This window comes from Ranitomeya variabilis, chromosome 7 (assembly GCF_051348905.1).
Source record: "Ranitomeya variabilis isolate aRanVar5 chromosome 7, aRanVar5.hap1, whole genome shotgun sequence".
In the NCBI taxonomy this organism is placed as follows: domain Eukaryota; kingdom Metazoa; phylum Chordata; class Amphibia; order Anura; family Dendrobatidae; genus Ranitomeya; species Ranitomeya variabilis.
In genome coordinates, this window is record NC_135238.1 from 190006238 (window position 1) to 190150416 (window position 144179).

Genomic DNA, 144179 nt, shown 5'->3' on the forward strand with positions numbered 1-144179 from the left:
ATGTCTGACATTTAAGGATCAATATACAGATAATGATATGTTCCCTGCAGCTTGTAATCTGAAAATCAGTCCTGCATAGTAACTTCCAGGAATCTTGCATTTATTGTAGCCGTGCAATTTACTATGAAAAGTCCAGCGATTTAAAGGGAATGTCACACCTAACTTTTTTATTTAAATAATTAGAACCAGAAAGTGATACATATTCTTTTTTGTTTCAGATTTGTTTTCGTTTTCTTATTGTAGAATTCTGTATTCTTCTTCTGTATGATTACGTACGCAGCCATATCGCGTGAGAGTCTGTTAACCACTGTTTGCAATTAGAGGTATGCTTCACAACACAACCATAGACGGCAGCAGACAGGATCTCACTCATTGACTTTTATGGAAGAGTTTTCTAAGCATGCTCTGTCACCTATGCAGGGAGGGAGAGGCGCTGTAACCATCGCCTATTGTAAATTTCAGGATCTTGTGTTATCTATCTATATATAGATATATATCTTTATATTCTTTATATATATATATATATATATGTATATCTAGCATATACAGTTTTGTGAAAGTCTTTGCTCCCTTACTGATTTCCTATTCTTTTGCATGTTTGTCACACCTAAATGTGTCAGATCACCAAACAAATGTAAATATTAGACAAAGATAACACTAGTAAACACAAAATGCAATTTTTAAATAAAGGTCTTTATTATTAAAGAAAAAAAGAAATCCAAACCTACAGGGCCCTGTGGAAAAAGTGATTGCCCCCTAAACCTAATAAGTGGTTGGGTCACCCTTAGCAGCAACAACTGCAACCAATCGTTTGCGATAACTGTCAATGAGTCTCTTACTACACTCTGGAGGAATTTTGGCCCACTCATCTTTGCAGAATTGTTGTAATTTAGCCACAGTGGAGGGTTTTCGAGCATGAAACGCCTTTTTAAGGTCATGTCACAGCACCTCAATTGGATTGAGGTCAGGACTTTGACTAGGCCACTCCAAAGTCTTAATTTTGTTTTTCTTAAGCCATTCATAGGTGGACTTGCTTGTGTGTTTTGGATCATTGTCCTGCTTCTTAACCCAAGTGCGCTTCAGCTTGAGGTCACAAATAGATGGCCGGACACTCTTCTTCAGGATTTTTGGATAGAAAGCAGAATTCATGGTTCCATTTACCACAGCAATTCTTCCAGTTCCTGAAGCAGCAAAATAGCCCCAGACCATCACACTATTGCCACCCTATTTTACTGTTGGTATGATGTTCCTTTTCTGAAATGCAGTTTTACTTCTGCACCAGATGTAATGGAACATACACCTTCCAAAAAGTTCAATTTTGTCTTGTCAGTCCACAGAGTATTCTACCAAAAGTCTTGGGGATCATCAAGATATTTTCCAGCAAAACTGAGACAAGCCTTTTATTTCTTACTGCTCAGCAGTGATTTTTGTATTGAACTCTGCCATGCAGCCATTTTTACACAGTATCTTTCTAGTGGTGGAGTCATGAATACTGACCTTACCCGAGGCAAGTGAGGCCTGCAGTTCTTTGGATGTAGTTGAGGGGTCTTTTGTAACCTCTTGGATGAGTCATCGCTGGGCTTTTTGGGGTAATTTTGGTTGGCCAGCCACTCCTGGGAAGGTTCACCACTTTGTCAGGCAGGTCCTATTTAAGTGATTTCTTGATTAAGAACAGGTGTGGCAATAAGCAGGCCTGCGTGTGGCTTGGGAATTTCAGCTTTCCAAAGATGTGATAAACCAAAGTTAATTTGTTTTAAGGGGGGGCAATCACTTTTTCACACAGGGCCCTATAGGTTTGGATTTTTTGCTCCCTTTAAAAATAAAGACCTTCATTTTAAAACTGCATTTTGTTTGTATTTGTGTTATCTTTCTCTAGTATTGAAATTTGTTTGGTGATCTGAAAGATTTAAGTGTGAAAAACATGCAAAAGAATAGGAAATCAGGAAGGGGCAAACACTTTTTCACACAACTGTATCTATAGATACATAGATTTATTTTTTTTATTTGGATTTTATGTGATAAACTAGCACAAGTATAAGTATAAAGCAAATGATACATGGTTTTCTGATTATTTTAAACCTATAAATCTGAAAATTGTGACGTGTATTTGTGTTCAGCACCCTGTAGTCTGATGCCCCTAAATAAAATCCTCAAACGGGGAAAAGAAAACCTTGTTGGCAGTTTTTAATTTATTCACTTCATTTATGATTTTTGTAAATGGTTAGTTCACTGCAGGTATATATTTATGTACACTGTTTATTTGCTGTATGTGCAGTGCTCAGCATAAATTAGTACATCCCTTTTACAAAGTAAGATTTTAATCAGAGTTTCATAGAACATTTTTTAACCCATAACATGAAAGAACGTTTAATAATATAACTCTTCATTACAAAATGTTTAGTTTTACTCAAATTTGTTGATGCAAAATTGAATACACCCAACATCAGAAACTACTATGTTTAGTATTTTGTGTGACTTCTGTGATTTTTAAGGACAGCACCAAGCCTTCTAGGCATGGAATGAACAAGTTGGTGACATTGTAACATCTATCTTTTTCCATTCTTCAAGAACAACCTCTCTGAGAACTTGGATGCTGGATGGAGAGTGATACTGAACTTTTCTCTTCAGAATTCCCCATAGGTGTTCACTTGGGTTCATATCAGGAGACACTTGGCCACTAAATCACTTTTACCCTGTTTTTTTTCAGAAATGCAACAGTGACCTTAAATGTGTGTTTTGGATCATTGTCATGTTGGAAAAGTGTACGTCTACCAAGGGCACGGAGTGATGGGGGCATCTTCTTTTTCAGTACAAAGCAGCACATCTGCAAATTCATGATACCATAAATGAAATGTAGCTCCGCCACACCAGCAGCACTCATGCAGACCCATGCAAGGGTGCTGGCACCACCATGTTTCATTGTAGGCACCGTGCATTTTTCTTTGTACTCCTCAGCTTTGTGGCACCATACTGTTTTGAAGCCATTGGTTCCCAAAACATTTATCTTAGTCTCAACACTCCAGAGTATAAAGTCCCAGTAATCTTCATTTTTTATCAACTTGAGCCCTGGAAAATTGTAAACAGGGTTTTTTGTGCATGCACTTTAAAATTTGGCTTTCTTCTTCCTTAGCTAACTTCAATTAACTTGCATGTTAATTTTCTTCAACCCTTCTTATCAGGAGATGTTTCTATTTAGGGGTTAACTTCTGTGGCCAGCCTGGACATTTTTTGAATCACTTTTGCTACAGTAGAAGGACTGATAAATAAAGCCTTGCTGATCTTCATGTACCCTTCACCTTTCTTGTGTAAACAAATGCTTTTCTATCTCAGGTCTTGTGACATTTCTCTTCCATGTGGTGCCATTGTTGACAAGCATTAAATGAGAAGATGTAATGCTCTTTAAAATTCAACAGTCTGCTGGATACCTGTTTAATGAATAAAATCTAATTATAATTAGATTTACCTGTGGTTGAATTTTTTTAATTAGAATTTTGTAGTCTAAGCTTTAGCTTTACTCCTAAGGCCGGGATCACGCAAGCGATGATTCTCTCACGCAAGAGAATTGGCTCAATTATGCAAATGACACCCAGCTCAAACTCTGATCAGAGTTTGATCTGAGCATCATCTTAGTGTGATCTGATTCTCTCGCATGAGAGAATTGCAGCCCAGGTGAGGAGAAGATGGAGAACGTAATATCTCCAGCTTCTCCATTGCCTGTGTCTGTGTAAATCAGACTGCACCCATAGAATTGCGCGTGCTGAGATTTGCAGAGCCACTTGCAGCATACTGAAATTTTTTTTCTCATGTCAAATTGCTCTGTAGAAAAAAATGCTGATCTGCACTACCCTATAGTATAACATTGGTCCTAGTCCTATGCGATAAAACATTGGATAGCACTTGTCCGATGTACACTCACTGGCCACTTTATTAGGTACACCTGTCCAACTTCTTGTTAACACGTAATTTCTAATCAGCCAATCACATGGCGGCAACTCAGTGCATTTAGGCATGTAGACATGGTCAAGACAATCTCCTGCAGTTCAAACCGAGCATCAGTATGGGGAAGAAAGGTGATTTGAGTGCCTTTGAACGTGGCATGGTTGTTGGTGCCAGAAGGGCTGGTCTGAGTATTTCAGAAACTGCTGATCTACTGGGATTTTCACGCACAACCATCTCTAGGGTTTACAGAGAATGGTCCGAAAAAGAAAAAAAATCCAGTGAGCGGCAGTTCTGTGGGCGGAAATGCCTTGTTGATGCCAGAGGTCAGAGGAGAATGGGCAGACTGGTTCGAGCTGATAGAAAGGCAACAGTGACTCAAATCGCCACCCGTTACAACCAAGGTAGGCCTAAGAGCATCTCTGAACGCACAGTGCGTTGAACTTTGAGGCAGATGGGCTACAGCAGCAGAAGACCACACCGGGTACCACTCCTTTCAGCTAAGAACAGGAAACTGAGGCTACAATTTGTACAAGCTCATCGAAATTGGACAGTAGAAGATTGGAAAAACGTTGCTTGGTCTGATGAGTCTCGATTTCTGCTGCGACATTCGGATGGTAGGGTCAGAATTTGGCGTAAACAACATGAAAGCATGGATCCATCCTGCCTTGTATGGAGCATCTTTGGGATGTGCAGCCGACAAATCTGCGGCAACTGTGTGATGCCATCATGTCAATATGGACCAAAATCTCTGAGGAATGCTTCCAGCACCTTGTTGAATCTATGCCACGAAGAATTGAGGCAGTTCTGAAGGCAAAAGGGGGTCCAACCCGTTACTAGCATGGTGTACCTAATAAAGTGGCCGGTGAGTGTATATGCGTTGTGTAAACAAGCCCTAAGACTTTCATTGGAGTGTACTCATTTTTGCAACATAAATTTGTTAGGAAAATGATTTTTGGGGTTTACAAAATAAGATACCTGATTTGCAATAAGTGGCCCGAATTTATAGGAGTATTTTGTAGTAAGGTATCCTGTAGAAAAAGTTGATTCTGAAAGGTTTTGTGACAAATCTCATCTATGCTCAGCACTATATATATTTATGTACATAGTTTATTCATGATTGGTATCTTATATTTACACTACCGTTCAAAAGTTTAGGGTCACTTAGAAATTTCCTTATTTTTTAAAGAAAATCACAGTTTTTTCCAATGAAGCTAACATTAAATGATTCAGAAATACACTCTATACATTGTTAATGTGGTAAATGACTATTCTAGATGCAAACGTCTGGTTTGTAATGCAATATCTTCATAGGTGTATAGAGGCCCATTTCCAACAACCATCACTCCAATATTCTTATGGTACTTTGTGTTTGCTAACTATGTAAGAAGGCTAATGGATGGTTACCCTTGAAAACCCTTGTGCAAGTATGTTAGCACAGCTGAAAACAGTTTGGCTGATTAGAGAACCTGTACACCTGACCTCCCTTTGAGCTAGTTGAGAATCTGGAGCATTACATTTGTTAGTTCCATTAAACTCTCAAAATGGCCAGAAAAAAAGAACTTTCATGTGAAACTCGACAACGAAATGAAGGCTATTCCATGTGAGAAATTGCCAAGAAACAGAAGATTTCCTACAACGGTGTGTACTACTCCCTTCAGAGGAGAGCACAAACAGGCTCTAACCAGAGTAGAAAGAGAACTGGGAAGCCCTGCTGCACAACTGAGCAACAAGACAAGTACATCAGAGTCTGTAGTTTGAGAAATCGATGCCTCACAGGTCCTCAACTGGCAGCTTCATTAAATAGTACACGCAAAACGCCAGTGTCAACGTCTAGAGTGAAGCAGCGACTCTGGGATGCTGGCCTTCAGGGCAGAGTGGCAAAGGTAAAGCCATATCTGAGACTGGCTAATAAAAGGAAAAGATTAATATGGGCAAAAGAAAACAGACATTGGACAGAGGAAGATTGGAAAAAAGTGTTATGGACAGACGAATCCAAGTTTGAGGTGTTTGGATCACAGAAGAACATTTATGAGACGCAGAACAACTTAAAAGATGCTGGAATAGTGCCTGACGCCATCTGTCAAGCATGGTGGAGGTAATGTGATGGTCTGCGGTTGCTTTTGTGCTGGTAAAGTGGGAGATTTGTTCAAGGTAAATGGGATTTTGAATGAGGAAGGCTATCACTCTATTTTGCAACGCCATGCCATACCCTGTGGACAGCGCTTGATTGGAGCCAATTTCATCCTACAACAGGACAATGACCAAAGCACAGCTCCAAATTATGCAAGAACTATTTAGGGTAGAAGCCGGCAGCTGGTATTCTATCTGTAATGGAGCGGCCAGCGCAGTCACCAGATCTCAACCCCATTGAGCTGTTGTGGGAGCAGCCTGACCGTATGATGCAAAAAGTGCCCAAAAAGCCAAACCAACTTGTGGGAGGGGCTTCTGGAAGCATGGGGTGAAATTTCTCCAGATTACCTCAGCAAATTAACTGCTAGAATGCCAAAGGTCTGCAATGCTGTAATTGCTGCAAAGGGAGCATTCTTTGACGAAAGCAAAGTTTGAAGGAGAAAATTATTATTTCAAATAAAAATCTTTTTTTTTAACCTTGTCAATGTCTGGACTAGATTTTCAATTCATTTGGCAATTCATTTGATTAATAAAACTATGAGTTTTCATGGAAAACACAAAATTGTCTGGGTGACCCTAAACTTTTGAATGGTAGTGTATGTACACTGTTTATTCGCTGTAGGTGTATATTTCTATAGATAGTTTATTCACGGCTGGTATCTTATATTCATGCTTACTGTTTATTTGCAGTAGGTGTATATTTCTATATATAGTTTATTTACGGCTCGTATCTTATATTTATGTATACTGTTTGTTCGCTGTAGGTGTATATTTCTATAGATAGTTTATTCACGGCTGTTTATTCGCAGTAGGTGTATATTTCTATATATAGTCAATTCACGGCTGGTATCTTACATTTATGTATACTGTTTATTCGCAGTAGGTGTATATTTCTATATATAGTTTATTCACGGCTGGTATTTTATATTTATATACATTGTTTATTTGCTGCTGGTATGTATTTATGTGTGCTGTTGATTCACTGGGGGTATACATTTGCACATACTGATGTCCAAACTGAGATTTTTTGGAGTTTAGATTTCTTACTAACTTTTTTTTATTTTTGGGTGGGCACCATTTCAGTTTTTGCCTCAGGTAACAGGAAAGTTAAAATCATTTCTGGTCAGAGCTATCATTAAATGGAAAATCATTCTACTCTTCAATGTAGCTGTATACTATAGTATATGTAATGAAAAAAAATATCTGATTGATTAAACCTGAACTTATATAAACCTTTTGTAGTAATTGGCATATTTAGAATTCAGAAATAATGAAAATGAGCCACAGATGAGCACAGAATAATATATATTCTCAGACTTTTCAATAAATAATTGCATACACATCAATAATCTCAAAGTATTAAGATGACAACATTATCATACTTAAATTAACTAAGTGTCATTCCACAATGAAGACATCAGAAGCTAAGGGATCCCCAATAATGAAATAATGATGCAAGAAATAGTAACTTCAGATGTGTCTGGAGCAGAAGAAAAATGTTGCCTAATGTCTCTGAATATAAGGTAAATAATCTGTGTATAGAGCAAATAGATGATACATTACATGACCTGAACATGAAAGTCTATATACATACGTACATGGTCCACTATTAGGTCTTGAGAAGACACTGTTCTTAGAGAGATGAAGACGGTGGTTGGAGCAATACATTTTCATAAAATTAGGATGTCAATGGGGACAAGGGTATATTACATCTCATTAAAGAGAATCTTTCACTAGGTTTTATATACCCCATCTGAGAGCAGCATGATGTAGGGGCAGAGACCCTGATTCCAGTGATATGTTACTTACTTCACAGGGTGGTGTAGTTTTTTTAATTAAAAACGGTTTTCTCTGCTGCAGTTCTCTGAATGCTGAGCTCTGTATAGCTCCACCCACATCACTAATTGGCAGCTTTCTATGTACACTGTGTATAGGAGGAAAGAAGCCAATCAGAGGTGGGGGCGGGGTGTAACTACCTGGCAGTAGGCCAAGTAGTACTCTACTCTAGTACTCCAGTCTCCTGCTGGTAAAACAGTGATTACACAAAAAATGCACTCAGCAGCCCAGTTAGTGCTACATCAATGGAATCAGGGTCTCTGACCCTACATTATGCCTCTTTCAAATTAAGTTAAAAAAAACACCTGGTGACAAATTTCCTTTAATTTTTTTTTTTTTTTACATAAAAACATTACTTAGGGTCTTGTCATGCTGAGGTCTTATCAATTTTGCCTACTCCTTTGTTCCATGGCACGATACAGTAATGTCTTGATCCACTTGGTCATCTTTAAAATTTGGTCACATGCTCTTTCGTGAGACTGATTGTGACCAAAACCCCCCAAAAAAGTGTCTGTCCAAGATTCAATCAGCCCTTCCTGGATCACGATCACTCTCACAGATTGAAACAAATGTGTGATCCTTTTTACTTTCTATCATCTTGTCTTCTTTGGATCTGACGTTTGATATTCGCACTGTTAGAGATTAATATATTTAAAGGGAACCTGTCAGCAGGATTGTGCACAGTAACCTACACACAGGGTCAGGTCTGCGCCGTTATACTGATTACAATGATACCTTGGTTGATGAAATAAGTCTTGTGGTTGTTGTTTAATCTTTATCTGTAGCTTTCAGTTAATGAGATTCTCGTGCTCCAGGGCGGCCTGTGGGGGTCTTCATGTGGTGCTCTGCTTAGATAATCATCAGTATGGGCTTATGATAGGTCACTGATCCTTTAGTGACCTGCCCCCTATTTTATTTATTTTATTTTATATTGCATATACTATGGTGTGTTTAGAAAAAATAAATTGGCATTGAACAAAATGACACCGGCTGTGGTGCCTGCGCACTAGCGTGTAAAGCATTATGCCTATAATACTGACAGGTAAAAAAAAAATAGTAGCCAATTTTTTTTTCTCTCTAGCAAAATGGCGCCGGCGCAGTAGCATCTATCAGAACAGCACTATTTTGATGAAGGTAATTTTTTTTTACCTGGCAATATTATAGACATAATGCTTTACATACTAATGCGCCAGCGCTATTTTTTTCAAAGTAAATTTATTTTTTCTGAACACACCATAGTGTATGCAGTATGTAAAATAGGGGGCAGGTCACTGAGGGATCAGTGACCTGTCATAAGCCATACAGATGCATATGTGAGCAGAGCACCACATAAAGCCCCACCCACAGCCCCACAGCTCCGCCCACAGGCCGCCCCTGAGCACGAGAATCTCATTAACTCAAAACTGAAAATAAAGATTAAAAAACAACCACAAGGCGGATTTCATCAACCAAGGTATCATTGTAATCAGAATAACGGCCCCGACCTGACACTGTCTGTAGGTTACTGAGCACAATCCTGCTGACAGGTTCCCTTTAAGTGAATATTGATATAGAGGAGCATTGCAGAATAGGAAATAAAGGGCCCCTATTTATATGAACTGTTCTGGGCTGTATATTCAAACCAGTTATACTCGTAACTATAGCGGATACTAAATATATGGACACTGCAATGTGGTTAATTCAATGTTATGGTTAATTTTGAACAGAGGACTGACATTATACTGATTGTAGAACAGAGTTGAGCAAAAAGATTTGCGCTGTCTTGATTCAGCATCGAGTTCGCTGATCTGTGGCAGCCGGATCATGGCAGTCTTCACTTCCGCACTTGGCATCTTCGGCCTGGCACCATGGGTTGCTCTTGCCCTTACTAGGCATTTCATGGCATGGTGGGGCCTGGTAAGTGAAAGAGGAACCTATAATGCTGGGCTGAGAATACAGACGTGAAGACCGCCACAGAGAACCGGGCTGGATGCCGGACCCGGGCAGCGTGAACCTCTTTGTGTTAGTGCTGGCTGTGTGGGTACCAATATTTGCTCTACTCTACATCAAAGGGTAAATGGTGGAAAATAGCAGCAAGGCAGCACCCGTGTGTAGGTACTCAGTGGCCCTGGGGTGGGTAGATATTAATATTTCAGGATACAATATAGGGAGGATTATAAAGAGGACAGGATGGTACAAGACACTACTGTGTGCACATGGAAAGTGTGCATAGCACTGGCGGAAGTAGTCAAGAGGGACCCCCAAAGTTGTGTGACCCCAGAAAAATAAGGATTAGGAAGGAAGACCAATCCATTAGCGTTAGTGAATTTCAAAGGGATTGTCCAGAAAAATAGTTTTCAAGAACATTACATGAAACATAAGGAGCACATTCTGTGTGCAGCATTTTAGAGAAGTCTTATTTGTCTTTGGATGCGTTCTTTGATCACAATCACCAAAATTTAGGGGAATTCTGTAAGAATTTAGTGCAAATGATCTGCAATACCCCGCAGCAACCACTGACATACATAGCTCATTGTAGCCTATTAATCGATTGTATGCCGCAGACTGTAACGAGAGTTTTACCTTCACGATAGCATCAATTAAATCATAACTCTATTAAATATGATGAGAACATGCTAATTACCTAATCACTAAATCACAAACCCATTTCGGATTCATTTTCACATTATCATTTCATTCAAGACGACACAATAAATACATGAAACAGCAGCAGCGTAATCCTTCACAGACGTATTGACTTGCCATTTTCCTAAAATTACTCTGTGTCCCCTAGGAAAATTGAATGCATAGTCTTTTATCAAAAAATATTGGGCATGCACGTGCTGCTGTATGAACACCAAAAGTTACGTCTAAATACTCTGTATACTGAGCCCAGCTAGTATGTATGTAATGGCCAGTTATTGTAACATCATCTCTCAGCATGCATGCATTGCAATACATTAGTTACACATCAGAGCGTATGTGTCTGCTGGAAGCAATGGCTCATGATGGCGCTACATGGAATTACACACACGAATCCTTAAGCACTCGTAAAGCAGCTTTGGCAAGTCCTGCATGGATCGCACAGGTCCTGTAGACGGGACGATGACAGAAAATAACAGAATGGATGGCTATGGGCCGAAGGGTCAGAGTAGGAAGTCATAGGAGGAAATTACAGCGTGCCCATCCCGGTAACCTCAGACGTCAGCCTGGAAAAAAAAAGCATAAAAGAAACAGATGTAGTGTAAAGAATGGAGTAGTAAGGAGTTAAAAAGGTCAGACACACCAATAATAACTCTTTAAAGAGAACCTATTGCTCTTACTTTATTCTCGCTGCTCCCCTGAGTATTATTTTTGTGTATTTTTTTAATCTACCTTATGTTTCCAGAGATATAGACCTTTTTATTCAGTGGCAATTTTTAGTACTAACCAAGAAGGCGGTGTTCACATGATTCCTCGGGGGCGTGTCTTCAGTCTGCTCTGCATTACTACTCTGTAAGATACGCCCCCTTGGTAATGACCATTAATAGCAGCACTGAATAAAAAGACATATATCTCCGTAACCATATGGAGGATTAAAAACAATGCAGAGTACTCAGGGGAGCAGAGGAAACAAAATAAGACTCTCCTCCAGTAGATGATAGAGGAGAAAATAGATCCAGCATGTACAATTTTGGACTGGAGATACTTTTGTTCTCTAAGAGATAGGCCACTGCCGAAGATGTCTGGCAGTGGCTCTTTCATAGAGAACACAGGTGTGCTCTGCAGACAGCTATTTATTGGGGGCTTCAGACAGATATAGTAAATCATTCCCAGTATATCAGTAAAAGCAAAATAATCAATGTGTATCCCACTTTATACAAATGTCAGTATTCTGCCATTCTCTGTAGTATAGCTCTATCTCTTCAATGAGAGCCGATATACTTTGCATCTAAGGTATCTCATCCAGTCAACCAGTACCCAGCTTTGTAACAATGAGGGGCGATCACCCCCAAATTGTTGTCTTATGGAGGAATATTTGACTGGTATGAGGTAGCTTACTTACTTCTGCATGAGAGCTCATTTTCATCATCATTTTCATCTTTTTTCCATGGAGAGGCTTTCAATTCCTCCGAATGCATGTGGTGCGCCCGAAGGCGAGGAGAGTGAAGCCACTGCTGATTGGCCGTAGGGATCACATGACATTGTTATGAGAAAGGCGGCGGCAACATCGCTGGAATGACGCTGGCACCGGAGGTGAGTATAGGTGTTATTATTTTACAAGAGGGAAACATAGGGATTGAGAAGGGAATGTCCAAGTAGTGCACAACCCCTTTAAATTATTCCTCTCTTCAATAATAGGCCATGCCTTTCCTCAATAGTGTGTTTGTGTGTAGACGTGCCAAATGCTGAGCTGATTTAGAGAAAGTGTTCTGTGTGTTCATATTTCAATCTATTGCAAAAATCATAAGTACAGGCTGTCCCTGAGTTACGGACATCCACCTTACGAACAACTTATGTCTGGTCCTCTTCTTTCTGCCATCGTGAGCTGCATCTCCGACCCCTTAACTACAGCCCAGAACTTCCACTCGCGTCTAGGCCTTGGAGGTCATTTTGTGTGGTAAGGTCTCAATGTTGTGACGTTGAGATGTGCATAAGGACCTTATGATGCACAGTGACCATCTGAGGTATGGATGTGTCTACAAGTCCTGGCTTATAGTGAAGATAACGTAGAAAGAAAAGGACCAGATGGCGGACAGCAAGCAGTGAGGTGACCGGAAAGTTCAGCAATGACATTTTTTGGGGGTTTTTGTGCCAGCTCTGCTCCATTATACATACAAATTCAGGTTAAGAACAGTCCTACAGAACTAAGCCTATATACCAGAGGTGTCAAACTGCATTCCTCGAGGGCCACCAACAGGTCATGTTTTCAGGATTTCCTTGTATTGCACAGGTGATAATTTAATCACCTGCACAGAATGATTCCAGCACCTTGTGGAATGCTAAGGAAATCCTGAAAACATGACCTGTTGGCGGCCCTCGAGGAATGCAGTTTGACACCTCTGCTATATACTGTAGTTCATAACCCGGTATAGCCTGTAAAAGTGAAACGTAATAACCCAGTATATTTTAGGTCTGTTTTTTGTATATGCTCATTCTCTCTCTCTACATGTTTGACAAGTGTGAAGATAATTTCTGGTTTGGTGTAAGCTACATTATTTGCTCTGATTTACACAAGTCTGATGTTTTTTGTAACTGTGCGGGGTTCTCTGAAAATTTACAGAGAGCCCTGCCATCAAATAAAGGGTAGTGCATGAATGAGAGGAAGATTCCACCTTATCCTGATATATACAGTATCATAAACTTCATGTATTCACATGGACAACTGATTTATCCAGAAAATAAAATGATAATGTTACATATAAAATTTTTATTTTTGCACTATTGTCTCTCTCATTGATCTCTACAACCGTTGGGTCCTGGCCTGCCATGTCAAGCGACAGCATGTGGTCTGCAGTGGTGAACTCTGAAGGTAACAGTACATACACCCAGCCAGGAGACCCCTTCTTCTGTAGCGTCCGGGATCACAGAAGCGACCCTCAGCCAGGGTGTCTGCCTGCATTACAACTACCTTACACAATGCCAGAAATATTACCTGGCATTGATGAGGTACTGAGCAAGGCTGATGTTAGCTGGGCTTCCAGTGATAGTGATCTGACGCTCCGCTGACCCCTCCATGGCGCTGGCTATTTTGATTTGTGCTCCAGACATCTGTCGAATTTCATTGATTTTGGTCCCTTGGCGTCCGATGATGCAGCCTATTAGCTGAAAAATGAGAAAAGCTGCAACATATCCAGGCATGAAAGGGTATGGGAACAAAAGTTGTCCCAACTCATTTTATTACAAGGATTGTACTACTGCATTCAGCACAATACAACACTATATGGAATGGGGGGGTAAATATGATAAAATATAAAAGCAGCAGGAAAATATAAAGAACGTATACAATGAGTAATAAGGACAAATCTAGGTTGATGTAATATTGAAACCATCAATTATTCTCAATTGTGTCTTTTTTATCATAATCTGAATTTGGTAACATGGAGAAAGATTAAGGAAGTTTATATTCATGTCACAGAATAATATTTTGCAAATGGTCGGATATGACAGCATCAATTGGCTTATAATAACCTCTTTCCTGCTAATGATTCCCCGCAAAGCCGAGGAAAGTTTCCGGACGCTACCTCTGACGACTCTCACTCGAAGCTATTTGGATATGTATCATGTCGTCTAATTGTAAAAACAAATGGCACTGAGCCCCGAGTCATCTGTCCAATTGGCACATAGGGGTGAATTCCCATTTGCTTTGTTACGTAGGAATTATTTTGAGTCAATTACTCTTAAAATCATGTGAAAGAAGGACGTCAGCAATAAGGTGTCATACTCACATCATTTGGTATGGTGAGTTCATGAGTACTTGCCTGGGAACTGGCATCCATACCTAATATGTGAAGACATAGTGTTAGAGTAAAGTCATCATTTCCAAATATCCCGACTACATCTGTAGCTCACCTTCACCTTCTCCTTGCTATCTCCTACTTGAGAGCACAATTTCAACTTTAGGCTCTTGTCATTTCTCAAATTTGATCCTATTTTCCAACATTATGCTCACTTAATTTGCAAGAAAAGTAGCCAAATTTCAAGCCAATGCCAAGAATGTTCTTATTTTCCCAAGTACTTACCTGAACTGTACATGAGTGTTTGTAAATATTTAAGTCTTATTTATGTAATTTTTAACCTGTCACTTGTTGTGTGTGGTTTTTTTAACCTGGTTTTTCACTTTTCTCTTAAATCTGGCATGATCTTTTTTTGCTCTTGTGCCTCTCACAGGAATTCCTGAGATCCTGCCCCCTCTTCTCTTTATTTATTTATTTTTCTAATTTATATAGTTCCATTAATTCCACAGCGCTTTTCAGACATTATCGGCACTGTCCTCAATGGGGCTCACAATCTAAATTCCCTATCGGTATGTCTTTGGAGTGTGGGAGGAAACCGGAGAACCCTGAGGAAACCCAAGCAAACCAGTGGAGAACATACAAACTCCTTCCAGATGTTGTCCTTGGTGGGATTTAAACCCAGGACCCCAGCGCTGCAAGGCTGCAATGCTAACCACCGAGTCACCATAAATGTAGTCTTTCTAGCCTACTGAGCATGGTCCTCAGAAAGACTCCCATAGTGAAGAGTTGAGGACCATGACGACTTGGCTAACAATACTAGATTTGCATACAGAAGAGAGAGGCCATATATCAGGAATGGAGAAGTGCAGGAATAAAAGAAAAACATTGATTCAGAGGAGAAGCATATTTTACACCAAGTAAAAAAATAACATATTGAACCACTAAAATACTGGTATTTCTACAGTGCAGGAGCTGTAGCAGCATTGCACTGAAAATGTAGCATTCATGTCTTTTCCTGAGAGGAATGAAATTGAAAATATATAACTAACTATACTGGAAGATATTCTATGTCAAAAAAGTGTTCCATGTCAGAAAGTTTGCAGACCAATGGTTCTTTAAAATGCACCCCTTTAGGTCTTTGTGACTATTAACTCCACTTGACAAGTAAAGGGTCTTCAAGGGCACACAGTTCTCCAGCCTTCTGACTGCATTGTTGCTGAGGGTGGGCAGATGATGAGTGCGGACCAGAGTCTTTGGGTTTTACAGGACTGATATCCGCAGCTCTGGGTCAGGAAATGCCAGGCAGGAGAAAGTGAGACACACTGTCAGACTTCTCTTGCACAGTTCAACGTATCATGGGGAAAGTGAGCAGTGATTTACCACTCAAGCAGATGATTGATGGGGACCAGGGTCTTGGAATTTTGCAGGTCTGATAACAGCAGCTCTGGCTCAGGAGCTGACAGGCAGGAGGAGAGGAGCAACACTGTCGGACTTTTCTATGGAAATTAATGGGCTGGAAAAAGGTGACTGGGATCTTAGGAGCTAACTGTCAAATCCCAGCATTTACTGTATTTAATGCATATGTTCAGCTATCTTCTGGTGGTCAATCACCTAGGCAATGGGCTGTCAACAATGTAAGATAAAAGATCTATGCAGGAGAATGATAGACTTAAGGCAAGGCAATGACTTGAGGCAAGTTAATTACAAACCAGCTTATTTTCATGCTTTCTAACCATATATACCATTTAGCATATATACAGTGGATACGGAAAGTATTCAGACCCCTTTAAATTTTTCACTCTTTGTTTCATTGCAGCCATTTGGTAAATTCAAAAAAGTTCACTTGAAAGGTTTCCGTATAGAAATCAGCTGATTGCTGGGGATCACAGGAGTCAGATAACTCCAAATTTGACAAGTACTTTATTTAATTTTTAAAAGGATTGTCTGTTATAAAAAATATTTGGGGGGGGCATGGATAGGCTTAAAATAAAAAACAGTGTCATACTCACTTACCAGCGCTCCCTTGGATGAAGCTTAGGCCACTCCGGAGGTCTGTGCCAGCTCTGGAAGCTATATCTGCTTCGTTCGGGAACTCAGGGGACTGCTGCAAACTGCAAATAGCTACAGGTGACTAGAAGATCATGTCATCTGATGATCTCCCGAGCTCGGAAATTTGGAGGCCTACTGTACTTAACACATTGAATTCTTTCTCATGTTACTCAAACCAGTCCTGTACATTTTTGCAGTATGGCACCTTCAAATAAAAAAGACCACTGCCATTATGGAATACCCTTGCTATGAAGTCGTGTATTTGGTCTGTACAATGTTCATGTAGATTTCACATCCACATGAATGCCAGGAGCCAAGAGTTCCCAGCAGAACATTGCCCAGAGCATCATACAGATTTCTCATAGTGCACCGTGGTGCCATCACATCACCTGTCCATCCACAGACCAGTATCAGTAGAGGACGCCATTTCCATCGCTCCATGGTCCAGTTCAGAAGCTCATTTGCTAATTTTAGGTACATTTCACTGTGAATATTGTTCACTACGGGAACTCTGACTAATCTGCCGCTACTCAGCTTCTTACACAACAAGGTGTGATGCAAGTTGCCTTCTAACACGTCACTATTGTAGCCATCATCATTACCTTTGTAACCAATTTGTGCTACATTAGCTCTTCTGCGGGATTGGACCAGGTAGAGTAGCCTTTATTCCCCCATAGCATCAATGAGCTCTCGGTGACCATGACCTTGATGTTGTTTTTTTTTAATCTACTACCTATTGCATAATTCAACTAATCAACTTTAAAGGGGACCTGTCATGTCCCCACAAACTATTAAACTGCAGATATAGGGTTAATCTGCAAGTTATACAATTCAATGCTGTCCACCTGCCTAAATGAAGGTGTGGCTACAGGGAGGAAATTAGCTTCATTCCTCCCAGGAGCTAATGGCTTCCAGTCATTGAGGCATGCTGGCGTGGCTACAGTCACTGCTCAATACACGGTGATCGTCATCTGCACACAAACCCCAGCACTTTGATTGACAGCTGGCTCTCCCTTCCTTTAAGGGAAGAAATGCATATAAAGATGGATATATAGTGCACATTTAAGTGGTACGGTGCCTGTTTAATTCAGATACTAATAAGGAGGCAGTGGCCGCAGTGTGTGTGTGTCAGCACTAACGCTATGTCAATGCTCAGACGCACAGGTTCAGCTTAGGCAGTACTGGCATTTCGCAGGTGAGCGCTGTTAATCAAAAGTGCTTGAAATCACCAAAATGCACATTGAGGAGTCATATCGGTGCATTGTGCCACGCCAATGGTCACGCAGAAAACCCTTATTTGCATTTAAACTAAAATTAATTTTCACAGGCACTGTACCACTAAAATGTATAGCGCTAGTATTACTAGTAGTACTGGCAGTTTACGATGCATTTTGGTGTGACTCCCCTTAACCTTTTTTTTAGTCTATTGTATGTGATTCAGCATCTAGTATGAAACTGGAATATTTTACTTTCTGCATTATTATTTTCTGATGATTCAGTCCATTCCGTATAAATAAATTTGTCATGTGTAAATAAATTTGTGCAAATGCTAAATACTGACTTTTTGCAGATTGAGTCAAATTGCTAACATCTTAGGGTACGTGCACACGTTCAGGAAAATTCTACTGCAAATCCTGATGTGTTGGCAGGAAAAGCGCTGCATAAAATGCGCTTGTTTTTGTTGCATTTTTCTGGATACATTCGGGTATGTGCACACGCTGTGGATTTCCTGCAGATTTACCGCGTTTTTTTGTATTTTTTGTGCGTATTTCACCTGCAGATTACTATTATGGAGCAGGAGTAAACAGTACAAAAAATTGACATGCTGCGGAATAAACAACGCAGCGTTTTCCCGCGTTTTTTCCGCAGCATGTGTACTGCAGATTTTGTTTTCCATAGGTTTACATGGTACTGTAAACGCATGGAAAGCTGCTGTGAATCTGCAGCGGCCAATCCGCTGTGGATCCACAGCAAAATCCGCAGCGTGTGCACATAGCCTTCTTGTTGGAGATTTTTCCTAACTCATTAGTAAAGGTGAAATCTGCAGTAAAAATGCTGAAAGAATTTCAACATGCTGCATATTTAGACCTCTCAGGAAAAAATAGGCAACATGTGCATGAGATTTTAGAAATCCCACTCACTTTGCTGGTACTAAGAAATCTTTCTGGTTTTGTGACAAAATTGTGCAGAAAAACATGAAACATTCTGTGCAAGCCGGGGTGTGACCTCCCTGTTTCTGAGCTAGAGATTGTATATAAGGCTTCCCCAGTCTGGTGATCCCTGGTTGGGCCCAGTCCTTTTGTCTGCCCTTATTCCCACTGATGTCAACATTGACAAATGGTAAGGTTTTAATATTAGACAGTGTAGGACTGTCCCGATCAGAGTTACCTTGACGCAGTGGGATGGCTTTTGTGCTATGTTTTGATCAAAAAACAGTATTACTAAAAACTCTGTGTTATTTAAATGCACTTTTGATTTTTTACTTTGTTACATCAGGGTTTTTGCTTACTTTTTCTCTTCTAGGTTTTAATGTTTTGTGGCCATTGTGAACATGCGTTTAACTTCTGCATGTGTACCAACTCAAGTGAAGCTCAATTTTTGTGTTTTTTTTTTCTTTGTATTGTTCCATTCTGTGCAAGCCGGGGTGTGGCCTCCCTGTTTCTGAGCTAGAGATTGTATATAAGGCTTCCCCAGTCTGGTGTTCCCTGGTTGGGCCCAGTCCTTTTGTCTGACCTTATTCACACTGAGGTCAACATTGACACATGGTAAGGTTTTAATATTAGACAGTGAAGACTGACCTGTTCAGAGTTACCTTGACGCGGTGGGATCGTTTTTGTGCTTTTTTTAATCAAAAAACAGTATTACTAAAAACTCTGTGTTATTTAAATGCACTTTTGCTTTTTTACTTAGTCACATCAGGGTTTTTGCTTACTTTTTCTCTTGTAGGTTTTAATGGTACTGTAAATGCATGGAAAACTGCTGTGAATCTGCAGCGGCCAATCCGCTGCGGATCCGCAGCAAAATCCACAGCGTGTGTACACACCCTTCTTGTTGCAGATTTTTCCTAACTCATTAGTAAAGGTAAAATCTGCAGTGAAATATACTGAAAGAATTTCAACATGCTGCATTTGCTATCAGGAAAAAAAGGCAACATGTGCATGAGATTTTAGAAATCCCACTCACTTTGCTGGTACTAAGAAATCTTTCTGGTTTTGTGACAAAATTGCGCAGAAAAACATGAAACAAAAATGCAACGTGTGCACATACCCTTGTTCATTTTTTGTTGACATTCAATTTCTGACTTCCCCCAAGGGTTTTGCATCATTTTGTATTCAAGTAAAATAACAGAGCGATTCTCATGTGATTTATAACCGGTTGCAAAAAAGTACAATAAGTCACTTTCAATAACCAGAGACCTAACTATACACTGCCATTCCTATTCTCTAGTAATCACATTTTGTCCAGTCGCTTCCAAGCTGTGTTTCTGTTGGAAAATACCACTAACAAGTAATCAGATTTCACAACTGCATTATCCACAATAGGACAGATCTGATTCAGATTCTGCGGGAACATGATCATGACTGTTTTGAATTGGAGAGAAAAAAATTATTTATGGAAAAAAAAACAATGAAGTGAAGTTGAATTGTTGGAATATTTTACTGTGAAATGGTCAGACTATTTAATAAAAACTTAAAGAGGGCTCGTCACTTGTCATCGATATGTATTTTTTTTACCTGGTTTTAATGTCATAGTTCTGAATTTGGGGTTGTCTTTTGCTCCTGAGCCTCTCTGCTCCTGAGATATGGACCTCTCTTCCCTATAAATCACTTTTTAGACAAGTGGGTGTAGTCCTTAACTCTATATGGAAGTCTTAACACCCAGTTGGCAGAAAAAAAAAGACTAGATTTATATCCAGGCAAGATAAGCCATATCTCAGGAATAGAAAATGCATCGGACCAAAAACTAAATAATGCCACAATTCTGGAGAACAGCGGCATTTACACCAGATAAAATATTATATATTTATGGCAAGTGATAGGGCCTCATTAGAGAGTAACCATCATTGAAATTTTTAGTTTATAAATAAATAGTACAAATGAAAATAAGAAACTTTGTAATATATCTTATCAGAGAGATGTGCTTCTGTCCTCTCCAGAACTGATCTTCCATTCCCTGTTCAAGGATGAAAAATGTAAAATCTGTATTCAGTGAAGATAGACACATTACTGAGATAGGAGTTGACAGTTGGTGCTTTTAAAATTTTATGGAGATGGTAGTAGGGAGGAGCTAGAAGCAGATACAGACATTCTGCTGCAAGTTTTCCTGTTCGGGCTCACCAGGTGAGGTAGAGCTGCTAAGCCACTGGCCCGGGTGGGTGCACAAGACACTGGTGTTCGTGCAGCTTCCAGAGGACACCATGGGAACTAAGACTAACTTTACACTCAGAAGAAGATGGACAGATGGAGTGGAACCCAACAGGGATGGATACGAGTTGAAACATAGTAGTAGGAACCCTAGAGTTTCAATCCAACGGGTGTTGGTGACAATGGGTCAATCACTAAAGACGCATTCTACCTGTGAATTTAGAAATTTAGGAATGGCTGATCAGTCCAGGAGGACAAAGAAACAGAATTTTCTAATAAGATATATTATAAAGTTTCTTATTCTCATGTTTACTATTGATATATATGAAAAATGAAAATGATGGCTACTCTTTAAGTATATATAGGATTCTTAGGATGGATCATTATTAAATCTGTGATTGATACGAGAATGATATGTAAAATGTGTCTCCACCACCTTCCAACCCTTTATATTTGGTCCACAATCTTCTAATGTTCTAACTTTATTAAGATCCAGCTTTTACGTAAAAGGTCATCCACCCAATGAACTTTAGGTCAAATAGTGGAGACTCCTACAATATTAAATAGATCTACTTCTGATTTGAATGTTTTACCTGCTGACTGGCCCATCAAGTTTTGAGCTTCTTCAGAGGAATGTAAGGGCAGCTTTTCTCCTAAGGAGAAAGAAGAAATATATTGAACGTTCTTGCCCTTGAGGATATTAATCTTTTGCATCATCTAAAAAAGCTCATAAATTGATGAGAAAATGGAATAACTCCGGCAATACTACTAAATACAGATGACTATGTCTACCAAAGAACCACCAGAAGTTATCTAAGACCCAACCACTTATTATAGAGTGCAAGCTGATGGAGTTATCAGAACATTACTACGTACAGTGTATTAAAAAAAAAGAATTTAGTTCAATAAAAAACAATAAATGAACAAAAAAAATGAAATGCCTGAGACGTGAGAAGAGAAAAGAAGGAAGACTCTAGAACGGGAAAGTTGGGTACGTACCAGGGAAAGCAGGGGTGGTCTGTCCGAGGGGAGTAAAGGGGGTTTGCTGCATGGCCAACTGGTGGAGCTTGGTCAACTGCTGAGGGGTAGGAGGGACATTAGAACTAAGAAGGTTATTGTTAGAGAGTACAAGAAGTCACAGGCACAAGAAAACAGAGTCAAATAATAAAAGAAAACAAATCAGCAGGTTGCCATGGGACATGCACACACAATGTAGAGAAGAAAAGAGCTTGGCCCAAAATGACAAGAAGCATGTGACCTAACAATTCCCCCCTTAAAGGGGTTGTCCAGTGAAAACAAGTTATCACCTGTCCATAAAATAGGTGATAACTTACATCGTTGGGGACCGAAGGGACGATTTTTACCCCATTGCAGTACCTTTATCCTAGTTACAAAATGATGCAGCAGGTGGGATACCTGACTGCCGCTCTATTTGTCCTCTTTTGAGTTGCCGGAAAAAGTCAAGCATAAAGCTAAGCAGCCCCATAGAGAACGAGTAGAGCACAAATCACATATGGGTGCTACTGCTCCATTCTAATGGGGACAAAACGACCCTCTTCTATCGATTGGTGTGGGTTCCATAGCTCGGACACCCACCGATCGACAAGTTATCACCTACCCAATGGATAGCAGATAGCTTGCTTTCATTGGACAACTCCTTTAAAACTTTGATGAAATTAACAAATATTTCTGTGATGGAGCATATATTCTTCATGTTTACATAATGGGGCATTCTTTTTTATGTTCATTTGTGTTGCATTTATTTATTTATTTTTGTCAGTTTTTGGAAAGTCATTTTTAATTTTGACCATTTATGCGCTTTTGGCAAAGTCTATGATATCTTGCTGGATAATGTCCATTGGTACCTGGCCTTATAGGCCACCATAGATCTGCATTATAGCTGTACATAAAACAGCAAAAAGCTGAAGAATTCCACAAGTCCTTATGGAAGGCTCTAGTATTCCGTATTGTCATCATGAATTAGAAGATGTAAATCCTCTATGGGCTGTGTACACATTATACGCATCGGCTTGACCATACAGGCTACTTATGACATTTTTATTTAGAATTTGGATTATGTTTCTCTTTTATCCTGTGTAAATCTGTCAGCCATATGAGAAAAAATAAGAACAAGTTATGAAACGTAAACCTGATGGAGCCAAGTCCTCTTTCCATTGTGACGCACGTTCCATGGCCGCCCATCGAGTAACAAATACAGAGCTCCCATCTCAGACATATTAATATTATGAGCTAATATTAATTATCAGTAACATCAGCATGCTGGGGAAGAAAGTGTAAGGAAGAGGAGGGTGATATAAAATGAGAGATGAGAACTCACATCAGGGTGGGGGATTGCGTACTGTCCTTGGATAGAATAGGCCTGAAACAGAAGGGGAAATAAAATCAGAGAGGTATATAGATATGGAAATATAGTCAAAGCCAAAGAGCAGAAGACCGTGGATGAGTCCTACATGACCCAGGGACTTACAATTAAACATTTCACATCTATTTCCTAATGTAGAATCGTGCATGCTTCCATTCACGCGGCTCATACCGGCTCAGAAAATACAAGAATAAGACAATAAGAGGATGACAAATGTTATCAGCAGGGCTGCCAATCCCATATATAATATGTGCACAATGTGGCTAAAAGTTGCCACTTATTGTAGTCATTAAAGGATTCAATGCTGTTGTGCAAGAAATAGTCAAACTCCAATGGAAAGCAATGTACACTCAAAATGACCGCAACCTTTCCAGTGATGAGAAAAGAAGGTTCACGACTCCACCGCCATGCAAAAGTTGTCATGTTTGTGGAGTCACATAAGTCCTAAAGGAAAAGATCTTCCATCAAGCTGAATAGGACAGTATTAGACCTTTCAATTGATTTCTATAAGTTAATTCTAGATTTACAGTACAGACCAAAAGTTTGGACACACCTTCTCATTTAAAGATTTTTCGGTATTTTCATGACTATGAAAATTGTAAATTCACACTGAAGGCATCAAAACTATGAATTAACACATGTGGAATTATATACTTAACAAAAAAGTGTGAAACAATTGAAATTATGTCTTATATTCTAGGTTCTTCAAAGTAGCCACCTTTTGCTTTGATGACTGCTTTGCACACTCTTGGCATTCTCTTGATGAGCTTCAAAAGGTAGTCACCGGGAATGGTTTTCACTTCACAGGTGTGCCCTGTCAGGTTTAATAAGTGGGATTTCTTGCCTTATAAATAGGGTTGGGACCATCAGTTGTGTTGTGCAGAAGTCTGGTGGATACACAGCTGATAGTCCTACTGAATAGACTGTTAGAATTTGTGTTATGGCAAGAAAAAAGCAGCTAAGTAAAGAAAAACGAGTGGCCATCATTACTTTAAGAAATGAAGGTCAGTCAGTCCGAAAAATTGGGAAAACTTTGAAAGTGTCCCCAAGTGCAGTGGCAAAAACCATCAAGCGTTACAAAGAAACTGGCTCACATGAGGATCGCCCCAGGAAAGGAAGACCAAGAGTCACCTCTGCTTCTGAGGATAAGTTTATCCGAGTCACCAGCCTCAGAAATCGCAGGTTAGCAGCAGCTCAGATTAGAGACCAGGTCAATGCCACACAGAGTTCTAGCAGCAGACACATCTCTACAACAACTGTTAAGAGGAGACTTTGTGCAGCAGGCCTTCATGGTAAAATAGCTGCTAGGAAACCACTGCTAAGGACAGGCAACAAGCAGAAGAGACTTGTTTGGGCTAAAGAACACAAGGAATGGACATTAGACCAGTGGAAATCTGTGCTTTGGTCTGATGAGACCAAATTTGAGATCTTTGGTTCCAACCACCGTGTCTTTGTGCGAAGCAGAAAAGGTGAACGGATGGACTCTACATGCCTGGTCCCCACCAGGAAGCATGGAGGAGGAGGTGTGATGGTGTGGGGGTGCTTTGCTGCTGAAACTGTTGGGGATTTATTCTAAATTGAAGGCATACTGAACCAGCATGGCTACCACAGCATCTTGCAGCGGCATGCTATTCCATCCGGTTTGTGTTTAGTTGGACCATCATTTATTTTTCAACAGGACAATGACCCCAAACACACCTCCAGGCTGTGTAAGGGCTATTTGACCAAGAAGGAGAGTGATGGGGTGCTACGCCAGATGACCTGGCCTCCACAGTCACCAGACCTGAGCCAATCGAGATGGTTTGGTGTGAGCTGGACCGCAGAGTGAAGGCAAAAGGGCCAACAAGTGCTCAGCATCTCTGGGAACTCCTTCAAGATTGGTGGAAGACCATTTCCGGTGACTACCTCTTGAAGCTCATCAAGAGAATGCCAAGAGTGTGCAAAGCAGTCATCAAAGCAAAAGGTGGCTACTTTGAAGAACCTAGAATATAAGACATAAATTCAGTTGTTTCACACTTTTTTGTTAAGTATATAATTCCACATGTGTTAATTCATAGTTTTGATGCCTTCAGTGTGAATGTACAATTTTCATAGTCATGAAAATACACAAAAATCTTTAAATGAGAAGGTGTGTCCAAACTTTTGGTCTGTACTGTATATACATATAAAAGATGAAAGAAAATGTGATCTTGATGAAAGGAGGTAAAGCCGAGTGCTCTCTAATTACCGTACTCTCATGCCAGGGAGTATAGTGGCATCTTGTGTTTACTATAGTGTATTACAGTTTTCCGGTTTCTCAGAAAAATGACAAAATATAGAGTTGGTGGTATCTATAAACGGATTGTGCCATCAAACACTGATATACTGCTTAAATCAATTTTTTATGTTTTGTATTTAAGAAAAAAATAATATTTTAAAATATATATGTATATATATATATATTCACACATATATATATATATGTATATTTAATATTTTTAATGTTTTTTAATTATATATATATACAGTACATGTTTGTTATTTTTCTATTATATTAAAAAAATCTTACAGTTTTTGGGCTGGCAGCTAGATCTATTCTAGACTCACATATCTTGTTCTTTTAGGTAATTCACGTGTACATTAGCAGCAACAAGGTGACTCAGATCCTATCTTTTGTATCGAAGCATCTAATGAGTGAGTGCAATGGTCATTGTGAAAGGGGCAGCAGGCTCAGCTGTGACATCGTTTAGCGTGATTGGAGGATGGTGTCTTATCAGCTTTGTATGTGAAGTGTCACCTGTCATTGTAATCCTACCTGTGATGATAATGAGACTTCTGAAAAGTCTCCAGTAAACTAGAGAAAGTATGAGTCTAACATAGCCCTATTGATCAGTATGAAAATTAAAAGGTTTCAATTTTGTTTAATACAGATTGAAATATGAAAAACAATTATTGTCAAAAAAACATATAAAAAAATATATTTAACACAAAAATTGATTTAAACAATAGGTTATTTTTTTATTATATATTTCATTTCGGCTCTATAGGGATAATATTTGTTCATTTTCATTCAAACTATTGTATATTACTTTTTTAAAAGACAAATCCTTGATACCCACTGATAAATTTGTCATTCCTCTTTTTTTTTCCCTACGGGAAAATGTTGCTTCTATGTAAGTAACTAGTTATAAATAATTCATGCATAAATCTTTGATCCATCATAATAAAGTCTGTGCTAGATTCGATTCTTTCTACTTGACACTTTGCTCACGAGTTGAACTGTTCTAAACATCTGCGGATAGTTACAATCTAGATGTCATTAAGATAACAAAACTATTAGGATTAGTCCCATTAGTTCCCTAATTATGTTGCATGCAACCATGACACTAAATTTACCCAACCATTCATGCAGAGGATGAGGGATCATTAACTTTAAGTAACACTGTCAGACCATTTTGGTAAAATACGGCATACTGTATAAGGCCCCATGCACGTGGGAAATTCGAAGTTGATCGGGATCATTCTAATATCTTACTGGAATCATTCTCATTTAGAAGCAAAGTTTTACTTTATAGACATCACATTAAACTAATTTTTCTGTTGTCTGCATTAATTTATGTACACTGCCGAGTCTTAGAGCTAATGATCCAGTCTTGATGAGTGATAACTTGAAGGATGAGAAAACATGCAAGAAAATTTTGGCAAACTAACGGGCAGAGGCTGGTGCTGCAGCAATAGGCTGAGGTTGGCAGTGGAGGCGCCCAGCGGATCCGCTCTTACCTGACCACCTGCAAAAATGACAGGGGCGGAGGCGGGTTTTGGACGGTAAGGGATGGTGGCACCTTTTGGTGGGGACTAGGAAAAGGGATAGGAGAGGGAGAGATAATATTAGAGTACCCCCCTCACCAGGAAAAAACAACAATAGCCACTTGGTAAAAAAATAAATAGATAAAACTACAGATCCTACAATAATTAGTGATGAGTGAACGTGCTCGAATAAGAAGTTATCCGCCCATGCTCGGGTGCTAACCGAGTGACTTTGGCATGCTTGAAAAATATGTTCGAGTCCGGGCGGCTACATGTCTCAAGGATGTTCTACAGCCACAACACATGCGGGGATTGCCTGTTTGTTAGGGAATCCCTGCTGTTGAACAGCCACTAGACATGCAGCCGCGGGGACCAGAATATATTATATGAGCATGCCGAAGACACTTGGCTAGCACCCGAGCATGCTCGAATAATGCCTTATCTGAGCACGTTCACTCATTACTATAAATAATACAAAGTGTATCAATAGGTAACACTGTTTATATCCATCTGAAATTAAAGGGCTGGTCGGAGGGGATGTTGAGTGTCGGACAATCACCAATTTTATATGATCCTACGATTACTTTTTCTAAGGCTAGACCAACAATATAAAAGTCATGGTCTTCTCCTTTACCTATCAATTTAGGATTGATTGGTCAAGCATTGATATATTTTTTGAAAAAGAAACCTCAACTTGTGTCATGAATTGTGTTATCACTCATGATATACGTGTCCTATGTTGCTTCCGTGAATGTAGCCACCATATGAACTGCTTGATTTACTTTGGAGTCAAGAGGTTCATAATCACATGCAAGTGTCCCTTCTAGTTCTGCCTCTGGCTGCATCACAATGGCTTTCTTCCATGTGGATACCAGTTTGGTCCTTGGAATCTTTCATAACCAAAACAACAACAAATCTTAAGAATAAAAAAAAATATTCCTACATGAGTTTTAGGATTGTAAGTAAGTTCTACATCAACTAGAGAACTGTGAAAGCCTTTACACTTGGAGTAGAACATTTCTGGTTTTATGGTCATGTCAGTTCCATGTTTTCCAACAGAACTGTTCAGAAAGGAGATTATGGCATACAACCCCTAAAGATGTGTAAATTATGAAAATTATTTATGGGGAAGACAAATAATTGCAGATTAACTGAGTACGTAATGCAGTTCCGTGTAGATGCTTTTGCTTTAGGAATACCGTCTGTGATTGACTTACTAAACCTTACAATGTAAATTCTTTTTACATGAAATATTGATATTTCAACTGAAGATAAAACTGAATGTTGTCACAACGAATTCCCAATGGCCGTGATGGAAAACTAAGCAGTAATCTAGAACTTGTAGTCCAGATCAATAGACTGCTGTTATTCACCTGCAGGTTCCGTTATACTGTGACTACACTATCAGCTCCATAGGGGGCAATGTCCCTCAGGATGATAAATCTACATAGACTTAGTTTAGTATCTTTCTAATAAGGCTGGTGCTGAGGATGTGTGGATTGGTGTGTATACATTACCGCTACTCCGGCACACTGTACCTCCAACATCACTACACAAATCTGCTTCACACATTGGATAATAGCATCAGGGGTCCCCGAAATTGTTACTGCACGCTCTGTGGAGTTAGGCAGCATGTCCCCAGCCACCTGCACCTGAGCTCCTGTAGACTGCGCAGAAAAAGAGAATAAATTACAGCATAAGACTGGCTGGATCACTTTCCTTCATTGATCCTTCTGCCTTCATGATCATGATATCCCATTCTCCTCCCAATTGTCACAGTTTCATAACTGACAGTTGCCCAGGGATGCTGTGAGTGACAGCTCAGCAGCCCTATGGAATCTGGAGTGTGCTGGACTTTAGGTTTGGTGAGTGACAGTCCAGTTATCCAATCTAATCCTATGACATGCTGGGCTGTCAGCATTTTGATTGACAGCCATGCTGCTCTATCTGGTTTACTCTATGGACATATCCTTAGGTGCCTCTCGTCTGTAATCATTTGCAAGGTATTTAGCTGGCTAGCTGTTCGCAGTCAGTGTCAGTTGTAGCTTTACCTGAGCTGGATGTGTTTGCTTAGCTCTGCGTCTCTTTCCTCTGACCCTGATGCCGGACTTTGGATTTGTTGTGACTTCTCTTGTGGATTCCCCCTTCTGCTTTTGATGCTCTCTGACTTTAGGTATCTGAACCCGGATGTATTGCCTCTGACTATCCATTTGTTGTACTCCCTTGTTTTGACGTACCCTCCTGGCATTTGATACTGGACCGTTTCCTGACCACACCTTAACTTACCCCTTTGTACTATGAGCCCTCCTGGTATCTGACCTTGGACTTCCTGGCTACCCTGTCTCACAGCTTTCTAGTGAGTAGTGACTGAGTGTCACATCAATGTAATTTTAAATACTTTAAAGGGGATCTGTCACCGAGTCAAAAGTGGCTACTATTTGCTTTTTGTTATATTCCTGGTTTTTAAATCCTCATACAGTTCCAGAGACAAGGATCTTTTTAGTTAGTGCTGCTTTTTATGGTCTTTACCAAAAAGGAATTGATCAAAGTATTCTGTGGGGCATTTCTTTCGACCACTCTGCATTACTGCCTTGCGAGCACCTCCCCCTTGGAAAAGACCATAAAAATTAGCATTGAATAAAAAGGCTCATATCTATGAAATTGCATGGTGAATTAAAAAAACAACTCTGGCAAGCAGAGGGAGTAAGATAACAGTAAAACTAGCCATTTTTCACTTTATGACAGCTCCTCTTTACACAATTAATTCATAGTTTAGAAGAGCAAATAATTCAATAAATATCCTAAAACGAGACTTGATGAAGTAGCTCGGCATTCCCACTGCACATACCTCTCTAATTTCTTTGATCTTGGAACCACCTTTTCCAATCAGAGATCCGCACTGACTTGCCGGAACTACAAGTCTTAAAGTGACAGGAGGTTTGCTGGTTGCAGTACTGTTACTCATGGAATTTATGATGTCCTAAAAAGAAATAAAACATCTAAAACTGTAGAGTACTAAATAATCAGAATACATAACTTCTTGTTCATGAATATATTGTTGATAATTCATTAAAAATTAAGAGTTAATTTTATATTTAGCTCTATGTGCTCCCCTCAATGTTACCCTCTAGAACCTATTCCTCAGACTGATGTTTGGAGCTCCTCTATTGTAGTTTACAACCAATCCGCATTGAGTCTACATCCAGGAAAACTATAAACCAATTTTCAATGAGGCGAGAAGAAAAAGGTAATAAAACGAATGTAAAACTCTTACCTCTTCAAATTTATAAGCAATCATGGCGAAGGCTTTGAAAATAGCATCAGTTGGTCCAGTGATGGTGACAATCCTTTCAGGGCAATTCCCTTCTGAAATGTTAATCCGTGCTCCACTCTAAGTTATAAGAATGTATTTTTTAATAACGGCATAAAAAATGATGGAATCTAAAAAGTGTGTGTTAGGATCGCTCAACAATGAACCTCAAACACTGGACTGGATGTCGGGGTCTACAAGCGATCAATACGGAGAATTATCTAAGACTGGTAACGAGAAGGTAGAGTCAGATCACCACCGCAAATAGAATTAAGATTGCCCTTCTTTCCACTAAGCTCGATAATATCTAGGCTGGTATCATTGAGTCAACTTATCAAATAGGGAAAGAACGCAATCCGGCATTATGGGAAAGGGTGAAAACTTTGTTTTTATTGTATAACCATCTCAATAAAAATTCATAAAAAAACAAATAGGGAATTTAAAAAAAAAACACACCTATGGCATTTCTACACATTTCGGACTTCTAAGGGTACTGTCACACAGTGCAATTTTGATCGCTACGACGGTACGATTCGTGACGTTCTAGCGATATCGTTACGATATCGCAGTGTCTGACACGCAGCAGCGATCAGGGATCCTGCTGAGAATCGTACGTCGTAGCAGATCGTTTGGAACTTTCTTTCGTCGCTTGATCACCCGCTGACATCGCTGGATCGTTGTGTGTGACAGCGATCCAGCGATGTGTTCGCTTGTAACCAGGGTAAACATCGGGTAACTAAGCGCAGGGCCGCACTTAGTAACCCGATGTTTACCCTGGTTACCAGCGTAAACGTAAAAAAAACAAACAGTACATACTCACATTCCGGTGTCTGTCCTCCGGCGTCTCAGCTTCTCTGCACTGTGAGCGCCTGCCGGCCGGAAAGCGAGCACAGCGGTGACGCGGTGATGTCACCGCTCTGCTTTCCGGCTATGGTGCTTACACAGTGGAGAGAAGCAGAACGCCAGGGGACAGACACCGGAATGTAAGTATGTACTGTTTGTTTTTTTACGTTTACGCTGGTAACCAGGGTAAACATCGGGTTACTAAGCGCGGCCCTGCGCTTAGTAACCCGATGTTTACCCTGGTTACCCGGGGACTTCGGCATCGCTCCAGCGCCGTGATTGCAAAGTGTGACCGCAGTCTACGACGCTGGAGCGATAATTATACGACGCTGCGACATCACGGATCGTGCCGTCGTAGCGATCAAAATTGCACTGTGTGACAGTACCCTAAGAGTTATTAATCCACTGATTCTGAGGATTACCATAATCCTCTGAATAAGGACTCTTAGGAGTCTGAAATGCGTAGGCATGCTATATGTAAGTTTTTAAATTCCCTATTTGTTTTTTATGAATTTTTATTGTGATGGTTATTACTAAAGACAAAGCTTTTATCAGAGGATTAAAAACCCTAAGGAGTCCAAGACATGTAAGGCTGCCATATATGTGCTTTTTCATTCTTTAATTTGGTTTTCATGAAGGACTAAAAGGAGTCCAAAATGCGCAAGGCTGCAATGTGTGTTTTTTCATCCCCTATTTAGTTTTATGAATTTTTATTGAGATGGTTATGCAATAAAGATAAACTTTTTACCTTTTCCCATGGTGCCAGATTGCAACTTTTTTTCTCTGTCTAAGGCTGCATTCACATACATTCATTGCATCAGACTCAATTTTTGGACCCTGATATAATTCATCTGGATAATATGTGATGCAAAAATGCATTGTGCATTACACAAGACACTCATGCACCTGATGCCCAACCCCCTACTCCCTTTCTCTGGAGCACTCTGGAATGCCCACTCAATCTACTATAAGCTTCATGTCATTCATGACCTTTTGCTCTCTCACAAGCTTGCCTTCCTCAGCCTCACAGAAACATGGCTAACACCCTCTGACACTGTCTCCCCTGCTGCGCTGTGTTACAGCGGCCTCCACTTCACCCATACCCCTCGCCCCGGCAACAGACATGGTGGAGGGGTGGGTCTTCTCCTTCCTTCAAAATGCACCTTTAACCCAATATCATGTCTACCCTTCCTTATCCTCCCCTCTTTTGAAGTCCACTCTGTCCGCATCTATTCTCCCTCCAACCTCCAAGTGGCCGTCATATACCAACCTCCCGGCCTGGCCACTGCCTTTATTGAAAAATTCTTCACCTGGCTTCTTCACTTTCTCTCTGCTGACATTCCCACCATCATCATGGGTAACTTAACATCCCCACTGATACCCTTCAGTCAACAGCCTCCAAACTTCTGTCCCTTACTTCATCTTTTGTACTTACTCAGTGGTCCTCCACAGCCACCCACACAGACGGACATACACTAGACCTGGTCTTCACCCGTCTCTGCTCTCTATCTAACTTAACCACCTCCCCTCTCCCTCTATCCGACCACCATCTGCTCACTTTCTCGTCCCTGTACTCCTCACCTGTCACGCATGACCAGCAACATGAGCACCCCCGCAGAAACCTTGCACACCTAGACACCCACACACTTACTGACTCTATCCTACCACTGGCATCCATATCCTCACTCCATGACACAGACACTGCCACTGCTTTCTACAATGCCACTCTCGCATCAGTTATTGACATGGTTGCCCCTCTAGTTCATGGCAGAGTGCGATATATCAATAGACAACCCTGGCACAATAACACCGCTAAAAAGCTCTGGCAAGTGTCCAGGGTTGCAGTGTGGCATTGGAAGAAAACACATTCGCAAGATGACTTCACTCCATTAAAACAGGCAACACTAGCTTTTAAATCTGCTCTCACCTCTGCTAAACAGGCCTACTTCACAACCCTCATATCTTCCCTATCCTACAACCCCAAACAGTTATTCAAAACCTTTAACTCCCTCCTCTGCCCCCACTGCCCACTCCAACCTCCCTCATCTCTGCTGAGGACATTGCCACACACTTTAAAAATAAGATCGACCAAACAAGGCAAATCTTCATTGTTCAACCACCACAACCCCTTCGTACACCAGACCAATGCCCAAACCCATATCCTCCCTATCAAACATCACTGAAGGGGGGTTTAACTGTCTCCTCTCCAAATTGCACCTCACCACCTGTGCGCTTGACCCCATCCCATCCCACCTCCTCCCCAACCTCACCACCACTAACCCATCCCTAACCCACCTCTTCAACCTATCACTAACTTCTGGTACCTTCCCTTCTGCTTTCAAACATGCCACAATCACGCCTATCCTTAAAAAGCCAACACTTGATCCAACTGCTATGTCCAGCTATCGCCCAATATCGCTGCTCCCATTCGCTTCCAAAATCCTGGAGCAGCACGTCCATGCTGAACTTTTCTCCCACCTCTCATCCAACTTGCTCTTTGACAATCTACAATCTGGTTTCCGCCCCATCACTCAACTGAGACAGCCCTGACCAAAATTACTAATGACCTACTTACAGCAAAAGCTAACGGACAATACTCTGTACTCCTCCTTCTAGACCTGTCCTCTGCTTTCGACACAGTTGACCACTGCCTCCTACTACAGATCCTCTCCTCCATTGGCATCAAAGACCTCGCCCTACTATGGATCTCCTTATACCTTTCCAACCGCACATTCAGCGTCTCCCACTCCCACACTACCTGCTCATCGCACTCTCTCTCTGTTGGAGTCCCCCAAGGCTCTGTTCTAGGACCCCTACTCTTCTCAATCTATACACTTGGCCTGGGACAACTCATAAAGTCCCATGGATTCCAGTACCACCTTTTATGCTGATGACACTCAGATCTACCTTTCTGGCCCAGACATCACCTCTCTGCTGTCCAGAATCCCGGAGTGTCTATCAGCCATATCCTCCTTCTTATCCTCTCGCTTCCTCAAACTCAATGTGGACAAATCTGAACTCATCATCTTTCCTCCATCTCATAGATCTTCCTTACCTGTCCTATCTATTGCAATTAACAACATCATGCTTTCCCTCATACCGGAAGTCTCGGAGTAACCCTTGACTCTGCCCTGTCCTTCAAACCGCACATCCAAGCTTTTCCATCTCCTGTCGCCTCAGCTCAAAAATATCTCCAGAATCCGTCCTTTCCTCAACCGTGAATCTACTAAAATGCTTGTGCATGCCCTCATCATCTCCTGCCTTGACTACTGCAACATCCTTTTCTGTGGCCTCCCTGCTAGCACCCTTGCACCTCTCCAGTCCATCTTTAACTCTGCTGCCCGACTAATTCATCCCTCTCCTCGCTACTCCTCCGCTTCCCCCTCTGCAAATCTCTTCACTGGCTCCCATTCCTTCAGCGAATCCAGTTCAAATTACTAATACTAACCTACAAAGCCATCCATAACATGTCTCTGAACTAATATATCTCTGAACTAATCTCCCGATATCTTCCCTCACGTAATCGCCGGTCCTCCCAAGACCTCCTTCTCTCCTCCACACTTATTCACTCCTCACCCAACCGCCTTCAAGACTTCTCCCAAATATCCCCCATCCTCTGGAATTCTTTGCCCCAACACGTCCGACTATCAACCACATTTGGATCCTTCGGATGGAACCTGAAAACCCACCTCTTCAGGAAAGCCTACAGCCTGCATTGACCTCGCTGCGTCCTCACCACTACCGAAGGTACCGCCTCACCAACACCGGACCTCCTGCAACCCTCAACCCCTATTGTCTCCTTCCCCACCATCCAGTAGAATGTAAGCCCGCAAGGGCAGGGTCCTCGCCCCTCTGTATCAGTCTGTAATTGTTATTTTGCTTACTTTAAGTGATATCTGTAATTTGTATGTAACCCCTTCTCATGTACAGCACCATGGAATCAATGGTCCTATATAAATAAATAATAATAATCTGGCCTTCAGGCTCGCACCCCTACCGGGCAACAGGTAGGAATGATCCCATTGCAAACAAAGGGCTCATTTCCCCCATCAGTTCCCCTCTAGTGTTTTTCTTAAATGCCGACACAGAAGCTGGTATACTTGACATTTGATTGAAAGAGCACATTTCTAATGCAAACATTGCTCTATGATGTAGGTAAAGCCTAATAGGTTTCTTATTTTCATCTCAAAAGCTACTCATTTGCTAAATTTCTTTTATCTCATTTATATCGAAATACTGTACATCCTCCTTCCTAATCGCTAAAACAATCAACACTTACATATTATACAACATCAAATTCCAACACTATGAACAAGACTCCTTTGGTGCTGCACATAACTCCTGGAATGCTCTTCCTTTGCAGTTCTGCTTGCTTGGCTTTTCCATAATCCTACAGACTTTAATTGACAGGACACTTCATTATTCTTCTAGGCAGAGTACGGAAGGCTTGTAATGGTAACGGAAGTCACAGGTGTAATGCTACACTAATTATGTAATAAGAAGGGGATCTTTCTACCATAAGGCCTTGGACTCCTAGCTCACAGTACATACCGAAACACTATGTTCTATAACTAATCAATGGTGGGTTTATGGTAATTAATAACATTTATACTAATTAGTTTCATAATAAAGATGTAACATTCTGTTACTGATTCATGCTGCTCTAAGAAACGGCAACACAAACTGGGTGAGGGTTACAGAATTAAAGCTGAATTGAAAAATGTTTCTTTTTCAACATTTTTGTCTACAGATTTTGACCAATTCCAATTTGGCAAAATACAGGCATGTCAATTTTATAAAAGGGAAAACAGAAAATGAGACCCTGAAGTAGATCAGAATACTGTTCTGTGCAGAGGGATCGTTGTTCACTTTGCTCCTCATCCTTTGGAGCATTTCTATGTAAGGCAGAACAGATGTCCTCACATTTTTTGACTGGCTCCAGGCAAATTTCAATATGTAAATTACTGAAGATATTTGCATTTGCTTTTTGCATTCATTTGCATTAAAGACTTATTTTATCTACTTGAATTAAAATAAAGAAAAAAAATCTGAATAGAGAAGTCCATGCTCAATGACGATAAAACCCAAAGAATGTGTCCGAAATATTTATATGATCTATACCCAGCCAGGCAAACAAAAATTAATACCATTACTTTACTGATGCCCAACCATCTGGGTGGGAAGTTCCCAAGGTTTCCGGCAGGTCTCTTCTTCCTGTACTGCCTTCTTAACCCAAAAATGTAACTGCTTCAGCCAACTACTGCCTATCACAGGTCAACGCTGCAGCCAGTCACTAGTTGCAGACGTGCTGTCACCTCTCTGATTCAGAGATTTCAAGAAGTGGAGACCAGTGGGAAACCCTGAAAAAATCAGAACCAGTACAGCTAAGAATTGGCGGAACCAAGATTTTCTGATACTACTTACCTCTTCCCTCATTTTTTTTACAGTTTCTCCTTTCTAAAGAAAACAAAAATAAAATCTTATTATTTTATTAAATTTTCACTCTTACACATGGTTGATCAATCTTGGAATGAAAGTATTTGCTTTTCATCAGGGACTATCGAATCATATACATTTTACATTACGTCGGGTAAAGCCAAGTACAAAAAAATTGAATCCTCATGAAATGCAGCTTTTACTTTGCAGAATCTTTTTTATTCAATGGAGATCTGTAGCTTTTTACTATTATTTTTTACATTACTATAATATGGAACATATCAACGTACTACAATAGGATTGGACTTTTTTTTTAAATTAAATTGTCAATTTCACCACCTGAACTAAAATCCTAATAAGTTGTTCATCGAAGAAGACCTATAAAGGGAACCTGTCACCAGGAAAAATGCTATTAACCTGCAGATATGGGGTTAAAAAAATAGCATTACTAACCTGCCTGGTGCCCGCACTTAGGCAAACGCTGCAGGGAGAAAATAAACTTTGTTCCCCCTGCAGCGTTCCAGTTTCAGTCACGAGGGCGACACCGGCACGGGATCAGTCATCACTGAGTATACAGAGAGGTGGCTGTAACTGCGCCCTCGGCCCTCATTAACACTGGCTCTGCATTGGGGCTGGCCAGTCATCTAATGTGTATGAGGGCCAGATGGGAGATGTCAAGGGAGTGAAGGATTGGGTAGTCGGATTTCACCATGTTCTATCCTTTTATTCTCAGTGGAGTTAAACCAGGGGCTTACTCTCCTTTCAGAGGAAAGAGCTGTTTATTTCTGGATATTTTGCAGAGTCCTTCTTGTTCTTAACAAATAAGTGTTTATTTTCATTTATTTGCCGCTGTCATTTTAGGGGCTGACATTCCTTTGATACAATCTGCACTGCTGCACAGGGTCCCCAGAAGGGAAGGGCCCACTCCATCTCCAAAGCTGCAAACATCTTCTGTTACAGCCACATAAAAGGCTCATATACTGTTCCTGCACAGGGGCTTCTTTTGTCTGTGTCCGCCCCGGTATCTTTTAGCAAACTTCACTTATCTATTGATCCGATTGACCTTCTTTTTAGACTTTTTCACTAGTATTTCAATCTTATAATAACCTACATTTTTGCACAATTTTTTTCAATACAAACATAGATACATAATTAAATATTTCTAAATGTATTTTTTTCCATACACAGATACATAAATAAATGTTATTTGAAATGTTACATGAAATGGTTCTTACCTTGCCAATTATGCTTCCAACTTCCTGTATCAAATAAAAATTAATATTAGCTCATTTTAAAAAACTAAGCCATGTCATATATAATAGGACTGCTATTAATCACGGGTACATGGAGGCATAACCTTCCTTGAGTCTATGCATGATGGCAATAAGCCAGCAAATTAGTTAATTAGTGTCTTATTTACATAAATACCATAGAATATCCGATTCCAATGAGCAAACCGCATTAAAATGGTTAAAATCGGGGAATGGCTATGTGATGGCGGCTGCAATATTTAGCCTCTTACTGTTGGACAATTTTAGGAGATGATCCGATGCAGGAGTACAAGAGACAAGCAAAAAATAGTTGTCACTGAATGACGACCAAATTTTGTAGTGCAATTTCTGCAACTGTGTATAATTTGCAATAGTGTTTAGACATGCTTTAGCTATTTTAATTTTTGTAAGTTTCCTATGAATAAAACATCAGAAAATTGTCATAAAATATTCTGCATCTTTATATTTGCAAAAATAATAATGTTTCAAAGTACTGAGACTTTTATGCATTAATTATATGTAGCAGTAAAAGGAAACTCTTTCATATCATAGAAACAAGAGCAAACTAAAAATTTTCATTGTCAGATTTGAATTCAAGAGATCAAAATCAATAAGAAATGGCTCACTTCATAATTAAACTTGACAACTTTTGAAAATATGTAAAAGAGTATAATCAGTATGTGTTATATTTTTGCCTCTTACTATCCCAGAACTATGTAAACTTGACATTTTGACTCCCTGGGTTATAGTAGGCTGATAATTGTGATAACCAAGATAAAAGATTAAGGTCCCAATTAATCAAACCAATTTCAAAGGAATTCTCGAGTAACATTACAGTGAAAAGTTGCAACTCAGACTTGTGCAAAAATATTGCAACATTTTCCATTTTCATGCCATTTTCTCCCAGCTCCACCAAAAGTTGAATTGGGTTGAGCTGGGGCAGGACAGGGGCGAGTTGGGGGCATGACTGCCACAACTCTTCCATTTCCCACTACAAAACTCTTACTCCAGTCAGGGACTGGAATAAGATTTGTGGTGAGGTGCACGGAGGAGTACGCTACTTGTCAGACACTCCAGCTTCATGAAGATTCATGTGCCACTTCATTAATCAGGACCATCGGACTCCACCAGACCCCCAATTAAGACCAGCAGTAAAAATCACAGGTCTTGATGAATCGGGGCCTTAGTACTCATATTGTGGTTGTTAGAAATTCAACAGAGAGCAGCATGAGGTATAAATGTGATGCAGTAAAATAAACTAGAAGGATTGTCCTGAGCAGATGTTTTAACCACTTACTTTTCCGTGCATTAAAAGACGAATTGTCAAGGTGACATTTAAACCTCCTTCTGAGACTTTAGACTCCATTATTTATGTGAAGAATTGCAGTTCTTTGGGTCACCTGCATCGGAAATACATAAGCAAAAATGAATAATATACAGCACTACAGAGCTAAAATTAAAGCTAAGATATCTGTATAGTAAGGTAAGTGACTTTTGTCATTATACAAAACTATTGGTTCACCAATAGTTCACAAAATGTGCACATTACTTTCCATTAAAAAACCCTCCTCCCATCACAGATTTTATCCTCTTAATATATTGAACTCACCATATTATATAGCTCTGTGTTCTTACAATTGCACATTTTGCCTTTCTACCCAGCTAATTCTTCTCTTTTCTCTGCTCGATGTAAAAACACAAAGTCTCTTTTCCTGTATGAATGATTCTCTTCTTCAACTCCTGACCCAGCTGCTCCCTCCCCCTGCCATAGACTTTTGCAGTGATGTCTCACATGACTTGTGCAGAGAAAATTGACCTCCTGATTCTACATAGAGATTAGAAGGATTTAGCTAGTAAGTTTTTAGTCATTTGATGTCATAGATGTAATGAAAAAGAGAAGAATTATCTGGGTAGAAAGGCAAAATGAGCAATTGTAAGTGCACAGTGCTATATAATATGACGAATGCAATATATTAAGAGGAGAAAAAATTTGATGGGAGTGCTTCTTTAAATTAAAATACTTTAGAATATTAAATATTGTGGTGTCTTGTAAGGCGTGGGTAAAATGAAGACTTTGGGACTATAACATTTCTTGCCAGTTGAAGAAGTACAATTTGGCATATCATTACAATGAACATTTAATTCTAAGGCTAGGGTCACACAACTGTATTTTCTCTCATCCGAGACAATTGGTCCGATTATGCTAATCACAATCTTATCAGACTCTGATTAGCGTTTGATCAGAATGTAATCTAATTTTCTCTATCTTCTCCATTCTGACAGTCCATGAAAATCATACCGCATTTGGATATCATCCGATTTACGGACGCAAATCTTGCATGCTTTGATTTTTTTCCTCGGACAGGCTCGTTCCAAGGAAAAAAAACAGACATGTGCGCAGCCCAAATTTGAGGCCAGTATGAAAATTATTATTTTGTTTTTATTTAACAAACTGAGATTTAAAAAAAACATTGTCAACAATTTTTTAAACATATATTAAACACAAAAACGTGATATAAACAACAGGTCATCTTCTGATGATACATTCCATTTAAGGAACATGAGATCACTAAGATTATTTAAGATGAAGATCAACGAGTTAAAAGCAGGGAAGATACAGATCAAAAGTTCAAATGCTAACTGTAATCCAAAAGAGGTCAAACAAGATAACCCCAAAAATTCCAGAAACATGGAACACAGTTTAATGATTAAAAGGGGCTGTCCAGTACTTTTGTATTGATGAACGATCCTTTTATTATTTTATTATTATTTATTATGCTTTACTTATATAGTGTCAACATATTCCGCAGCTCTTTACAGACATAACTGTCCCCATTGGGGCTCACAATCTAGATTCCCTATCAGTATGACTGTGGAGTGTGAGAGGAAATTGGAGAACCCGGGGGAAACCCATGCAAATGCAAAAGCTCTTGGCAAATGTTGTCCTTGGTGGGATTTGAACCGAGGATCCCCGCACTGCAACGTAATAATGCTAACCACTGAGCCACCATGCTGTCCATCTTTGGGAACCGTCATCAATACCAGATCGGTTGGGGTGTAACACTCAACACCCTGTCGATCAGGCCTTCCTGGAACCTGTGGCAGCCATATGTACTCATTGTTGGAGCGGAAAAGAACAGCTCTGTCACGTGCATGTTGGCCACAAAGGGGTACAACAGATCCACCCCTATTCATTTGAATAGGGGTGGATTACAGTACCAGCATCGAAAATAGCTGATTGTTGGGTGTACTGGGTATCACATATCCACTGATCTGGAATTGATGACCTAAAGACAATTCATAAACGCAAAAGTAGCAGACAACCACTTTAAGGGATTTAGTAACTCTAATGTTCCACGGAGTCTGCTCTTTAGCCTGAATAATACTGGAGAAGCCTTTGTGGTTTGGCTCTCACACCCTGTTTGTGTATTATTCTAGGGGATTTTGTAAATCCTTTTTTGGCTTCTACTACTAGATCAATTTGTGAACTACAGTAATTATGAAAGAAGTAATGATTAACAAAAATGGCACAATTAAAGTAAGACAAAAACACAGCAATACAATACAAAATAATACAATTTAGGATTAGGACTTCTGACATGAATTTGGCACATATAACTATGTAGATGTTACAAGCCAAAACTTAACTTACCTAGTATTTAGCTCAGCTGCTAAGTGCTGCAGATCTATAAACATTGAACTCTTGGTAATTCTCTGTCTTTTCTCTGGTTGTCTTCTGTCATTTCTCATTATTACAGCATGAAAATGACCAAGGGTAAGCGAAGACATTTTTAGGGTTGCCACTTTGCTCCCATGTACAGCACGGCACAGCATCAGGACTTTTTAGACAGAATGAATGTTGGAAATCTAATGTTTCAATTAACAGACTGCAGCTAGATAAGCTCTTGGGATATCTTCACAAATAACAAATTTGTTACAGAAATTTTGGTGATTTCTTTTTTACAAATCTTAATCAGGTTACTACAAATTCATGCATTTTGCAGAAATTAAGGTTTATACAATGGATTTTCAGAACTTCTTGATAGTTTTCCACCAAAGAAGGTGATTGAGACAATTTTTTATAAATCTGTTTCAAAGCCGATGCTTCTTTTTCCAGAACAGGTTTACAAACCCCTATTTGCTGACCTAATTCACACTGAGTCGAAACGACCAAGCAATGTTGGCACCTCCGACCTTGGACGTTGCTGTCATACTTTTGGGATCATCTCAATTTGCCATGTCTTTTGTCTGTTTCTCCTCTTGTACTTGTTTTGTGATTGCGTGCATTCTTCTTTTGTGTCCTTTCCTAAGCCCCTGGCTATCAATTGTACTATTGGGATTAACTAAAGAAACGTGGTCCATAAAATAGGGTGTCGGAAGCCACCAACCCAGTAGGAAGCCAGATAGTCTTAGGTGTAAAAATAAATGTGAGTGTCAAATCCTTTTACCTTCCACCCTGTGCCCTTATTGTATGTGAAGATATGTCAGATCTGTAACGTGATTGGACTTGACACTGACTCTGTAATTCTAACCTGTGATCTAGTTAAATACCCATCACAGGTTTGGTGGTCTGTGTTGTGGTCATGACCATGGCTTACGTGATTAGCTTTTTATCCTGCGAAATAAACCTTGCCCACCCTTAGAATTCGGAGTTCTTGATACGCATTGTTCTCTAATCTGCTGCTGTAAATCTCTGCTAAAAGTGGACTACCAGAATTTCTATATATAAGCCCCTTTACAATGGCATATTATGACATATATCCTATTTTGCTAAAATAATGACTATTGAGATAAAGCATTATATTGTGTTATTGAAGATTGCTGCTCCCGTCCTTTGTCCTGAATCTATCAGGACGGCCTACATGGTTATAGAAAATAATCTGAAAATAATTAACAAATCAATAGGTTTTCTGGCATATGTCTATGGTTGGCCTTCAAACTCCACGATTCCACCATAGGGAGTAGAGGTGTTTTGATTCACCCATTTATCTATAGGAGCAGATCTGCAAGATCCACAAAGATCAGAGAATAAGCAATGTACTCTTTTTAACACGGCCCAATATCATATTGACCATTTAATCTTTGCGTCTCAATAGGTTTAAACTTTGTTGACGTAGAAAGGAAACCAAATGATGCGGAACTATGAACAGTTTATATTGTATGGAAAAAATCAGACTAAGGTAGACCTCAAAGCAATAAATCAATAAAGAAATAGATATCTCATAGGCGTTAATCAATAAGAGAAGAGATATCAGAAAGGACGCAAATTACATCCAGCACACCACATGCTGACAAAGACATCATTAATTCCCATGTCTGCATCTCCTGAGTAAATGTTTCCAATTGACTGAAAAAGTGGGTCATGTGCTGGAGCGGTGAGATCTATCAGGGTTATTGGATTACTCACGCTTCACGTTCCCCGGTACTGCCGGGAACACAAGTCTCTTCCTACACATCTAAGAAGAATGTGAGATGTAGAAACTAGTCTGCACTTATTTTATCCATGAAAGAGAATTTAATATTAATTCAATAATTGTAGGGCCTAAACAGACAAGGTGGACGGTGCAGTAAGAAAATAAAGATAGCTTCTCTCAATTAAGAACTAAAATTAAAAAGCTTGTTTGAGAGCACAAAACTTTATAATCATATATTTAGTGAAACTATATCAACAATGCTCCACAATTTACCTTAAAGTTGACTTAGCTTTTGAAAATGAATCAATTTTTTGTAAATTCAATAAAAAAGGCAGCTAGTATATATACAAAAAAGGCAGCTAGTGTATATATAGATAGATAGATAGATAGATAGATAGATAAGCTTTGGTATTTACTGTATATATATACAGTACTAGCTGCTTACTTTTTCCTATATATAGTTTTTGGAGTCACAGTAGATGCAATACAAGAGAAAATACTTTGTCCACATCTGTGTCCTGGCTTCTGCTTGTAACAGAAGCAATGATGCAGTCCCAGATCAGACGGACCCTGTTTGTTTGTAAATATGAACTTAAATAAAAATAACAGAACCTAAATAAAAATCTTTCCTTGATAGTACTTATTCTTCCTTTAGGACACATTACTGGCTTTATTTGTCATACATCTGGGTTTGAATCCTTGAGCCTGTGCTTTGTGGTTGATTTCTCTGTCCACCGAGCCACAACAGATACACATTTTCTCTGGGTCTTTAGTTTCTGTTATCCTAGCTTCAGTCTTTTTAAGGTAACAGGTGTTTTAATTTACTAATTTCTCTGCCCTATCACCATTTGGGTGCGGCTAAATATACTTTGCCCCTGCTGGTATTTCCTGCTGGTGATAATCTCATTTGGATGCCCAGCCATTCTGCTGTAGTTTAAGCCAGTCAGTGAAAGACCAGCTAGCGTTTATCTCTCTGCTGCTTATACTCTTTACCCTGCACCTGTGTTTTGTTTCTTTAGGAAGTAGGTGGCATATACTTTAAAGGGAACCTGTCACCAAGTTTGGCCGATATAAGATACGGCCACCGCCTTTCAGGAAAGTACTTCAGTGCGCAGGCGCTGAGAAAGGTCAGAGAGGCCCAGCGCCTGCCCACTGCAGTACTTTGATCTGCCCTCAACAGGGCAGATAAGTACACCTGCGCAGGAGCGGGATGCCATGAAGCAAGCAGGAGGGTAGTGATCATAAGAAGATGGGAGGCGCCGGACCTTTATAGAATGCTGTAGATAAGCCCTGAAAGGCGGTGGCTGTACCTTATAACGCCCAAACCTGGTGACAGGTTCCCTTTAACAATATGTACTTAATTCTTTATTTTGTGGTTTGTTTTACTCACTCTGGTATCTCTTTCTATTTCAGCATACTTCCCCTTCTGAAGGTAATTTGCACTCTGCTGTGCTCTCTGGTTCTTAAGGAGAAATATGAAGCGCTTGATGGCCTTTCAGGCAGCATAGGCATGAGCTGACACAGTCTAGTGTGTGGTTAGCACAATCCCTGTACACTAAAGAATAACTAGGGTCTGCGGGGTCAGGATCTCTAGTCTGTACAGGAACTGGCAGGGTCAGTAGCAGTTTTTAGTGTGTTACCTATTTTTCCAGAGTGAGTCGCTACACTATTACACAGTAATATTTCACATGTGGCAGATGTTTTGTTAAAGTTTCTGAGACTGTCCCATTCATCTGAATAGGGTTATTTGATATTTATGCAAATGCTGCAAAACAAGCCCATTTAATCATATGAACTGATATATAGTCATAAAATTTGTACATCAAACCTGCATTCAGAAATGTCTGAACATGTTCTAAGTGAATTAATTTGCATTCTCTTGACATCCATACACTAATTATTGAAGCTACTAAAGTAATTCCAAGATTAATGATACAGAGGAATACATACTGCATAGTGTGCAAAGCAACATTAAAGTGAACTACGGGTAGCTTCACATGAGTGGGATTTCAGGTGTATTTTGTACCTAGACCAATTAATGGCAAAAACAAAAGCTAAACAAAAAAACTAAAATTACACAGAATCCATTATTTTATTATTTTTTATTATTTTTACAAAATTGACTTATAAGCAACTACAAAGCCATGATAAAAATAGTTGGGGGAGCACAAGAAGAAACTAATATATGATAATAAAATATAGAATAATAGAAGACATTGATATATAATAGAATAATAGCAAATAACTAACGGCATAATCTATATATATAATTGTCTAAGGGGCACTTCCGTCTGTTTGTCTGTTTGTCTGTCTGTCTTTCTGTCTGTCACGGAAATCCCGCGTCGCTGATTGGTCGTGGGCAGCAGGCCGCGACCAATCAGCGACGGGCACAGTTGCAAATTCGCCCCTTCCTACTCTCCGTCAGTGCCCCCTCCATACTCCCCTCCAGTTAGCGCTCACACAGGTTTCATGGCTGCGTTACACCGCGTTATGCCGCGGTGTAACGCAGTCCGTTAATGCTGCTATTAACCCTGTGTGACCAACTTTTTACTATTGATGCTGCCTATGCTGTGGCTGCCGTGGCTGTGCAATATATTACGTAGCTGGGCAATATACTACGTGGGCTGTGTTATATAATGCATGGGCTGTGTTATATACTGGGTGGGCTGTGTTATATGCTACGTCTCTGTGCTATATACTACGTGGCTGTGGTATATATTACGTGGCTGGACAATATACTACATCACTGTGCTCTATACTATGTGGCCTGTGTAATATACTATGTCTCTGTGCTATACACTACGTGGCTGTGCTATATGCTACGTGGCTGTGTAATATATTATGTGGCTGTGCAATATATTACGTGGCTTTGCAATATATTACGTGGCTGGGCAATATGCTATGTGTCTGTGCTATATACTACGGGGGCTGTGCTATATACTACGTGGCTGGGCAATATACTACGTGGGCTGCGCTATATACTATGTGGGTTGTGTTATATACTACATCTCTGTGCTATATACTACGTGGCTGTGGTATATATTATGTGGCTGGGCAATATACTACATCGCTGTGCTCTATACTACGTGGCCTGTCATGATCTCCATGGCCAGAGAACTAGCATAAGCCTCAATAGGAACAAGCTCTTGGAAGATGTAACTGTACTGACCATGAACTAAACCTACCGCATCATCTAGAAGTAGCCAGGTAGCATGTCCTACTTTTTATCCCTATATGCCCAGCGCCGGCCGGAGAACTAAATAATGCTAGCAGAGGGAAATATAAGACCTGACTCACCTCTAGAGAAATGCCCAAAAGGAGACAGAAGCCCCCCACATATATTGGCGGTGATATGAGATGAAACAACAAACGCAGCAGGAAAATAGTTTTAGCAAATTTGAGGTCCGCTTTCTAGATAGCAGAAGACAGAAAGCACACTTTCATGGTCAGTAGAAAACCCTAACAAAACACATCCAGAAATTACTTTAGGACTCTGGCATTAACTCATAATACCAGAGTGGCAATTCCTGATCAACAAGAGCTTTCCAGACACAGTAACGAAACTGCAGCTGTGAACTGGAACCAAAATACAAAAACAAAACATGGACGAATGTCCAACTTATCTAGTAGATGTCTGGGAGCAGGAACAAGCACAGAGAGGCTTCTGATAACATTGTTGACCGGCAAGCATCTAACAGAGAAGCCAGGTTATATAGCGACACCCAGATCTAATCAGAACAGGTGAACAGGGAAGATGATGTCACAAGTTCAATTCCACCAGTAGCCACCGGGGGAGCCCAGAATCCAAATTCACAACAGTACCCCCCCCTCAAGGAGGGGGCACCGAACCCTCACCAGAACCACCAGGGCGATCAGGATGGGCCCTATGAAAGGCACGAACCAGATCAGAGGCATGAACATCAGATGCAGTGACCCAAGAATTATCCTCCTGGCCGTATCCCTTCCACTTGACCAGATACTGGAGTCTCCGTCTGGAAACACGGGAGTCTAGGATTTTTTCCACAACGTACTCCAACTCACCCTCAACCAACACCGGAGCAGGAGGCTCAACGGAAGGCACAACCGGTGCCTCATACCTGCGCAATAACGACCGATGAAAAACGTTATGAATAGAAAAGGATGCAGGGAGGTCCAAACGGAAGGAAACAGGGTTAAGAATCTCCAATATTTTATACGGACCGATGAACCGAGGCTTAAACTTAGGAGATGAGACCCTCATAGGGACAAAACGAGAAGACAACCACACCAAATCTCCAACACAAAGCCGAGGACCAACACGACGGTGACGGTTGGCAAAAAGCTGAGTCTTCTCCTGGGACAACTTTAAATTGTCCATCACCTGCCCCCAGATATGATGCAATCTCTCCACCACCGCATCCACTCCAGGACAATCCGAGGATTCCATCTGACCGGAGGAAAATCGAGGATGGAACCCCGAATTACAGAAAAACGGGGAAACCAAGGTGGCAGAGCTGGCCCGATTATTGAGGGCGAACTCCGCCAATGGCAAAAAAGCAACCCAATCATCCTGGTCAGCAGACACAAAACACCTCAGATATGTCTCCAGGGTCTGATTAGTCCGCTCGGTCTGGCCATTAGTCTGAGGGTGAAAAGCAGACGAAAAAGACAAATCTATGCCCATCCTAGCACAAAATGCCCGCCAAAATCTAGACACAAATTGGGTTCCTCTGTCAGAAACGATATTCTCAGGAATACCATGCAAACGAACAACATTTTGAAAAAACAGGGGCACCAACTCGGAAGAAGAAGGCAATTTGGGCAGGGGAACCAAATGAACCATCTTAGAAAAACGGTCACACACCACCCAGATGACAGACATCTTCTGAGAAACAGGCAGATCTGAAATAAAATCCATCGAGATGTGTGTCCAAGGCCTCTTAGGAATAGGCAAGGGCAACAATAATCCACTAGCCCGAGAACAACAAGGCTTGGCCCGAGCACAAACGTCACAAGACTGCACAAAGCCTCGCACATCTCGTGACAGGGAAGGCCACCAGAAGGATCTTGCCACCAAATCCCTGGTACCAAAAATTCCAGGATGACCTGCCAACGCAGAAGAATGCACCTCAGAGATGACTTTACTGGTCCAATCATCAGGAACAAACAGCCTATCAGGCGGACAACGATCCGGTCTATCCGCCTGAAACTCCTGCAAGGCCCGCCGCAGGTCTGGAGAAACAGCTGACAAGATAACTCCCTCCTTAAGAATACCTGTGGGGTCAGAGTTGCCAGGTGAATCAGGCTCAAAACTCCTAGAAAGGGCATCCGCCTTAACATTCTTAGAACCTGGTAGGTACGATACCACAAAATTAAACCGAGAAAAAAATAATGACCAGCGCGCCTGTCTAGGATTCAGGCGCCTGGCGGTCTCAAGATAAATCAAATTTTTGTGGTCAGTCAATACCACCACCTGATGTCTGGCCCCCTCGAGCCAATGGCGCCACTCCTCAAACGCCCACTTCATGGCCAAAAGCTCCCGATTCCCAACATCATAATTCCGCTCAGCAGGCGAAAATTTACGGGAAAAGAAGGCACAAGGCCTCATCACGGCACAGTCAGAACTTTTCTGCGACAACACTGCCCCAGCTCCGATCTCAGAAGCGTCGACCTCAACCTGAAAAGGAAGAGTCACATCAGGCTGACGCAACACAGGGGCAGAAGAAAAACAGCGCTTAAGCTCCTGAAAGGCCTCCACAGCATCAGGGGACCAATTAGCAACATCAGCACCCTGTCTAGTCAAATCGGTCAATGGCTTAACGACATCCGAAAAACCAGAAATAAATCGACGATAAAAGTTGGCAAAGCCCAAAAATTTCTGAAGACTTTTAAGAGAAGAGGGCTGTGTCCAATCACAAATAGCTTGAACCTTGACAGGATCCATCTCAATGGAAGAGGGAGAAAAAATATATCCCAAAAAGGAAATTCTCTGAACCCCAAAAACGCACTTAGAACCCTTGACACACAGAGAATTAGACCGCAAAACCTGAAAAACCCTCTTAACTTGCCGGACATGAGAGTCCCAGTCATCCGAAAAAATCAGAATATCATCCAGATACACTATCATAAATTTATCCAAAAAATCGCGGAAAATATCATGCATAAAGGACTGGAAGACTGAAGGGGCATTAGAAAGACCAAAAGGCATCACCAAATACTCAAAGTGGCCCTCGGGCGTATTAAATGCGGTTTTCCACTCATCCCCCTGCCTGATCCGCACCAAATTATACGCCCCACGGAGATCAATCTTAGAGAACCACTTGGCCCCCTTTATGCGAGCAAACAAATCAGTCAGCAACGGCAATGGGTATTGATATTTAACCGTGATTTTATTCAAAAGCCGATAATCAATACATGGTCTCAAAGAGCCGTCTTTTTTTGACACAAAGAAAAAACTGGCTCCTAAGGGAGATGACGATGGACGAATATGTCCCTTTTCCAAGGACTCCTTTATATATTCTCGCATAGCAGTATGTTCAGGCACAGACAGATTAAATAAACGACCCTTTGGGTATTTACTACCCGGAATTAAATCTATAGCACAATCGCACTCACGGTGCGGAGGTAGTGAACCCAGCTTGGGTTCTTCAAAGACGTCACGATAATCAGACAGGAACTCAGGGATTTCAGAGGGAATAGATGATGAAATGGACACCAAAGGTACGTCCCCATGAGTCCCCTTACATCCCCAGCTCAACACAGACATAGCTCTCCAGTCAAGGACTGGGTTGTGAGACTGCAGCCATGGCAATCCCAGCACCAAATCCTCATGTAGATTATACAGCACTAGAAAACGAATAGTCTCCTGGTGATCCGGATTAATACACATAGTCACTTGTGTCCAGTATTGTGGTTTATTATTAGCCAATGGGGTGGAGTCAATCCCCTTCAGAGGAATAAGAGTTTCCAAAGGCTCTAAATCATACCCACAACGATTGGCAAAGGACCAATCCATAAGACTCAAAGCGGCGCCAGAGTCGATATAGGCGTCAGTAGTAATAGATGACAAAGAGCAAATCAGGGTCACAGACAAAATAAATTTAGACTGTAAAGTGCCAATGGAAACGGATTTATCAAGCTTTTTAGTACGCTTAGAGCACGCTGATATAACATGAGTAGAATCCCCACAATAGAAACACAACCCATTTTTCCGTCTAAAATTCTGCCGCTCGCTTCTGGACAGAATTCTATCACACTGCATGCTTTCTGGCGTCTTCTCAGTGAACACCGCCAGATGGTGCACAGGTTTGCGCTCCCGCAGACGCCTATCGATCTGAATGGCCATTGTCATGGACTCATTCAGACCCGCAGGCACAGGGAACCCCACCATAACATCCTTAATGGCATCAGAGAGACCCTCTCTGAAAGTAGCCGCCAAGGCACACTCATTCCACTGAGTAAGCACAGACCATTTACGGAATCTTTGGCAGTAAATTTCAGCTTCATCTTGCCCCTGCGATAGGGACATCAAAGTTTTTTCTGCCTGAAGTTCCAAATGAGGTTCCTCATACAGCAAGCCCAAGGCCAAAAAAAACGCATCCACATTGCGCAACGCAGGATCCCCTGGTGCCAATGCAAAAGCCCAGTCTTGAGGGTCGCCGCGGAGCAAGGAAATCACAATCCCAACCTGCTGTGCAGAGTCTCCAGCAGAACGAGATTTCAGGGACAAAAATAGCTTACAATTATTTCTAAAATTCTGAAAGCTAGATCTATTCCCTGAGAAGAATTCCGGCAAAGGAATTCTCGGCTCAGATACCGGAGCATGAATAATAAAATCTTGCAAATTTTGTACTTTCGTGGTGAGATTATTCAAACCTGCAGTTACACTCTGAAGATCCATTATTAACAGGTGAACACAAAGCCATTCAAAGATTATAAGGAGAGAGAAAAAAAAGAAAGACTGCAGCATAGACAGACTGGCAAGTGATCCAATTAAGAGCACAGAGGGAAAAAAAAAAAAACTCTCAGCAGACTTCTTATTTCTCTCCTTTCTCAGCCAAGGATTTTAACCCTTTAGTGGGCCGGTCAAACTGTCATGATCTCCATGGCCAGAGAACTAGCATAAGCCTCAATAGGAACAAGCTCTTGGAAGATGTAACTGTACTGACCATGAACTAAACCTACCGCATCATCTAGAAGTAGCCAGGTAGCATGTCCTACTTTTTATCCCTATATGCCCAGCGCCGGCCGGAGAACTAAATAATGCTAGCAGAGGGAAATATAAGACCTGACTCACCTCTAGAGAAATGCCCAAAAGGAGACAGAAGCCCCCCACATATATTGGCGGTGATATGAGATGAAACAACAAACGCAGCAGGAAAATAGTTTTAGCAAATTTGAGGTCCGCTTTCTAGATAGCAGAAGACAGAAAGCACACTTTCATGGTCAGTAGAAAACCCTAACAAAACACATCCAGAAATTACTTTAGGACTCTGGCATTAACTCATAATACCAGAGTGGCAATTCCTGATCAACAAGAGCTTTCCAGACACAGTAACGAAACTGCAGCTGTGAACTGGAACCAAAATACAAAAACAAAACATGGACGAATGTCCAACTTATCTAGTAGATGTCTGGGAGCAGGAACAAGCACAGAGAGGCTTCTGATAACATTGTTGACCGGCAAGCATCTAACAGAGAAGCCAGGTTATATAGCGACACCCAGATCTAATCAGAACAGGTGAACAGGGAAGATGATGTCACAAGTTCAATTCCACCAGTAGCCACCGGGGGAGCCCAGAATCCAAATTCACAACAGTGGCCTGTGTTATATACTGCATGGGCTGTGTTATATACTACATGGCTGTGCTATATACTACGTGCTGTGCAATATATTACGTGGCTGTGCAATTTATTACATAGCTAGGCAATATACTAAGTGGGCTGTGTTATATAATGCATGGGCTGTGTTATATACTGTGTGGGCTGTGTTATATGCTACGTCTCTGTGCTATATACTACGTGGCTGTGGTATATATTACGTGGCTGGGCAATATACTACATCACTGTGCTCTAAACTACGTGGCCTGTGTTATATACTACGTCTCTGTGCTATACACTACATGGCTGTGCTATATGCTACGTGGCTGTGCAATATATTATGTGGCTGTGCAATATATTACGTGGCTGTGCAATATATTACGTGGCTGGGCAATATGCTACGTGTCTGTGCTATATACTACGGGGGCTGTGCTATATACTACGTGGCTGGGCAATATATTACGTGGGCTGCGCTATATACTACGTGGACTGTGTTATATACTACGTGGGCTGTGTTATATGCTACGTCTCTGTGCTATAGACTACGTGGCTGTGCTATATACTATGTGGCTGTGCAATATATTACGTGGCTGTGCAATATATTACGTGTATTAAGTGGGATGCTTATGTTAGCTTTTTTTAGCATTTTTTCGGCAGAAAAAGGCCAAAAAAAAACCGCTAAAAATGCTACAAATCCTGAACGTGTGTACATAGCCTCAAAGGTATGTTTTAAAGAGAATATATTCACTCGTTTCAGCCCAAAATTTTCCTGTAAGTGTAACCTGCCCAATAATGTCTGAATACACTCAATGAAATAGATTTTACTGAATAGACAAGTAGAGACCTATGGACCGATCATATTGATAGGTGTATTCTTGATCCCCCACCATACACTCTGACGTGCGTTTCGCATGATGCTTTCGTTTTTGGGTGCCTCAGTATTTAGTGGTTTTGGTCCTCATTGAATATGCCTTGGTATATTTAGAGATTGGTTTTGCTTATACTTTTAGTATTTTCTTGTCCTATAGGTTATCTGCATTTTGCATCTAAATACACATAAATTTGTATCCATTGCATGTAAATGTGGTTTCTGCAACCTGGATCAAATGCATTAAAAAAAATCCTGCAGATTCTGCACAAATAAGAAAAATCTAACCATATTGATCGACATGGGGGCAAGTTCTTGAATGCATCTGCAGCAGTGAAAATACAAATATACAGTCAGACTTGGATGTTTGGTTCCAGAATACAAAAATTCAACACTTGAACATAACCTAATATTCTATACCAACATGAGGATCTCCAATCTTTTAAACACTTTGAACTTCATTTTTTTGAAGTTCGTTTCTGCTGTATTATCTTTAAAATTCCTTGTATTTGTAAATAGTAACGTACATTGTTCTGGCTAAATCCCCAGTGATGAGAGCAGGAAACATTCCTGCTTTATAAATAAATAATTATAACAAATTGTTCTGTGCACAACCATATGACATTGCAAGTGGAGATTATATCTTTTATGATACATAATTGAAAAAGTCAAAAGTAAAGGTTCCTTGCGCATCTGAGATAAAAAAAAGGACAAACTGGATATATGGCCGAATGTTCATGTAAAGCACAAGCCCAAGAGCATGATCATGATTGCCAATGGCAAGTGACCACAAACAATTATAGATGACCTATTCTTTGGAGTCAGAGATGTGCATAGCTGTTTGGATAATTGTTTTGCATCCAACCATTGGCAAGCACCGTCAAACACTTCTGTTTTTAGTTGACCATCTATATAATTAGAGTAATTAAATATCTAACCATAAAACATAATTTATAATAATAAATATTGACTGTTTCAAAACTAAAGATTCCATTTCATGCCATTTCTAATTTAACGGGAGCCCAAACATCGGGCAGCATGAACAAGAGCCTGGATGCACAGCATCGGGAGAGATGTCAATCACCTGGAAGGATAAGTCACTGCCAGACTAGTCTTCTCTTTTCATATAATCCAAGGATGACTTCTCAAATTATGCGTTCTCTGAAGTCCAGGAGTGTTTCAAAGAAAAATATGTCTGGTTGCAGTTGTTCAGCCAAGTTCAGATTCCTGCTACTCATGGTTTGGGCACCATGAATCGACTGATAGGTTCCTTTTAAATTCATTTTTAATGACTTGTGGTGCAGTGGAGCTTAAATGATACAGTATGTTCCAAGATTAGAAGTTACCCCCTTTTCATAGCATAGATGATAATTCACAATCACTGACTGCTTGACCACAAATGCTCCCTACTAATCAGAGGAAAAGCCAGAGATGTAGATAAGCTAAGGGTCACAGGGCTCTGGTCCTTCAGCCATGGACTACCAACATAATCACTGGACCAAGTTTCTGGGTATAATGTTGCTCAACTCTACTAGACAGAAAAGTAGACAGATTCATCAAACAGCACAAACCATTATGATAAATTTTGCGTATTTTATCTAATCATCTAAGACTGTCCTGTCTACAAATTAGACAATATTGATAAATATGGCACATTGTAATTAGTTTTTCTTCAGCCTGTTTTATCGGTACTTATTTACAATAAGCAGCTCCTATAATTGCTGCAGATTCACTGATTTTACAACAGTTTTTCTGCATGCGGCCGGCATACCTATCTTTAACATTAGGTACGCAGGTCGTGCGGCTGCATTCGGATGCATCCGCATGTGTCGTGGTTCTCAATGGCAAGAGAACGTAATAAGCATACAAAAGGACTAGCTCTTGGAAGATGGGAACTCGAGCTGACCATGAGCTAAACCTACCGCACAACTAACAGTGGCCGGGTAGCGTGCCTACGTTTTATCCCTAGACGCCCAGCGCCAGCCGGAGAACTGACTGACCCTAGCAGAGGAAAATACAGACCTGGCTTACCTCTAGAGAAATTTTCCCCAAAAGGCAGACAGTAGCCCCCACATATATTGGCGGTGATTTTAGAGGAAATAGACATACGAAGTATGAAGATAGGTTTAGCAAATTGAGGTCCGCTTACTGGATAGTAGGAAGACAGAAAAGGGAACTTCACGGTCAGCTGAAAACCCTTTCAAAATACCATCCTGAAATTACTTTAAGACTCTAATATCAACTCATGACACCAGAGTGGCAATTTCAGCTCACAAGAGCTTCCAGCCTCAGAAATATTCAATCACAGAGAACTGGAACAAAAATGCAAAACAAACTTAGGACAACAAGTCCAACTTAGCTGATAGTTGTCTAGGAGCAGGAACATGCAACAGAAAGGCTTCTGGTAACATTGTTGGCCGGCATAGAAATGACTGAGGAGCAAGGCTAAATAGAAAACTCCCACATCCAGATGGAAAACAGGTGAACATAGGAGATGAAGCACACAAGTGCAGTACCACCAGAAACCACCGGGGGAGCCCAGAAACCAAAATCACAACAGTACCCCCCCCTCAAGGAGGGAGCACCGAACCCTCACCAGAACCACCAGGGCGATCAGGATGAGCCCTATGAAAGGCACGGACCAAATCGGAGGCATGAACATCAGAGGCTGTCACCCAAGAGTTATCCTCCTGACCGTAGCCCTTCCACTTGACCAGATACTGAAGTCTCCGTCTGGAAACACGGGAGTCCAAGATCTTCTCGACAACGTACTCCAACTCACCCTCAACCAACACCGGAGCAGGAGGCTCAACGGAAGGCACAACCGGTACCTCATACCTGCGCAACAATGACCGATGGAAGACATTATGAATAGAAAAAGATGCAGGGAGGTCCAAACGAAAGGACACAGGGTTAAGAATCTCCAATATCTTGTACGGGCCGATGAACCGAGGCTTAAACTTAGGAGAAGAAACCTTCATAGGGACAAAACGAGAAGATAACCACACCAAGTCCCCAACACAAAGACGAGGACCAACACGACGACGGCGGTTGGCAAAATGTTGAGTCTTCTCCTGGGACAACTTCAAATTGTCCACCACATGCCCCCAAATCTGATGCAACCTCTCCACCACAGCATCCACTCCAGGACAATCCGAAGACTCCACCTGACCGGAAGAGAAACGAGGATGAAACCCCGAATTACAGAAGAAAGGAGAAACCAAGGTGGCAGAACTAGCCCGATTATTGAGGGCAAACTCCGCCAAGGGCAAAAAGGCAACCCAATCATCCTGATCCGCAGACACAAAACACCTCAAATAAGTCTCCAAGGTCTGATTAGTTCGCTCGGTCTGGCCATTAGTCTGAGGATGGAAAGCAGACGAAAAAGACAAATCAATGCCCATCCTAGCACAGAACGCTCGCCAAAATCTAGACACGAATTGGGTTCCCCTGTCAGAAACGATATTCTCCGGAATACCATGCAAGCGCACCACATTTTGAAAAAACAGAGGAACCAGCTCGGATGAGGAAGGCAATTTGGGCAAGGGAACCAAATGGACCATCTTAGAGAAACGGTCACACACCACCCAGATGACAGACATCTTCTGAGAAACAGGGAGATCAGAAATAAAATCCATGGGGATGTGAGTCCAAGGCCTCTTCGGAATAGGCAAGGATAACAACAATCCACTAGCCCGAGAACAACAAGGCTTGGCCCGAGCACAAACATCACAAGACTGCACAAAACCTCGCACATCTCGCGACAGGGAAGGCCACCAGAAGGACCTAGCCACCAAATCCCTGGTACCAAAGATTCCAGGATGACCTGCTAACGCAGAAGAATGGACCTCCGAGATGACTCTACTGGTCCAATCATCAGGAACAAACATTCTACCAGGCGGGCAACGATCAGGTCTATTCGCCTGAAACTCCTGCAAGACCCGTCGCAAGTCTGGGGAAACAGCAGAATTCAGAATTCCAGGGGAATCAGGCTCAAAACTCCTAGAAAGGGCATCCGCCTTCACATTTTTAGAACCTGGTAGGTAAGAAACCACAAAATTAAACCGAGAGAAAAATAACGACCAGCGCGCCTGTCTAGGATTCAGGCGCCTGGCAGACTCAAGATAAATCAAATTCTTGTGGTCAGTCAATACCACCACCTGATGTCCAGCCCCCTCAAGCCAATGACGCCACTCCTCAAAAGCCCACTTCATAGCCAAGAGCTCCCGATTACCAATATCATAATTTCGCTCAGCGGGCGAAAATTTACGAGAAAAGAACGCACAAGGTCTCATCACGGAGCAGTCGGAACTTTTCCGCGACAAAACCGCCCCAGCTCCGATTTCTGAAGCGTCAACCTCAACCTGAAAAGGAAGAGTAACATCAGGCTGACGCAATACAGGGGCGGAAGAAAAGCGGCGCTTAAGCTCCCGAAAGGCCTCCACAGCAGCAGGGGACCAATCAGCAACATCAGCACCCTTCTTAGTCAAATCAGTCAACGGTTTAGCAACATCAGAAAAACCAGTTATAAATCGACGATAAAAATTAGCAAAGCCCAAAAACTTCTGAAGGCTCTTAAGAGAAGAGGGTTGCGTCCAATCACAAATAGCCTGAACCTTGACAGGGTCCATCTCAATGGAAGAGGGGGAAAAAATGTACCCCAAAAACGAAATCTTTTGAACCCCAAAAACACACTTAGAACCCTTTACACACAAGGAATTAGAACGCAAAACCTGAAAAACCCTCCTGACCTGTTGGACATGAGAGTCCCAGTCATCCGAAAAAATCAAAATATCATCAAGATACACAATCAAAAATGTATACAAATAATCACGGAAAATGTCATGCATAAAGGACTGAAAGACTGAAGGGGCATTTGAAAGACCAAAAGGCATTACTAAATACTCAAAATGGCCCTCAGGCGTATTAAATGCGGTTTTCCACTCATCCCCCTGCTTAATTCGCACCAAATTATACGCCCCACGAAGATCAATCTTAGAGAACCACTTGGCCCCCTTTATTCGAGCAAACAAATCAGTAAGCAGTGGCAAAGGATACTTGTTGTGAATTTGGATTCTGGGCTCCCCCGGTGGCCGCTTGTGGAATTGGACTTGTCATCCTCTTTCCTGTTTCACCTGGTTCCATCAGTAGTGGGTGTCGCTATTTAAGCTCATTTCTCTGGTGGTTTCTTGCCGGTCAACAATGTTATCTGATGCCTCTCAGTGCTTGTTCCTGCTTCTGACAACTACTAGATAAGTTGGACTTTTGTCCATGTTTCTTTTTGCCTATTTGTTCCAGTTCACAGCTGAAGTTTTGTTACTGTGTCTGGAAAGCTCTCGTTGATCTGGGATTGCTACTCTGGCGTTATGAGTTAATGCCAGAGTTTAAGGTAATCTCTGGATGGTGTTTTGTTAGTGTTTTTCTGCTGACCATGAAAGTATACTATCTGTCTTCTGCTATCTAGTAAGCGGACCTCAAATTTGCTAAGACTATTTTCCTGCTGCGTTTGTTGTTTCATCTGAACTCACCGTCATTATATGTGGGGGGCTACTGTCTTCTTTGGAATATTTCTCTAGAGGTGAGCCAGGTCTTATATTTCCCTCTGCTAGCTATTTAGGTCTTAGGCCAGAGCTGGGCATCTAGCAATAAATAGGAAATGCTACCTGGCTATTTCTAGTTGCGCGGCAGGCTTAGTTCATGGTCAGTATAGTTCCATCTTCCGAGAGCTTGTCCCTCTATAGGCTTGCTATGATCTCTGCCTGCAGAGATCATGACAGTTTGACCGGCCCTTAAAGTGTTAAAGACCCAGGTTGAGAAAGGAGAGTTATAAGAAGTCTGCTGGAATTTTTTTTTTTTTTTCCTCCAGTTTGCCTTGCTGCAGTCTTTTTTCTCTCTCTCCTCCTAATCTCTGTATTGCTCTGTGTGCACCTGACAATAATGGATCTTCAGAGTGTAACTGCGGGTTTGAATAATCTCATCACGAAAGTACAAAATTTGCAAGATTTTGTGGTACATGCTCCAGTATCTGAGCCGAGAATTCCTTTGCCGGAGTTCTTTACAGGGAATAGAGCTAGCTTCCAGAATTTCCGAAATAATTGTAAGCTTTATTTGTCCCTGAAGTCTCGTTCAGCTGGAGACCCTGCTCAGCAGGTTAGGATTGTGATTTCCTTGCTCAGGGGTGACCCTCAAGATTGGGCCTTCTCATTGCCAGCAGGGGATCCTGCGTTGCGCGATGTGGATGCGTTTTTTCTGGCCTTGGGCTTGCTTTATGAGGAACCTCATTTGGAACTTCAGGCAGAAAAAACTTTGATGGCACTATCTCAGGGGCAAGACGAAGCTGAGGTTTACTGCCAAAAATTCCGTAAATGGTCTGTGCTTACTCAGTGGAATGAGTGCGCCTTGGCGGCAACTTTCAGAGAAGGTCTCTCTGATGCCGTTAAGGATGTTATGGTGGGGTTCCCTGTGCCTGCAGGTCTGAATGAGTCCATGACAATGGCTATTCAGATTGATAGGCGTCTGCGGGAGCGCAAACCGGTGCACCATCTGGCGGTGTCTATGGAAAAGACGCCAGAAAGTATGCAGTGTGATAGAATTCTGTCCAGGAGTGAGCGACAGAATTTTAGACGGAAGAATGGATTGTGCTTCTATTGTGGGGATTCTACTCATGTTATATCAGCATGCTCTAGGCGTACAAAGAAGCTTGATAAGTCTGTTTCCATTGGCACCATTCAGTCTAAGTTTATTTTGTCTGTAACCCTGATTTGCTCTTTGTCATCCATTGCCACGGACGCCTATGTTGACTCTGGCGCCGCTCTGAGTCTTATGGATTGGTCCTTTGCCAATCGTTGTGGTTTTGATTTAGAGCCTTTGGAGACTCTTATTCCTCTGAAGGGGATTGACTCCACCCCATTGGCTAATAATAAACCACAGTACTGGACACAAGTAACCATGCGTATCAATCCGGATCACCAGGAGATTATTCGTTTCCTGGTGCTGTATAATTTACATGACGATTTGGTACTGGGATTGCCATGGTTGCAGTCTCACAATCCAGTCTTGGACTGGAGAGCAATGTCTGTGTTGAGCTGGGGATGTAAGGGTATTCATGGGGACTTACCTTTGGTTTCTATTTCGTCGTCCATTCCCTCTGAAGTCCCTGAGTTCCTCTCTGATTATCAAGACGTCTTTGACGAACCCAAGCTTGGGTCGTTACCTCCGCACCGTGAGTGCGATTGCGCCATAGATTTGATACCGGGTTGCAAATATCCAAAGGGTCGTTTGTTTAATCTGTCTGTGCCGGAACATGCTGCTATGCGGGAATATATAAAGGAGTCTTTGGAAAAGGGACATATTCGTCCATCTTCTTCTCCCTTGGGAGCTGGGTTTTTCTTTGTCTCAAAAAAGGACGGCTCTTTGAGACCATGTATTGATTATCGGCTTCTGAATAAGATCACTGTTAAGTACCAATACCCATTGCCATTGCTTACTGATTTGTTTGCTCGTATAGAGGGTGCTAAGTGGTTCTCTAAAATTGATCTTCGTGGGGCGTATAATTTGGTGCGGATCAGGCAGGGGGATGAGTGGAAGACCGCATTTAATACGCCCGAGGGCCACTTTGAGTATTTGGTCATGCCTTTTGGTCTTTCTAATGCCCCTTCAGTTTTCCAGTCTTTTATGCATGATATTTTCCGCGATTTTCTGGATAAATTTATGATAATATATCTGGATGATATTCTGATTTTTTCTGATGACTGGGACTCTCATGTCCAGCAGGTCAGGAGAGTTTTTCAGGTTCTGCGGTCTAATTCTTTATGTGTGAAGGGGTCTAAGTGCGTTTTTGGGGTCCAGAAAATTTCCTTTTTGGGGTATATTTTTTCTCCCTCTTCCATTGAGATGGATCCCGTCAAGGTGCAAGCTATTTGTGACTGGACTCAGCCCTCCTCTCTTAAGGGTCTTCAGAGATTTTTGGGCTTTGCCAACTTTTACCGCCGATTTATTGCTGGTTTTTCGGATGTCGTTAAACCACTGACTGATTTGACCAGACATGGCGCTGATGTTGCTAATTGGTCCCCTCATGCTGTAGAGGCCTTTCAGGAGCTTAAGCACCGTTTTGCCTCTGCCCCTGTGTTACGTCAGCCTGATGTGAATCTGCCTTTTCAGGTTGAGGTTGACGCTTCGGAGATCGGAGCTGGGGCAGTGTTGTCGCAGAAAGGTTCCGACTGCTCCGTCATTAGGCCTTGTGCCTTCTTTTCTCGCAAATTTTCGCCTGCAGAGCGGAATTATGATGTTGGGAATAGGGAGCTTTTGGCCATGAAGTGGGCGTTTGAGGAGTGGCGCCATTGGCTAGAGGGGGCTAAGCATCAGGTGGTGGTATTGACTGACCACAAAAATTTGATTTATCTTGAGACTGCCAGGCGCCTGAATCCTAGACAGGCGCGCTGGTCTTTATTTTTTTCTCGCTTTAATTTTGTGGTGTCATACCTACCGGGTTCTAAGAATGTTAAGGCAGATGCCCTTTCTAGGAGTTTTGACCCGGACTCTCCTGGTAACGCTGAACCCACAGGTATCCTTAGGGAGGGAGTGATTTTGTCGGCCGTTTCTCCTGATCTGCGGCGGTCCTTGCAAGAGTTTCAGGCGGATAGACCGGATCGTTGTCCGCCTGATAGACTGTTTGTTCCGGAGGATTGGACCAGTAGAGTCATCTCTGAGGTACATTCTTCTGCATTGGCAGGTCATCCCGGAATTTTTGGTACCAGGGATTTGGTGGCAAGATCCTTCTGGTGGCCTTCCCTGTCACGAGATGTGCGAGTCTTTGTGCAGTCATGTGACATTTGTGCTCGGGCCAAGTCTTGTAGTTCTCGGGCTAGCGGACTGCTGTTGCCCTTGCCTATTCCTAAGAGGCCTTGGACACACATCTCGATGGATTTTATTTCAGATCTGCCTGTTTCCCAGAAGATGTCTGTCATTTGGGTGGTCTGTGACCGTTTCTCTAAAATGGTCCATTTGGTTCCTCTGCCCAAGTTGCCTTCTTCTTCTGAGTTGGTTCCTCTGTTTTTTCAGAATGTTGTCCGATTGCACGGTATTCCTGAGAATATTGTTTCTGACAGAGGTACCCAATTTGTGTCTAGATTTTGGCGGGCATTCTGTGCTAGGATGGGCATAGATTTGTCTTTTTCATCTGCTTTTCACCCTCAGACTAATGGCCAGACCGAGCGGACTAATCAGACCCTGGAGACATATCTGAGGTGTTTTGTCTCTGCTGACCAGGATGATTGGGTTGCTTTTTTGCCATTGGCAGAGTTCGCCCTCAATAATCGGGCCAGCTCTTCCACCTTGGTGTCCCCGTTTTTCTGTAATTCGGGGTTTCACCCTCGATTTTCCTCCGGTCAGGTGGAATCCTCGGATTGTCCTGGAGTGGATGCGGTGGTGGAGAGATTGCATCACATCTGGGGGCAGGTTATGGACAATTTGAAGTTGTCCCAGGAGAAGACTCAGCGTTTTGCCAACCGTCATCGTCGTGTTGGTTCTCGGCTTTGTGTTGGAGATTTGGTGTGGTTGTCTTCTCGTTTTGTCCCTATGAGGGTCTCTTCTCCTAAGTTTAAACCTCGGTTCATCGGCCCTTATAGAATATTGGAGATTCTTAATCCTGTTTCTTTCCGTTTGGACCTCCCTGCGTCCTTTTCCATTCATAACGTTTTTCATCGGTCGTTATTGCGCAGGTATGAGGTACCTGTTGTACCTTCAGTTGAGCCTCCTGCTCCGGTGTTGGTTGAGGGTGAGTTGGAGTACGTTGTGGAGAAAATTTTGGACTCTCGTGTTTCCAGACGGAGACTCCAGTATCTGGTCAACTGGAAGGGTTACGGCCAGGAGGATAATTCTTGGGTCAATGCATCTGATGTTCATGCTTCTGATCTTGTTCGTGCCTTCCATAGGGCTCATCCTGGTCGCCCTGGTGGATCTGGTGAGGGTTCGGTGCCCCCTCCTTGAGGGGGGGGTACTGTTGTGAATTTGGATTCTGGGCTCCCCCGGTGGCCGCTTGTGGAATTGGACTTGTCATCCTCTTTCCTGTTTCACCTGGTTCCATCAGTAGTGGGTGTCGCTATTTAAGCTCATTTCTCTGGTGGTTTCTTGCCGGTCAACAATGTTATCTGATGCCTCTCAGTGCTTGTTCCTGCTTCTGACAACTACTAGATAAGTTGGACTTTTGTCCATGTTTCTTTTTGCCTATTTGTTCCAGTTCACAGCTGAAGTTTTGTTACTGTGTCTGGAAAGCTCTCGTTGATCTGGGATTGCTACTCTGGCGTTATGAGTTAATGCCAGAGTTTAAGGTAATCTCTGGATGGTGTTTTGTTAGTGTTTTTCTGCTGACCATGAAAGTATACTATCTGTCTTCTGCTATCTAGTAAGCGGACCTCAAATTTGCTAAGACTATTTTCCTGCTGCGTTTGTTGTTTCATCTGAACTCACCGTCATTATATGTGGGGGGCTACTGTCTTCTTTGGAATATTTCTCTAGAGGTGAGCCAGGTCTTATATTTCCCTCTGCTAGCTATTTAGGTCTTAGGCCAGAGCTGGGCATCTAGCAATAAATAGGAAATGCTACCTGGCTATTTCTAGTTGCGCGGCAGGCTTAGTTCATGGTCAGTATAGTTCCATCTTCCGAGAGCTTGTCCCTCTATAGGCTTGCTATGATCTCTGCCTGCAGAGATCATGACAGATACTGATATTTAACCGTGATTTTATTCAAAAGCCGATAATCAATACACGGCCTCAAAGAGCCATCTTTTTTAGATACAAAGAAAAAACCGGCTCCTAAGGGAGATGACGAAGGACGAATATGTCCCTTTTCCAAGGACTCCTTAATATATTCCCGCATAGCAGCATGTTCAGGCACAGATAGATTAAATAAACGACCCTTTGGAAACTTACTGCCCGGAATCAGATCTATAGTACAATCGCAATCTCTGTGCGGAGGTAGTGAACCAAGTTTAGGCTCCTCAAAAACGTCACGATAATCAGATAAAAATTCCGGAATCTCAGAGGGAATAGATGACGAAATGGAAACCAAAGGTATGTCCCCATGAGTCCCCTGACATCCCCAGCTTAACACAGACATTGCTTTCCAGTCGAGGACTGGGTTATGAGATTGCAGCCATGGCAATCCAAGCACCAACACATCATGTAGATTATACAACACAAGGAAGCGAATAATCTCCTGGTGATCCGGATTAATACGCATAGTTACTTGTGTCCAGTATTGTGGTTTGTTACTAGCCAATGGCGTGGAGTCAATACCCTTCAGAGGTATAGGAACTTCTAGAGGCTCTAAATCAAACCCACAGCGTTTGGCAAAGGACCAATCCATAAGACTCAAAGCGGCGCCAGAGTCGACATAGGCGTCCGCGGTAATAGACGATAAAGAGCAAATCAGGGTCACAGATAGAATAAACTTAGACTGTAAAGTGCCAATTGAAACAGACTTATCAACCTTCTTAGTACGTTTAGAGCATGCTGATATAACATGAGTTGAATCACCACAATAGAAGCATAACCCATTTTTTCGCCTAAAATTCTGTCGTTCGCTTCTGGACAGAATTCTATCACATTGCATAATCTCTGGCGTCTCCTCAGTAGACACCGCCAAATGGTGCACAGGTTTGCGCTCCCGCAAACGCCGATCAATCTGAATAGCCATTGTCATGGACTCATTCAGACCTGTAGGCACAGGGAACCCCACCATAACATCTTTAATGGCATCAGAAAGACCCTCTCTGAATTTCGCCGCCAGGGCGCACTCATTCCACTGAGTAAGCACAGACCACTTACGAAATTTTTGGCAGTATATTTCAGCCTCATCTTGCCCTTGAGACAGGGCCATCAAGGCTTTTTCAGCCTGAATCTCTAAATGAGGTTCCTCATAAAGCAACCCCAAAGCCAGGAAAAACGCATCCACATTGAGCAACGCAGGATCCCCTGGTGCCAAAGCAAATGCCCAATCCTGAGGGTCGCCCCGGAGCAAGGAAATTACAATCCTGACCTGCTGTGCAGGATCTCCAGCGGAGCGAGATCTCAGAGACAAAAATAATTTACAATTATGTTTGAAATTCTGGAAGCGAGATCTATCCCCAGAGAAAAATTCAGGTAAAGGAATTCTAGGTTCAGATGTAGGAGCATGAATAACGAAATCCTGTAAGCTTTGAACCTTCATAGCGAGATTATTCAAACCTGTAACTAAACTCTGAGGATCCATATTAATCAGGTGAAATCAGAACCATTCAAGGATTAGAAGGAGAGAGAGACGAAGGCTGCAGTAGGCAGAGATGCTAGTGAATCATAGTGAATCAACTAATGAGCAAACTCAGGGGAGAAAAAAAAAAAAAATCTCTGCAGACTTCTTTTCTCTCCTTTCTTCTGCCAATTATTTTAACCCTTGGCCGGCCAAACTGTCGTGGTTCTCAATGGCAAGAGAACGTAATAAGCATACAAAAGGACTAGCTCTTGGAAGATGGGAACTCGAGCTGACCATGAGCTAAACCTACCGCACAACTAACAGTGGCCGGGTAGCGTGCCTGTTGTGAATTTGGATTCTGGGCTCCCCCGGTGGCTACTGGTGGAATTGAACTGGTGTCTTCATCTTCTCTGTTCACCTGTTCCCATCAAGATGTGGGAGTCGCTATATAACCTTGCTGCTCTGTTAGTTGCTTGCCGGTCAACAATGTTATCAGAAGCCTCTCTGTGCTTGTTCCTGCTCCTAGACAACTACTAGATAAGTTGGACTCTTGTCCATGTTTGTTTTTGCATTTTTGTTCCAGTTCACAGCTGTAGTTTCGTTACTGTGTCTGGAAAGCTCTTGTGAACAGGAATTGCCACTCTGGTGTTATGAGTTAATGCCAGAGTTTTAAAGTAATTTCTGGATGGTGTTTTGATAGGGTTTTCAGCTGACCATGAAAGTGTCCTTTCTGTCTTCTGCTATGTAGTAAGTGGACCTCAAATTTGCTAAACCTATTTTCATACTACGTTTGTTATTTCATCTTAATTCACCGCCAATACATGTGGGGGGCCTCTGTCTCCTTTCGGGGTATTTCTCTAGAGGTGAGCTAGGACTAATATTTTCCTCTGCTAGCATTATTTAGTCCTCCGGCTGGTGCTGGGCATCTAGAATCAACGTAGGCATGCTACCCGGCCACTGCTAGTTGTGCGTTAGGTTTAGTTCATGGTCAGCTCAGTTCCCATCTTCCAAGAGCTAGTTCCTATATATGCTGATGCTATGTTCTCTTGCCATTGAGAACATGACAGTTTGACCGGCCCACTAAAGGGTTAAAATCCTTGGCTGAGAAAGGAGAGAAATAAGAAGTCTGCTGAGATTTTTTTTTTTTTTTTTTCTCCTTCTAATCTTTGAATGGCTCTGTGTCCACCTGTTTGTAATGGATCTTCAGAGTGTAACTGCAGGTTTGAATAATCTCGCCACGAAGGTACAAAATTTGCAAGACTTTGTTTGTCATGCACCTGTATCTGAGCCGAGAATTCCTTTGCCGGAATTTTTCTCGGGGAATAGATCTGGGTTTCAGAATTTTCGAAATAATTGCAAATTATTTTTGTCCCTGAAATTTCGCTCTGCCGGAGACCCTGCACAGCAGGTCAGGATTGTGATTTCCTTGCTCCGGGGCGACCCTCAAGACTGGGCTTTTTCATTGACACCAGGGGATCCTGCGTTGCTCAATGTGGATGCGTTTTTTCTGGCCTTGGGGTTGCTTTATGACGAACCTCATTTGGAGCTTCAGGCAGAAAAAACTTTGATGTCCCTATCTCAGGGGCAAGATGAAGCGGAAATTTACTGCCAAAGATTCCGTAAATGGTCTGTGCTTACTCAGTGGAATGAGTGCGCCCTGGTGGCGACTTTCAGAGAGGGTCTCTCTGATGCCATTAAGGATGTTATGGTGGGGTTCCCTGTGCCTGCGGGTCTGAATGAGTCCATGACAATGGCTATTCAGATCGATAGGCGTTTGCGGGAGCGCAAACCAGTGCACCATCTGGCGGTGTCCACTGAGAAGTCGCCAGAGAGTATGCAGTGTGATAGAATTCTGTCCCGAAGCGAGCGGCAGAATTTTAGACGGAAAAATGGGTTGTGTTTCTATTGTGGTGATTCTACTCATGTTATATCAGCATGCTCTAAGCGCACTAAAAAGCTTGATAAATCTGTTTCCATTTGCACCTTACCGTCTAAGTTTATTCTATCTGTGACCCTGATTTGCTCTTTGTCATCTATTACCACGGACGCCTATGTCGACTCTGGCGCCGCTTTGAGTCTTATGGATTGGTCCTTTGCCAAACGCTGTGGGTATGATTTAGAGCCTTTGGAGACTCCTATTCCTCTGAAGGGGATTGACTCCACCCCATTGGCTAATAATAAACCACAATACTGGACACAAGTAACTATGCGTATTAATCCGGATCACCAGGAGATTATTCGCTTTCTGGTGCTGTATAATCTACATGATGATTTGGTGCTAGGATTGCCTTGGCTGCAATCTCACAACCCAGTCCTCGACTGGAGAGCTATGGCTGTGTTGAGCTGGGGATGTAAGGGGGCTCATGGGGATGTACCTGTGGTTTCCATTTCATCATCTATTCCCTCTGAAATTCCTGAGTTCCTGTCTGACTATCGTGACGTCTTTGAAGAATCCAAGCTTGGTTCGTTACCTCCGCACCGAGAGTGCGATTGTGCCATAGATTTAATCCCGGGTAGTAAATACCCAAAGGGTCGTTTGTTTAATCTGTCTGTGCCTGAACATGCTGCTATGCGAGAATATATAAAGGAGTCCTTGGAAAAGGGACATATTCGTCCATCGTCATCTCCCTTAGGAGCCGGTTTTTTCTTTGTGTCAAAAAAAGACGGCTCTTTGAGACCATGTATCGATTATCGGCTTTTGAACAAAATCACTGTTAAATATCAATACCCATTGCCGTTGCTGACTGATTTGTTTGCTCGCATAAAGGGGGCCAAGTGGTTCTCTAAGATTGACCTTCGTGGGGCGTATAATTTGGTGCGAATCAGGCAGGGGGATGAGTGGAAAACCGCATTTAATACGCCCGAGGGCCACTTTGAGTATTTAGTGATGCCTTTTGGTCTTTCTAATGCTCCGTCAGTTTTCCAGTCCTTTATGCATGATATTTTTCGCGATTATTTGGATAAATTTATGATTGTGTATCTGGATGATATTCTGATTTTTTCGGATGACTGGGACTCTCATGTCCAGCAAGTCAGGAGGGTTTTCCAGGTTTTGCGGTCTAATTCTTTGTGTGTGAAGGGTTCTAAGTGTGTTTTTGGGGTACAGAGGATTTCCTTTTTGGGATATATTTTTTCTCCCTCTTCCATTGAAATGGATCCTGTCAAGGTTCAAGCTATTTGTGATTGGACGCAGCCCTCTTCTCTTAAGAGTCTTCAGAAATTTTTGGGCTTTGCTAACTTTTATCGTCGATTTATTGCTGGTTTTTCGGATATTGCTAAGCCATTGACCGATTTGACTAAGAAGGGTGCTGATGTTGCTGATTGGTCCCCTGACGCTGTGGAGGCCTTTCGGGAGCTTAAGCGCCGTTTTTCCTCTGCCCCTGTGTTGCGTCAGCCTGATGTTGCTCTACCTTTTCAGGTTGAGGTCGACGCTTCTGAGATCGGAGCTGGGGCAGTGTTGTCGCAGAAAAGTTCTGACTGCTCCGTGATGAGGCCTTGTGCCTTCTTTTCCCGTAAATTTTCGCCCGCTGAGCGGAATTATGATGTTGGGAATCGGGAGCTTTTGGCCATGAAGTGGGCTTTTGAGGAGTGGCGCCATTGGCTTGAGGGGGCCAGACATCAGGTGGTGGTATTGACTGACCACAAAAATTTGATTTATCTTGAGACCGCCAGGCGCCTGAATCCTAGACAGGCGCGCTGGTCATTATTTTTCTCTCGGTTTAATTTTGTGGTGTCATACCTACCGGGTTCTAAGAATGTTAAGGCGGATGCCCTTTCTAGGAGTTTTGAGCCTGACTCGCCTGGTAACTCTGAGCCCACAGGTATCCTTAAGGATGGAGTGGTATTGTCAGCCGTTTCTCCAGACCTGCGGCGGGCCTTGCAGGAGTTTCAGGCGGATAGACCGGATCGTTGCCCACCTGATAAACTGTTTGTTCCTGATGATTGGACCAGTAGAGTCATCTCTGAGGTTCATTCTTCTGCGTTGGCAGGTCATCCTGGCATTTTTGGTACCAGGGATTTGGTGGCAAGGTCCTTCTGGTGGCCTTCCCTGTCACGAGATGTGCGAGGCTTTGTGCAGTCTTGTGACGTTTGTGCTCGGGCCAAGCCTTGTTGTTCTTGGGCTAGTGGATTATTGTTGCCCTTGCCTATTCCTAAGAGGCCTTGGACGCACATCTCGATGGATTTTATTTCAGATCTGCCTGTTTCTCAGAAGATGTCTGTCATCTGGGTGGTGTGTGACCGTTTCTCTAAGATGGTCCATTTGGTTCCTCTGCCCAAGTTGCCTTCTTCTTCCGAGTTGGTTCCTCTGTTTTTTCAAAATGTTGTTCGTTTGCATGGTATTCCTGAGAATATCATTTCTGACAGAGGGACCCAATTCGTGTCTAGATTTTGGCGGGCATTCTGTGCTAGGATGGGCATAGATTTATCTTTTTCGTCCGCTTTCCATCCTCAGACGAATGGCCAGACCGAGCGGACTAATCAGACCCTGGAGACATATCTGAGGTGTTTTGTGTCTGCTGACCAGGATGATTGGGTTGCTTTTTTGCCATTGGCAGAGTTCGCTCTCAATAATCGGGCCAGCTCTGCCACTTTGGTGTCCCCGTTTTTCTGTAATTCGGGGTTTCATCCTCGATTTTCCTCTGGTCAGGTGGAATCTTCGGATTGTCCGGGAGTGGATGCTGTGGTGGAGAGATTGCATCAGATCTGGGGGCAGGTGGTGGACAATTTGAGGTTGTCCCAGGAGAAGACTCAGCTTTTTGCCAACCGCCACCGTCGTGTTGGTCCTCGGCTTTGTGTTGGGGATTTGGTGTGGTTGTCTTCTCGTTTTGTCCCTATGAGGGTCTCTTCTCCTAAGTTTAAGCCTCGGTTCATCGGCCCGTATAAGATATTGGAGATTCTTAACCCTGTTTCCTTCCGTTTGGACCTCCCTGCATCCTTTTCTATTCATAACGTTTTTCATCGGTCATTATTGCGCAGGTATGAGGTACCGGTTGTGCCTTCCGTTGAGCCTCCTGCTCCGGTGTTGGTTGAGGGTGAGTTGGAGTACGTTGTGGAGAAAATCTTAGACTCTCGTGTTTCCAGACGGAGACTCCAGTATCTGGTCAAGTGGAAGGGATACGGCCAGGAGGATAATTCTTGGGTGAATGCATCTGATGTTCATGCCTCTAATTTGGTTCGTGCCTTTCATAGGGCCCATCCTGATCGCCCTGGTGGTTCTGGTGAGGGTTCGGTGCCCCTCCTTGAGGGGGGGGTACTGTTGTGAATTTGGATTCTGGGCTCCCCCGGTGGCTACTGGTGGAATTGAACTGGTGTCTTCATCTTCTCTGTTCACCTGTTCCCATCAAGATGTGGGAGTCGCTATATAACCTTGCTGCTCTGTTAGTTGCTTGCCGGTCAACAATGTTATCAGAAGCCTCTCTGTGCTTGTTCCTGCTCCTAGACAACTACTAGATAAGTTGGACTCTTGTCCATGTTTGTTTTTGCATTTTTGTTCCAGTTCACAGCTGTAGTTTCGTTACTGTGTCTGGAAAGCTCTTGTGAACAGGAATTGCCACTCTGGTGTTATGAGTTAATGCCAGAGTTTTAAAGTAATTTCTGGATGGTGTTTTGATAGGGTTTTCAGCTGACCATGAAAGTGTCCTTTCTGTCTTCTGCTATGTAGTAAGTGGACCTCAAATTTGCTAAACCTATTTTCATACTACGTTTGTTATTTCATCTTAATTCACCGCCAATACATGTGGGGGGCCTCTGTCTCCTTTCGGGGTATTTCTCTAGAGGTGAGCTAGGACTAATATTTTCCTCTGCTAGCATTATTTAGTCCTCCGGCTGGTGCTGGGCATCTAGAATCAACGTAGGCATGCTACCCGGCCACTGCTAGTTGTGCGTTAGGTTTAGTTCATGGTCAGCTCAGTTCCCATCTTCCAAGAGCTAGTTCCTATATATGCTGATGCTATGTTCTCTTGCCATTGAGAACATGACACGTGCCTACGTTTTATCCCTAGACGCCCAGCGCCAGCTGGAGAACTGACTGACCCTAGCAGAGGAAAATACAGACCTGGCTTACCTCTAGAGAAATTTTCCCCAAAAGGCAGACAGTAGCCCCCACATATATTGGCGGTGATTTTAGAGGAAATAGACATACGAAGTATGAAGATAGGTTTAGCAAATTGAGGTCCGCTTACTGGATAGTAGGAAGACAGAATAGGGAACTTCACGGTCAGCTGAAAACCCTTTCAAAATACCATCCTGAAATTACTTTAAGACTCTAATATCAACTCATGACACCAGAGTGGCAATTTCAGCTCACAAGAGCTTCCAGCCTCAGAAATATTCAATCACAGAGAACTGGAACAAAAATGCAAAACAAACTTAGGACAACAAGTCCAACTTAGCTGATAGTTGTCTAGGAGCAGGAACATGCAACAGAAAGGCTTCTGGTAACATTGTTGGCCGGCATAGAAATGACTGAGGAGCAAGGCTAAATAGAAAACTCCCACATCCAGATGGAAAACAGGTGAACAGAGGAGATGAAGCACACAAGTGCAGTACCACCAGAAACCACCGGGGGAGCCCAGAAACCAAAATCACAACACGCATGTGTCGTTTTGACGATGCGGCGACCAGCGTAGGACGCATGCGGAAGCATCCGCATACAGCCGCACGACCTGCGTACCTAATGTTAAAGATAGGTACGCAGGCCGCATGCAGAAGTAGGCGGAGCTAGCGGCGGAGGCGCAGCCGAGGGCGGGGCTTCACGGAGGAAGTCCGCAGCCCTCCGCAGCTCCTCTAAACACTAGTGTGAAACTAGCCTTACGGAAAAATATCCAGCTTTTAGAGGCATAACTTTAGAATAGAGGGTCACAGGGGAAAAAAAAAATGTTCTATAAAAAAAAAAAGAAAAAAAAAAAAGAAAATCAAGTGAAAACCCCTCTATAAATAATAACTTTCCATGCACTTTTAACAACACCTTTCCCTGAGATGGGGTGTATGGGCCCTATATTATAAATGTAGGCTGGAGGTGTTGGGGTGATCACTTAAGGTGATATCTTAGTGATTGCCTGCCCCAGACCTGATAAATATGAGCCAAGTGCATGCATAGAAGACATGTATTGGACTCAATGTCAGATGTGTGCTCCTCTCCTGGCAAGGGCTGGCACCAAACTGATTTTATTAGTACAATACAAAAGATCATGTAGCAGGCAGGAAGCGGGCGCTGCACTTCTTCTGAGCAGCCATGGTGTCAGTCTGTGATAGGTCCATGTTAGGTCTGTTCCATATATGGTCTTCGGTGTATCCACATTCCAAGGATTCCAGGGAGTAGTTCCAGGATGTAGATGCCATCTTGCCGCACCACATATATTACTAGCTTATGAAAGGTTAATAATTGATTTCACTAGCCATTCTCTCCTTCAGAGGTAACACAACTATCGTGTGCATCTTACTTAAATGGTAATACAGCTTTAATTCAGTGACAAAAATACTGTTTATCCATAGGGAATCTAGCTCTCCATTTGGGGAGTCTTCTGTAGCATACACTTTGTGTGTAGAGTTCATTCTTCTTCTCTACTTCTCAATCTGACAAATCACATTAACCATTTTCAGTTAGCCTAATGGAACTTGTTCAGAAATGGCCCCTCGGGGGCCAGGACATTCTGCACAATTGTCAATTAGGTTCTTGCTTACAGGATAAGAAAAGCCTTTGTCATCCGGGACTGGGGTAATTCTGGATTTTCTATGCCTATTCTAGTCTAGGAGAATGGGAGTTTTCTTATATGGTGGATATTGTAGCATGATCCGGATAGTTTCCATTACATTTATAGTAAATGGAACTCCAGAAAAATATACATTTTGACATTTAATAAATAAAACAAATAATTACTTAGTGCCACAGACTGTTTTGCTGCAATCCCAAGGCTGTCTATATATATATGCCAGTCTGGTCCCATGGTCCGGCTGTTTACGGATAGGATCTCACAACATATTTGCAGTCAAAACTCACAGATCTAGATATTTATGCCCTGGGCTACATGGCAGGATCCCATGGGGCTCAATTAGTGCATGAAGATGACAGTCGCACACTATTCCATCTCCTTATCAGTTCAACTAGATATAAAACCAGTCATGAACTGCTTCAATTAGATGCTAATTATTATAGCAGGGAAATGTGGCTTTTTGATGCTTTATATTAGTAATATAAATATTATCAATTAAATAAACTATAATTTAATGTAATTAATTCTGAGGATAACATATAGGATTTAAAGACTATTCTATTTTGTTGTTTTTAACAGAAGGTGCCCGAACAAATTTTTTATCTAATGGGTCTGTAAAAAAATGGTGCTAAAGTATACATGTATATATTATTATGCCTGCAGCCATCACTAGGGGGAGCTGGGGAGCTTACCGCATACATGTTTTTTAATCATTTGAATGATTGGTGCATAAATCTAGATAAAGTTTGCTCCTAATCCCCCTGGATAGAATCACAGCAGATAGAAAGGAAACAGGGGATTTGGAGGTTTATATAAACCCCCACAAATGACTGACCCTATTAATATATATTATGAAATTAATCAGAACAGAACGCTGGTTGTCTGTGCTCTAAAAAAAATTGCAATAATATCCAGAGATGTGGTGATTACTAAAAATGGGGGATGACATTGTCAGTTAGGTCATGATGAAGTTACACATTGCAACATGACTTACAGTAGACCTCATTCACGTCTGATTTTCACCTATGAGTGCTACCTGTGTTTTTCACGGATAGTACTCATACCTGTGATAGCCTATGGGGCCATTCACATGTCCATTTTTTAAGAAAATAAAAACCCCTCCTTATAGGGCTATTCATGATCCAATTATTTTGACATATCTGAAGGAGGGAGAGTATTAAGGGCAAGTGAGGGTCAGCCGACGGTGAGCGGTGGCACCAATTTTTCGTACAAGCTAGGTTGCCAACCTCCGCGGCAAGGTAGGGACTCCAATTAGGGATACTGGAGGGTGAGCTGTTTTTAGGTCCAACACCCACTATTCCACTCTAGCAAAAATCAATGTATCCGTTATCAGTTATCTGACTGTATTGGATTCATGTTTGTTACTGTGTTTTTTTTTCGGTAAGTCATCATACGCTTTGTGATTAGTTTGCACCTATCCAGTTACACGTGTGAGATATTCTCTCCATCACCCCAACCCCTATCCAACTTGAAGACTTGTAGACTTGTTATTATTGTAGCCTGGATATCCATTGTGGGGAATTCTTCCTCTTCTGCCTTTTCTCTAAAGGGACTGGTTGTGGAATTAGCTGCCTCTTTAGCGGTCATCATTCTTATCTGTGGTTTTTTGGTGGAATGTGGGGATTTATAGGGGATATTTAGGGTGAGCTGCCGGTGAGTGGGAGCGCCAATTTGTGTTCAAGGTAGGGTGCCAACCTCCGCAGTAAGGCAGGTGTGAATCTAGGGTTTATAGGGACCTAGGCACACCAATTATGTTTGTCTATTTCTATCACCGTACTAGTTCATCATTAGGTGGTCGCCAGGAAAGCCCTCCAGTCTTTTTCTTGCCTGGTTGGGCATTTTATGCAGGTATTCATCTAATTACACAGAAATTTGTATCCATTGCATGTAAATGTGGTTTCTGCAACCTGGATCAAATGCATCAGAAAAAAAAATCCTGCAGATTCTACAGAAAAAAGAAAAGTCTAACCATATTGGATGCATCTACCAAACTAGGAAATTTTTGGAGCTAATCGAGGCCGCACTAAAGTTTTGCAATTTTTCATGTTCTCACACCATTTTCACCCAGATTCAACAAAATGGATCTAGCTACTGCTGGACAAATTCATGACAGATGGGTAGCATTGGCTATGCCACAAATCTTACTCCAGCAGGGACTCGAGAAACATTTGTGGCAAAATGCACATTGAGACGGGCACCACTTATCAGATGCTCTTGATTAAGAATCAGGCTCCTCTTAATGAATCAGGAGCCTCGCACTCCACCCTGACCCTTCATCAAGACTGACGTGAAGATTGATGGTTTTGATGAATCAGGGCCTATGTGCTTTCCTCCTTTCTAAAAAAATTTCTGTGACCTCCCAAATCCTCCCTCCACTGTCTTCCTCTTCCCTTCTGCTATCACTAACACTAAGAGAAGGCAAGGGGAGCAGAGCGCCATAAAGTAGCATGGAAAAATGTATACAAATTACTAAGCTAGAGATATGGTTTGCAGACACTGTGCAGCAGGACAACGGTAGAAACATTTTAACAAAGATTATTTAAAAAGTTGTATAAGGTTGTATTTAGGCAGAAAATAAGCATTCAAAAAAATCTACGTAAAGATGTACGTAGCCTTAAAGTGGCAGAAACTAAGCCCTTGGCAGCTAATAGAGTGATATTAATAAATTAAAATAAATAATAAAAGCAGGAAAAGTTTGGAGCACAAATGGCAGAGTCTACAAAATTACAGCAGCGAGTCTCTGTATAGAAGACGCAAATCGCTGAGAGTCTGGGGAATAAATTGTAATGTTCCCAATGTCATCTTATGTAACACAAGCCACAAGCTAATATCATTTAAGATTTTGCCAGCGAAGTCTTTTAATAAAGAAGCCCATACTAAAATACACGGAGAGCAACTTTACAGCAGAAAGGAATAATTAAATCACATTGGCCGTAAACCAAGATGCAATGAACCAGGAGATATAAAAACTGAACAGACACATCCATGTTTTACCGTATAATGATTATGGATTTACTAACGCAGCCAGAGGATTTGAGAGCAAACTGTGTCCTGAGCTGACTTCTTAACATTAACGTTAGCGAGATATATGCATAATACAGTATATAGAGTCAGTTCACACAAAGCCTGAGCTGATACCATAAAGAAAGCTCATTTGCATCAATTTTGCCTATTTTATGGTTCTAAGGGGCCACTGATGAGAAAGCAGCTACCCCATGCACTCATTTTGATCCAACCTGTGTGGTTTGCAGACCTGCCGTGTTGGATTTTGGGGTCTCCTTTTATTAACAGATTGACCATCAAAAAAGAAAAAGACACCGAGCCCTTTCTCACTTGTCATAGATCTTATATGTTAATAGATTCTTAAAAATTCACAAGTAAACCATTTCTCATATCTCGTTTTATCCCTTTCCGTAAATAAAAGGGACATGCGGTAAGTATAGAGATCATTAGCGGCATTCAATGGGTCACCGTCAGCGCCTTCCCAAGGGAAAAGAACCAAGGAATTAGTTGTAAAAGGTTCTTCTATATTTCAAGATGAGGACTAGACAAATGTTCTTGGGGAAGAACTGACCCCTCTTTGTCGGGTACAAACACCAATATAAGGCCGGAGTCACACTAGAGAGGAATACGGACGAGTGATATGCAAGAAAAATTCGCACAGCACTCGGCCCATTGTTAATCTATGGGGCAGCTCACATCACCATTTTTTTTCTCGTCCGTATTATACATGCGAGTGAAATCACAGCATGCTGCGATTTGCAGCGTATATCGGCCGTGTCTCGCCAATGCAAGTCTATGGGTGCGAGAAAAAAACGGACACCACATGGACCATCCGTGTGACCTGCGAGAAATACCCACACATTTTTCTCATTTCAGCCCATTGAGCCAATAAATTCAATGGGGAAAATCAGTGAGAAATGTAACGCCATACGGATGCCACATGGATACATAGATGCGAGGGAATCGCATCATCACATTGCAAAGGGATTACATACGGAGAACATTGGTGCGAGAGAAGGGAACGATTTTTCATACGGCCAGTGTGACTCCAGCCTAAGGGTACAAGTAATGCACAATGGTTGTACTGTACGCCTAACAGTCTACCGCACTGGATACGGTCAGAGGTCACAGAATGGCGGAGAGGTTCAGTTTTCTGGATATGAGTCTAAGTTAAAATACATTAAAAAAAAAAAATGTCTTTTACTATTTCTGGAAAATATTTACCCTTATTTACCCTTTTTTCCTTTCCTGTTATATTATTGAAATTTTCTAAATAAAAAATATATACAAAAAAAAAATTACTACAGATTTTTTCTTATTAAAGATTTATATACAGTTGAGTCCATATATATTTGGACAGAGACAACATTTTTCTCATTTTGGTTATAGACATTACCACAATGAATTTTAAACAAAACAATTCAGATGCAGTTGAAGTTCAGACTTTCAGCTTTCATTTGAGGGTATCCACATTAAAATTGGATGAAGGGTTTAGGAGTTTCAGCTCCTTAACATGTGCCACCCTGTTTTTAAAGGGACCAAAAGTAATTGGACAGATTCAATAATTTTAAATAAAATGTTCATTTTTAATACTTGGCTGAAAACCCTTCGTTGGGAATAACTGCCTGAAGTCTTGAACTCATGGACATCACCAGACGCTGTGTTTCCTCCTTTTTGATGCTCTGCCAGGCCTTCACTGCGGTGATTTTCAGTTGTTGTTTGTTTGTGGGCCTTTCTGTCTGAAGTTTAGTCTTTAACAAGTGAAATGCTGCTCAATTGGGTTGAGATCAGGTGACTGACTTGGCCATTCAAGAATATTCCACTTCTTTGCTTTAATAGACTCCTGGGTTGCTTTGGCTTCATGTTTTGGGTCATTGTCCATCTGTAGTATGAAACGACGACCAATCAGTTTGGCTGCATTTGGCTGGATCTGAGCACACAGTATGGCTCTGAATACCTCAGAATTCATTCGGCTGCTTCTGTCCTGTGTCACATCATCAATAAACACTAGTGACCCAGTGCCACTGGCAGCCATTTATGCCCAAGCCATCACACTGCCTCCACCGTGTTTTACAGATGATGTGGTATGCTTTGGATCATGAGTTGTACCACGCCTTTGCCATACTTTTCTCTTTCCATCATTCTGGTAGAGGTTGATACTGGTTTCATCTGTCCAAAGAATGTTCTTCCAGAACTGTGCTGGCTTTTTTAGATGTTTGTTAGCAAAGTCCAGTCTAGCCTTTTTATTCTTGATGCTTATGAGTGGCTTGCACCGTGCAGTGAACCCTCTGTATTTACTTTCATGCAGTCTTCTCTTTATGGTAGATTTGGATATTGATACGCCGACCTCTGGGAGAGTGTTGTTCACTTGGTTGGCTGTTGTGAAGAGGTTTCTCTTCACCATGGAGGTTATTCTGCGATCACCCACCACTGTTGTCTTCCGTGGGCGCTCAGGTCTTTTTGCATTGATGAGTTCACCAGTGCTTTCTTTCTTTCTCAGGGTGTACCAAACTGTACATTTTGCCACTCCTAATATTGTAGCAATTTCTCGGATGGGTTTTTTCTGTTTTCAGAGCTTAAGAATGGCTTGTTTCACCTGCATGGAGAGCGCTTTTGACCGCATGTTTACTTCATAGGAAAACCTTCCAAATGCAAACACCACACCTCAAAACACCTCCAGGCCTTTTATCTGCTTAATTGAGAATGACATAATGAAGGGATTGCCCACACCTGTCCATGAAATAGCCTTGGAGTCAATTGTCCAATTACTTTTGGTCCCTTTAAAAACAGGGTGGCACATGTTAAGGAGCTGAAACTCCTAAACTCTTCATCCAATTTTAATATGGATACCCTCAAATGGAAGCTGAAAGTCTGAACTTCAACTGCATCTGAATTGTTTTGTTTAAAATTAAATTGTGGTAATGTCTATAACCAAAATGAGAAAAATGTTGTCTCTGTCCAAATATATATGGACCTAACTGTATTTTAACTTAGTCGTGGCTCCAGAAAGCAGAACCTCAGCGCACTTCTCTGACCAATGACTCTAGCCAGGGTGGCGGCTTTGGTGTATACAAACATTTCCTCCGGGTTCTCCGGTTTCCTCCCACATTCCAAAGACATACTGATAGGGAATCTAGATTGTGAGCCCCAATGGGGACAGCGATGATGTAAAGTGCTGTGGAATATGATAGCGCTATCTAAGTGAGTAAAAGAAATAATAATAGTAACTATTGCCTTATTCATTAAGAAGTGTTGCACTAGGAAATGCTGTCATGTCTTTTTCATTTCATATTAAATAAAGGGAAGTGCTACGGTTGCAGGCAATGGAGACTGGACTAATTACTGGGCTGCTTGCTGCAGGTTTCACTAAGGACTGTTTTATCTGCTGCAGATCTCTCCGTTTTCTGAATGCTATATACCCATCCACACCATTGATTAGCAGCTTTCTGCATTATCACACTGGACACAGAAAGCTGTCAATCAGTGGGGTGGGCAGAGTTGGACTATCTGGCAGCAAGCCAAGTAGTCCTCTAGTGATAAACTCCTGCTGATAAAAGTGATTACATCAAAACTACAGTAAGCAGCTCAGTAAGTGACACATCACTATAATCAGGGTCTCAGCCTCTACATTATGCTGCTCTCAGATTAGGTAGCAAAGACCTTGTGACGGATTCCTTTTAAGAATCATTTTACAATCCATGATTGATCGGTTGATGTTTAACCCCTTTACCCCATTGGGTTTTTCCGTTTTGAGTTTCCGTTTTTTGCTCACCCTCTTCCCAGAGCCATAACCTTTTTTATTTTTCCAGCAATATGGCCAAGTGATGTCTTGTTTTTTTGTGGGACGAGATGTACTTTTGAATGACACCATTGATTTTACCATATAGTGCACTTCAAAATGGGGAAAAAAATTCAAAGTGCTGTGAAATTGCAAAAAGTGCAATTCCACAATTGGTTTTTTTTTTTTTACCAAGTTCACTAAATGCTAAAATTGACCTGCCATCATGCCATCACTGGAGCCCGCAGCAAATGAGGGGAGGCAACCTTGGACATACATATATGTCGAAAGTCATGAAGTTGCTGTTTTTTTCCAAAATCAATAGTACACATGAAAATAAGAAACTTTGTAATATATCTTATCAGAGAGAACTGCTTCTTTTGCCTCCTGGATCTATCATTCATTCATTCTGAAAATTCTCAATTCACAGGTAAAATCTGTCTTCTTCAGTGAATATAGATTTTTCCTTTGGTGCCCATGAGATTCTATGGAGAACTGTAACTGTTGCGTCAGGATAACTTGCAGAAGAATAGTCTGTGTCTGCCTCTATCTCCTGCCTCCTCTTTTCACACATCTCCATAGACTTTTAAAAGCACCAGCTGTCATCTTTTATCTCAGTCATGGAAAAATTTGACTTCACTGAATACAGATTTTACAGCTTTAACGCGTTACTTTAAATTGAACGATCAATATATACGGTAAGGAGAAAGAAGCAGATTCCTCTGATAAGATACATTACTAAGTTGCTTATTTTCATGTGTTCTATTGATTTATCAAATAAAAATTAAAATGACGGTTACATTATAAGCCAGCCATATACCTTAAATACATGAATGTTCATTGACAGATCGTGCAATCAGTGACAAGATGCACTGACAAATTAAGATGGTGGGGTGCAGGGCGACTATCCTCCAGTATCTGCTGCTGGGAAAAACAAGGATCAGGTTTGTCATAACCATTCCATCCCCAACCTCTCCCCAGAGATAAGCAAATCTGGAGGTGTCTAGCAGCAACTTTTACGTTTTCCTCATTGAAATAAACATTAACCCTTGACATTGGATTACTTCTAGCACTGCAGAAGGTTGTAATTATAGTGGATGCAGGGGATGCAGTTGCACCCTAACCCTGAGCACAGGGAAAGCCCAAATAGTCCCTTTGGATTATCTAAAAAGGCTAAAACTAGTTAAGACCTTTTAGTCAAGTCCCAAATGAAGATTTTGAATTTGGACCCACAACCGTCACCTGATGCCACTGAGTCTAAGCAGATACGATTAGGAGCGATGTACAAAGCGAAAGCTGCACTATTCCAAATCGTTAGAAATTAATACGATCTAAATAATCACTTCTTCTGCATAAATATGAAAACCTTTAATAGTGTAAAAGTCCTATATTTTGGCTATGGAGTTCCTGGGAAACTGGAAAATAGAAATTCTCACCTTCCTATATTCCAGTCCAGTGTATTAATATGCTACACCCAGCATAGCAATACATAATACATTATTTACAGTGGAAGGCTCAAAGATCCTTTTTATTCCACTTCATTGTAAAAGTTCTACCAAGTTGTCTTTGTCAAACAAGGTTAAAAAAATGGAAAAATAAGTTAATTTCCATAAAAAAAAATTTCTGTATATACAGTAGTTTCTCCAATTACTTATGACTGTTGAGAACAGACAAAAAGTAAGTTATTTGTTTACATTTTAGAGATTTCGCCATGATGACATACTCAATTTATCTGTTCAATCATGTAAAACATAAAACATTTCTAAATGATTTAATTAAAAAAATAAAAAAAAAAGTTCCTGTGTATAGGGTCTAGGTTAGTAATGCTGCCCTGTCGTGCCCAGGTCCTGACTTCGAATATGACATCATGTTCTCTCACTGTTTGTATGAGTTTCCTCTGGGGATTCTGGCTTCTTCTAACACTTGTAAACACATACAGATAAGGTAATTTGTCATATAGATTGTAAGGCTGCAGTCACACTAAACATATGAAAAATGAGTCGAGTCTCCCTGCCGATAGTCGCACGATTGTAATGCAAGTGTCATATGAGTACAATCTGATTTTTCACACCTAGTATCCAATTTACATCCGAGTGCATTGTATTGTTAACATGAGCATTTACATAGAGCAATTCTCTGTCATTTAAACATTGTTTTCAAAAGAAATATTCTTCAAAACACACACACACATATCTATATATATATATAGATATATACACTGCCCAAAAAAATTAAGGGAACACTAAAATCCCACATCCTAGATATCATTGAGTGAAATATTCCAGTTGTGAATCTTTATTCATTACTAAGAGGAATGTGTTGAGAACAATAAAACCTAAAAATGATCAACATAAATCACAACTAATATTCCACGGAGGTCTGGAGTTGGAATGATGCTCAAAATCAAAGTGGAAAATTAAGTTACAGGCTGATCCAACTTCAGTGGAAATGCCTCAAGACAAGGAAATGATGCTCAGTAGTGTGTGTGGCCTCCACGTGCCTGTATGACCTCCCTACAATGCCTGGGAATGCTCCTGATGAGGCGGAGGATGGTCTCCTGAGGGATCTCCTCCCAGACCTGGACTAAAGCATCCGCTAACTCCTGGACAGTCTGTGGTGCAATGTGATGTTGGTGGATGATGCAAGACATGATGTCCCAGATGTGTTCAATCGGATTCAGATCTGGAGAATGGGCAGGCCAGTCCACAGCTTCAATACTTTCATCTTGCAGGAACTGCTGACACACTCCAGCCACATGAGGTCTGGCATTGTCCTGCATTAGGAGGAACCCAGGGCCAACCGCACCAGCATATGGTCTCACAAGGGGTCTGAGGATCTCATCTCGGTACCTAATGGCAGTCAGGCTACCTCTTGCGAGCACATGGAGGGCTGTGCGACCCTCCAAAGAAATGCCACCCCACACCATTATTGACCCACTGCCAAACCGGTCATTCTGAAGGATGTTGCAGGCAGCAGATCACTCTCCACGGCTTCTCTATACTCTGTCGCATCTGTCACATGTGCTCAGTGTGAACCTGCTTTCATCTGTGAAGAGAACAGGGCACCAGTGGCAAATTTGCCAATTCTGGGGTTCTGTGGCAAATGCCAAGCATCCTGCACGGTGTTGGGCTGTGAGCACAACCCCCATCTGTGGACGTCAAGCACTCAGACTATCCTCATGGAGTTTCTAACCATTTGTGCAGACACATGCACATTTGTGGCCTGCTGTAGGTCATTCTGCATGGCTCTGGCAGTGCCCCTCCTGTTCCTCCTTACACAAAGGCGGAGGTAGCGGTCCTGCTGCTGGGTTGTTGCCCTCCTACAGCCCCCTCCACATCTCCTGGTGTACTGGCCTGTCTCCTCGTAGCGCCTCCAGCCTCTGGACACTACGCTGACAGACACAGCCAACCTTCTTGCCACAGCTCGCATTGATGTGCCATCCTGGATGAACTGCACTACCTGAGCCACTTGTGTGGGATGTAGAGTACGTCTTATGCTACCACGAGTGTGAAAGCACAACCAACATTCAAAAGTGACCAAAACATCAGACAGAAAGCATTGGTACTGAGATGTGGTCTGTGGTCCCCACCTGCAGAACCACTCCTTTGAGTGTGTCTTGATAATTGCCAATAATTTCCATCTGTTGTCTATTCCATTTGCACAACAGCCTGTGAAATTGATTGTCAAACAGTGTACAGTTTGATTTCACAGAAGTTTGATTTACTTGGAGTTATATTCTGTTGTTTAAGTGTTCCCTTTATTTTTTTGAGCAGAGTATATATATATATATATATATATATATATATATATATATATATATATATATATATATATATATATATAGATATACACTCACTGGCCACTTTATTAGGTACACCTGTCCAACTTCTTGTTAACACTTAATTTCTAATCAGCCAATCACATGGCGGCAACTCAGTGCATTTAGGCATGTAGACATGGTCAAGACAATCTCCTGCAGTTCAAACCGAGCATCAGTATGGGGAAGAAAGGTGATTTGAGTGCCTTTGAACGTGGCATGGTTGTTGGTGCCAGAAGGGCTGGTCTGAGTATTTCAGAAACTGCTGATCTACTGGGATTTTCACGCACAACCATCTCTAGGGTTTACAGAGAATGGTCCGAAAAAGAAAAAAAATCCAGTGAGCGGCAGTTCTGTGAGCGGAAATGCCTTGTTGATGCCAGAGGTCAGAGGAGAATGGGCAGACTGGTTCGAGCTGATAGAAAGGCAACAGTGACTCAAATCGCCACCCGTTACAACCAAGGTAGGCCTAAGAGCATCTCTGAACGCACAGTGCGTCGAACTTTGAGGCAGATGGGCTACAGCAGCAGAAGACCACACCGGGTACCACTCCTTTCAGCTAAGAACAGGAAACTGAGGCTACAATTTGTACAAGCTCATCGAAATTGGACAGTAGAAGATTGGAAAAACGTTGCTTGGTCTGATGAGTCTCGATTTCTGCTGCGACATTCGGATGGTAGGGTCAGAATTTGGCGTAAACAACATGAAAGCATGAATCCATCCTGCCTTGTATGGAGCATCTTTGGGATGTGCAGCCGACAAATCTGCGGCAACTGTGTGATGCCATCATGTCAATATGGACCAAAATCTCTGAGGAATGCTTCCAGCACCTTGTTGAATCTATGCCACGAAGAATTGAGGCAGTTCTGAAGGCAAAAGGGGGTCCAACCCGTTACTAGCATGGTGTACCTAATAAAGTGGCCGGTGAGTGTATATATATCTATATATATAATTGTCTAAGGGGTACTTCCGTCTTTCTGTCCTTCTGTCACCGTTATTCGTTCGCTGATTGGTCTCGGCAGCTGCCTGTCATGGCTGCCGCGACCAATCAGCGACGGCCACAGTCCGATTAGTCCCTCCCCTACTTCCCTGCACTCACTGCCCGGCGCCCGCTCCGTAATCTCCCTCACACAGGGTTAATGGCAGCGGTAACGGCCCGCGGTGTAACGGGCTCCGTTACCGCTGCTATTAACCCTGTGTGTCCTCCAACTATTTACTATTGATGCTGCCTATGCAGCATCAATAGTAAAAATATGCATATTAAAAATAATAATAATAAAAAAAAACCTGCTATACTTACCCTCCGCCGCCTTTCTCGCTCCTCGCCACGCTCCCCGGACCGCTCCATTACAAGCGTCAGCTTGCGGTGAGGTCCCGTCCCAGGTCTGGTGTGCGGCAAGTGTTATGATCCTTAGTGGTTGAGGATCGCGAATTACTCCAGCTAAGTAACAAACATAGGAAAAGCTCTAGGGAGGTGGCAAACTGGACTGACCGCAAATCTGAACCTATCCAAACACACTAGAAGTAGCCGGTGAACGTGCCTAAAAATCCTAGACGTCTCGAGCCAGCCTGAGGAACTAACTACCCCTAGAGAGAAAGAAAGACCTCTCTTGCCTCCAGAGAAATAATCCCCAAAGATATAGAAGCCCCCAACAAATAATAACGGTGAGGTAAGAGGAAGGCACATACACAGGGGTGAAAACAGATTCAGCAAATGAGGCCCACTAATACTAGATAGCAGAAAATAGTAAAGGGGTCTGTGCGGTCAGTAAAAACCCTTACAAAATATCCACACTGAGATTTCAAGAACCCCCGCACCAACTAACGGTGTGGGGGGAGAAACTCAGTCCCCTAGAGCAACCAGCAAGCGAGGAGATCACATCTTAGCAAGCTGGACAAGAAACATGATGAATGCTGATAATCAAAAAATGAACGGACAAAAACTTAGCTTGTCTTGGAGAGGCTGGGAGCAAGGTAATCACAAGGAATCTGAAGAGCACTGAATACATTGATAGCAGGCAAGGGACTGAGTATCCAGGTGAGCTAAATAGGAAGCCAACCAAGGATAATGAACCAGCTGATGCAGCCAACCTGCAGAAAGACAACACTACACAGTACCGCTTGTGACCACTAGAGGGAGCCTAAAAATAGAGTTCACAACAGTACCCCCCCTTGAGGAGGGGTCACCGAACCCTCATCAAGACCCCCAGGGCGATCAGGATGAGCCGCGTGGAAGGCACGAACCAAATCGGCCGCATGAACATCAGAGGCGACAACCCAGGAATTATCCTCCTGACCATAGCCCTTCCACTTCACCAAATACTGAAGCCTCCATCCAGAGATACGAGAATCCAAAATCTTCTCCACCACGTACTCCAATTCTCCCTCGACCAGCACCGGAGTAGGAGGCTCAACAGAAGGAACCACAGGTACCACATACCTCCGCAACAAAGACCTATGGAACACATTATGAATGGCAAACGATGCTGGGAGATCCAAACGAAAAGACACCGGGTTAAGGATTTCCAAGATCTTATAAGGACCAATGAAGCGAGGCTTGAATTTAGGAGAGGAGACCTTCATAGGAACATACCGAGAAGACAGCCACACCAAATCCCCAACACGAAGTCGGGGACCCACACCGCGGTGGCGGTTGGCAAAGCGCTGAGCCTTCTCCTGTGACAACCTCAAATTGTCCACCACATGGTTCCAAATCTGCTGCAACCTATCCACCACAGAATCCACCCCAGGACAGTCAGAAGACTCAACCTGACCCGAGGAAAAATGAGGATGGAAACCAGAATTGCAGAAAAAAGGCGAAACTAAAGTAGCAGAACTAGCCCGATTATTAAGGGCAAACTCGGCCAATGGCAAAAAAGTCACCCAATCATCCTGATCAGCAGAAACAAAACATCTCAAATAAGTTTCCAACGTCTGATTAGTTCGCTCGGTTTGGCCATTAGTCTGAGGATGGAAGGCCGACGAAAAAGATAAATCAATGCCCATCTTAGCACAAAAAGTCCGCCAAAACCTGGACACAAACTGGGATCCTCTATCAGACACAATATTTTCAGGAATGCCGTGCAAGCGAACCACATTCTGAAAAAATAGAGGAACCAAATCGGAGGAGGAAGGCAACTTAGGCAAGGGCACCAAATGGACCATCTTGGAAAAACGATCACACACCACCCAGATGACAGACATTTTCTGAGATACTGGAAGATCCGAAATAAAATCCATGGAAATGTGCGTCCAAGGCCTTTTCGGGACAGGCAAAGGCAAAAGCAAACCGCTGGCACGAGAACAGCAAGGCTTAGCCCGAGCACAAATCCCACAAGACTGCACAAAGGAACGCACATCCCGCGACAAGGAAGGCCACCAGAAGGACCTAGCCACCAAATCTCTGGTACCAAAAATCCCAGGATGACCCGCCAACACCGAAGAATGAACATCGGAAATAACTCTGCTGGTCCATCTATCCGGGACAAACAGTCTCTCCGGTGGACAACGGTCAGGTCTATCCGCCTGAAATTTCTGCAGCACTCGTCGCAAATCTGGGGAAATGGCAGACAAAATCACTCCCTCTCTGAGAATACCAGCCGGCTCAGAAACTCCCAGAGAGTCAGGCACAAAACTCCTAGAAAGTGCATCAGCCTTCACGTTCTTCGAACCAGGCAGGTATGAGACCACGAAGTTGAAACGGGAGAAAAACAGCGACCAACGAGCCTGTCTAGGATTCAGGCGCTTGGCAGATTCGAGGTAAATCAGGTTTTTGTGATCAGTCAAGACCACCACACGATGTTTAGCTCCTTCGAGCCAATGTCGCCACTCCTCAAATGCCCACTTCATAGCCAACAACTCCCGATTACCAACATCATAATTCCGCTCGGCAGGCAAAAACTTTCTTGAAAAGAAAGCACATGGCTTCATCACAGAGCCATCAGAGCTTCTCTGCGACAAAACAGCCCCTGCTCCAATCTCAGAAGCATCAACCTCGACCTGGAAGGGGAGAGAGACATCTGGTTGACATAAGACTGGAGCTGAAGAAAACCGGTGCTTCAGTTCCCGAAAGGCATCCACGGCCGCAGGAGACCAATTAGTCACATCAGAACCCTTCTTGGTCAAATCCGTCAAAGGTTTAACCACGCTAGAAAAATTAGCGATGAAACGACGGTAAAAATTAGCAAAACCCAAGAACTTCTGAAGACTCTTAACAGACGTAGGCTGAGTCCAGTCATGAATAGCCTGGACCTTGACTGGGTCCATCTCCACAGTAGAAGGAGAAAAAATAAAACCCAAAAAGGAGACCTTCTGTACTCCGAAGAGGCATTTTGAGCCCTTCACAAATAAAGCATTAGCACGCAGGACCTGAAACACCATCCTGACCTGCTTCACATGGGACTCCCAATCATCAGAAAAGACCAAAATGTCATCCAGATAAACAATCATAAATTTATCCAGATATTCTCGGAAGATGTCATGCATGAAGGACTGAAACACAGAAGGAGCATTAGAGAGTCCAAAAGGCATCACCAAGTACTCAAAATGGCCTTCGGGCGTATTAAATGCTGTTTTCCATTCATCTCCCTGCTTAATGCGCACAAGGTTATACGCACCACGGAGATCTATCTTAGTGAACCAACTGGCCCCCTTAATCCGAGCAAACAAATCAGACTATAGTGGCAAAGGATACTGAAATTTGACTGTGATTTTATTCAGAAGACGATAATCTATACAAGGTCTCAAAGAACCGTCCTTCTTGGCCACAAAAAAAAATCCTGCACCAAGAGGGGAAGAGGATGGGCGAATATGTCCCTTCTCCAAAGACTCCTTTATATAATTCCGCATCGCGGCATGCTCTGGTATAGACAAATTAAAAAGTCGTCCCTTAGGGAATTTACTACCAGGAATTAAATTTATAGCACAGTCACAATCCCTATGAGGGGGCAGGGCACTGGACCTGGGCTCATCAAATACATCCTGGTAGTCAGACAAAAACTCAGGGACCTCAGAAGGAGTGGAAGAAGCAATAGACACCAACGGAGTATCGCCATGAATTCCCTGACAACCCCAACTTGACACAGACATAGCTTTCCAATCTAAAACTGGATTATGAGTCTGCAGCCATGGCAGACCCAAAACAACAACATCATGCAAATTATGCAAAACAAGAAAGCGAATCACCTCCTGATGTACGGGAGTCATGCACATGGTCATTTGCGTCCAATACTGAAGCTTATTCTCAGCCAATGGCGTAGCATCAATTCCCCTCAGAGGAATAGGAAATTCCAAAGGCTCCAGGACAAAACCACAGCGCCTGGCAAACGACAAATCCATCAGATTCAGGGCAGCACCCGAATCCACAAAAGCCATAACCGGGTAGGACGACAAAGAACAAATCAAAGTAACAGACAAAATAAATTTAGGCTGTATCGTACCAATGGTGACAGGTTTAGCGATTTTTTTTAAACGTTTAGAGCATGCTGAGATAACGTGAGTAGAATCACCACAGTAAAAGCACAACCCATTTTGACGTCTATGATTTTGTCGCTCAATTCTGGTCAGAGTTCGGTCACATTGCATAGACTCAGGTCTCTGTTCAGAAAATACCGCCAAAGGATGAGCAGATTTGCGCTCCCGCAAACGCCGATCAACCTGAATGGCTAAAGCCATAGAATCACTCAGACTTGTAGGGGTGGGAAACCCCACCATAACATTCTTAACGGCCTCAGAAAGACCTTCTCTGAAATTTGCAGCCAGGGCACACTCATTCCATTGAGTAAGCACCGACCATTTCCGAAATTTTTGACAATACACCTCTGCTTCATCCTGACCTTGAGAGATAGCCAGCAACGCTTTTTCTGCCTGATTCTCAAGATTAGGCTCCTCATAAAGCAATCCAAGCGCCAGAAAAAATGCATCCACATTAAGCAATGCAGGATCTCCTGGCGCCAGAGAGAAAGCCCAATCCTGAGGGTCGCCACGCAACAAGGAGATAACAATTTTAACTTGCTGAGCGGAATCACCAGAGGAACGAGGTCTCAGAGACAGAAATAACTTACAATTATTCTTAAAATTCTGAAACCTAGATCTATCTCCAGAAAACAACTCAGGAATGGGTATCTTTGGTTCTGACATAGGGCTATGAATAACAAAATCCTGAATACTTTGCACCCGTGCAGTAAGATGATCCACACTAGAAGTCAGAGTCTGAACATTCATGTCTGCAGCTGAGCTCAAAACCACCCAGAGTTCGAGGGGATGAAAGAAGCTAAACAGACTGCAGCAAAGGAAAAGCGGGAGGGGGAAAAAAAAAAAAAAATTGTACTCAGGTCTTCTTTTTATCCCACTTCTGCGATGTATTAAACACTTTTTTGGCCTGCTATACTGTTATGATCCTTAGTGGTTGAGGATCACGAATTACTCCAGCTAAGTAACAAACATAGGACAAGCTCTAGGGAGGTGGCAAACTGGACTGACCGCAAATCTGAACCTATCCAAACACACTAGAAGTAGCCGGTGAACGTGCCTAAAAATCCTAGACGTCTCGAGCCAGCCTGAGGAACTAACTACCCCTAGAGAGAAAGAAAGACCTCTCTTGCCTCCAGAGAAATAATCCCCAAAGATATAGAAGCCCCCAACAAATAATAACGGTGAGGTAAGAGGAAGGCACATACACAGGGGTGAAAACAGATTCAGCAAATGAGGCCCACTAATACTAGATAGCAGAAAATAGTAAAGGGGTCTGTGCGGTCAGTAAAAACCCTTACAAAATATCCACACTGAGATTTCAAGAACCCCCGCACCAACTAACGGTGTGGGGGGAGAAACTCAGTCCCCTAGAGCAACCAGCAAGCGAGGAGATCACATCTTAGCAAGCTGGACAAGAAACATGATGAATGCTGATAATCAAAAAATGAACGGACAAAAACTTAGCTTGTCTTGGAGAGGCTGGGAGCAAGGTAATCACAAGGAATCTGAAGAGCACTGAATACATTGATAGCAGGCAAGGAACTGAGTATCCAGGTGAGCTAAATAGGAAGCCAACCAAGGATAACGAACCAGCTGATGCAGCCAACCTGCAGAAAGACAACACTACACAGTACCGCTTGTGACCACTAGAGGGAGCCTAAAAATAGAGTTCACAACAGGCAAAGACCTGCCGTGACGTCACGGTCATGTGACCGCGACGTCTTCATAGGTCCTGCTCCCACCAGCCCTGGCACTTGCAATGGAACTCGGCTTCAGGAAAATGGCCGCCGCGATCTCTATCTGCGCACGCGCGGCATCCCGCGGCCATTTTCCTGAAGCCGAGCACTACCATCTGCACAGGATCCCAGGAAGAGGAGAGGCGGGACGCAGAGGAGCAGCGACAAGAATGGTGAGTATGATACACTACAAGGGGCCCTCGGATCGTTAGGTGAGTATGTTTATTTTTTATTTTTTGGACCTGTGACATACGTGCCTCGGTAATATACTACGTCACTGGGCAATATCCTACGTGGCTCTGCTGTATACTACAAGGCTGGGCAATATACTACGTGGCTGGACAATATACTACAAGGCTGGGCAATATACTACAAAGCTGTGCAATATACTATGTGGCTCTGTGCAATATACTACGTAGCTGCACAATATCCTATGTCGCTGTGCTGTATACTATGTAGCTGGGCAATACACTACGTGGCAGGGCAATATACTACGTGGCAGGGCAATATACTACGTGGCTGGGCAATATACTGCGTAAATGGGCAATATACTATGTGGACATGCATACTCTACAATACCAGATGCATTTGCATCGGGCCACCATCTAGTATATATATATATATATATATATATATATATATATATATATATATATATATGATATGTAGATGGATTGAGATAGATAGATAGATAGATAGATAGATAGATAGATAGATAGATAGATAGATAGATAGAGTGGTATTTTACACCGTGTATTGCCCAAATGGCCCCTGTGGTGGGGGCGAGGATACCCTGAGGTGTGTCTTCCCCTCCCCCCCTGTTGGGACTATTGGTCTTCGGAAGAAACTTCTGATAGGGGTCTGCCCGTGGTACCAAGGTAATGGTGTGTTACCCACTACCCCATAATCGTAATACTCAGTTATAATGAACTAAAGTAATAATCTGGCACTAATATTTGATATAAAGAGAATTTTTTTTAAGTACATACTGTTTTTTGTGTCAGTATAGTATTAACAGATGTTATTGTAACAGAGTTTCAGCCGTGTATAGTACAGCTATTGGGCGCTGCACATGCGCAGTATTGCTAATGAAATATGCCACACTAAACATGGCGCTGTCAAGCGACCAATTATTTGTTGTGCGCATGCGCGGGAAATATCCTGCGGTATCGACTTTCTGATTGGCTATGCAGCTAGTGACAGGGGAATGACGCACATTCTGTATGCGGTATATGCGGTTACACCCTAAGCACACTGACTATGGCGTGTATGCTAAATACAATAGCGATTATAGCAATGCACTCCTGGGTGAGTGATAATACATTAACCCCTTTACCCCCAAGGGTTAATGACGGGGCCAATTTTTACAATTCTGACCACTGTCCCTTTATGAGGTTATAACTCTGGAACGCTTAAACAGATCCTGATGATTCAGACAATGTTTTCTAGTGACATATTGTACTTCATGATAGAGGTAAAATTTCTTTGATATTACCTGCGATTATTTGTGAAAAAACGGAAATTTGGAGAAAATTTTGCAATTTTCCAACTTTAATTTTTATGCCCTTAAATCACAGAGATATGTCACACAAAATACTTAATAAGAAACATTTCCCACATGTCCACTTTACATCAGCACAATTTTAGAACCAAAATTATTTTTTGTTAGGGAGTTATAAGGTTTAAAAGTTGACCAGCAATTTCTCATTGTTACAACACCATTTTTTTTTAGGGACCACTTACATTTGAAGTCATTTTGAGGGGTCTATATGATAGAAAATAACCAAGTGTGACACCATTCTAAAAACTGCACCCCTCAAGGTGCTCAAAACCACATTCAAGAAGTTTATTAACCCTTCAGGTGTTTTACAGGAATTTTTGGAATTTTTTAAAAAAAACGAACAACTTTTTTTCACAAAAATTTTTACTTCAGCTCCAATTTATTTTATTTTACCAAGGGTAACAGGAGAAAATGGACCACAAAAGTTGTTGTACAATTTGTCCTGAGTACGCCGATACCCCATATGTGGGGGTAAATCACTGTTTGGGCGCATGGCAGAGCTCGGAAGGGAAGGAGCGCCGTTTGACTTTTAAATGCAAAATTGACTGGAATTGAGATAGGACACCATGTTGTGTTTTGAGAGCCCCTGTTGTGCCTAAACATTGAAACTCCCCACAAGTGACACCATTTTGGAAAGTAGACCACCTAAGGAACTTATCTAGATGTGTTGTGAGAGCTTTGAACCCCCCAAGTGTTTCACTGCAGTTTATAACGCAGAGCCGTGAAAATAAAAAATCATTTTTTTCCACAAAAATTATTTTTTAGCCCTCAGTTTTGTATTTTCCCAAGTGTACCAGGAGAAATTGGACCACAAAAGTTGTTGTCCAATTTGTCCTGAGTACACTGATACCCCATATGTGGGGGGGACCGCTGTTTGGGCGCACGGGAGAGCTTGGAAGGGAAGGAGCACTGTTTTACTTTTTCAACACAGAATTGGCTGGAATTGAGATTGGACACCATGTCGCGTTTGGAGAGCTCTTGATGTACCTAAACAGTGGAAGCCCCCAATTCTAACTGAAACCTTAACCCAACACACCTCTACCCCAACAGACCCCTAACCCTAATCCCAACCCTAACCACACCCCTAACTCCAACACACCCCTAACCCTAATCCCAACCATAACCCTAACCACACCCCTAACCCTGACTCACCCCTAACCCTAATCCCAACTGTAAATGTAATCCAAACCCTAACCCTAACTTTAGCCCCAACCCTAACCCTAACTTTAGCCCCAACCCTAACTGTAGCCCTAACCCCAACCCTAACCCTAGCCCCAACCCTAACCCTAGCCTTAACTCTAGCCCCAACCCTAACCTTCGCCCTAACCCTAGCCCCAACCCTAACTCTAGCCCTAACCCTAGCCCCAACCCTAACCCTAGCCCCAACCCTAACCTTAGCCCCAACCTTAACCCCAGCCCCAACCCTAACCCAGCCCCAACCCTATCCCTAGCCCCAACCCTAACCCTAACCCTAGCCCCAACCATAACCATAATGGGAAAATGGAAATACATACTTTTTTTATTTTATTATTTTTCCCTACCTAAGGGAGTCATAAAGGGGGGTTTGATTTACTATTTATAGCATTCTTTTAGCGGATTTTTATGATTGGCAGCTGTCACACACTAAAAGACGTTTTTTATTGCAAAAAATAGTTTTTGCGTCTCCACATTTTGAGAGCTATTATTTTTCCAGATTTTGGTCCACAGAGTCATGTGAGGTCTTGTTTTTTGCAGGACGAGATGATGTTTTTATTGGTAACATTTTCGGGCATGTGACTTTTTTTATAGCTTTTTATTCCGATTTTTGTGAGGCAGAATGACAAAAAAACAGCTATTCATAAATTTCTTTTGGGGGAGGCGTTTATACCGTTCCACATTTGATAAAATTGATAATGCAGTTTTATTCTTCGGGTCAGTACGATTACAGCGATACCTCACTTATATCTTTTTTTATGTTTTGTCGCTTTTATACGATAAAAACTATTTTATAGAAAAAATTCTTATTTTTGCATCGCTTTATTCTGAGGACTATAACTTTTTTTATTTTTTTGCTGATGATGCTGTGTGGTGGGTTGTTTTTTGCGGGACAAGATGACGTTTTCAGCAGTACCATGTTTATTTATATCGTATTTTTGATCGCGTGTTATTCCACTTTTTGTTCGGCGGTATGATAATAAAGCATTGTTTCTTGCCTCGTTCTTTTTTTTTTACGGTGATCACTGAAGGGGTTAACTAGTGGGACAGACTTATAGGTCGGGTCGTCACGGACGCGGCAATACTAAAGATGTGTACTTTTATTGGGTTTTTTTAGATAAAGAAATGTATTTATGGGAACAATATATATATATTTTCTTTATTTAGGATTTTTTTTGTTTTTGTTACATATGTGAATATTTTTTTTTACTTTATAATATTGCCCCGGGGGCGTCATGTTATAGGGTCAGATCACTGATCTGACACTTTGCAGAGCATTGTGTCAGATCAGCTATCTGACAGGCACTGCAGGGATACTTGCAAGCGCCTGCTCTGAGCAGGCGCTTGCAAGCCACCTCCCTGCAGGACCCGGAAGCAGCCCGCGGCCATATTGGATCCGGGGCCTGCAGGGAGGAGGAGGTAAGAGACCCTCGGAGCAACGTGATCACATCGCGTTGCTCCAGGTTTCTCAGCGAAGCACGCAGGGAGCCCCCTCCCTGCACGATGCTTCCCTATGCCGCTGGAACACTGCGATCATGTTTGATCGCAGTGTGCCGGGGGTTAATGTGCCAGGAGCGGTCCGTGACCGCTCCTGGCACATAGTGCCGGATGTCAGCTGCGATAGTCTGCTGACACCCAGCCGCGTATATGACATACAATCCCGTCACTGGGAATTAAGTCCCAGGTCACCTCGACGGAATAGTGCATCATATGGGATAAAGGGGTTAATGTGGTGCACATGATATCACTTGATTTATTATAAGCTACAGTATATATGCCTTTTTACTGTATGTCTAATTGTCACTGATCACTTTAAAGCAAATGCTCTATTTTTAATTGTATAGATAACACGGATTATATGAAATGAAAAGGATTTCTTATGTATAAAAAGATATTGTTTGACTAAAATGTTAATTGCACTTTATTGATATGTACCTCTATATATATGATTGTATGCACTTGTGGTCAGTTCACTGATTTAGAAAGGCTTTTGTAAGCCGAAACGTGAGCCCAATAAAGTCCACTTATATTTTTTCTAAAACCTGGAGTGCTGCCTTCCATTTTTTTGGTCCATAGATAGATAGATAGATAGATAGATAGATAGAAAGAATAAAAGCCGGCAATTCATGTGCCGCATACAGTAAAATCATATATAGATGCAGAAAAAGGAAGGAAAGAGTTCCAGCTTCCGGTAAAATTCCACAAATGATCTTTATTCCATCAAAAATTAATTAAAAGCAGTGGACAGGATCAACAGCAAGCAATATATATAGGGGCTTCTGAGACCAGATGTTTTTAGCTTTGGGGGGGCAGTATCCATGGCCCCTTCCTAGGCTATTAATATCAGCACACAGCTGTCTGCATAGCCTTTGCTGCTTATTAATTATAGGGGGAACCTTCATCATTTTTTTAGGGTCCTCCATTTTAATAGCCAGTAAAGGCTACATATACAGTTGTGAGCTGATATTAATAGCCTGGGAAACTCCATGAGTATTACCCCCTTCCCAGGCAATAAACATCTGCTCCCAGCCATCGGCTTTCCCTCTGCTGGTTACAAACATTTCCAAGCACACCACCTGGGCAACGAAGGAGTGTCTTCGTAAGAGGTATATGAAGGTCCTGGAGTGGTCTAGCCAGTCTCAAGATCTCAACCCCATAGAAAAGCTTTGGAGGGAGTTGAAAGTTCATGTTGCCCAGCGACAGGCCCAAAACATCACTGTTCTAGAAGAGATTTGCATGGAGGAATGGGCCAACATACCACCAACAGTCTGTGCCAACCTTGTGAAGACTTACAGAAAACGTTTGACCTCTGTCGTTGTCAAGAAAGGATATATAACAAAATATTGAGATGAACTTTTATTAATGACCTAATACTTATTTTCCACCATAATATGCAAAATAAATCTTGCCAAATCAGACAAGGTGATTTTTTGGATTTGTTTTCTCATTTTGACTCTCATAGTTGTGGTCTACCTATGATGTCAATTACAGGCCTCTCTCATCTTTTTAAGTGGGAGAACTTGCACAATTGGTCGCTGACTAAATACTTTTTCCCCCCACTGTATATACAGCTCTGGTAAAAATTAAGAGACCACTGCAAAGTTTTATAAAAACCAGCTTCTGTACATATCTGACAGCCATTCCATTCCACTGTCAGTTGAATTCCAACCAGAGGACACCTCATTCTACTTAATGTGTTTCTGATAGGTGATCACCTGAACCAAATCTTATTTAATGAAGGAAAGTATAAAAAAAACACTGCCGTGGTGTTCAAAATCCTCTTGCAATAGGACAAGCTGGATGGCAAAACAAGTGCTAGTAATATCCCAAAAGTAATAGGAATGAAAAAATAACTTTTAACCATGTCAAAGGGGTTGAAAAGAAAAGTCTTGAGTGATGAAAAGAAAGGCTCAATTCTGGCTTTACTAGCAGAGGGACACAGTGAGCGTCATGTTGCCTCCATCCTTAAAATTTTTAAAAGGGCAGTCCATTACAACAAGGTCAAGAAGCAGACATTGGGGACAACAAAACTGCAGATGACTGGGATGACATCATCTTATTCGAATGTAACTCAGCAACCGCAGGATGACATCAAGTGACCTACAAAAGGAATGGCAAGTGGCAGCTGGGGTGAAGTGCACGGCAAGAACAGTTCGTAACAGGCTCCAAGACGCAGGACTCAAGTCATGTAAAGCTAGAAAAAAGCCTTTCATCAATGAGAAGCAAAGGAGAGCCAGGCTGAAGTTTGCCAACGACCAACGAAGGATTGGACCATAGAGAACTGGAGGAAGGTAATCTTCTCTGATGAGTCTAATTTTCACCTTTGCCCAACACCTGGTCATCTAATGGTTAGATGGAGACCTGGAGAGGCGTACAAGCCACAGTGTCTTGCACCCACTGTGAAATTTGGTGGAGGATCGGTGATGATCTCGGGATACTTCAGCAAGGCTGGAATTTGGCAGGTTGTTCTTTGCAAAGGACGTATGAATCAAGCTGCAAGATTATCCAGGAAAAACAGTTGATTCCTTCTGCTCAGACAATGTTCCCCAACTCTGAGGACTGTTTTTTCCAGCAGGACAATGCGCCATTCCACACAGCTAGGTCAATCAAGGTGTGGATGAAGGACCACCACATCAAATCCCTGTCATGGGCAGCCCAATCTCCAGACCTGAACCCCCATTAAAAACCTCTGGATTGCAATCAAGAGGAAGATATATAGTCACAAGCAATAAAACAAAGAAGAACTGCTTACATTTTTGTACCAGGATACCAGGAGTGGCATAAGGTCACCCAAAAGCAGTGTGAAAGACTGGTGGAAAGCATGCCAAGATGCATGAAAACTGTGATTAAAAATCATGGTTATTCCACAAAATATTGATTTCTGAACTCTTCCTGAGTTAAAACATTGGCATTGTTGTTTCTAAATGATTATGATCTTGTTTTTTTGCATTATTTGAGGTCTGCAAGCAATGCATTTTTTTGTTAATTTGACCATTTCTCATTGTCAGAAAATAAATACAAAATTTATTGCTTGGAACTTCGGAGTCATGTTGTCAGAAGTTTATAGAATAAAAGAACAATTTACATTTACACTCAAAAATATACCTATAAAGAGAAAAATCAGACAAACTGAACATTTTGCAGTGGTCTCTTAATTTTTCCCAGAGCTGTATGTGTATATATCTATTCTATCTATTCTAGCCTGTCACTCTGTGATTTTACTGTACGTGGCAGATAAACTTCCGGCTTTTCAAATGACATTGGTGTGTAAAAATCGGACAGCACTCGCATGGCCCAAGTACAGTGCGATTTTTTTTTTTCTCGCACCCATAGGCTTGCATTGGTGAGTCTTGCTGCGATTTTCCACGTACGCCAAATACAGCTGAGAAAATAAATGCTGATGTGAGCTGCCCCATAGATTCACACTGAGCCGAGTGCTATGCGATGTTTTTTTGCATAGCACTCGGCTGTATTTTATAGTAGTGTGACTTCGTCCTAAGGATCAGAGTTTGATCACAGTGTGATCTGATTTTCATGGATGTGGAGAAGATGGAAAAAAATTTTCTCCCTCATCTCCAATGTATCAATCCATGAAAATTGCCATCCAATGTTTTCCATCAACTCATTGACTTGCATGGCCGAGTGCGATCTGAATATCGGATGCAAATCATGCATGCTGCGATTTTTTCTGTCCAAGGAAAAAAATCAGACATGTGCATGGAATGATTGATAACACCAAAACTTTTTCTCCACTCATGGTTAGTGGTTGGGTGAAGCCATTTATTGTGAAACTACTCTGGTTTCTCTTTTTAAATCATAATGACAACCCAAAACATCCAAATGACCCTGATCAAAAGTTTACATACCCTGGTGATTTTGGCCTGATAACATGCACAGAAGTTGACACAAATGGGTTTTAATCGCTACTAAAGGTAACATCCTCACCTGTGAGCTTGTAATCAGCATGTGTGCATAAAAGCTGAGTGAGTTTCTGGGTTCCAGTCAGACTCTTGCATCTTTCATCCAGCCACTGATGTTTCTGGATTGTGAGTCATGGGGAAAGCAAAAGAATTGTCAACGGATCTACGGGAAAAGGTAGTTGAACTGTATAAAACAGGAAAGGGATACAAAAAGATATCCAAGGAATTGATAATGCCAGTCAGCAGCGTTCAAACTGTAATTAACAAATGGAAAATCAGGGGCTCTGTAAAAAGAAAACCATGGTCAGGTAGACCAACAAAAATGTCATCCACAACTGCCAGGAAAATTGTTCGGGATGCAAAGAAAAACCCACAAGTATCAGCTGAAATACAGGACTCTCTAGAAACTAGCGGTGTGGCTGTTTCAAGATGCACAATAAGGAGGCACTTGAAGAAAAATGGGCTGCATGGTTGAGTCGCCAGAAGAAAGCCATTACTGCACAAATTCCACAAAGTATCTAGCCTGCAATACGCAAAAGAGCACAGAGACAAGCCTCAAAACTTCTGGAACAAGTTAATTTGGAGTGATGAGACCAAAATTTTACTTTTTGGCCCAACCATTAACGTTACATTTGAAGAGAGGTCAACAAGACCTATGATGAATGGAACACCATTCCTACTGTAAAGCACGGAGGTGGATCGCTGATGTTTTGGGTATGTGTGAGCTACAAAGGCACAGGAAACTTGGTCAAAGTTGAAGGAAAGATGAATGCAGCACGTTATCAGCAAATACTAATAGCAAATTTGCACTCATCAGCCTGGAAGCAGCGCATGGGAAGTACTTGGATGACAACAATCCAACACACAAGGCAAAGTCGACCTGTCATTGGCTACAGCAGAACAAAGTGAAGGTTCTGGAGTGGCCATCTCAGTCTTCTGACCTCAGTATCATTGAGCCACTCTGGGGAGATCTCAAGCGCGCAGTTCATGCTAGACAGCGCAGGAATTTACAGGAATTGGAGGCTTTTTGCCAAGAAGAGTGGGCAGCTTTACCACCTGAGAAAATAAAGAACCTCATCCACAACTACCACAAAAGACTTCAAGCTGTCATTGATGTTAGAGGGGGCAATGCACGGTATTAAGAAATGGGGTATGTAACTTTTGATCAGGGTCATTAGGAGGTTTTGGGTTATCATTATGATTTAAAAAAAGAAACAGCAGTAGTTTGACAATAAATGGCTTCACCCAACCACTAACCATGAGTGGAGAAAACATTTTGGTGTTATCATTCATATTCTCTGAAAAAAAGGCCAAGAACGCAAAAATTCTGAAAGGGTATGTAAACTTTTGAGCACAACTGTATATAATTTTATGTACATGGAGCCTGCCTGGGTTCCTTTGTGACCTTGTGGACTATTATACTCCTTGCTCTTGGAGTGATCTATGGTGGTCACATACTCATGGGGAGGGTAATAATAGTACTGAATTTTCTCTTTCTGTATGCAATCTGTGTTTTCGTGGAGTCCAAACTCTTTATAGATGGTTTTGTAATCTTTTCCAGCCTGGTGAGCTTCAAAACCTCTTCTTCTAAGATCCTCATAAATCACCTTTGTTCATGCCATGATACACGTCCACAAACTTGTTGTGAAGATCTGACTTTATGCTCTTTTAATAAAACAGGTCATCCACTCACAGCTGATTGTCATCCCATTGATTGAAAAGAACATAATTTAATTTCACTTTCAGATTGCTAATCCTAAAGGCTCTTGTACTATTGACACTCCCAGACATGTAGGATTGGATCATTTTCCTCATTTAAAAAATTCCGAAGGGTTCACAAACTTTCAAGCACTACTGCAACTGCAGAAACTGCAGTGATCGGAGTTAACTTAAATTGCAGCAGTTTAACTTCTTAGCTGCAGCTGTCAATTTTGACAGCTGCATTTAAGGCCGGTTTCACACGTCAGTGGCTCCGGTACGTGAGGTGACAGTTTCCTCACGTACTGGAGCCACTGACACACGTAGACCCATTAAAATCAATGCATCTGTGCAGATGTCATTGATTTTTTGCGGACCGAGTCTCCGTGTGCCAAACACGGAGACATGTCAGTGTTCGTGGGAGCACACGTATTACACGGACCCATTAAAGTCAATGGGTCCGTGTAAAACACGGACCACACACGGACCTTCTCCGTGTGCAGTCCGTGTGGCGTGCAGGAGACAGCGCTACAGTAAGCGCTGTCCCCCCCACATGGTGCTGAAGCCGCCATTCATATCTTCTCTGCAGCAGCGTTTGCTGCAGAGAAGATATGAATAATAGTGTTTAAAAGAAAGATCTATGTGTCCGCCGCCCTCCCACCCCCTGTGCGCCCCCCCGCTGTTCTGAAAATACTCACCCGCCTCCCTCGCAGTGTTCTGTGCTGGCCGCCCCTTCTACTGTATGCGGTCACGTGGGGCCGCAGATTAGAGTCATGAATATGTGGCTCCACCTCCCATAGGGGTGGAGCTGCCTATTCATGACTGTAAATGAGCGGCCCCACGTGACCGCATACAGTAGAAGGCGCGGTCAGACCAGGAAGCATCGACAGCCAACGAGGGAGCGGGTGAGTATTTTCAGAACAGCGGGGGGGCACACAGGGTGTGGGGGGGCGGCGGACACATAGATGTTTCTTTTAAACACTATTATTCATATCTTCTATGCAGCAAACGCTGCTGCACAGAAGATATGAATCGCGGCTTCAGCACGATGCAGTGTACCACACGCGTGGGTACCACACGCTCCGTGTGGTACCCACTCGCCACACGGGCGGCACACGTGTGCCACACGTATGGCCTACGTGAGCTCACGGGCACACGGACACGGATAACTCCAGTACCGATTTTTTCACAGGTTCAAATCCCCTATGGGTGGATCAATAAAAAAATGTAAAATAAAACAAAATTAAAAATATTTAAAAAAAAATACAAAAGTTTGCATCACTCCTCCAAAATAAAAGATAAAAAAATCAATATCAGAATCGTTAGTTTATGATCAGTTTGCCATCTAAAATATTGGAATAAAAATTGATCAGAATGTCATATGGACCTCAAAATGCTAATGATAAAAATTACAGCTCATACTGTAAAGAAACAAGCCCTGATACAACGCTATTGATCGAAAAGAAATAAAAAAGTTATAGCTCTTGGAAAGCATGGAGAAAAAATCAAAAACAAAGTGGAGCCCCCTGGTACTATTTTACCCGAGGGCCCGCATTAACCCGGAGACATTTACAATACTAGAATCAGATATCAACATGAGATTCACAATTACCTTGATCCATTGTTTTACAATATATTAGGCCTTGGGAATCCATTTGTTAATATACAGACATAAAGGTACAATTTTTGGCAATCTACAGTACATAAATGTGTTTTATGATGAGTAGATATTTATTCATAATCCTAACACGTAAAAGGAAGACATCACCATTGAAGACAATGATTGCATAAAAAACATGGACCTTTTACGTGATGCAACCAAACTTTCTACATAAAATACTACATTGGACGTGCTAATATCTATAAGTCTCAATCCACTCTGCCAACATAGAGTAATATACCAAATCCTAAAGAGAAATATTGATTATTTTAGGTAAAATATCAGTTAACAAATTGTCTTCCGAAATAAAGAAAATAATATTAACCCCAATAATGTGACTTTATATCCACATATTCCTCTATAATGGCCCAGACATTGATCTGCAAGGTTACTACCTGAAGGAGGAGCTAGACAAACAGTTTTATTTTTTTCTGAAACCGAGATTTTTTGTATACTTTGTCCACGTATCTCTAGTATTGACGAGTATGCGACTTTGCGTAAACCCCTATATACAGTATCAAATGTTAATACTACCATGAAATAAAAATACCAATTTTGCTAATTTTATCCAATTTTCCAGCCAGGCTGATGAGATTTATATGGAGGCATTGACATACAAGTGCACGCAAAGAGATGAGATAATATACTAGATGTATCATGGCTGAACCTAACAGCACTATATAGGAATAAAAAGAATAAATGTAGCCATTTCTTTTAATAGGACACCATTTAAAAATCTACACAATTATAGAGGGAAGATATTTTGGAACAAGGACACAATGAGGACAAATGTAAAAGGACGGACGAAGGATGGAACAAAATTCTATAAATCCAGGTATGGATAAAATGACCTTGGCTCCGTTTTCATGATGTCGGGGCTTTCTGACTTGTGTATGTAAGTAAAGGTGATGATATAAAATTGCCAGACAAAGATGTCGCTTGTGAGATGGAGGAAATGGTAAAAAAAAGCGTACTGGATATGTCTCACAAAATGGATGCCTAAGGGCTGGGAGACATGATATTATTGGTTTTTCCACCAGATTGGGGCTCGATCGGAGATTGAGCTACAACAGATGAGCAGTAAACAGACAATTTTGAATTTTCCAAATAATTTCACTATATTTTATAGCATAATAATATAATATGGTAATTATTGAATCTGTCTCTTTTTATTATAGGAAATGGATAAAACAGTAGCTGAACATAATAAAGAAATGAATGAATGAATGAATGAATGAATGAATGAATGAATGAATGAAGATGGAAATAAAGGAAAAATAGAATATTTAATGAACATGAGATAAATAGCAAGGTACATCAGGCATATTATCCTACAATTATCTATCCCAGTTACCAATTGAAGCCAAATGTATATTATATTTCTGACATATTTCCATTAATGACTATGACCATGAACGATAACAGCCATCAATCCACTTACCGTACTGACTACACTTTGGTAGATCTTGGCCGTTCGGTATTTTAAGGATTCTTCCGATAGGGTTCTTTGGTGGTGATGTAGTCCTTTCACCGCTTGGAGAAAATCAGAAATGGCAAGGAAAAAAAAAATAAGTAAATTCCAACAGAGGTTTCGTTCCGAGCTCTTAAAACGAAAAAACCTTATTGGCCCTACGAGGAAGCCACATGACCAGCAGCGGTGCGCATGTGACCTAATTTCTTTTCCAAAACCCTTATTTTCTGTAAATGGGATTCACCGCTGTAGGTGCTCACACAATATTTCCTACAGCTGCCTCTGATTGCTGCGACTGGACTCCATTCAGGCATATATGGGGCAAATGCCACAGGCAGCAGAGCCCGTGTAAAGGGTTTCTGGAGTGATTATGTAGGACAAATGGAATATTCCCAGCCAATAACCAGTCTAAAAAATTAGTAATAAGCAATGCTGCATTTTACTGTATAGCTATATGTGCTAAACCATCATCTATATAGACAGATAATTTTTTTTAAATTATTATTATTATTTTTATTTATTTTTTTAAAGAGTCAGCTAAAATGTCTCAGGCTGGCACTGAGGATGAAATGATGCACGTAAAAGCTTCTGGCACATTCACATGGGTACCGAAGAGAAAGGAGGGGTCTAATGCCCTTTAATCTTCTGATTCATATCTGTGGTGATGGAAGCTCTGCATACCTTATGTATGAATAAATGAATAAACGCATATACTCGACGTGTATGATCTATCAACAACTGGACGAATATAGTTGCAGATATTGATGAATTGTTTGCCAAAAAATAAAATGGCAGATCCGCATCAAGGTCAAATGATGACCTAGAAAGCAAAGAGTTAATCGCCAGCCTGGCTTTCATATCAAATGTGTCTAGTTTTACTGATTGATAAAAGTGAGGATTAAAACCTCCAGATTAAAAACCATTCTGTTGTCCCCGTCACCCCCCTCCTACATCCACATCAGTATCTACAGCCGGCAAATGCTACTGCACATGTAATAGACAAATGCCATTAATCTATGTATAAATTGTATCTTGTGCCCTAGTAATGTCGGCATTCCGAAGTAATGTGACATCTGCTCAGGGTCTCATGGTTGTTCGATGGGAAAGACCACTTGATGCCTCAAACTCATGCAAAATGTGATGACTTCCTAACATCCCCTGAATTAGCATTGGCTAAATAAAAGGAAAAATAAAAATATGAAAAATACTAATTGTACAGAGAGCGTTCAAAAGTGGGTGCACCATTATTGTTAAATGAAAGATATTATGATCACATATAAACTGTGTAGGAAAAATACTGCTAGATCAGATGCAGTTTATTAGTGATGAGCATGCTAATGTGTTAACCGAGTGTCTTCGGCGTGCTCAAAAAATATGTTCGAGTCCCCTCGGCTGCATGTCTCGCGGCTGTTCGACAGCCGTAATCCCGGCATGTGTTGGGCTGTCGAACAGCAGGACTCAAACATATTTTTCGAGAACGCTGAAGACACTCAGTTAACACACGACCATGCTCGGATAACGCCTTATCCCAGCACATTTGCTCATCACTATAGTTTATGCTCCATTTTTAGTATATTTTTTATATTTAGTAACATTTTGAAATACATTCGGGTTGAGTTTGTAAGCCAACAGCTGATTTTAGAAAAAAGACCATTTCAATTTCGAAAGCTATTTCCAAAAATATAATAAGTACTGCACATAGTTACATGGGTTGATTAAAGACTAGTGATGAGCGAGTGTACTCGTTACTCAGGTTTTCTCGAGCATGCTCGGGTGATCTCCGAGTATTTATGACTGCTCGGAGATTTAGTTTTCATCGCGGCAGCTGAATGATTTACAGCTACTAGCCAGCTTGATTACATGTGGGGATTCCCTAGCATCCAGGCAACCCCCACATGTACTCAGCCTGGCTAGTAGCTTTAAATCATTCAGCTGCTGATGAAAACTAAATCTCCGAACACTAACAAATACTCGGAGGTCACCCGAGCGTGCACGGGAAAATCCGAGCAATGAGTACACTCGCTCATCACTATTAAAGACCTAAGTCCATCAAGTCCAACATTCATTGACCAGTTATACATTATCTATCGCCAGATGATTTGTAACCCACAATTCCAGTCGTCGCGAGAACTGCATTCGGCCATCTACTAGTTTTTCTTTCTTATTTCTACCTTTGAAAAAAATACTTTAAAAAAATAAATTATTGACCTCAAAAGTTTCGAAAGGCTCCTACTTGGAAAATAAATCTAGGTATTTAACTCATTATAACCCAGTCATTTGAAGACTTACCAAGTTCAGCTGGATCTGTGATCAGGGTGGGTGACATCCAAGGCTGAAGACCCTGCTCACTGTCATCCTATAAGTAACCTCTGCCATGTCCCACAGCAAGGTCGGCTCTATAAGAGGGAGGTGACCCTGATCTTGTTGTATTAATCCCTTCAGAAGGGCGTGAAGGGGAGCGAGGAGAGAAGAGTGGGAATCCAAACACATGTCATAGGACGTGCATCCTCGGGGCAGGAAACAATGCAGTCTCCCTACCAAATCAATGTTGCACCTTCTAGATAACCTTCAGTTGCTAATGAAGCGAAGCCAATAGTTGGCTAGCAATGTATTATACAACTGTAATACAATGTTCTCAGTGATTAACTTGTCATTATATACCAAGAATTAGACTAGAATGAGTAAGCATTAATTAAAACAAGGGTAATGAGGGTTGGGAAATGTGAGCTGAACAGGACATGATCATAGTGCGCAGAGTTTAGGTGTCTCTTATCAATCTTGGATTTCCTGTGGTCAGTGATATAGTGATCACATGTATTGGATAAATGGGATATGGAACATCAATTAAGTGCCTGAAACAATATCCTTCCTATAAAATACGTACATAAATCTTTACTAGTAAAAATTAAAAATAACTCAATAATTAAAATAGAAATGTATAAGTATCATTACGAAGTCAGTCCGGACACAACAAAGACAATAAATCATCAACCCTATAGGGATAATAGCCAAAACAGGTGCATATTAAAGTAGCAGGGAAAAACAAAAAGTCCAAGGTAAGGTAATAATACTCAGTGAGAGTAGTATAAAGGGTAGCCACTAAATAAAGCCCGCCAAATGGAAACAGCAATGTAAATTAATAGGAGATATATATAATAAAAACATCCCTAGCATGATCCTTTTGAGAGACACCCTGACATCGATATGGCGTTCTCACTCAACGGTGGCTCATCCTATAAGCTTTCCTTGTTAAAATACGTTAATATATATAGCTGCTTACACAGGATAAATAACAAGATAAATAATAATAATATGGGCAGCATGGTGGCTCAGTAAGTAGCACAGCACCCTTGCAGCGCTGGAGTCCTGGGTTCAAATCAACATATGCAAGGAGTTTGTATGTTCTCCCTGTGTTTGCGTCGGTTTCCGCCGGGTTCTCCTGTTTCCTCCCATACTCCAAAGACATACTGATAAGGAATCTAGATTGTGAGCCCCAATGGGGACAGTGCTGATAATGTCTGTAAAGCTCTGTGGAGTGTGTAAAATAAAAATAAATAAATAAACCAGCTCTAAAAGTTTTGTTTACTTAGCTTAGATATCCTACCACCCATGCACATGGCTCATGTGATGGCTAATCTCAGGTCAAGATAGCAGTCCCATCAACCGCAGCTAAAACGTAGCGGTCCGGATGCATTTCTCCCTCCTAAATAAATGAGAGTTCCTCAGGAGACAAAAATCGCAGAGGCATAATAGCTGATCATGTGTAAGGGGTTCACAGAAGTTGTCCTGAACCCCCAAATATGTCCCGGATTAGAGTGCAGTAAAAATGTGTACATAATGCTGTCATATGGATATGGAGTAAAAATGTGTACATAATGTTGTCATATGGATATGTGTATGATTAGGGAAAGTGTAGTGTACATATTTGGTCACTAGATGGGGTATTATAGGTGTGCTTAGTATAGGAGAAGAGTTTATCCGTGTAAATGGTTAATAGTAGTAGGGGTTAGCTGAATGTAAGGCAGGAGGAAATACTGGATAGAGTCAGTCAGGGCTAGGTAGCCCAAAGTGATCGGGCGGGCTAAATGCCTAAGCTACTCAGCGCCCCTCAATGTTTAAGGAGGAACCCAGCCATCCATGGTCAGTGAGACAGCATAGCCTCAGATATAGCAGTGACCGCATCTACAGGAACTTTGGCTACAGGAGAATTCACCGCAGCACAGCAGGGCAGGTTTCTCACCATGTGGCAGGTCATTGCTTGGGCTGATGCCCTCAGAACTGGAGCAAAACGGTCGAGGGAATGCCTGTATGCAGTGTATTTGGCCAGGGAGGACACTGAGGAGCCGTTGGAGATGGTCCAACCCAGGAGCGTGCAGTGTGACAAAGAGAGGAGTGCAGGGAAAGACGAAGTAGCATGTAACGTACAAGCTGCCTTGAAAGTCATGAAAGTAAAGTTTTGTGTTTTGAGTTGTACCTGGACTGTGTCTCTGTTTATTCAGAAGAGGCCGCATGTGATTATCAAGAATGGAGAACAGACCCTCCCGACGCAGGGGGCGGAGAGGCAAGTAAGCTAATAGTGAAGCATGATTTTTCTGTATTGGAAGGCCAGGGCACACAAGACCCAATGAACTAGCCACGACTATGTCCCTGGCCGTCCTTTACACATGCTGGCCCAAGGATAAAGATGGCAGCTTCCCTGAGATTTAAACTGTCAGACCGGAAGTACGTCAATAGTATGCACATCTGATTGTGAAGGCAGTAGAACGCAGATGCATTTCATATGTCAATAATGTCACATCCAGTTGAGGCGTGTCCTCAGATGTTAACGCCGTTGAGCGCAAAGTTTGCATTCCACCGCCTCCCTGATGTAAAAGGGAGGTGCTTCTACTGGTTCAGATGAGGCTGCGTTCCAATGGAGATTAAATGTGTGATGGCCAAACATTAGAAAGGTAATTACGAAGCCTTAAATCAGGATCACCAACAAACCAGACTTTTAAAGATAGAACAGCAGAGGCTAAACAAAATAAACTTTGGAAATGAAATACAGTTTTTCTTCTGCCCAAACCAAATAACAGCAAAACAGAGCAAAAAAGACAAATGGGACATAATTTTACAACCCCCCCCCCAAAAAAAAAAAAAATGGGCTGGGCAAATTATTGGCACCCTCAACTTAATGTTTGGTTGCACAACCTTTGGAATAAATACCTGCAATCAATCGCAATGACAGTATCGCTGTAGTCCTGTCAACAAACATCGGGAGCAGTAAAAGAGAGGTTGGCACTCCAGGTCAAAATTACTGTTATTGCGAACAGTTAAGCAAGTTGAAGATGAAATGATCTTTAAATGGCCTAAAGTTAAAAATTATCCATCTCCTTTGTATTTTAGGCAAAAATACATACGGTAAATATTTTCATCTTTTACATTTTAAAAATTATAAAAAGGAAAATGGAGCAATGCAAAAGTTTGGTCACCCTTTATTGTTAGTACCCCCTTTTGTAAGTATCACAGCTTGCAAATGCTTTTTATAGCCAGCCAAATTCAGTGAAAATTCTTTCAGTTCTGTGAAATTCGTGGGTTATTTTGCATGCACTGCTTTTTTGAGATCTAGCCACAGATTTTCAATAATGTTCAGATCAGCGGACTATGAGGGCAAATTGTAAAACCTTTTGCTTGCACCTTTTCAGGTAGTCTACCGTGGATTTTGATGTGTGTTTAGGATCATTACCCATTTTTGTAGAAGCCATGCTCTTTTCAACTTCAGCTGTTTTACAGATGGTGTTATGTTTGCATCAAGAATTTGTTGAAATTTTGCTTGGTCTCCAGACCTTATTTTGACCTCCACTGTTCCTGTTAACTGCCATTTCTCAGTTACATTTCAAAGTGAGGAAAAGGCAACTTGAAAATGCTGTGTTATCTTCTTATAGCCTTCTTCTGCATTATGGACCTCCACCATTTTCATTTTTAGAGTGCTAGGTAGCTGCTTAGAAGAACCCATGGCTGCTGTTTTTTGGCACAAAGCTAAAAGAGGCTGGGTTTTTCTAAAGCTGGGAAATTTGCATTACCTGTCCTTTCCTAACGATGATAGTGAACAAGCCAAAACCCTAACAGGCTAACAAAACCCCATCACCTCCGAGCCTGTTTTCATCTTCATGACTAGCCAAATTTTACAATTCTTACCAGTGTCAATTAATGTGGTGATAACTGGAACGCCTCAACGGATCCTGATGATTCTGAGACAGTCTCTTCATGACATATTGATCTTCATGATAGTGGTAAAATTTATTTGATGCAACTTGCGTTTATTTGTGAAAAAATGGAAATTTAACAAAATGTATCAATTTTCAAACTTTTAATTTTTATGCCCCTAAATCAGAGATTTATGTCACACAAAATAGTCAATAAATAACATTTCCCACATGTCTACTTTACATCAGCACAATTTCTGAAACATAATTTCTTATTGTTAAGAAGTTAGAAAGGTTAAAATTTGACCAGCGATTTTTCTTTTTTACATCAAAGTTTACAAAACCATTTCCACATCACATCTGAAGTGACTTTGAGGGGTCTATATAACAGGAAATACCCAAAATTGGCACTATTCTAAAAACTGCACCCCTCATTAAAGTAGTGTATTAACTCTCCAGGTGCTTCACAGGAGCTGAAGCAATGAGGAAGGAAAAAATTAACAATTCACTTTTTTCAAAAATTTTTTACTTTAGACCCCAATTTTTTATTTTTACAAGGGAAAAAATGGACCCCAACATTTGTTGTCCAATGTATCCTGTGCACACTGATACCCTATATGTGGGAAAACTACTGTTTGGGCACACGGCAGGGATCGGAAGGGAAGGAGCGCCATATGACTTTTTGAATTCAAAATTTGCTGGAATTATTAGCGGACGCCATGTCACATTTGGCAAGCCCCTCATGTGCCTAAGCAGTAGAAACCCCCACAAGTGTCTCTATTTGGTAACCTAGACCTCCCAAGGAACTTATCTAGATGTGTGTTGAGCACCTTGAACCCACAGGAGCATCACAGATGTTTATAACGATGAGCCGTAAAAATAAAAAAATCACGTTTTTCACACAAAAATGATCTTATCGCCCCATTTTCTTTACTATTTTCACAAGAGTAACAGGATCAAATGCAGCATACAATTTGTTTTGCAATCTTTCCTGAATACGCAGATAGCCAATATGTGGAGGAAAACTACTGTTTGGAGCGCCATTTGAGTTTTTTAATAAAAAAATGTGCTGCCATCATTAACGGATGCCATGTTGTATTTGGAGAGCCTCTGATGTGCTTAAACGGTGGAAACCCATACAAGTGACCCCATTTTGGAAACTAGACCCCTCAAGGAACTTATTTAGATGTCTTGTAAGCACCATAAACCCCCAGGTGCTTCACAGAAGTTTATAACATTGATCGATGAAAATGAAAAAGAAAATTACACAAAAATGTTGTTTTAGCACCATCTGGCCTCTGTCCAGCCTTGTCTTTCTTTTCAGAAGTACACTAAACTGTGGCAGATAGCGCTTTTACGTCTAAAAAGACAGACACCGCCGGATCACAGGTCAGACGGCATCCGCAGTGCCTCCATCTGCCTCATTATAGGGAATGTTCCACTGGGGGTGCCGTCTGAATCACATATTTCAGAGATTTACATGGAAACCCTGGTGTAAGTGCTCAGGGCAGAGTGCAGGATAAATGTGAGCTGAGCCTTACTGCGATCTTTGGGAGGCAAAATGAAAAAATCAACAGCTGATGAAGTTTTGGTTTTACCTATTTGTTATGCCGTTAGCTTTATTCTTCTGGTTGGTGCGATCCCAGATTTATATTGGGTTTTTATGTTTGGCTGCGGTCACACACTAAAACACTAAAAAAAGCTTTTTATTGAAAAAATAAGTTTTTGCACCGCCATGTTTAGATAGCTATAATTTTTCCATATTTCGGCTGACAGAGTCATGTGAGCACTTGCTTCTTGCGGGACGAGTTGATGTTTTTATTGATTCCATTTTCGGACAAATTACATTTTTTGATCGCTTTCTATTCTGATTTTTGGGAGCCAGAATAAACAAAAACTGGCAACTCAGGATTTTTTTTTTTTTAATGCTGTTTCACATGTGGTAAAATTGGTAAGACCGCTTTATTCTATGTGTCAGTACAATAACTACAACAATACAACATTTATAATCATTTTTTTATGTTTTGCTGCTTTTACACAATAAAATCTATTTTATAGAAAAAATAAGCATTTTTGCGTCGCTTTATTCTGAGAGCTAAAACTTTTTTATTTTTCTGCTGATGGAGCAGTATCGTGGATTATTTTTGCATGACAAGATGACATTTTCAGTGGTACCAATTTTGTGTACATTTGTCTTTTGATCGCGTTTTGTTCCACTTTTTGTACAGTGGTGTGATGAAAAAGTGTAGTTTTTTTGCCACGTTTTTTATTTATTGTTCTTTCATTGTTCACTGAAGGGTTTCACTAGTGGGACAGCTTTGATAGCTCAGGTCATTCCGGACGCGGCGATACCAAACATGTGTACATTTTTTGCTTATTTTTGTTTTTACATAAATATATGTACCGTATTTTTCGTACTATAAGACACACTTTTTTCCTCCAAAAATATGGAGGAAAATGGGGGATGCGTCTTATAGTCCGGATGTATGATGGTGTATGGTGGATAGACTGGCTGTGGTGGGGAGGGGGGGAACGGCATCGGCAGGGCAGCAGGTCACAGGAGGCAGGAGCCGGCGGCTGCAGCTAACTCCTGTTCCCACTGCTAAAGAGAAATTAATATTCACTGCATTCCACACCCATGGGCGTGGAGGGCAATGAAAAATAATTTATCTTTAATAATATTATTTTGGTATGATTTCCCCCCAACCCTGCTCCTGGTATGCATGGCCCCATCCTTATAATTGGCCCCGACCTCCATTCCCATCCTGGTAAGCATGGCCCCATCAGAGAACATAAATAAAACCCAAAACATTACACTCACCTACACGGCGCTCCCTCGCAGCATCCTGCTCCCGTGCCAGCAGCTGCTTTATGCTTATTAGCAGCGCATGGCAGGGACATCATGCGCTGCTCACAAGCAGAGCACAAATGCTGGAATACTCACTGGGACTGTGCGCGCAAAGAGCAGAGAGTATTCATTGCTCTTCTGTAGCGCGCAGTGTCAGGAACCGACTTCCTGCTGCTGCCTGGTGGTCTTTGAGTTTGGGAGACTCCCCAAATGTATGGAGGAAGATGTTGTGGTCAGATGAGACCAAAATTGAACTATTTGGCCACCAAGGTAAACACTATGTCAACACAGCTCATCACCCCAAGAACAACATCCCATCAATTAAACATGGTGATGGTAGCATCATACTGAGGGATGTTTATCGTCAGGAATGACAGGGAAAATGGTCCGAGTAGAGGGGAAAATGGATGGTGCGACATACAGGAATATTCTTGGCAAAACTTCTTTCTGTCTGTCAGTGATTTGATTTGGTCACTTGGTCAGAGGTTCTTTTTCCAACAAGACAATGACCCAAAACATACTGCTAAAGCAACACTGTGGTTTAAGTGGAAACATATAAATATTTTAGTGTGGCCTAGTCAAAGCCCAGATCCTAACCCAATTGAGAACCTGTGGTCAGACCTGAAGATTGCTGTTCACCAGAGGAAACCATCTAACGTGAAGGAGCTGAAACAGTTTTGCCTTGAGAAATGGGCAAAAACCCCAGTATCAAGATGTGAAAAATTCATAGAGACTTATCCAAACCGATTTGCAGCAGTATTTGCTGCAAAATGAGTCTCTACAATATACTGACTTTAGGGGGTGAATAGTTATGCACACTGAAGTTTTCAGTTATTTTGTACAATTTGTTGATCTCTTAAAAAAAAGCAAATGCTCACAGTTGTAGGCATGTTCTTTACATGAACTGATTCAAACCCTCAAAAAAACATTGAAATTCCAGGTCAGTTTCTAACCTAAAAGTAAAAATAATACGTGGATGAAATTAGAAAATTTCTTATCAGGAAATCCGGACAAAAAATCCTCAAAAATATGTTGCAATCTGAACGTACACTGGTAGTTTTACAAATTGCTATAGTGATATGTTGTTTAATAATCAATATAAAGAAGCATATCTTTTGTTCGGTACACTAAGGTGGTGTTAATGATAAATAGCATTTAATATATGTGAAAAAATGTACAACACTAAAATATTACATATAAAACAGTGCAATAAAAAATGAGGCCAAAATTGGTCATGTGCTTAGTCCTATGGGACCGAACAAGTAGGAGTTAAACATAGATTTGGCAGTAGGGAGACAGATGGGAAGAGGGCGGAGGGGGAAGAGAGGAGCTTACATGGCGGTAGATCATGTCTGGCTCTGTAGAATGTGACCCTCTCGCTTGCTGACCTGCTTATGTCTTGTCTGCAGAAATTGCAGGACAGTAAGTGATAGCTAGTGCTGGATATTCACATCAGATCTGACACTGAATATTGTAATCAGATGTTATTGAGCAGAAAACGTGGAACCGAAGAAAGAAGAGCAGTTAGCTATGCAAATACTTGAAAGGGGATCTCTAGGAAAAAAAGAGTCTACAGGACACTCTCTTTGGGGCTCTTTAAATCTCTATGTCATGCATTTCCTTGAGGCCTTAAGTGTGACACATTTTTTAGCCCCTTCCAGTATTCCTTTTAACGCTTTGATATATATACAGACTTACAGAAAAGAGGCTACAAAGCAACCTGTAAACTTTACTTATTTGGTGGATGCCCTGTTCACTCACAGGAATAAGTCTCTATCCTTGAAAAAAAATTGTAAAATGCATAAAGCCATCTTCGGAGAGGGGACATATCACCCTGACATTGAACTTACAGGATTAATTATAACTGGGGAAGTGAGAAAGAGCTGATATATCAACCTCCATTGAAGTAGGGCCTCCTTTCGTAAACAGGTAATTACCACAGGGGGATCTGATGAAAACGAGCCAACAAGGCTAGGATTTGTATATCCTGAACAGAAGAAGCCCCTGTACTCCTCCGCTTCTAAGGAATTTTCTCAGGCTTACTGGGGCCAGTGGACAGTGATGAATATTGGGGTTTGCATCGATCCGATATTTATGGGAGATATATTTTCAGAGTCGTAGCATAGGGACAAACATAACGCATTCACTCACATCACCATAAGGCTGGGCGAATGCCTCCAACTTAACATTGGCCAGATGGATGAAGCTATTTATGCCATGTTTCATCTCTATAGAAAGGTAATATCGTGGTAGGAAACATGACAACCATATCTCCCACCTGGGACCTCCAGGGGCAAAGATATCCTGAAAAGTGGGGGTCTCATAAATGTCTATAAGAGGTAGCACATCTCACTACCAGCCCCACATATGACCTCACCTAAGGGGGCTTTCTGGTGTTCTGTCCATTTTACTAAAAAGGAGTACCTTCCTCTGCTAAGCTCTGAGTCACTTTGTATATTTTTTTTAGAAACACTGCCTACCTTACCGAATTAAACATCTAAAATGTAATAGCTCTGTTCCTCTTGATGTTTAAACCTGTTAAACCTTTGTAATTGCTCCTCCGTGATCCCCTCTATTGCCCTAGGGAGGCACGCCATATGCAGTGAGTGCTACTTACTCCCACTTGCTAGCTAGCTATCATGCTAACAGTTTTCTGCTCAGATCCACAGCTTCTACTACTTCTTCATATCTGCTCTATTTGTGTACAATGCCTGTAGTTTACTTAGCAAAAACCCGCTGACAGGTTCACTTGCTTTGTTTTCAGCAGTGTATATTACCATAATATAATAGACGTTTCAGTGCATAACTATGGGAGGCATATTGCTGGAGATACGAAGCAGGGTAAACCTAATAATACATCACATCATCTACATTATACAGTATAGGACACAACACAGCCCAACATACTAAACACCAAGGCTAGGGCTGAATTTACAGCTCAAGTAAGACTGATTACTGCACTCAAAAGCTCATTTTCATTCTCTTATTGCCATTAGTTGCTCATTTTGGGAAACTAAGTAGATGATGCGCCAGTGATTACGCCTTCTTCCCTCATGAATTCTGGGCCTTAAAGACGATCTTTGACTAAATGTTACTTGCAGAACTACACAGGATGTAATAGGATGAAGCAAATGTGTTTTATTTTCTTATCTTCGCATCTCCATTGTGGAGATATTAGCAGGCAAAGTATTTGGCATCTAATAAGTTAACTTTTTTTAAGTCTCAGTAGGTGTTATCAGACAGTTTTCACTGGGGGCGTGTACTTCTTCTCCCTGTATGATGCTGACCAATCAGAAGCTGGCAGTGACAATCTAAGGAAAGTAGAACACGCCCTCACCATAGCTCAGAGCAGGTTGAAAAGAAATCTATTCTTCTGGTCGGTAGCACCAAAATTTCCATCAGTAGAAGGATTAAATTAAAAATGGTACTGCGGAGAACTGCATCTCTTTTTTTTATTTTTGCGTTGAATAAGTAACTCATGTTTTTACAGGGTTAAATGGAACTTGTCATCAGGTTTGACAGATATGAGATGCGGCTTCCACAATTGAGGCCTGATATACAGAAATCTATAATGCTGTATATAAGCACCCAACCCGACCTGCAAGAGAAGAAAAAGAGCATTTATTATACTCCCCTGCGGGGCGGTCCGGTCCGGGGGTGTCTCTGGTCTTAATCCGGCGCCTCCCTTCTTCTTGCGATGGTGTCCTCCTTCTTGGTTCCTGTGGATGACGCGTCCCCACATCATCCACAAGGTCTCCCCAGCATCGCGCTCCTGTGCAGGCGTACTTCTCTGAACTGATGAGGACAGAGTAAAGTACTGTAGTGCGTATGCGGCGGGGCTAGTTCACTGCGTCATCCACACGAAGCAGGAAAGAGGACGGCATCGCAAGAAGAAGGAAGGTGCTGCGACACCCATGGGACCGGACCACCCCACAGGTGAGTATAATAAAAGGTCTTTTTCTTCTCTTACAAGTCTGGTTGGGGGCAGACATACAGCCTTATAGAATGCTGTATATCAGGCCTGAAAGGTGGAGGTGTTGGGGTGATCTCTTAAGGTGAGATCTTAGTGATTGCCTGCCCCTGACCTGATAAACATGAGCCAAGTGCATGCATAAAAGAAAGACATCGGACGCAGGGTCAGATGTGCACTCCTTTCTTGGCAAGAGCTGGCACAGAACTGGGCCTTAGGGCTTATACTCACTAGCGAGAAAAACAGATGAGTGCGATCCGATAAAAAATCAGACGGCACTCGGACCAATGATATTCAATGGGCGACATCTCATCTGTGATTTTTTTTCTCAGCTGAAATCAGACTGAGAAAAAAACTGCAGCGTGCTGCGCTTTGCAGCGTATCTCGGATGAGACTCGCCAATGCAATGGGTACGAGAAAAAAACGCACGGAATACGCACCATGCGAGTGCTGCCCATTTTTTACACACAGTGTCCTTTGAAAAGCCGGTAATTCATAAGCCGCTACTGTAAAAATCACACTGACAGGTTAGAATAGAATAGATATGTACACATAGAATACATGTGGCGTTGTTCAAAAGTTCAACTTGTTCCGCAAAAAACAAGCCCTCACATGGCCGTAGTCACAGAAAAATAAGAAAAGTTATGGCTCTGGGAAGAAGGGGAGCGAAAAACGAAAACGAAAAATGGCCCCAATGGTGAAGGGGTTATAAACATCAGCTACTTATTCCAATCTGGGGAAAATCGCTCTTTGCCCGCTGTGATGCCCAGAACCCGCTGGGACCAGGCTGGGGTGACCCGCATTAGCTGTGGGGCATCACTCGCTCTGTGCCATCAGTGGCCCAAAGTAGGTTAACCCTTTCAATACCGCCCTTCGGTGCCCATTTTGTGCCAGTCTTATAACTTTCGTTGCTGCTTTTGAATGTATTCACATCAGGACGCCTCGTGCATTGTGTATTATTGTGATTTTTTTTATTTTAATTGTAAAACCTGCGAGAAAAAAAAAAGAAAAAAAAATTGTTGAATTAGAAACCAACATCAGCATGTTCATCGTGTGTGACAGTGTCACCTTGGGCATGGTCGGGCACAAGGCCTGTGCAGGGGCTGCTGTTAGCACCAAAGCCACAAGTCCTAAAGCTACATCTCCGGATGCCGGTGTCATTATCGCAGCTCTTGCGGCCGCACCACGGATTGCACGCTGACAGAACAGCGCAGCATGTAAACATCCCTCGGAGCCGCTAGATGGCGCTGCGGCGCTCCGGTGACGTATTGTTTTGGTTGGTTGCGATGTATCTGGGAAATGTAGTCGTGTGTGGGATGCCGGGTAATGTAGTTCCAATGTGCTGCAGCCGTGCTTGTGAGTGTGTGAGTGACAGGGAAGGAGGCTACATGCGGTGACTGAGGAGCTCTGCCAGCACGGGCGGCCGCGCACAGGTAGGTGATGTGTGGGGACGGGGCAGAGGGCAAGTGATGCCAGCAGCTGCCAGGGTGTGGGGGGCACGTGGCAGGACCCTCACATGCTGCAGCTATGGGGATGCACAGTGTTACCTGTGCCATGTGTGACCCCTCCAGGGTATGACACAGGGTCTGTACAGTGGCTCTGTGCCACCTGGGTACTGACCACAGGAGGACATTGTGTGCCGGTCTGCAGGGCAGCGATGTGGCATCTGCCAGGACTCGGCCACCGCTCTCAGCCCATGGGGGGACGCGGGGACCCTCGCCAATTGCTCCCTGGCGTGGCCATTGAGGCCGGGGCTACATCGCAGGTGAGTGGGGTCATATTGTGACCCGCAAGGTCCAACGTCTACATCAGCAATGTTACAAGAACCCATCTGCTCCTGGCTGAACGCGATTCGCTTCTTGTGATACTTTTGCGAGTCACAATGGGATTATGGCTATAATTGTTGCATTTGGGCTTCATTGCAAATGTTTCGCCATTTGGCTTTTTCAGGCGGTGGTTTTTGTTTTTTTTTCCCCTCTGTAAATTTTACTTTCATGCAGTCTATGGTCATAAATCAGCTGAGAAACGCGCAGAAAATGACAGCTAACGAGTTAAACACACTAATGAATTCTTAGATATCTCATTAAGTCTGCAACCAGCAATAGAAGGTAAACGATACAAAGTTTTAATGAAACAAAATTGCAAAAAATGTTTAGGTTTTTTTTTGTTTTGTTTTTTAGTTCACAAATACATGCGTTTAAGTAAAAAAAAAAAAAAAAAAAGTTCTCAAAGATGGACAACCCCTTTAAATTTAAAGCTTCAGATAAGTGGTGTCTGCCATGCTACTATCATTATCGGAGCGCTGAGATAAGCGGCTGGCAGACACCAGGTAGCTCATGCTTACATCTCGGGAATAATAATAATAAAAAAACATGCAGGTAAAAATCTAACCCGTCCGGTCTTCCTGACATTGTATTTTAACCAATAGGTTCCTTGCTTTTGACTACTCATTTTTTCAGAGCTCCTACTCTGTGTGTGTAAGAGTCGCCCCTGTCAATAGCTGTCGGCTGAACCATTCTTTTACCGACGGCTTCTCTCCCAACTCCGCAATCACAGGAACACTCAGCCGATCGCTCCTGTGTTCTGTATACAAGAGCCGCTGCCAGAGTCCTATGGCAGATGCTCATCTCCCTGCTGAATAAAGGATTGGCAATTGAAACTCAACCTCCCGATCCCTATATCCCCGACATAATCTGTCAGAACTGACATTAGATTGTCAGCCCTATGTCCCGGGCTGACACAGAGACAGGGTCTCCTAACGCCCCATATTTCAACTACCTGGACTTCTGTACATCTGACACTGGGGAAACAGACAGGTATTTGAGTTATCTGCAGCCATAAAGGAAGTCTCGGGCTAAGTCCACTCATGATAGGAAGGATTCAAATCCACACGGAAGATCCTCCGAGGTTTATAGTGCCAGCCGCGTAGATGCGAATCTATCTCATCCAGTTGCTGCACTATTTTACCACTCGAAAAAAAATTGACCTGCAATGTGGATGTTATATTCACACTTTCAATTTCATCCATATCGAAGCCCAAATGTGGATTCTGCCACAAAATCATCATGTTATATATGCAGATTTGCAGCAGATTTTTCCATCCCAGGTGGGTGGACATAGCCTTAGGATAGGCTTGTGAAGAAAAAAACCTGTGTACAAAAATATGTGAAGAAGAAGCCACATAATATGAAGCCTTTGGACTTCCGGTGTTGTTTTACACATTCTACCATTGTTCTAAAATGAGAAATCAGGCGAGAGGTCAGAGTCATGACATTGCACAACTGTCACTAGATCACAGCCCGGTCGCCCTGTGCTGGGATTTATGTCATAGTAGCTATAAATGCATAGGTAAACCTCCCTAAATCAGAATTACATCCAGGTAAGAGATGTAGTGGAAAATCCTGAATACCTCCAGGGTAACTGCGGCTTTAAAATGACAAATACAATGCTTTTGTTAAAGGGATTTTCCAGACACACACAAAAAAAAAGGATTTTGCTATATTTCTGACACTGCAGTGGGTCCCCAAACACCCCGGTTGCCTTGATTTTTCTTATTTAGCTTCCCTGCAGCCATCTTTGTGGTTTCTTACTGTTAACATTCACAACCTCCTGCTAGCTCTCCCTTTGTGCCTCTAGACTACATTTCCCAGGCTGCAGTGCTCTCTGGCTTCTTTGTCAGAGCTGCATCTGTCCACATCTGCTTCGCTCCCACACTCAGTGCCTGCCCATTCCAGCTGTAAAGCACCATCCTGAGACTCATACAGTCTCAAGATGGTTACATTTCTTCCCACACAGTTTCTTCCTCCTAAAATTCCTCCCTCTTTACCTCCTAGTATATACTATGTCAGATTCACACATCCTGGTTCTTGTACAGAATGCACAGATTCGCTATGACTCACCTGACCCAAAATCGACAGACTTATTAATACCTTACTTTTGAGTTCAGGTCAGAAACCAGTGGCCGGTCCATGCATCATGGTCTGAGCTTGGACCAGCCACTTAAACCTTTAAGGCTACTTTCACACTAGCGTTTTTTGCAATCCGTCGCAATGCGTCGTTTGGCCGAAAAAACGCATCCTGCAAAAGTGTTTGCAGGATGCGTTTTTTCCCCATAGACTAACATTAAGCGACGTATTGCGACGGATTGACACACGTCGCAACCGTTGTGCGACGGTTGCGCCGTGTTGTGGCGGACCGTCGGCACAAAAAAACGCTACATGTAACGTTTTTTGCCGCCGACGGTCCGCTTTTTCCGACCGCGCATGCGCGGCCGGAACTCCGCCCCCCACCTCCCCGCACTTCCCAGCACCTCACAATGGGGCGGCGGATGCGCTGGAAAAATGCATCCGCTGCCCCCGTTGTGCGGCGCAGAGAACGCTAGCGTCGGTAACCTCGGCCCGACGCACTGCGACGGGCCGAGCCCGACGTTAGTGTGAAAGTAGCCTAATTTGGCTGTTGATTGCCACACACCTATCTAATTGATCATTATGAAAAAGTTGCAGCGTTGGCCTTGTGTAGGACTTGGTTACGCTAGCACTACATGGGTGAAAGTAATGCTGGTTAAAAATGACCCTTTCTTTATTCCATACATAAAGGAATTTATTTATTATGCTTTGCTTATATAGCGTCATCATATTCCACAGAGCTTTACATACATTATCGTCACTGTCCCCATTGGGGTTCACTATCTAAATTAGATACACACCAAAGAGCAAATAAAGTATAAATTGCCAATAAAACAAATTTTATTTAATCAGAGTAAAAGAGCCTAAAAATCCTAGAACCAGTAAAGCAAGGAAGCTGCTACCAACAAAAAGGGACTGCAAAGAGCACAATACAGAGTGACACAAGGTCACAAGGTTTCAGATGAAAACGCCTGTTATCCTATGCTAAATCAATGGGATATCCTGTTCCCTAGTAAAATGCAAGGTAGTGTAAGATAGTGTACAGAGGAGCAACCCTTACATGAGTAGGTCACCTGCCAGCCTGAAGTCCCTGTCCCCCCTGGGGCAATTTATACTTTATTTGCTCTTTGGTGTTTATCTAATATTTAAGTTCTTTTGCCTTTCTATTGACTCATGGGTGTTTTTCTGTAATTATCACAATCTTCCTATCAGTATCTCTTTGGAGTGTGGGAGGAAACCCACGGAAACACTGGGAGATCATACAAACTCCTTGCAGATGTTGTCCTTAGTGAGATTCGTACTCAAGACTTCAGCTCTTCAAAGAAACAGTGCTGCTAACCACTGAGCGACACTGCTGCCCATGGGGTTCTCTGGGCATGTGGTATTTCTTATAGAGCTTCAATATCAGATGGCTAGAAGTCCGGCACCATATCTGATCTACTGTTCTAGGCTCCTGCAGGGGCCTGATGCAACCATTGCACTGGCGGCTTCATTGATTGTGTAGAAGCCGCTGCCGAGTACCAGAGTGCAGGAAAGGTCACCAATAGCATGTGCTTGGACTGGACAAACACTTTAATGAAACTGGTAAATTTTGCTTTAATTAGGACAATTAATAATTTAAGTTTACAATAAATGTAAAGTCTAATAATATTTGTGAACCCACAGGGTATAACATCAAGATGGATCCAGATTGTGAAAAGAACAAGAAACTTGAACCTCCAGAAGAAGAGGAACACGAGCCTCCTGTGGAAGAGACACAATCTCCATCTGAGACCCCACCAGCGCCTACCGAGGAACAGAAAGGATGGAAGTTTCTGCTGTTTTACCTGTGCTTTTATGGCTTCATGACTCAGCTTCGCCCAGGAGAAAGCTTCATCACGCCATTCCTACTCAGCCCTGAAAGGAATTTTACCAAAGAGCAGGTATACAATCTATACATTTGCTTTTAAAGGAAGGGTCACATCACCTTTTTGAGTGGTGTTTGACTGATTGATCTCTATTCTATTCAGGTCACCATTTTCGGGATCCTGGCCGTCAAACCCCATTGATCAGGCAGTTATTCCCTATCTAATAGAGGGAAACTTCAGATCTTGGCACAATCCTTTAACATTTGGCCTCTTGGGTCACCCATAAGTCAGGAGAAGAAAAAGTGAAATAGAGCCAGTTCACCAACAATTAGTGCCGGTGCACCAAACTCTGTACTGATGAGACGTGGTCAGACACTGAAGAAACTTGATATATGTTCCATCTTCTTGGGATAAAACCCAAAGTGTATTTAGCCCATATATAAAAAAAATAGAAACAGCTCTTAAATTAACACCCAAATGAGAAGGATAAGGTGATGCGTTTGTGAACGAAAAGCATCACCTTATCCTTCTCATTTGGGTGCTATTTTAGGAGCTTTTTCTATTTTTTTTATATGGTCTCGATAAATTTTGGGTTTTATCCCAGGTAGCTGGAACATATCTCGAGTTTTTTCACCCCTAAGTCAGCCTCTATTAGGCTGGGTTCATGTCACGCTTTTGTTGCATTATTCAGGCCAGGCTTACGCCATGTTTCCTGATACTTGCACACTTCATAAAGTAGATCTGGTTCTGTTGAAGGGAGCGGCCATGGCACGTGGACATCATTATATGTAAGAATAAAAGCTTATTTGGTGTCTAATAACTTGTCAGGGCTGCATACGCCACGGGATGTCAGAGTAAGGTAGAAATCCTGGACGTCCCCTTTACTGTTGTATTTTATATTGATGCTGGGTGTATCAAGGGCTGCATTACATCCCGTTACACATTGTGTGTTTATCAATAAGCCTAGCTAACTATTGTTCCATAAAACAAACCTTTGGACCCCGGTTACACGGAAGCCCCTAATCCTTTTGTAGCTTACTCTGATAATGCAGACACTATGGCGAGGCTCACATCTGATGGTGGTCACTTGCCCTGGGCTTCATCATGCACAACGATTCATCAGTTTTCTACTGTAATAAAATGGCTCAGAAATGTGCTCTGGGATTTTCACACTTTACTTATTGAGGAATGTACTAAGCAGCAAACTGCTGTGCAAGCATGTGAACTGCAACCTTTGTCCAGTCCCCAACCCAGACATCCGTCATGTGGCCACGAGCTTAGGAGTTTAAGACTCAGGGCTCGCCAGTTGTTAAAGGGAACCTGTTAACTGCTTGTGTCAAAGAAATTTTCCCCTAACGAAAAAAGGAATCTTGTTTTCAAAGTGTAATTTTGGAAATTGTCTTCTTCCCTTCCCTGAAAACCTCTGGGATTAGAAGCATTTAGGGTTGCCGTCGGTACGGTGTATTCTTGAAGATTGACAGTTTGGACCTGCGACAGGGTTGTACCTCTGGACCAAATCGAGAGCTCTCCCATTCTGCTAGGAGAGGCAGCTTTATCACTGCATCATTGGGAGAAGTGCCGGGAGACTGAGGCTGGCCGTTTCCTACCTGCTTCAGACATAGCACCTGCAAGCGTTGCCCTCTTCTTACCTAGGTAACCGGCCACTCTGAGGCTGTAGGGTGGCTGGTAATCTTGGCAACAAGATCTACACTATAAAATTAAAAGTTCCTCCATTCTTGAGGATTTTTATTAGGAAGGAACGTGCAAAGTTGCTTGTTTTTACTAGCACTTTGCAATTTTATCCATTTAAGAACTTGAGACAACACCTTTTTAACCTGGCCTTACACATTATATGGATGTGAGACAAATGATAGTTCAGCCGACAGCTATCTGTCCCGACTCCCCCATACACAGGAGCGCTCGCACAGCCAAATACTCCTTTGTTCTCTCTTGAGAGAGGCCCTGCCATCTTTTGGGGAGTCCCAATTCTCATTAAATGTACATCAAATCCAAAAGAGGCTTGGTGAAAATACGTGTGGCCATGTGAATTATAGAAGGACACAGGGTCAGGTTTATAGGGAGTCCGTTAGCTCCAAAATCGGTATAAAAGGAAGCTCCGGGCCTTGTAAGGGACTTGGCACTAAAGCTGGCTACATGATTGTTTGACCGATTGCTCGTCTCGTTCCCACGTATCTGGGTGGGGGGTGTATTGCTGCACCGCTTGTTTCCCACGCGTTTCGGGGGGCCCTTCCACCTCTGGAACGCTCATCTTGTTCCCGCATGGCTCAGAGGCCCCTGTGCCGGAATGCTCATTTTGTTCCCGTGTGGGTCAGGAGCCCCTGAGCTGGAACTCTCATCTCGTTCCTGCGTGTCTATTGGGGGAGGTCCGCGCTGGAATGTTTGTCTCGTTCCCACGTTTCTAGGGGGGCCTCCACCTCTGGAACGCTCACCTTGTTCCTGCGTGGCTCGGGAGCACCTGAGCTGGAACGCTCATCTCGTTCCCGCGTGTCTAGGGGTGGTGGTCTGCGATGGAAAATTCTTCTCGTTCCCACGTCTCGGGGCCCCCCACCTCTGGAACGCTCAGCTTCTTCCCGCGTGGCTCGGAGGCCCATGCCCCAGAACGCTCATCTTGTTCCTGTGTGGCTTGGGGGGGGGCCCCTGCGCTGGAACGCTTGTTTCTGGCCTTTTTGTTCGTATGCAGATAACATGCCCAGAGCATCGTTACCCCACAGTTTTGCTGGCTGCCTCCATTTCATGCTGCGTTGATTCCACCCACACTGCTCCGAATACATAATTTTGAATTTAAGTAATGTTTTCTATCCAGTGGCTTTTTAAACTATTAGTAGTGTTTATTTTCTACAGCAGAAACCCTTTGGATTAAAAATATATATATATCCATGAGAACCGCTTTAAACAAAAATGTTTCGACACCTAAAGAAAACCAGATGGGCGCATTGACTCGGAGTCATGTGTGAGCTACAAAGGTCTTTTTTCTTTTTTTTTTCTTTCGATTTACTTATTTCACATGTAGAAGTATCAGTGCTTGAAGTCATGGTTCCAGAAGTGACAGCGCCTCTGCTCCAGTGACCGGGTGACAGCTGACCTGTTATGGCGGATCACCCTTACCAAACACATTAGTGTCTTTATCATAACTTCAGCTCTCTAAGCTGCTAGGTGCTTGGATGGTGTTTTTTTTATATTATATCTTGTTTCTTGAACAAGGCCAAGCTCTCAGATAGTAGTAAAGAAGATAGTATCATGGCGATAGTTCAGCACAGGAGCTGCGGATTTTGGACTTTTAAAGGGATTTTTCAGCAATATTTAAAAATCTTCTTAGAGCCACAAATTTGCCTAAATAGGTGAAGGTGTACTCATTTACTCCCTGACGTTCAAGTACCGCCATCACTACTCTGCCCCGTCTTGTTTACTTTAGCTACAGCAGTAATATCCTGTATCCTCCATGTGACGGATGCAGCCAATCACTGACCTCAGCGGTCCGTGTCATGGGACCACAGAGGCCAGAGATTGGCTGCACAATTGGATTAGACGGTTGCAGCCAAAGTAAGCAGAGATAGCAGTAAGGATATGAGACTGAAATAGCAGGAGAAAATGAGTATACTTTATTTTTTTCCTTACTTAGCTATATTGGTGGCTTTTTAAATATCTTAGAAAACCCCTGTAGCCTGATGACATCTTTTAATACCTCTAAATGTGCTTACCCAGTCTTAAAGTCCTTTTTTTCTTGTCCAATAATTGGGGAATGAGCATTTATAGCAATGCCCGTCCATGATTATCAGCCTGTCTAAAGAGGCAGGAAATCACCAAACACTTGCTCTTCGAATATCAATGTTTTCTGCAGCACATTGTCCTATATAAACAGGAGATGTGCTGCCTTGAACAATACTCTATGCACACAACAATCATTTCAACGATCGTTCTGTAGTTATAGAATTCAGATCGGCCTAATTAGACCACTAAGCGAGTGCCGCTTGGCTGACATGTAGCCGATCGCCGTTTGTTTAAAAACAATCTGTCAGCAGGTTTTTGCTATTTAATCTGAAAGCAGCATAATGTAGAGGCAAAGAGCCTGATTCCAGGGATGTGTCACTTATTAGGCTGTGCACTGTAGTTATAATACAATGAGTGTTTCATCAGCAGGAGATTATCACTAGAGGACTAGGTCTCATGTGCATGCCAGTCCAGCTAATCTGTGTAACCTCGCCCCACCACTGATTGATAGCTTGCTGACAGTGTACACAGGACGCTGTGATTCAGAGGTGTGAAAAAAGTTAAAAATTGAGATAAAAAAGGGGGTGATAAAAGTACTGCTGAGAACGACACAAAGACACAGGTAATATCTACATAAGAATTTACCGTACTTTAAAAAATGGGGTGACGCGTTTCAACATCAGACAAATGTCTTCCTCAGGTCAGGCATGTGTATTAATAGGATAACAGACAGGGTTTAAATGGGCCAAATAGGAGGCAAAAGTGTCACACAATGACATCATGGGGTCAAGGGTCAGTGCACATAAATAAGATAAAAGTGGTCAGTTCCTGTAAGTGGGCTCCTGTTTTTTATTTTTTCTATTATTCTTATATAGTGTTATAGGATTTCCATATCGTTATGACACATAGAGGTCAGACCTCTGAGATCTCTGCCAATGCAGAAAACAGAGACAGATGTCCTTTTGGCATTTCTGCTGCACATGTAGTAGAGGGAAATGCAACACCACTCCATCCGTGTGACTTGTGGTCCTCTGCACAGTGATGGCTGGAGCATTGTGGCTGTTAGTACTGTAAGTGACAGCATGTCCTAGTGAGAAGCCATCACTTTAGTCGGCGGTGGCCAGGACTGCTCAGTTGTGCTGTGCAGCTCCATCTGCTGATAGTGGCCGTGGCCAGGTCCTGCACATCCACCCCTATTTAAATCAAGAGGGGGTGTTCAGTACCTGGCCACGGTCACTATTCAGCTGACGGAGCTGTGCGGTGCAGTTCTGGCGATAGCCTACAGTGGGAACAGCTGAACGGCGGGGGTGCCGGGTATCGCACCCCCACAGATCAGACATTGATGACCTATCCAAAGTATGGGCCACCAGTGCTAAAGTCCCAGACAACTTCTTTAATCATTGATGGCATAAACTGAGTAAAGTTGGTAAGCGTCGGCGAGAAGCACTGATTTTTATTTTTATGTCTGCATATTTGAAGGGGTCTTCATCCATTGGCTATTTATCATCTATCCATAGGATAGCTAATAAGCGAGTGTTGAAACCGTCACTTCGGAGACCCCACCGATCACTGGGAGCCTCTGTTCCTACTTTCAATAAGAAAAGAAAACTGAGAGAACTCACCGTCCTAAAAATCAGTCCTTTATTGAAACAGAAGAATCTTCAGCAGGGGAGAATGTGAATAGTAACGGACGACGGCAGTTTCGCGCTGCCGCGCTTCCTGTAGGACCCGTGGAAGCGCGGCAGCGCGAAACTGCCGTCGTCCGTTAGTATTCACATTCTCCCCTGCTGAAGATTCTTCTGTTTCAATAAAGGACTGATTTTTAGGACGGTGAGTACTCTGTTTTCTTTTCTTATTGGAACTTTTGCATACTTTTTTCAGATTGAGCACCCAATCCTTTTGGAGCGTTCATGGCACGTAGCTGTGTTGGGTGTGAGGCGCAGTGACCTTTGTTGCAGTGGTGCAGATTCTTTTTTCTTTCTTATTGTGGCCTCTGTTCCTACTGCCTAATGACGGTAGTCAGGAGCCTTTTGTATTCGGCAGTGGTCGGTCATGCACCATCCTGTTATATTCACTATGACACTGAGGCAGCCGGGCAAAGCACTGAATGAAGAGACATCATGCGCTCAACCACCGTCCTATTCAGCCATGCAGGGAAGAGTATGGGACCCCCACATTGTGGTGATACACCATGTATGGTGACGATCAATATGATAGTAATGACACCTGTTCTTCGGGAGCCTGTATGTGCCGCAATATTAAAGTTCATATTGCGCTTTGGGTCACATTTCTCCTCTCCGTATTTCCAGCTTGGTGTTATATCCTTTCCATAATCATTATTCTCTGTATATTCCTTTATTATTATTATTATTAATAATCACTTCTTACTTTGTAAAATCTTTACCTTTTTTCTTCGCTCTTGTCTTTTGTGTAGGTCACCAATGAAATTACTCCAGTGCTGAGCTACTCGTACATGGCGGTGCTAGTGCCGGTTTTTCTGCTGACGGATTACCTGCGTTATAAACCGGTGCTCATCCTCCAGAGCCTCAGTCACATCTCTGTCTGGTCACTGCTCATCTTCGGCACAGATGTAATTGCAATGCAGTTCATGGAGTTCTTCTATGGTATCACCATGGCTGCTCGCGTTGCCTACTCTTCATACATTTTCTCGCTGGTTTCTCCTGCCAAGTATCAGAGGGCGGCCAGCTACTCCCGATCCTCTGTGCTTATGGGGGTTTTCTTAAGCTCAGTGTTAGGACAGATATGCGTCACCGTGGCTGGGGTCCCTTTTCTGACTCTTAATTACATCTCACTGGGCTTCATGTTGTTTGGGCTGATCCTCACTTTCTTCCTGAGACGTCCAAAGAAGAGTCTTTTCTTCAATAAAACCATCTCTAAGCAAGAAAATGGGATTCTCCAGTCTGAGCTACAAAAGATGAATCCCGAAGCCAAAGTTGGGGGTTTGTGTAGCCGGTGGAAAGACTCCGTGTTTGTCCGCATGGTCCTAGAACTGAAAGGAACTGTACGTCATCCCAGACTGCGGATCTGGTCACTGTGGTGGATCTTTAATTCTGCCGGGTATTACCTTATGCTGTACTACGTGCAGATCCTGTGGAATGAGATCTATCCCACCACAGACAACCGTAGGGTGTACAATGGAGGTGTTGATGCGGCATCTACACTTCTTGGTAAGATTCCTAAAGAAGATATATTTAATTTTCTCTTTTTTTTTGCACCCATATCATAAAATGTAATGGTAAGTCAATGTAGCCTTGTTCACTACTATGTGTGGCAGCCCGTAGCTGGGCTTCATGGGACACTGTCATTTTAACGGTATACAGCAATACAGTTGCATTACAATATATACAAGTGATCAGATGATCACGCTATTAAAAGTGTTCAGATAATTAAAAATCCTAAAAATTTAACTTTCCTCCCTTTTCCATCATTAAATTATTAAAGTGGTTTTCCACTATTTGGACCTTGTAGTCTCCTCTTTAAGCACTTTTCCAACGACGCTGGTGCCTTGTGTCCCCAGGGCTCGCATGACGTTATGTCACATGAGCACTTCAGCCAATCGGCACCTGCTAACGGGCCGCTTCACTGCCGCTTCCTTTGGACATAACTGACATATGGAGGAAGTCAGAGAGCAGCAGCGTGTTCTCACTTCTTCCCGGTGTCCATTTCGTCTGTAGGAAGTGAGAGGGAAAAAGCGAATTAGTGTTTGGTTATTGGCTGCAGGGCTGACATAGCATAACGTCACACGTCACACTGCAACGGTGCTCGCATCGGAGGAGAGTGTAGGTGTTGTTATTTTAGAATCGGGAACAAAACAATTTAAAAGGGCTTATCCAAGTAGTGGACAACCCATTTAAACAGATAAAGCGCTGCGTAATATGTTATCGCGATATAAATAAAATTATTATTATTATTCTAAAAGATAATCCTTTTTGGTCTTGTTGCAACTGTAAAAGTGGGATATATGAAAATATAGAATTATTTAACCCATGCAATAAAAAAATGCCTGAATTACTGTTTTTTGGGGTATAACACCTCCACAAAATAATAAAATGTGATGAAAGTGATAAAAAAGTAAACGTGTATGTACCCCAAAAATGGTATCAATAAAAAAAGTCTAATAGCAATACTAAAAAAGAAAAAAAAACCTTAAACCGCTCCATTGACAGAAAAGTAGTAATAAATAACAGGTCTAAGAAAAGGCCATACAAATTAGAATTCTTATTTTTTTTATTTTCTGAATTTGTGTTGAGCACTAAAATGTGTGTATGCATTGATGTGTTATTACTGTAATTGTACTGACTTGGAGGATCATGATGCCAGGTTACTTTTACTGCACAATGAAAATCACCAAAAAAAAAAATAATTGCAGTTTTATTGGGATGTCGCCACACTTGGAACTTTTTTTCCCTGTGTCCTGCACATAGTATGTTAAAAATAAATGGCGTTCTTCAAAACTACAATTCGTCTTGTAAAAATCAAGCTAGAAACTCAGAAAAAAAACTAAACTTGAAAATTGGCTGCGGTGCAGAGGGGATGAAGATGCCAGTGTATTGCATATGGGGGGTTCCTGACTTTAGTACCATATAGCTGACTCTTTTCTCTTCAGTCTATGCTCACCCATAGAGCTGACTCCTCTCCCTGCAGTCTATGCTCACCCATAGAGCTGACTCCTTTCCCTGCAGTCTATGCTCACCCATAGAGCTGACTCCTCTCCCTGCAGTCTATGCTCACCCATAGAGCTGACTCCTTTCCCTGCAGTCTATGCCCATTATAGCTGACTCTTCTCCCTGCAGTCTATGTTCACCTATATAGCTGACTCTTCTCTCTTCAGTCTATGCTCACCCATAGAGCTGACTCCTTTCCCTGCAGTCTATGCTCACCCATAGAGCTGACTCCTTTCCCTGCAGTCTATGCCCATTATAGCTGACTCTTCTCCCTGCAGTCTATGTTCACCTATATTGCTGACTCTTCTCTCTTCAGTCTATGCTCACCCATAGAGCTGACTCCTCCTCTGCAGTCTATGCTCACCCATAGAGCTGACTCCTGTGCAGTCTATGCTCACCCATAGAGCTGACTCCTCTGCAGTCTATGCTCACCCATAGAGCTGACTCCTCCTCTGCAGTCTATGCTCACCCATAGAGCTGACTCCTGTGCAGTCTATGCTCACCCATAGAGCTGACTCCTCTGCAGTCTATGCTCACCCATAGAGCTGACTCCTCTGCAGTCTATGCTCACCCATAGAGCTGACTCCTCTGCAGTCTATGCTCACCCATAGAGCTGACTCCTCTGCAGTCTATGCTCACCCATAGAGCTGACTCCTCTGCAGTCTATGCTCACCCATAGAGCTGACTCCTCCTCTGCAGTCTATGCTCACCCATAGAGCTAACTCCTCTCCCTGCAGTCTATGCTCACCCATAGAGCTAACTCATCTCTCTGCAGTCTATGCTCACCCATAGAGCTGACTCCTTTCCCTGCAGTCTATGCCCATTATAGCTGACTCTTCTCCCTGCAGTCTATGTTCACCTATATAGCTGACTCTTCTCTCTTCAGTCTATGCTCACCCATAGAGCTGACTCCTTTCCCTGCAGTCTATGCTCACCCATAGAGCTGACTCCTTTCCCTGCAGTCTATGCCCATTGTAGCTGACTCTTCTCCCTGCAGTCTATGTTCACCTATATTGCTGACTCTTCTCTCTTCAGTCTATGCTCACCCATAGAGCTGACTCCTGTGCAGTCTATGCTCACCCATAGAGCTGACTCCTCCTCTGCAGTCTATGCTCACCCATAGAGCTGACTCCTGTGCAGTCTATGCTCACCCATAGAGCTGACTCCTCTGCAGTCTATGCTCACCCATAGAGCTGACTCCTCTGCAGTCTATGCTCACCCATAGAGCTGACTCCTCCTCTGCAGTCTATGCTCACCCATAGAGCTAACTCCTCTCCCTGCAGTCTATGCTCACCCATAGAGCTAACTCATCTCTCTGCAGTCTATGCTCACCCATAGAGCTAACTCCTCTCCCTGCAGTCTATGCTCACCCATAGAGCTAACTCATCTCTCTGCAGTCTATGCTCACCCATAGAGCTGACTCTTCTCCCTGCAGTCTATGCCCATTATAGCTGACTCTTCTGCAGCCTCCCCTGTTGTTATGCATGAAATCTTTCCTAGCAGTGATTGGAAAGGATTATTAGGATTTGATTCTTGTTGAATGAATAGAGATGAACAGAAAATAGAAATCCTTAGCTAATTTCGTTTTAGTATGGAGTGGCTCCCTTTCATATCGGTCATTTGGAGTGCGGCCGCCTGTTAGAGGAAGCCTTCCTGTAAATGCCATATACATAGGACCTTGTATGCACAGCCACACTCCAGCTCCTGATTAGGTCTGTGGCAAGTTATGTGCCGGACTATGAAGGACCTAGTGTGGAGTGGGATCAGTGGGTTTTCCCATTTTCAAAATGATCATATATCTGCAGCTCTTGGGATGGATGGGTGTCGTAAAGGCTAGGCCCCCACTGTTTACAAGGACTGAGGTCCTCTGGTGTCCTCTGTCAATGGAGCAGAAGTTCTCATGTGGGAGCTCTTCTCTGTTTACTGTCTTTTAGATTGTATCCAAGTAATTTTTGAAGTACCATAGACTGAATAAAGCTGTGGTCATGCCTCCACACTAATTACATTCGCGCAGGGGAATCATGGACCCTCTTTCTCATGAATTCAACTGCCCCCCCCCCCCCTCCAAATCTGACAATAGTTTTGAATATGGGAAATCCAGTTAATGACCCTCCATGCCTCCTTCCTTGATCCTTCACTCCCTTCTTGAATTTTTATTAGTGTCAGTAGTCGGTCAATCACCGGACTACAGCCATTATGTACTTCTTATGTGCTGCTGCTGTAGAAGAGGAGCGTTCTTTCCCCACAGCTCCATGTTCCGCTCCACGTCTGCTGGCTGACCAGGAAAAGTTGGTGGTGCAGCTGAATACCAGCTCTGCTTCTCTCCTGTACCGAATAGTAGGGGACTGGGCATCTACAGAACCCCAGTATATACCGTCTGCTTTATGGCCATATGTGCGACTTGGAGATTTGTATGAAAAAAAGATTGATAAAAGGATAATAAGAATTCATTCGGTACAGAATGTTGGCCCTACAAAAGGCACCGTGATAAATTAAAGTGGATTTTCCCACGAACAAAGTACATTTTGATTTATAGATCTTGGAAGTTGCACAATTTGATGTGTTAAAAAATATATATATATATTCCTGCACTGAGATCTTATAATTGTGCCCTTGCTTTGCGCTGTGTAATGGCTGTGTCCGATCATACAGAGCTGCTCCAGTTCATGATCGCCACATACCACAGCTTCTGGCCAGGGAGGGTGAAGCATAAATGAGTTATGGTAAGTGAGTATACCGACTAATCAGTTGGGGCTCGCAAGTACTGCTTTCTGAGTTTACATGTTTCTCTGCTTGTTTTATCACAGGAGTGACATATTCTGCCGTGTCTCCAGCGCTCTGAGCTCCTGATAAATCCAGTCAATGACATAGATGCTCAGTGACAGCTGGAGTTCCTATGTCACAGACTTGATTTATGATGAGCTTAGAGCTGAGATGTGGCAGAAATACTCCTGTGATAAAACAGGTAGGGAAATGTGCTACCTACAAAAACAGCAGCTGTGAGCCCTTGCTATATACTCATTTATCATAAGTGACTTCTGCTTTCCTCCCTGGCCAGGATCTGTGTTATGTTCCAATCATGAACTGGAGCTGCTCTGCATAGTCAGATATAGCCATTACACAGTACAGAGCAGGGGCACAATGATAAGATTATATATATGAGCACAGGGACATTTTTTTTTAACACATTCAATTGTGCAACTTATTATTCCAAGTTCTTTTGATTAAAAGGTACTTTGTTCTTGGGACATTCTGTTTCAGAAATTTGCATTAATCAACACAAAACATTATTTTGCATCAATTTTATTCATGTCCAACCAAACATATATTGCGGTATCCCCTATGAAGTTGCAGCATTGCTGATTCCTGATTTTACTAATGCTTTCCATGTCCACTATGAATTTTTAGTATGAGTACTAATACTTATATTTCTGCTTGGCCTTTAGGAGCGATGACCTCTTTTGCTGCAGGGTATGTGAAGATCCGCTGGAGTTTGTGGTCTGAATTGGTTATTGGGGTGGTCACCGCTTTCCAGGCGGGTCTTCTTATGCTCATGAATACAACATCTAATATCTGGGTGTGCTACGTGGCTTATATCCTTTTCCGCAGTTCATACCAGTTTTTGGTTCCCATTGCCATGTAAGTAATTGATATGGGTTTTCTGTAATGAGAAATTATAGTTAGAGTGTAATGATTTACCTGGGTATATGCACTTTTGGAGACCATCTCTAATATGCAGGCTGACTTTTTCTCTATATATTTCAGTAATAAAGTATTGCAGTATATAGGATAAGCCATCAAACAATTCAAAGTTTAAAAAATATAAAATTAAAATTTAGAATCGACTCACTTTTCCCCTTATAAAAATAAAGAAATAATAAAAATAACTTTACTCTGCACTGGCACATCTGTTTAGTCTGATATGTAAAATTGTTTATCCCATAAGGTAAATGCTGTAAAGAAAACATGAAACGCCAAAATTGGTGATTTTCAGTTGCCACACCTTCCCCTAATGATACAATGAATTGACCTCTGTGTAGTTAATGTACTCCAAGCTGATACCCCAAAAAAACTACAGCAGCTCATCATGAAAAAAAAAACAAGTCCTCATACAACTCAATCTACTGAAAATTAAAAGAAAGAGTATGGAAAATAATAAGTTTTGTATCATCAAAATCATTCTGACCGGGAAAATCAGATCATTTTTGCCACACAATGAACACTGTAAAAAGAAGGGGGAAAAAAAAGCAAAACCCCATAGCAATGGTGAAAGTATGTTTTGATTTTTTTTTCATTATTTCACCACACTTTTTTTTTTTTTTTCCCCCTCCAGTACATTATATGGTAAAATATATGGTGTCATTCAAAACTACAACTCATCTCGCGAAAAAAACAATGTTGGTGGAAAATAAAGCAAGTTATGGTTCATGGAAGAAAAAAAAAAAGCAAAAAAAATAAGTAACTTGACTGGGAATGGGTTAACAGTTCAGACATTCAGATGAAGTGAGAGCTTTTTGTCCGAAGGAGGGGAAAGTGAAGCCAATGCTGATTGGCTACAGTGATCCCGTAACATAATAATGTCACACAAGCCCCGGGAGGGTCAGTGCCGACACCGCAGCAGAGGTGAGTGTAGGTGGTGTTATTTTATTGGGGGCAAAAATAGGGAGTGGGAAGGGGTTGTCTGAGTAATGTACAACGCCTTTAAATCTGCTTGTGTTATACACGATCACAGAGCCGTTTTGCTTCTTTTTCAGTTTCCAGATTGCCAGCTCTATGTCTAAAGAACTTTGTGCTCTGGTTTTTGGAATTAACACTTTCTTTGCTACGATATTGAAGACCATCATAACCATTATTATCACTGACAAGAGAGGCTTGGCTCTTTCTGTGCACCCTCAGGTAATGTATGAGAATTTCTCCACAGTAGTAGATGAGATTACTTCTCTCCACCGGAGATCTAGTTCTGCCTGTCCTGCGGCACTTCTAGTCTTTGTTTACATGCGGGTGGTCTCCGCAGACGATCAATGGCTGCAGTGGCCACGTGCCATCCTACTGGCACCGCCGATGCCAGACCTGGAGCCCTACAGGAGAGTCATTGCCAGATTGCCGGTGGGAAAGAGTAGGGCAGTAGTGATTAGTAATGAGCGAGTGTGCTCGTTACTTGAGATTTCCCAAGCATGCTCGGGTGGTCTCCGAGTATTTCGGCGTGCTCGGAGATTTAGTTTGTCGACGCAGCTGCATGATTTGCAGCTGCTATACAGCTTGAATACATGTGGGGATTGCCTATCAAACAGGCAATCCCTACATGTATTCAAGCTGTCTAGCAGCTGCAAGTCATGCAGCTGCGTCGACATAAATGAAATCTCCGAGCAGCCATATGCTCGGGAAATCTCGAGTAAGGAGCATACTTACTCGCTCATCACTAGTAGGGATGTTTTTGTTATCTTAAAGTAGACGTTTTTACTAAATTTCTACAAGTTGGAAAACATTTTAAGCTTTTAATATGCTGCAGTCAATAGAAGCTAAGTAGTCAGCCCATTGGGGCCTGTGACGTGATCATACGGTCTGACACTGTGTTGTTATCTTCCAGTTCTATGTGTATTTTGGCTACTTCACAATTTTGGCTGTGCTGTACCTCGTTGCCGCAGCCTGTGTTATCATCAGATACAAACCAGAAGAGCACGTTGAAGAAAACGAACAAACTAAGCCACAAGCAACAGCTGAACAGAAGGCGGTGACGGATAAATCCAATATTGAGTCCCATGCATGAATTCAGTCTGTGGCCAAACATAGGTGAACAGTGGTCCAGTATTAGCGAGGCGCTGGGCTGTGTGCGGGGTTCATGCACTTAGTAGCCAGTATTTTAGGCATTATGAGGCCTAGGTGTGGTAGTATCTCACTACAATTTGTCAGTACATGCTGTGATCTCGCCCCCTTGCACCTCCATTGGTGTTGAGAGGTAGGAGGCAAACAAGGCTGCTTTCGAGCCTTGGAAGAATGGTTTACTGAAGCTAATGAGTGCATTTTTAGAATAAGAATCTCAGGTTTTACTTTGCCAAAATAAGTTTTCTGATCCAGGATGTGAGTAATTTAATATTTTCTATTAGCACTAGAAATAATGACTTCACCGCCTTTCCCATCAGAACTGTGAATCACGCCACAATCACTGGAATTGTACACGATTAATATAAGTGAGAAACGAGTGATATAAGAAGCTGTATTCCCAGATGGATTTCACTGTAGTACACGGAACCACGTACTAGAGGATAGTCGGCCAGATCCCTCATAGACTTACACTCAGTAAAGCCGATGTGAAGGGAAGCAGGCATTCTCCATTATGTGCAGTATTAGAACTAAAGATTGGCTCACTGTCTGGGTATAAAAGTGCACTTAGAATTTTTATTACTATTTGTATATAATGAGACTTGATTTGATGAATATGATGGATTTGGTAAGATGTGAGCGGCGCATTGTTTGCATTGTCTGCTGTACCTTCGGACCAAAATAAACACCAGCAAGAAACAAAATTGTATTTACGGTATTTCTTTTTTCTGCCCATTTTTTTTAGGTATGCGCTATACAAATCGGGAAAAAAACCTAATACCAAGATGGTATTATTTTTCCTGCAAAAAACTGCTGTTAGCGTTATTGATTTCTGCGGTTACTCTAATAAGCAGGGAAGCGAGCTCCTCATTGATGAACTCCTCCGAGCATCCCTTGCATTTCAATTTATTTTTTAAATTCCTGGCAATTTGGACCCTCAGATTTGCATTTCTGATTTTTATTTGACAAACGGATCATTATTGGACATGTCTCCATGATTTTGCACAGAGGTCTCGGTGTGTTTTAAATCACAAGCATGTGAACGGCCCAAATCGCGATTATAGGTAGGAGTGCCATCCATGAACAACACTGATAGCACTTGTACACAAAAACATGGCTGTCTGAATGAGCCCTAAGCCATAGTCAATTAAACTTAAGAAAATGTGAATCAAGGTCATCTGCGTTGGTGCATATTAAAGCAACAATGGAAAAGCAAGAACACAACCTGCAACAAGGGAATGGTAGTGTAGGTGGTGACCACAGAAATAAGACACTGGAGTTTGGCAGCGACTCTTATAGCAGAGCTTTCGTGTTCTCTTGAGTGTTCCTATGTATGGGAGAGAGTTGTCGGCCAAACAATAATAATAATCTTTATTTATATAGCGCCAACATATTCCGCAGCGCTTTACAGTTTAACAATCGCTTGGCCGACAGTTATTCAATGTGTGTGGGCCTTAAATGGACTGTCTGCTCAGAATGACTGTTCAAACCACGTACAGGCGCTTGGTGCAACCTTTGTATTGGTGTGGCCAAACATTTAAGTGCATGTTCCCACCTGATTATTTTCCATCTCTGCTCTTTTTTGCTCTATAAAGCCAGAGCTGTAATTTAATAAAGAGGGGTGATAGAGAGAAAACAAGTATGTGGGAAGGTGCACTCAAATGTTTGGCACCACCAAGGGTGCAGCTACCGCCTGTACGAACAGTCACTTTTAAAGGGGGAAAAATGTGATAAATTGGCCCCATCACATAACTCAAAATGCAGCCCATCCTAGTGACGTGCTGGACAAGCTGCAGTCTGAAAAAAACACTGCTCCGGAAACTTGTGTCTCAACTGACAGAGAAACTGTATCACATGTAGGGATGAGCGGTCCCATGGAAGTTCTGGTACCCTACCTGAACTTTTATTGCAAAGTTCACTTTTGGTACCAGAACATTACCTGAACTTGGCCCAGAAACTAAACCCCATTGAAAACAATGAGGACTCTAACTTTTTAGTTGGAAAATTCTTTCTCTGCAATGGATTTCTGCCGAAACTCCGAGCATTGCAACGGACTAGAAGTCAGTGTTCTGCGTTTATCACTGGACACCTGAACTTTTGTTTGAGTTCGGTCATCTCTAATCACAACCACGTGTATCGGTGAGCTGCCAAAGAAAAAAACAAATATTCTCTTAGGCTGACTGCTCATGGAGTACTGAAGCCGGAGAAATAAATCCTTTGTAGTTGTACTCCGTCAGCTGAGGACAAAGTTTTTCTTATGTTATAGCTGTTTTCCATGGCTAACTCAGGTATGTGCGTTTGATACTGGTCCTCTGTCATCGAACTGTGCTTCTTCATTCAGCTGCAATCCATCCTGACAAGTGCTAGGATATGTTACCATTTTATCAGATTCTTAGAGAACCCCTTTAAGTTGACTGCTGCTACATAAGGGTATGTGCACACGTCAGGATTTCTTGCAGAAATTTCCTGAAGAAAACCGGAAATTTTCTGCAAGAAATCTGCATTTTTTTTTTTGCGTTTTTTTCCCTTTTTTTTTAGCATTTTGCAAGCGAAATTAGCTTGCAGAATGCTAAAGTTTTCCAAGCGATCTGTAGCATCGCTTGGAAAACTGACTGACAGGTTGGTCACACTTGTCAAACATAGTGTTTGACAAGTGTGACCAACTTTTTACTATAGATGCTGCCTATGCAGCATCAATAGTAAAAGATAGAATGTTTAAAAATAATAAAAAAAATGGTTATACTCACCTGCAGACAGCTGATCTCCCCAGCGGCGTCCGTTCCTATAGATACTGTGTGTGTGCAGGACCTTCGATGACGTCGCGGTCACATGAGCGGTCATGCGACCAATCACAAGACCGCGGCGTCATCGCAGGTCCTTCACCACCACACCAGCTATAGGAACCGAAGCGGCAGCGTGCACCTGAGAGGCGGGAAGACTGCGGGGGCCATCGAAGGTGAGTATATGACTATTTTTTATTTTAATTTTTTTTTTTTACCAATTATATGGTGCCCAGTCCGTGGAGGAGAGTCTCCTCTCCTCCACCCTCGGTACCAACCGCACATAATCTGCTTACTTCCCGCATGGTGTGCACAGCCCCGTGCGGGAAGTAAGCAGATCAATGCACTCCTAGGTGTGCGGAATCCCCGCAATTCCGCAAATTTAATGAACATGTTGCTTTTTTTTCCGCGATGCGATTTTTTTCACGGAAAAAAATGCAACATTTGCACAAAAAATGCGGAATACCCTGAAAATAATGGGAGGCATATACTGAACGTGTGCACATGGCCTAAGACCTTACTGTAACTGTTAAGTGCTAGTGAACCTGACACCGCACCATGTAATATGTGGCATTACAAAGACTTGTCAGCACTTGTCCATGGGACACCTATGGTTTTTCAGCTATTTGACGTTTCAGTGTATGTGGACATTTTAATAATCTTCTGTATTAATTCCTGTTTCGTAGCTTAGGAACTAGCCTCTTCATGAGATCGCGTTTCCAAGGTTGTTGATCTTTTGAAGCTGCTTAACGGGAACCAATCACTCATATTCATGCTGTCCAAACCATGGTCACCATTGCAGTCATGTTTATTCTCTGAATTGTTCCGGTGTTTCAGAGAAAAGAGCTTGAAGGGCTCGCCAGGGACCATGAGATCAGTCCAATGCATTTCCTGGCTGGATTCTCTTCTTCCAACTCCAGGTGATTAACAGGTCAACTGGAGCAGAGCGAGGGGAATCCAGCCAGGGACTGCCTCAGACTCATCCCGACTTTTCAAATGGTTTTCTCTAAAAGACTGGAGCACTTCAGAGTAAAACATACCGGCCGCAATCACGCATCCACGGTCTGATTTATGCTCCCTGTGGTTTGGGTAGCATGAATCAACAGACAGGTTCCCTTTGAGTGCCAGAGTTTTTATATTTTTTTTAACAGTTTTACACAATTAAATGTGCTGCAGATCAGTAGAGGTCTGAGTCCTGAGACCACCCATCGCTCAAAACACTGCTCTCCTTTCTGCAAACAGCAGCTTTCACCTCATGCATGAGTGTGAGCACAAAGCAGTGTGCAGGGTTCAATAGAAAGTCTCTACTCCTGAGCACGGAGTGGAGCATGGGCAAAAGGGGAATTCTGTATTTTATTTTATTTTTTTAATGTTAATCACATACAGTGGGTAAAATTAGAGAATTGTTGACTTATTCAGTACTTAAGTAATTGTATTTCTAAAGGTGCTAGTGATATGAAATTCTCAACAGATGTCGGCAACAACCCAACCAATCCACACAGGCATAAAAATAAAACCATAGATGTCCATAAACTGTGTGTAACAATAATGGGAAATGACACCGAGAAAAAGTATTGAACACATGAAGAAAAAGTGATGCAAAAAGCCATGGAAAGTCAAGACACCAGCTGAAATCTTTCACTAATTAGAAAGCAATTCTGCCACTTATTTTTAACTATCCGCTGGTTCAACTAATGGCCTATAAAAAGGGGTCTCATTACAAAGGTGCCTTACAAACATTTCATGATGGGTAAAACCAGTGAGCTGTCTCGAGCATTGCAACCTTATTGTTGTTAAACATACTGATGGCATTGGTTACAGAAGAATTTCTATACTACTGAAGGTTCCAGTGAGCATTGTTGGGGTCATAATCCAGAAGTTCGGTAAGTCCTCAGGCCACAGAGATGTATTACCAGCTGAGAAGGACCCCCCGCAGATTATAGTACCACTCATTTACTCGTCACGGGTAAGTGATCTTTGAGAAAGTTCACTTGGTGATGTATTGTCTCCCCTTATGTTCCCTCCCTATCTGTTGGGAAAAAGTGTTCCGCTAAAGCTAAGCATAGGGAAGGCGCTGAATGCTGGGTGGTAGCAGAGGAGACGCCAGACTTTACCACCAGCCTGAAGGAGATTGTCAGACAGGAGGTTAGGGGTTCGGGCAAGTCCCTATCTCAGGAAAGAGGAGTTAAGGGAACTCAGGTGCCCGATTTCAATTGCGGACAGTGACTCGGGAGAACTAAGATCAGATTCATCCTCATCAGAGGCCAGGTCTGGTCGCTCATGCTTCTCGTTTGATCGGATAAATCGACTTGTCAAAGCGGTAAATAATACCATGGGGATTGAAAAAACCCGGTCAGGATAGTCCGTACAGGATGTAATGTTTAACAGTCTAGACCGGAAAACTCGTAGATGCTTTCCCGTGATTGATAAAGTAAGCTCCCTAATAACACGGGAATGGAAAGAAACTAGAAAGGAAAGGTTTTCTTCCGTCAGCTTTTAAAAGAAAGTACCCATTTGAGGAGGCGGCATCTTCTGCATGGGATGAATACCCAAAGCTTGATGCAGCTGTGGCTAAGGTTTGCAATAGAACCTCCCTACCATTTGAGGACTTAGGGAGTTTAAAGGACCTACTAGACAGAAGGGCCGACGTGTTTCTTAATGGAGCCTAGGAAACATCGGTGGGGTCTCTCAGGCCGGCAATTGCAGCCACCTGTACAGCCCGATCTCTAATGGTATGGCTAGACCGCTTAGAGGAGCAGCTTAAGGACAAGGGCCCTAGAGAACAGATCCTATCCTCTCTTCCCATGATCCAGGGAGGGGTGGCTTACCTTTCTGATGCGTCATCAGATTCCGTAAAACTAGCAGCCAGGTCAGCTGCCCTTTACAATGCTGCCCGTAGAGCCATATGGCTGAAATGTTGGCCGAGGGACATGCAGGCCAGATCAAAGCTGTGCAGCATTCCATGTGAAGGGATACATCTGTTCGGCTGAGTTTTGGATGAACTACTGGAAAAAGAGGGTGATAGTAAAAAACGATTCTCTTACTTGGGAAAACCCTCATACAGACGGGATTCTAGTAGAAGGTGGTCCAACCGTAGAAGGTCGACTAGAGAAAAGACCAGATTCGACTCCAATAGGAAGAAACGTAGACGATATACAGTATGTTCGATTCCTCACGTGACTGCAGAAAACCAAAATGACTGCCGGAACAGGTGGGAGGCAGACTCTCGGCCTTCTATCTGGCCTGGTTAAATATTTCAAATAGCCCGTGGATTCTAACCATTATCTAGATGGGGCTAAAATTCGAATTTCAGAGGATACCTCATAACAAGTTTCTCTTAACACCCATCCTTTCTTCATCTACAGAACAACTGGCGCTAGAATCTGAGGTCCAGGAACTTCAACAGAAGGGGGTCTTGGTGAAGGTTCCTAAGGTACAAAGAGGTAAGGGGTTCTACTCCCCCCTCTTCCTGGTCAAGAAACCAGACTGCTCCTTTTGTACCATTATCAATTTGAAGGGCCTGAACAAATTCTTACTGGTCCATTCTTTCAAGATGGAGTCTGTAAAAACAGAAATAAAACTACTGTTCAACAATCGTTCATGGTAGTCTTAGATCTCAAAGACGCCTATTATCATGTCCCGATACACACAGACCACCAACAGTTTCTAAGAGTAGCAGTTTCACTGAATGGAACAGTAAAACACTTCCAATTCAGGGCATTCCCCTTTGGGGTTACAGTTGCCCCCGGCGTTTTCACTAAATGGTAGTGGTCATGGCACATCTGCGTGAGATGGACGTACTAGTGATTCCCTATTTGGATGACCTGCTAATTGTGGGACAATCAGAATCACACTGCACTGCCCAATTGAGGAAAGTAATATCGGCCTTACAGAAATTGGGGTGGATTATTAATTTTAAAAAATCACGATTACAACCCTTAGAAGTGCAGGAGTTCCTGGGTCTCGTCCTAGACTCCAGAACGCCGGAATGTCGCCTACCAGAGTCAAAGGTGGACAGTATTCGACGACAGACACTCAGGGTGATTAATAATCCGTCAGTCACGCTAAGAGGGGCAATGTCACTGTTAGGCTCACTCACATCACGTATTCCGGAGGTTCTTTAGGCCCAATACCACACCAGAACCCTGCAGTGGGATGTACTGTACAAAGACCATCGTCTAGAGGGCCACCTTGAAAGTAGATTTTCCTTGTCCGCTGCTTCTATACAGTCCTTACATTGGTGGTTACGCATACCGAACCTACGTAGTGGTGGTCCCTGGATAAATCGTATATCTTGAGTAGTAACTATGGATTCTAGCCCCAGGGGCTGGGCAACGCACATGGGGGGTATGTGGGTCCAGGGTATATGGCCGCAATCTGAACAAAACTTATCCAACTTAAAAGAATTGTTAGCAGTTGAACGGGCTCTAAGTAATTTCCTTATATCCCTACAGGGCCGGCATATCATGCTATTTTCAGGCAACCACGTAACTGTAACCTATATTAACCATCAAGAGTGACTCTGTCCAGATCATTAATGGAAGTGGCGGATCGTATCTTTCAGATAGCCGAGGTTCATCTGCTGTCACTCACATCACTTCATATAAAAGGAAAACACTATATTATGGCCAATTACCTAAGCCGCAACAAACTAGACAAGGAGAATGGGTTCTAAATCAGGTCGTCTTCAATCAGATTGTGCAATTATGGGGGTTCCCAGACATAGACCTTTTTTGCCAACAGAACAGAAAGCTGCACCGGTTTTGCTCCTTGAATCCCAGAGAGAATCCGTGTG

At 42.2% G+C, this 144179-nt stretch overlaps 2 protein-coding genes across 9 annotated transcripts; one reads left to right on the forward strand and one right to left on the reverse strand.

Annotated features, from left to right (window-relative positions):
* Nucleotides 1–9390: 9390 nt before the first annotated feature.
* Nucleotides 9391–105946, reverse strand: PCBP3 (poly(rC) binding protein 3). 8 transcript variants are annotated; one of them, XM_077272564.1, is made up of 15 exons: nucleotides 105905–105946; nucleotides 103586–103677; nucleotides 39061–39163; nucleotides 37728–37751; nucleotides 36481–36513; nucleotides 30178–30294; nucleotides 29752–29883; nucleotides 28442–28570; nucleotides 26877–26951; nucleotides 23073–23114; nucleotides 21734–21809; nucleotides 21328–21387; nucleotides 14313–14365; nucleotides 13520–13689; nucleotides 9391–11093 (listed from the first exon to the last, which is right to left on the reverse strand). In XM_077272564.1, exons 3-15 carry the CDS (start codon nucleotides 39127–39129, stop codon nucleotides 11057–11059), a joined length of 1017 nt encoding a protein of 338 aa, XP_077128679.1. In that variant the 5' UTR covers nucleotides 39130–39163; nucleotides 103586–103677; nucleotides 105905–105946; the 3' UTR covers nucleotides 9391–11056. The 8 variants fall into 8 exon arrangements, with proteins under 8 accessions (XP_077128679.1, XP_077128678.1, XP_077128675.1 ...); XM_077272563.1 differs by having other exon boundaries at nucleotides 21734–21812; XM_077272560.1 differs by having other exon boundaries at nucleotides 26808–26951.
* An 11966-nt stretch (nucleotides 105947–117912) lies between these two features.
* On the forward strand, nucleotides 117913–137297 carry SLC19A1 (solute carrier family 19 member 1). The gene is made up of 6 exons (XM_077272567.1): nucleotides 117913–118051; nucleotides 122189–122445; nucleotides 128534–129287; nucleotides 134231–134423; nucleotides 135539–135680; nucleotides 136372–137297. Exons 2-6 carry the CDS (start codon nucleotides 122203–122205, stop codon nucleotides 136549–136551), a joined length of 1512 nt encoding a protein of 503 aa, XP_077128682.1. The 5' UTR covers nucleotides 117913–118051; nucleotides 122189–122202; the 3' UTR covers nucleotides 136552–137297.
* Nucleotides 137298–144179: the final 6882 nt, after the last annotated feature.

Coding starts and splice junctions, on each gene's coding strand:
- PCBP3 (XM_077272559.1), bottom strand. CDS start 39,129: ATGGAGTCTAAAGTCTCAGAAGGAGGTTTAAATGTCACCTTGACAATT. Junction 37,752..39,060: donor GTCTTTTAATGCACGGAAAA/GTAAGTGGTTAA, acceptor TATTTGATACAG/GAAGTTGGAAGCATAATTGG. Junction 36,514..37,727: donor TTGGAAGCATAATTGGCAAG/GTAAGAACCATT, acceptor TGTTTTCTTTAG/AAAGGAGAAACTGTAAAAAA.
- SLC19A1 (XM_077272567.1), top strand. CDS start 122,203: ATGGATCCAGATTGTGAAAAGAACAAGAAACTTGAACCTCCAGAAGAA. Junction 122,446..128,533: donor GGAATTTTACCAAAGAGCAG/GTATACAATCTA, acceptor TCTTTTGTGTAG/GTCACCAATGAAATTACTCC. Junction 134,424..135,538: donor TTTTTGGTTCCCATTGCCAT/GTAAGTAATTGA, acceptor CTTCTTTTTCAG/TTTCCAGATTGCCAGCTCTA.